Source organism: Mustela nivalis (genome assembly GCF_964662115.1).
Source record: "Mustela nivalis genome assembly, chromosome: 4".
Taxonomy (NCBI): domain Eukaryota; kingdom Metazoa; phylum Chordata; class Mammalia; order Carnivora; family Mustelidae; genus Mustela; species Mustela nivalis.
In genome coordinates, this window is record NC_139023.1 from 27,678,696 (window position 1) to 27,822,874 (window position 144,179).

Here is a 144,179-nt window from a genome sequence, read left to right on the forward strand (position 1 = left end):
TAAGCTGATCATTTGATTCTCTGACAACCATATCATTACCTTTGGAATGTTTTTCAAATTCTTTTGGTGGCTTTTATTGAAATTTTATTTTAAAAAATTTTTAAATTTTACTTATTTTTTTATTGAAATTGAATTATCAACTTTCCTTCACAAAACTGGATGACTTGTGCATTAGAAGAGTTTAGAAGTAGGCTCAGTTGCATGCAGAAGGTAATAATGGGTTAATGGAATGCAGGAACTGTGGTTTAAATCCAATAGGTCTATATTTACTTCTCATGCTGAAGTCCAGATAGACGCAGAACAGGGCTGCCATGACATTTTCCAAACAAGGCCTCAGGGATATCAGTTCCTCTCTGGACGTTTCTACAGATCTGCCTTTCATTCTCTAGGTCTCCTCTCCCAAGATCACCTCACGGTTTGAGATGGCTAATTCACCTTTCGCTGTCCCATTTACATGTTAGACATCAGGAAAGAGGAAGACACTGGGCTTCCTTTCAGAATGCTTTCCACTTCCACTTACATCTCATTGACAAAAACTTAGTTGTGTGCTTACACCTAAGAGAGAGAGAGGCTGAATTTTTTCTATGGGATATATATAAAATAATGATGTAATATATATTGTATATAATATAAAATTATAGGGGCGCCTGGGTGGCTCAGTGGGTTAAGCCGCTGCCTTCAGCTCAGGTCATGATCTCAAGGTCCTGGGATCGAGTCCCACATCAGGCTCTCTGCTCAGCAGGGAACCTGCTTCCTCCTCTCTCTCTCTCCTTGCCTCTCTGCCTACTTGTGATCTCTCTCTGTCAAATAAATAAATAAAATCTTTAAAAATATATATATATAAAATTATATATATATAAAATTATATATATATAATACTATAATATACATTATACATGATACAATGTTAAAATCTAGCAGAAATACCTATCTTCTTCCTTTAGCAATAGAACCTCTGAACTTATATCCCATGTATGTGATACTTCCCCAGATAAGTCCGTTGTTTCTTGACACCATTATAAATGAATGAACTATCCTGCGCCCAGCATTATCTTTTTTATTTTTAAGGTGATATCTGAATGTCAACTATACTTTCAGGGGTCTCTCTTCTAGTTTTAGAGAATTTCCTTTCAACATATTCAGAGAAATAGTGACTCTTGCTAGATCACAGGTGAAAGGCAAGAACATTTTGCAAGGTGTTTTGACTTTGCTCAGAACTAGGATTTCTGCTAGATTTTAACTCTGGGCTGAGAGAAGGGGAAAAAAACATTCTTGGTTCTTTGAGTGCTTCCTAAGGCTACTGCAGTCCCTCAGAGGATGCAGCCCAGTTGAACACTGGGAATACTGGATCCCGGACGCAGTGCCTATCCTCTCAGAGAGTCTCCTGCCCCAAACAGTGCACTGGCACTGTGTTACACCCTGTTCCACACTCACTCCAGCATCAGGCATGGGGCAAGCCTGAAGAATGTCTGAGGTAAGTCTGTTACAATGGACAAACACTCCAAATTCCTGTCGGAGAAATGACACCGTCCACCTGTGCACAAGTCCCTAGACCCTCTCTTGTACTCAAGGAATTTGCTGTCATAATGATCTCCCCCTTCCTTGGCCCCCCATCATGCTTGGCCATCCCCTACCCTCTATGGATTGTCCCCTTCAGTGTGCAATGACTCAGATCTTGAAAGAACATCTAGCTGATGCTTGACCCTGTCTCTGCTTCCAGCCGACGTCGTATGCTTCTCTCTTTTACCGTAAAACTTTTCTCTAGGATTTTCCTTGAACCTGACACGGCTCCTCTTTCTTCACAGATCCTTTTTCTCTGTTCTTCCTTGAACCTGACACAGGTAAGTTTTGCTGCTCTCACTTCCCTGAAACCTCTTTCAAGGTCACTGATGAACCCTGCTTGGCTAATCTAATGATCAGCCCTGAGTCTAAGACTTAGTGGACTTCCAGATGAGCACCATTTTTCCTGAAACATTTCACTTGCCTTTCAGGACACTTGGCTTTCAGTCACTTCTCTGGACTTCCATCTCCCTTGGTTCCCCTCCTCATTGAATCTTTAAAGTCCAAAGTGCCCCATGGCCACAATATTCACTCCCTAATGGAGCTCACACATCCCATGGCACTTCATAAGCATCTGTATGCTGATAACTCCTAAATTTATGACTTCAGCCTCTCCTCTGAACTCCAGACTTGCATATCCAACTAGGCACTTGGTATCTATCTCCTTTGGTCACAGTACTTTAAGAAGAAATTCATATTTGGGGCTTCTTTCTGGGTCCTGGCCCAAACTCCTAAAACAATTGTAGTTTCCTATGTGATAAGCTATAGGAACATCTTTTATTATATTTGGTTTTTGTCACTGGCTCCTGAGACAGCTCCGGAGTGAAAAACATTTAAAAAGCATTTTCTTTTGGTATTCATAACAAGCTGCTCTTAACCATATCTGAGTTTATGTTGTTGTTGTTGTTTTTAAATATTTTATTTATTTGATAGGGACACAGTGAGAGAGGGAACACAAGCAGCAGGAGTAGGAGAGGGAGAAGCAGGCTTCCTGCCGAGCGGGGAGCCCGATGCGGGGCTCGATCCCAGGACCCCGGGATCATGACCTGAGCTGAAGGTGTACACCCAAGGACTGAGCCACCCAGGAACCCCATGAGTTTATGTTGCTGAAGTAACTTTTGGAAAGCCCCTAACCTTTGAGAAGAGTAGGAAGGCTGGAGGCTGAGTTCATCCCTAACACTCGATGATCTCATCAATGAGGCCTATGTAATGAATCCTTAGGAAAAGGATTTGGAAAGGGGTTTGGAAAGCTTCTGGCTTGGTAACCACAATGAGAGGCTGGGAGGGTGGTGTCCCCCAGAGAAGGCAGAGAAGCTCCCTGTCCCTTCCCTACTTCCTTGCCCTGTGCATGTCTTCCATGTGGCTAGTCCTGAGTTGTATTGTTTATAATAAATCCGTAATAAAAACTAAACCGTGGCCCTGGCTTCCATGAGCCATTGTAGCAAATGACAGAACACAGGGAGAGGGACACGGAGACCTCCCATTTATAACTCATTGGCTACAAGTACAGGTGATAACATGAGACTTGAACTGGCACCTGAAAAGTGTGAGTGTGGCGGGGAGCAGTCTCAGGACTGAGCCCCTAAACTATGGCTCCTGCGCTCTCCAGGCACTTAGTGTCAGAACTGAGTTGAATGGAGGACACCTAACTGGTATATTCCACAAAAGGAATTACTCTCGTGTGGAAGAACTTACACATTTGCGTTCAGAGTGGTGTTGTGCATAGAGAGAAGCTGCGGATTTTATTTTTACTGAGGACTTAATGAGTCCTGAGAACTCATGACTTTCTTTCTCTGACATTTTTTCTCCCCCAGGACCCTCTATGTCCAAAAATGGCATTGCTGTTGACCCAGTTCCTCAAGTGGAAAACTTTGGGTCATCTTGACTCTTCACCTCAAACCTGTTCTTTGCTCTGCCGGCGAATGCTGTCAGCCCAACTTTCAAGATACATCTTGAATGTGTCGGTAACACCTTACATCCGCTGCTAAACCAAACCACCATTTTTCACCTGAATTCCTACAGTTAACCAGTGTCTAATTCTACTCTTGCTCTCCTTACCCCAGTAGTCCATTTCCATGGAGTTGCCACGGTGGTCTTTTAAAAACAAAATCAGATTTTAAGAGAAACCCTTCCTTTTACGATATCATTTCCCCTTTTTTGAGCCTCATATTGGTTATTGTAAGGACCTATTGAGCCAGAGGCTTCCATCCAGGTTAAACAATAACCTTGTTGTTTAACCCTTAAACTGTCTCTGCTCCCCTTCCCCCAAGAGACTTACTCAAAAACAAGTCTGGAAACCAGCCCCAGGTAACAAAGCCCAAATACAAGGGTGGGTCAGGCCAGGTGGAGACATCCGATCAGTGGGGGGATGCATACTGTCTCCCTAGTTACCAAGGAGTATGGGCCCCGCCCTTTGGGCACCTTTTGGGAGCCAATTCTGACCCACGTGATAGGCTGGTTTAAATGTCTACTAGGGTAAATTGTAATTCAATTGGTCACTTATGTGTGACCTAACATGACTGTGCAGCTTTCTCCATGTGTTACAATTTCATTGGTCACCTGTGCGTGGCCAGGCCCAACCACATGGCCTTTGCCCTTAAAAGCTAGTCTGTAAAAGCAGAGAGGGGTTGCCCTCTCTTGTAAGAGGTGTGGCCCCGAACGTTCGGTTTGATTCTTGATGCTTGGCGCGAAATAAAGCTTTGCTTGACCTTCGCTTTGTATCAGTCTCACTCCTTTAATCACGGACCCATTATTGGGGAACCTAACAGTTATATACTGCCAACGTCAAGATTTTTCTACTCCTGTTTTCAAGGTGCTCTCCAACCTTATTTATGATCCTTGCCTTGAGATTCAACAGAATTTTCTCTTTTTTGGTTCAAACACATCCCATGTTTATTTTCACTCTAACCCTTACCTTATGCTGTGCCCCTACCACTTGGGTTGCATCTTTCAGTCCTGTTCAATTCTTATTCTGACCTTAGTCATTTATTCAGTTCTTAGGGTCTTCATGAACTTCTTCATCCCTATCCTTAGGGATGTTTTACTTATAATGACTCCCTCCCATCTCTGAGTACATATGTCCAGTATCTGATAGCATTAGAGATCCACTAGACTCAATCATTGATTGATGGAGGGAAGACTAAGCTGAATATTTGAAAACAGTTTACATTAAATATGAATAAATGCTTGGTTGATTTTGTTTCTGTTATACAGGTTTTCCTAAAAACTAAGATGATAAAGGTAAAAGATTTATTTTAGTTTCATTTTCATGAAGTTCACATTATATATACTATTTTTATTATTCAATTCTGTTCATTACTAACTAAAGGGGAAAAAAAGGAATCAGTTCCCTAAAGTTATATACATTTTAAGCTGACTAGAAAAACAACCTGATTGTTAATTTCTCTAGTTCTCTGTCCTACATATAGCAGAAAATATTTTTTGCTTATTTTGGCTGATACATCTTGCACTTTATGTCATATCCTTCATATCTTTCTTTTGTTTATTTTTATGTTTTTATTTAAATTCAATTTAGTTAACATATAGTGTATTATTAATTTCAGGGTAGAATTTAGTGACTTCTCATTTGCATATAACAGTGCGTGTAACTTCAAGTGCTCTTTTTTTTTTTTTTAAGATTTTATTTATTTATTTGAAAGAGAGCGAGATCACAAGTAGGCAGAGCGGCAGGCAGAGAGAGAGAGAGGAAGGGAAGCAGGCTCCCTGCTGAGCAGTGGGGCTCGATCCCAGGACCCTGAGACCATGACCTGAGCCGAAGGCAGCGGCTTAACCCACTGAGCCACCCAGGTGCCCCTTCAAGTGCTCTTCTGAATGCCCATCTCCCAATTACCTCATCCCTCCACACACCTCCCCTCCAGCAACCCTCAGTTTGTTTTCTGTAGTGAAGAGTCTTTTATGGTTTCCCTCCCTCTCTGTTTTTATCTTATTTTATTTTTCCTTCCCTTTCCTTATGTTCATCAGTTTTGTTTCTTAAATTCCACATATGAGTAAAATCATATGGCATTTGTCTATCTCTGATTGACTTGTTTCGCTTAGCATTAAACCCTCTAGTTCCATCTATGTCTTTGCAAATGACAAGATTTCATTTTTTTGATGGCTGAGTAATAATCCATTGTATACATACATAACACAACTTCTGTATCCATTTATTTGTTGTTGGACATCTGGGCTCTTTCCATAGAGTAGCTATTGTAGACATTGCTGCTATAAACATGGGGCACAGGTGCCCCTTCGAATCTCTATTTCTGTATCCTTTAGATAAATACCTAATAATACAGTTGCTGGGCTGTAGGGTAGTTCTATTTTTAACTTTTTGAGGAACCTCCATCCTGTTCTCCAGATGATTTTTGTTGTTGTCACTGTCAGCTTGATTGGGTCATATCCAGGATGTCAAGGAAAGCTGATCTAAATGTTCACAGTGCCTGTAGCAGTTAGGGTCCAACAGGAATAGAAACTACACAATGGGTTAAGTTTGATATAAAGAATGAATAAACTTTGATAAAAGAATGTCTATAAGGAAACCATATATGGTATTGTAGCGTTGAGGGGGGAGTATCCAAAGAAGGAGAAGCTGGGAAACCCTCCCCGCCAAAAGGCTTGTTCAGATCTTATTGGAGAAGGTATAGTTCAACTCAATGGATAGCAGAGAAGCTTGTTGGTTTGTTTTGGACGAGGCTGTTCTGCAGTCCCTCTGGAGTGCAGCTGATCAGAAGCCGGTGGGGTGGGCTTGCAGAGGGAATGGAGGCTAGGGCACAGGGGAGCTGCGCCATGCTCTGCAGAGAAGGGTGGCAGGTGTAAGGGCATGGGAGCTGTCGTCTACGGAGGAAGTGGTGGCTCAGGGCGCTGGAATGAGCAGGGGGCCCTGGGGCCAGTTTCCACGTTGAGAGCTCTCGCCAGAAGTTTAAAAGCAGGGCCTAACTGCAGGCGAGGCTGGAAGGTTGCTGACTCCAAAGTGCAGTAAGCAGCAGGAAACATCCGCCAAAATATCTTTCTCTCGGGTAATGTCTCTCCAGCGCCCTCTGCTGGGAGAATCTAAGGTGGTGCTCTCAAAGGAGATGCTTGAAAGAGCTGTCCTTTATTACACGGCACATATTGAAGGTGAATTGGAGCGGTGGCAGTAAGTTGATAATTGTCACAGTGTTTACTTAAGCATATGTATATTTCTCAAGGATAAGTGTATTGGGGGTATTTTGTGTGAATACTCTGGCAAAAAGAATCCACATCAGGATAATATATCGGTAATGGACAAATAAATATAATTATTTAAACAAATAAATATAATTAAATCACATTCTTCAAGTGGCTGGATGATAGTATTCAGATACCTTTTTAATACATTTATTTTAGAACTCTTTTCATATTTGAGGTGTATCACACAAATAGTAAATTGCACAAATCAAAAATGTGTATTTTTTTTTTTTACATGTGTACACACCAGTGAAACTACTACCTAGATCAAGATACAATTTTTCTACAACTTAGGTGGATACTTCACTCCCCTTCCCAGTTAAAATCCTCCTACCCTCATCAGAGGCAAGTACTAATCTGGCTTCTATTTCTTGTTCAGGAACTTTATGAAATTGGAACCATAAGTAAGGACTTCGTTGTGTCTGGCTTTTTTCACTTAAAATATGATGTCTTTGAGATGCACACATCTTGCTATACACAAACACATATATATGCATATAATGAACATACATGCAAACATATATATATATATATATATATATATATATATATATATTCATTATATGAAAAGACCACATTTATGTCTCCTGGACATTAAGGTTGTTTCTAATTTGGGGCTGTTATGAATAAAGCTGCTTTCAATGTGAGTTTCTGTGGACTATGCGCTCATCTCTTTTAGGTGTAAATACAAAACAGGACTTGCTTGGTCATGGTGCCATAGCCCTAGGTCATGTTTAGTTAGATACTGTCAAACATTTTTTGGAATTCTTTAAACCAATTTCCACTTCCACCAGTAAGAGAATTCTAGTTGCTCCACATAGTTGCCAACACTTGGTTTTGTCAGTCCTTTTTAGCTGTTCCTCTGAATACTATTTTTAAGAATTAAAACTAATTGGACCTGCACAATAATATTTATCAATCTTAGTATTTAATTATATTTCCCATGTTCCCTGTTGATAAACACACAAAAAACCCTCCTGTTTCTTCCAAACATTATCTAAAAATACAAAGTAGAAATAACAGCAATGGTCACTTTTGAAAATGTTCTCAATTTACCTATGCTTCTACATGATATACAATTTTTTACTGCAAAACATTAGTCATACTGTAGCAGTTTCCTAATTCAGAGAACATAGAAGATTCTTTCTGATTCCAAAGTAATTATTATGATTATAAATTTTCATTGTATAATATGGCAGGAGAAAATTCTGATTATGAGTTATATGACTCATTAGGTCCTAAAAGTAACTGGATTTTTTGGTAAACATTTAAATACATTCATACAGTAATCATATGGTACGGTGCTTAAGGATATAGGCCAGGAATCATACTAGGCAGTTGTAATTCTGACTCTGCTAGGATTTTGAATAAGAAAATCATGTCTTGGGCCGCCTGGGTGGCTCAGTTGGTTAAGCAGCTGCCTTAGGCTCAGGTCATGATCCCAGCGTCCTGGGATGGAGTCCCACATCGGGCTCCTTGCTCAGCAGGGAGCCTGCTTCTCCCTCTGCCTCTGCCTGCCACTCTGTCTGCCTGTGCTCGCTCTCTCCCCCTTTCTCTTTCTCTGATAAATAAAAAAGAAAGAAAGAAAGAAAGAAAGAAAATCATGTCTTTTTTCCTAATTTTAAAAATACTATCAATGATAACAATAGCTCTATGAGCAAGGGAGGTTACTTAACCTCTCTGTGCTGTAAAACGGGAATAAACAGTGTTATCGTGAATAATTAACTAACTGGTTAATACCTGAGACACTTTGAATAGTGCTTGGCACTTAACAAATGCTATTTAAACATTAGGTGTTTATTATTAATGTAGAGAAATTAAGTTGAAGAGTTGTATAAAGACTGTGTAGTTCCAAACAGCAATCAGCATACTTCTCAATCCCAGACAGACCCCCAATGCTTTGAACTTTATTTACTTATCCGTATCTTACTGGAAATCAGCAAAGTCAGCTTTAGGTCACGGCTCTCAACTACTCTCCTTAGTATAATCTACTTTAGGGAGCTGTCACGTAGGTAAAAATCGGCTTGCCTCAGGAAAACCTTATTGTCAACTATAAAATCTAAGAGAGGGACGTATCCTCTACATCGCTTTAGCCAACCCGAAGGGCGCTTTCTCCACTCCAGGCACGTTTCCGCAATACTCCCCCGCTTTCCCTCCCTATTCCCGAACCCCGAAGTGTTTTCACGGTTATTTCCGTCAGTGAGAATCCTCCTGCCACCTGAAAGCCTAGGTCAGTGCTACAGCTGGAGGATGGAGAGTCAATTATGGCTACTCTGACAAAATCCTGACACCCAAGTGGGTTTAAAGATACTCGTGGGGAAACCCCAGCATCCTCGGGAGTGGAGAACACAGGTTACAGCCCGCCCACCTTCCCAACCTTCCGCGCTCTCCGGGCGACGATCCCGCCCAAAGTCCCACAGCACGCCGGGAATTGTAGTTTCCGAAGGCTCGGTCCACCTCAGCGCACGCGTTCTGAGCTCCTTTCGCTCCCCGAAACACTCCCGGATAAGGAAGTGGGCAGGGATGCCACGCGTTCTGCGGGCCGTGGCTCCGGGCTTCTGGGAGTTGTAGTCGTCGGGGGCGGGCGCCGTCGGTAAGGAGACGTAGCTTTGCTTGGGGTCCGCTACCGCAGTTGGTTCCCGGCAGGAGCGGAGGGGTCAGTCTGTACTTCCATCAGCGCCTCACTGCCTCTGAGGCTGAGGAGGCGCTTTCCTCTCCCCGGGCGCTCCCACTCTGGCGCTGGGTGCTCCTTGCCCCGAGGTCCATTTCTCTGCCGAGTCCTCTGCCTCTCCGGTCCATCTCCAAAACCTGGGCTTAGCGGCGACTCGCCTTCCTAGTGACAGGGCCGCGACCTTCTCAAACCCGGTCCCTGCCCTGCGGGGACCTTCCTCATTGCGCCCTCTCCTACTGGTTTCCGCCGCTGCCCCTATTCTCCGCTTGGGCACCCGCTGCGCTCACGCTCCTTCCACTCATTTTTTTTCCTCCCCTTTCCTCTGCAGGGATGGAAGCTTCCTGGCGCCAGGTGGCCGGGGGCCGAGGCCGAGCCCGAGGACGGGCCACCGCGGCCCCTTCTTCAGGAAATGGAATCCATCTTCGCGGCGCCGGGGGAGGACGAGAGAAGGGCTCGGTGGGCGCTGCGGGACCTGGCCCCAGCCCCAGAGGAGCCGCGACCCCCGCGGCTGCAGGTAGCTCAGCCGGGCGCAGCCCCGCGGGAGCTGAAGCCCTGCAGACCTCCGTGGCGTGTGGTGCGCAGGGCTCCGGCCCTCAGTTTCACCTGGATGCCTACTAGGCACTTACTAGCCCCTGCCTCCCCGCCCTTACTCCCATTCGCGTCTCTCCTTCTCCCTGGAGACTTGGTTATGGCCCCCACTGCTCAGACCTTCAAGGAAGCTACTCAGTTTCGGCATTCTAGGCAGATTCCTAGCATACCTCTTTCCTCTTAATTTTAAAAACTATCGGTCAGCATTACTTCTTTCTCCGCTGTTCTTCTCTTTATTCTTTTTTTTGCCTGAATCCCTAGACCAGAAGTTGCACATTGTGGCCCCGGGGTTCTGATTTAGCCTATAGTTTGGTTTGGTTAACACCGAACCATCTGAATTGGTTGCCAACGGGTTTGGTTTGTTTTTCTTTTCTTTTAAAAAAAATCTCGCTAACAACTTATTTATTTATTTATTTATTTTTGTAAAATAGGATAGTGTGGCTTTACCTTTGTGCATGGCAAGAGCCAGTTGCAGAGAGTCCCTTTAGATTGGGTTTAGGCACTCCTACTTCACGTGGTCTCTCCTACCTGGGGGCCAGCTGTCATCTTCTCTCTTTGCAAGGTTGCCTGAGTTTAGTAACTTGAATCGTCTATGCCCCGTAAGCACTTGAGCTTGAGGGATTTTTCTCAACTTTGGTTCCTATTCACAAATGTCGTGTCCTTTTTCTTATGTATCTTCTGTGACCTCCTGTGGCATGTCATTATCCTTCATCGGCGGCTGTGTTTTAGTGGAGTGTGAGAATGCACAGGCAACTCTGAATTGTCTGTGCTCATGGAGGATTGCATGAGGCCAAGGGAACAATCCTAGAAAATCATTTTATTTTTATGTTTGGAATGTTTTTTTCATAATGTATTTTTTGAGGGGAGGAGCAAAGTTGAGCTTTGGAGTGCTTTTTCCCTAAGCTAATTTTTTAAGTTAGGTGGTATTCTCTTCGCTTGGAATTACTGGGTTTATTTTAATTCCAGTGCAGTAAGCATACAGTGTTCTGTTAGTTTCAGGTGTACATACTTCCTTATGTCACCTGGTACTCCTCACCACAAGTGCATTTCTTAATCCTCATCACCTGTGTCACCCATACCTCCCACCCACCTCTCCTCTGGTAGCACTTATGATTTATGATCCTGGTGGTGGTGAAATGTGCATGTTGGAGACCAAAAACAGTTTTGGTAAAGTCTCTTGGATTTTGTGGATGGTAGAAAAGCAAACATTTTTCACGTGGATAATTTGTCTATAAGAAATAATATATAAGGAAGCATGCTTTGTCATTTTTTCTTGAGATGATCTTATGTGGACACGTTGATAGGGTTATGGATGTTTTTATTACGTCTTCTAATTCAGCCTTTAAAGAAATGTATCCTTACGTGCTGTTTTCCACAACTAATGACATATATCATCTCTCTTACTGCACATCAAGTTTTGAGTCATAATCTTACAGTCATTATTTCTCTAATACTCAAAAGATTCCTATATAGGCACTGTGTACGTTTTCTTTCAGTTTTACTTGAAATACCGTATAACCGCCAACTAAATTGGCTGCAACAACAAAGGGAAAACATTTCATGAGGAAAATAAAAGATAAAACGTACTTAAGTACAAATGCACCACCAAGATTAAGAAAGCTTATCTTTAGTGGCTCATCAGTTTTAAGCATAAAGTGAATTTAAGTCAGCGATTTACTGTTTTAATTAGTGAATTTAAAATCCTCTCAATATGGGCATTAATAAATTCAGATCAATTCAGTATGTTTATGGCTCCTTTCTCAAAACTATGGTTGCTGTTCATAATCGTTTATTAATAGTTAGTACTTGAAGAAAATTCCCCTGGTTCTTGCCCTTAAGGACTTGGGAATATGCTGTGAAGTAAAGTTCTTTTTGTGTTGTTATTTAACAAGTAAAAAAAGTGAGAAGTACAGTCAGCTAAAGAGAATAGTAGAAGAACGTATCCGAAATTTATTTAACATTTTTTTGGGGGATGAAACTGCTGTAGAAACCACATTTTCCATATTGGCAGCATTTTGTGTGGATTATTGTTAAATATGTATGTTTTGTGACCACATTTTAATAAATGCAAAAAGTCCTTAAGCTTTCTAAGAGCCAATTATAAAGATAATGGGTATACAGTGAATCTTTGTGCAAAATCTGTGTTGGGCTGGGCCAGGCCAGGTTAGGCTGTAGTGTGGAAGAGGATTTTTGGAGAAAGCACCCAGTTTAACTGATTCTGAAGGGCTCCCAGTTGGCATGTTTCCCACCTCCTAAAAATCACTGTAATTGGTTTATTTTTAATCATCCCATTTAAATTTTTATTAACATCCTTATTTTGAGGCTGATTAACAGTTTTTTGATACTTCTTTCATACCTTTATAATTTTTTAATTGATTTGTTAATTATGGTTTCTAGAACGATTTGCTGCATTTAACAGGATATTTAACAAACATGAAAGTTTTCATTGTGGTAGTATTCTCTTTTGTTGTGTCGCTAGAAACTTGAAAATACCTTTTTTGTGCATTATAGTAAAATAGAATGCTCCAAGGAAGATTTTAAACTTATGCTTTTAAGAGATCATTTTGTAGAAACGAAACTAACTTCTTTTTCTTTTAAGCAGAGCTAATGTCTCAGAGGAAATTTGAGGAAATCAAGAAGGCCAATCAAGCTGCGGCCAAAAAACTTGTTGAAGAACACTTTAGCTCCTCCTCTGAAGAAGAAGGAGATGAAGATTTTGAAGGAAAACGGGGAAAAATAGTTGCTAATACGTTTACAAGTTACACTACTCAGACAGGTGCTGTATGGTCTTTTAAATTTTGACTTTTTTTAAAAGTTTTTATATAAATTCCAGTTTGTTAGCATACAGTATAATACTAGTTTCAGGTGTACAATGTAGTGATTCAGCACTTCCATACATCACCCAGTGCTCATCCCATCACCTATTTAATCCTCCCTACCTACCTCGTTACAGTAATCATCAGCTTGTTCTCTATATAGTTAAGAGTCTGTTTCTTGGTTTACCATTTACTCTCCCTGCCCCTTTGCTTGTTTTGTTTCTTAAATTCCATATATGAGTGAAATCATCTGGTATTTGCCTTCCTCTGACTGACTTATTTCACTTAGCATAATATACTATAGCTCCATCCACATTGTTGCAAAAGGCAAAATTTTGTTCTTTTTTTTTTAAGATTTTATTTATTTATTTGACAGACAGAGATCACAAGTAGGCAGAGAGAGAGAGAGAGAGGGAGGAAGCAGGCTTCCTGCTGAGCAGAGAGCCCGATGCAGGGCTCGATCCCAGGACCCTGAGATCATGACCTGAGCCGAAGGCAGCGGCTTAACCCACCGAGCCACCCAGGTGCCCTTCTGCCCATTTTTTAATTGGATTGTTTTTTGTGTGTTGAGTTTTGTAAGTTATTTGTATATTTTGGATATTAGCCCTTTATCAGGTGTGTCATTTGCAAATATCTTCTTCTATTCCAAAGATTGCCTTTTCATTTTGTTGCTGTGCAGAAGCTTTTTATTTTGATGAAGTCCCAATAGTTTGCTTTTGTTTCCCTTGCCTCAGGTGACATATCTAGTAAGAATTTGCTATGGGCAATGTCAAAGTTACTATGTTTTTCTTTTAAGATTTTAATGGTTTCCTGTCTCACATTTAGGTCTTTCATCCATTTTGAATTTAGTTTTGTGTATGGTGTGAGAAAGTGGTTCAGTTTCATTCTTTTACATATTCCTGTCCCATTTTTCCAACAGCATTTGTTGAAGAGATTGTCTTTTTCTCCTTGGGTGTTCTTTCCTGCTCTGTCAGAGATGAATTGATCATTAAGTTGGGGGTTCATTTCTGGGTTTTCTATCCTGTTCCCCTGATCTATGTGTCTGTTTTTGTGCTAGTACCGTACTATTTTGATTACCAGAACTTTGTAGTATAACTCAAAAGTCTGGAATTGTGATACCTCCAACTTTGCTTTTCTTTTTCAAGGTTGCTTTGGTTATTGGGGGACTTTTGTGGTTCCATACAAATTTTAGGATTGTATATTCTAGCTCTGTGGAAAATGCTGGTGATAAGTTGATAGGGATTGCATTAAATGTGTAGACTTCTTTGGGTAATAGGTATTTTACCAATATTTCCAATCCATGAGCGTGGATTGTTTTTTATTTCTCTATGTCATCTTTAATTTCTTTCCTTAGTATTTCGTAGTTTTCAGAGTACAGGTACAGGTCTTTCACCTCTTTGGTTAGGTTTTTACCTAGGTATCTGACTAGTTTTGGTCTAATTGTAAATGAAATTGATTACTTGATTTCTCTTTCTGCTGCTTCATTATTGGTATATAGAAATTCAGCAGATTTCTGCATATTGATTTTGTGTCCTGTGACTTTTCTAAATTCATGTATCAGTTCTGGAAATTTTTTGGTAGAGTCTTCTGGGTTTTCTCTATAGAGTATCAAGCCATCTACAAATACCGAAAGTCCAACTTCTTTCTTGCCAGTTTAAATGCCTTTTATTTCTATTTGTTGTCTGATTATTGTGGCTAGGCCTTCTAATACTGTGTTAAATAACAGTTGTAAGGGTGGACATCCCCATCTTTTTCCTGACCATAGGGAAAAGTTCTCAATTTTCCCTATTAAGGATGATACGAGTTGTAGGCTTTTCATATATGGCCTTTATCATGTTGAGATATGGTTCTTATCCTTTCTTTTATTAATCTAGTGTATCACATTGATTGATTTGTGAATACTGAACCACGCTTCCTGCCCAGGAATAAATCCCACTTGGTAATGGTGACTGATTCTTTTAATGTACTATTGGATTCGATTTGCTCATATTTTATTGAGAATTTTTGCATTGGTGTTCATCGGGGGTTTCACCTGTAGTTCTCTTTTTTAGTGGTATCTTTATCTGGTTTTGATACGAGGGTAATGTTGGCCTCATAGAATGAATTTGGAAATTTTTCTTCCTTTTCTATTTTCTGAAATCGTTTGAGAAGGATAGGTACTAACTCTTCTCTAAAATGTTTGGTAAAATTTGCCTGTGAAGCCATCTGGCCCTGGACTTTTATTGGGAGAATTTTTATTCCTGATTTAATTTCTTTGCTGGTTATCTGTCCCAAGTTTTCTATTTCTTCCCGTTTCAGTTTTGGTAGTTTATATGTTTCTAGGACTTTATCCATTCTTCCAGATTGTGCTATTTGTTGGGATGTAATTTTTCATAATATTCTTTTATAATTCCTTGTATTTCTGTGGTGTTGTTTGTTATCTCTCTTGTTTGTGATTTTATTTATTTATTATGAATCCATTTGTTTATTGTGATTAAGTCCTTTCTTCTTTCTGATAAGTAGCTAGAAGTTTATCAATTTTATTAATTTTTTCAAAGACCCAGCTCCTTGTGTCATTGATAGATTTTTTCTATATCATTTATATATTTCTGCTCTAATCTCTTCTATTTCCTTCCTTCTGCTGGCTTTAGGCTTAATATGCTGTTTATCTAGCTCCTTTAGGTTGTTTATTTGAGATTTTTCTTGCTTCTTGAGGTAGGCCTGTGTTATATACTTCCCTCTTGGGACCACTTTTGCTGCATCCCAAAGGTTTTGGACTGTTGAATTTTCATTTGTTTCCATGTGTTTTTTTAAATTTGTTGATTTCCTGGTTGACTCATTTATTCTTTAGTAGGATGTTCTTTAACCTCTATGTATTTGTGCTCTTTCCAGATTTTTTCTTGTGTTTAACTTCAAGTTTCTTATTGTGGTCAGAAAATATGCATGGTATGATCTCAGTCTTTTTGTACTTTTTGAGCCTTGATTTGTGTCCTAGTGTATGATCTATTCTGGAGAATGTCCCATGAGCACTTGAAAAGAATGTGTATTCTGTTTTAGGATGGAATGTTCTGAATATATCTGTTAAATCCATGTGTTCCAGTGTGTCATTCAAAGCCATTGTGTCGTTGTTGTTCTTCTGTTAGATGATCTGTCCATTGATATAAGTGGGGTCCCCTACTATTACTATATTATTATCAATTAGTTCCTTTATGTTTGTTATTATTTTGTATATTTGGGTGCTGCCATGTTGGGTGCATAAATATTTACAATTATTAGGTCTTCTTGTTGGATTGTCCCCTTTATTATGATATATCTTTCTTCATGTTTTGATAGTCTTTGGTTTAAAGTCTAGTTTTTCCAACATAAGTATTGCTACCCTGGCTTCCTTTTAATGTCCATTTGCATGATAAATGGCTCTCCATTACCTCGCTTTCAATCTGTAGGTGTCGTGAGTTCTAAAATGAGTCTCTTTTAGGCAGAGTATAGTTAGGTCTTGTTTTTCTATCCATTCTGACATGCTTTATCTTTTGATTGGTGTGTTTAGTCCATTTACATTCAGAATAATGATGGATATACATGTATTTAGTGCTGTTTTAATACTTGTTTTGTCATTGTTTCTGGAGATTTTCTCTCATCCTTTCTCATCTTTGTCACTTTTGGTCGTTTCACTGGAAGAGTCCCCTTTACTATTTCTTGCAGGGCAGGTTTTGTGGTCCCAAAGTTTAGTTTTTGTTTGTCTGGGAAACTCTATCTCTCTTTCTATTGTGACTGATAGACTTGCTGGATAGAGTATTCTTGGCTGCAGATTTTTCCTATTTAGCACTTCGAGTATATCATGCCACTCCCTTCTAGCTTGCCAAGTTTCGGTTGAGAGATCTGTAGTTAGCCTTATGGGTTTTCCCTTGTAAGTTAAGGACTTCTTTTGTTTTACTTTTTTTAAGATTTTTTTCTTTATCTCTGTATTTTGCATATTTAATTGCAATATGTATTGGCATTGACCTGTCTTTTTTTTAATTTTGATGGGAGTTCTCTGTGTCTCCTTGTTCCGGATTTCTATTTCCTTACCCAGGTTAGGGAAGTTTTTAGGTATGATTTCCACAAATAAGTTTTCTGTCCCCTTTTCTCTCTTTTCCTTCTTCCGGGACTCCTAGAAGACAAATGTGATGACGTTTGATGGAGTCATTGAATTCTCTAAGTCTAGTCTTATATTTTATAATTCTTCCTCTTGTTCAGTTTCACTGTTTTCCGTTATTTTATCTTCTGTGTCACTTATTTGTTCCTCTGCTTCTTCGAGCCTTGCGTTCATTGCATCAATCCTGTTTCATCTCTGATTCTTCTTTAACTCTTTTATCTCTGCTGTAAGGGTCTCCCTGATGTCTTCCATTCTTTTCTCAAGCCCAGTGGTATCCTTATGATTGTTGCTTTAAATTCTCCATCAAGTGTAGTACTTAAATTTATTTCACTTAGGTCCCTGGCTGCAACTTTATCTTGTTCTTTAATTTGGGATTAATTCCTCTGTCTTGGCATTTTGTCTAAGTCTCTGCTTTCTTCTCTGTTAGAAAAGTCCATTATGTTTCCTTCTGAGAATAATGGCTTTATGAAGAAGAAGTCAGATAGTGATGTGTTCTGGGCCTGGTGCTTCAGGCAGTATGTCTGGTGCGAGCTACATGTGCTCTGCTGTTGTGTCTGGGCTGCTGTCTCCTTCTGGCCAGTCCTATGCAGAAACTTTCCTTGCATGCAGTGGGCAGTGTATGGTCCTTGGCCTGAGTGTGGCAAGTTTGAAGTAGGTGTATTCTGGTTTGCTATTTTCAGTGAGATCTGCTACTATTCCATGAGAACTGAAGCCCTGTAGAACTCTTTGGTCAGGAGATGTGGTGTGGGCAGGGGTTCCTGCTGGTCCTCTGGGGAAGAGGCCTGCTGTGCTGGGACTGAGGCAGGCTGGGCTGAGAAGGGAGTTCCACCAGAGTGCAGGCATGTGGGATGTGGTGTAAGCAGGTTAGGGAGCCAGTGTCGGCCTTGTGCTGCTTACCACAGGTGGCTGTGTTTATACCGAGGGGCGTGACAGGGAAATGGCACCAGCTGGTCCCTTTAACCCCAGAGAGGCATCTCCAGTGAACACCACCTCTCAGGGAGCACTCTAATAAGAAGGAAGAGGAAATAATTTCCGCTTGTGTGCCCCAGGCACTCTTCAGACCATTGATTTCCATGCTGGCTGCCCAAGGGTTGTTTGCCTGCCTTCTCTACAGGAACAGTGCGGTGCCCTCAGGGCTCTATCCCAGCTAGGCCTACTGTTCTTTAAAACTCCAGCCTTTATGCTCCACTGGTTGCAGGAACTCAGGAAAATCAGCCTTTCTTGTTTTTCCAGCCAGTGGCTTTGGGGAAATGTTCTTATGCGCTCCCCTGGGTGTTTTCTCTCTCTCTCTCTCTCTCTCCTTTCTCCGCGACCATGGCTCCCTTTGTAACGTGGGACGTGGGACGGGATCCGTTTCTCCCCTAAGCCACGTCTTTGTCCTTTTAGCTTCTTTGTTGTGGCTCCTTCTCTCCCTTTACTTGTCGAGCTTATTCTGTCAGTCTTCAGGTTGATTTCTGGGGTATTTAAAATGACTGTTTGAAGGAAGAGATGAGTCTATAGTACTCCTACTCTGCTGCCATGTTAGCTTACCTCTAAATTTTGGCTCTTTTGACATCAATGACAATATAACCCTGATTTTTAAAAAACACTTGTAGTCTATATGGAATAGTTTTTGCATCTTAAGAATGAGCATTTTTATATTACATAGTTGAAATTTTGTGCATTTTACAATTTGAGTTATATTTTGTAGAACACTAATCTTTCCAGAGAGCAAATAAAATGGCAGTGTCCCTTATAGCCTTAGAAATTCTGATTGTGTAATTGGCAAGTCATTAGAATCTGGGAGGGGGATGCCAGAGCTCCCTGAAATGTGTGGGGTCACGTTGTCCATGGTTATGACTTGGTTGAGCTTGACAACTTTGAAGACCCTCTTAAGTCTATTCTTTTTTGTTTGTTTGTTTTTTAGCACATATTAAATGTGTTTTGGATTCAGTTTCATTTCTTAAGTTTCTCCCTTTATGTTGTATCTTACAACTTCTGATTTAATTTTTTTTTTTTTTTTTAACAAAGTCTTCTCTGGTTTGATGTGTGCAGTATCATTAAATGTTGTTTATATCTGGGTTACTCTTAATACCATACTTAATACCAATTGTTTACAAGTGAGAGGGTCAAATTGATGTTGCTATGAAGGGTTTGGTACTAAGTATAAAAATAGAGTATTTTAAATTTAAGTGTTTGACACTTTCCATATTTTATACTTAATGTTATTATTAGAAAGAAGCTTGCATGTATTGTCAACATTGGTTGCCTCACTATTCTGATGGCATCAAGAGGCCACACACACAATTGTCAGGTAGATTTTCTAAGGAAGTTACCATATCAGCTAAAGAATTAAGATTAGAAGGCTTGAAGTCTGGCTCAACAAAGCTTTTAAAAGCAGCACAATCTAATTGTCACCAAGTCCTACTGAGTTTTATTTCCTGAGTTTCTTAACAACCCTTCCTTTCCCCACATACTGTTATTGCCTAATTCAATTCCCTGCAGCCGCTTAGTATTTGGATTAAATTCAAATAACTTTATAAGGTAGATACTACTATTGCTGTTATTACTATTTTTGTTACTATTTTAAAGACGAGAAAACGGAGACAGAAATAGGTAATTTGCTTAAAGTCGTTTTTTGCTTTATCTGCTATAACTCCTCTTAACTGGTACTTTAGTCTTCCAGTCTTGGCTTCTGTGGGCTCAACTTTCTTCAGTTGCCAGAATGATCTTTTTAGAATGTGACTAAAGATGCTAGGCTATCCACTATGACACCTTAGGCAGTATACTTAATCCTGCAGCCAAACTTGAATACAATTTTCAAAGAAATTTTAAATAAATTTTATAAATACAAAGTTGCACCTTATGTTGTTAAAACCTATTCCATCATGTTCCCAAATTTTATGTGCTAGCTGTTAAATTAGGTGAAATTTGACCTTTGAACAACATAGGTTTGAGCTGTGCAAGTCTACTTATATCTGTATTTTTTTCAATAAATGTAGGTATAGTACTGTAAATGCATTTTTAATGATTTTTGTTAATAACATTTCTTTTTTCCTTTGTTTCAGATTTTTATTTAAATTCTAGTTAGGTTTTTGGTTTTTTTTTTTTTAAGATTTTATTTATTTATTTGACAGAAATCACAAGTAGGCAGAGAGGCAGACAGAGAAAGAGAGGAGAAAGCAGGCTCCCTGCTGAGCAGAGAGCCCGATGTGGGGCTCGATCCCAGGACCCTGGGATCATGACCTGAGCCGAAGGCAGAGGCTTCAACCCACTGAGCCACCCAGCTGCCCCTAAATTCTAGTTAGTTAACACATATTGCAATATTGGTTTCAGGAGTAGAATTTAGTGATTCATCACTTACATATAACACCCAGTGCTCATCACAACAAATGCCCTCCTTAGTCCCATCACCCATCTAGCCCATCCCCAACCCAGCCCCCTCCATCAACCCTGTTTGTTCTCAGTAGTTAAGAGTCTCTTAAGGTTTGCTTCTCTCCCTCTCTCTCTCTTTTTTCCTTTCCCATATGTTCATCTGTTTTGTTTTTAAATTCTACATGTGAATGAAATCTTATGGTATTTGTCTCTCTCTGACTTACTTCACTTAGCATAATACACTCTAGTTCCATCTACGTTGTTAAAAATGGTAAGACTTCATTATTTTTGATGGCTGAATAAATGTATTTATGTATTTTATTCTGTATATTCCATTGTGTATGTATATATTATATCTTCTTTATCCATTCATCAGTCATTGGACATTTTGGTCCCTTCCCTAGTTTGGCTGTTGTTGATACTGCTGCTCTAAACATTGGGTTGTATGTGTCCCTTTGAATCTGTATTTTTGTACCCTTTGGGTAAATACCTGGTAGTGCAGTTGCTGGACCGTAGGGAAGCTCTATTTTAACTTTTTGAGGAAACTCCATAGTGTTCTCCAGAGTGGTTGCACCAGTTTCCATTCCCACCGACAATGTAAGAAGGTTCCCCCTTTCTCCACATCCTCTCCAACATCTGTTGTTTCCTAGGTTGCTAATTTTAGCCATTCTAACGGGTGTGACCGTGGCATCTCATTGTGGTTTTGACTTGTATTTCTCTGATAATGAGTGATGTCGAACATCTTTTCATGTGTCTGTTATCGATCTAGGTGTCTTCTTTGGAAAAATGTATATTCATGTCTCCTGTCTATTTCTTAACTAGATTGTTTGCTGATAACATTTCATATTCCCTAGTTTACTTTATTGTGAGAATGTAACATGTAATACTTATAGCATACAAATATATATTGTTTCATGCTCTTAGACTGCTGGTCAACAGTAGGCTACTAACTAGTAGTTAAGTTATAAGGGGTCAAAAGTAATATTCAGATTTGTGACTGCATGGTTGTTTAAAGGTCAGCCATGCATTTGTTAAAGCCCACAATGTTGAAGAGCAAAGTAAACACACAATAGGATTCTTAAGTCTGCTTTTAAGGATACTCTTTAAACTTCAGGGACTTTTTAAAATAAAGCAATAGTCTTCAATAATTTTATAATACTTTATAGTTTGGGAAGTGATTTTATATATATTTTTAATATCCTGAATTATATTTATGTTTATATTATGGTAGAGAAAGTTTTTCTAAGTGCTTGTTTACTTAGATGATTTTAGAAAGTAGAGAATTAGCCAAATGTCATATTTATTTAACTTTTTTCTTTGGTGACTCAGATTTTGATTTGAACCATTTTATTGCTGTGATAGCTTATGCTGTTAGTCTACTTTTGTTGGAGACTCAGTTCCTCTACTGAGGAATCTTTATTATACTAAAGACACGTAGGTTTATTTCTCTTACACTAAAGTGACTCAGATTATTGCCTTTTTGGTGACATATGCTTTTGGGTGGTTTTCAGGCTTTCATTTTGCTGTCACCTGTTATTTCTTCAATCTTCTGGTAGTAACTTTTGCCACAACATAATGTAGTGGTTAAGAGAGCTCACTTTGCAGTCTGACTGAAGTTACTTAATTGTTCGTCCCTCAGTTTTCTCATTTTCTCTGTAAAATGAAGATGAAAATAGCTCATTTCATCCCACTGAAATACAAAAACCTACAGTGCCTACCAAATAAATGCTCAGTAATTGCTTACAGAAAATTATAGTTTAGTGATATTTTCTAAGAAGTTCTAGCTATTTTTTTTAAGTGGAAATATTGAACACAGTTTAATGAAACAAGTTGATTATAATATAACGACCTCAGGATCATTTCATCCAATGAGTTTTCAGTAAGAATATGCTGTGTATCCTGTTTTCTCCTCTAGGACTTTGATGGATTCCTGTCTCATCCATTGAGGTCTTTCATCCATTTTGAGTCTATTTTTGTGTATGGTGTAAAGAAATGGTCCAGTTTCATTCATGTGCATGTGGCTGTCCAATTTCCCCAACACCATTTTTTGAAGAGACTGTCCTTTTTCCACTGAACATTCTTTCCTGCTTTGTCAAAGATTAATTGACCCTAGAGTTGAAGGTCCATTTCTGGGCTCTCTGTTCTTTTCTGTTGATCTGTGTGTCTGTTTTTGTGCCAGTACCTATAGTTTTGATGATTACAGCTTTGTAATAGAGCCTGAAGCCCGGAATTGTGATGCTGCCAACTTTTTTCAACATTACTCTGGCTATTCAGGGTCTTTCTGGTTCCATATAAATTTTACGATTATTTCCTCCACTTCTTTGAAAAAAGTTGATGGTGTTTTGATAGGGATTGCATTAAATGTGTAGATTGCTCTAGGTAACATAGACATTTTCACAATATTTGCTCTTCCAATCCATGAGCATGGAACATTTCTGATGTCTTTGTGTCTTCCTCAATTTCTTTCATGTGTACGTTACAGTTTTCTGAGTACAGGTTCTTTGCCTCTTTGGTTAGGTTTATTGCTAGGTATCTTACGATTCGGGGTGCAGCTGGAAATGGGATCAACTCCTTAATTTCTCTTTCTTCTGTTTTGTTGTTAGTGTATAGAAATGCAGCTGATTTCTGTGCATTGATTTTATAACCTAACAATTTACTGAATTCCTGTATGAGTTCTAGCAGTTTTGGAGTGGAGTCTTTTGGGTTTTCCACATAAAGTATCATATCATCTGCAAAGAGCGAGAGTTTGACTTCTTTTTTGCCGATTTGAATGTCTTTTATTTCTTTTTGTTGTCTGATTACTGAGGCTAGAACTTCTAGTACTATGTTGAATAACAGTTCTTCCTAGAAACATTGCCAAAGGCAAGGGAAACAAGGGCAAAAAATGAGCTATTCAGACTTCATCAAGATCAAAAGCTTTTGCACAGCAAAGGAAACAGTCAACAAAACCAAAAGACAACTCACAGAATGGGAGAAGATATTTGCAAATGACATATCAGATAAAGGGCTAATATCCAAAATCTGTAAAGAACTTATCAAACTCAACACCCAAAGAACAAAGAATCTAATCAATCAAGAAATGGGCAGAAGACATGAACAGGCATTTCTGCAAAGAAGACATCCAGATGGCCAATAGACATATGAAAAAGTGGTCAACATCACTCGGCATCAGGGAAATACAAATCAAAACCACAGTGAGATACCACCCGACACCAGTCAGAATGGCTAAAATTAACAAGTCAGGAAATGACAGATGTTGGTAAGGATGTGGAGAAAGAGAAACCCTCCTACACTGTTGGTGGGAATGCAAGCTGGTGCAGCCATTCCTGAAAACAGTATAGAGGTTCCTCAAAAAGTTGAAAACAGAGCTACCCTACAGCCCAGCAATTGCACTATTGGGTATTTACCCTAAAGATACAAATGTGATTTAAGGGGACACATGCACCCAAATGTTTATAGCAGCAATGTCTATAATAGCCTAACTATGGAAAGAACCTAGATGTCCATCAGCAGATGAATGGTTAAAGAATATGGGGTATATATATATACAGTGGAATACTATGCAGCCATTAAAAACCCTGAAATCTTGCCATTTACAATGACGTGGATGGAACTAGAGGGTATTATGCTAAGTGAAATAAGTCAGTCAGAGAAAGGCAGTTATCATATTTCTCTGATATGAGGAATTTGAGAGGCAGGGTGGGAGGTTTTGAGGGGCAGGAAGGGAAAAATGAAACAAGATGGTGCTGGGGAGGGAGACAAAACCATAAGAGATTCTTAATCTCAGGAAACAAACTGAGGGTTGCTGGGGGTCTGTGGGGGTGGGATAGGATGGCTGGGTTAGTACATCAGGGAGGGTATATGCTATGGTGAGTGCTGTGAATTGTCTAAGACTGATGATTTCACAGTCCTGTAGCCCTGAAACAAATAATACATTATATGTTACTGAAAAAAAGCCAAAAAAAAAAAAAAAGGAATGTGCAATGTATCAACACACATTTATACTTACGCTAAAGGGCTCTGCTGAGCTTAGACTTTGCAAGTTCTTTCACTTTGCTTGTAGGTATGCTTTCTCTTGTAACTTGACATCCTGCTGCTCTTGCCCATGTCTCTGTCCTCCACCAAAGTGGTTAAGGACTGTACAGCAATAAAAGCAAGTATGTTCTCAGAGAGGGCTGAAGTACTGTTTTTGAATTAAGGACATTTGATCTAATGCATGGACTTTGTGACCTCTTGGCAGCTCATTGGTTGCTTTTTTTTTAAACTTCTCATTTTTCAGCTGTATATCGAATAATTGATAATGGCTACAATTCTCACTGGGGTGCTATTTAGTGAGTCTGTGTTATTTTCAGATGTTGCTTAACATGAGTTTTCGATTTTTTAAATTTCAAGATGGAGATATGCGTGAATTAGAGCGAACAAGACAGTATGTACACGAAGCTTTCCAAGCAGGGGCTATGACATGCTTAATTTGTATTGCTTCAGTGAAGAGAAACCAAGCAGTAAGTTCTTCCCTTTATCTATATTAATGCATCTCCCCCAAATATCTTATTTTGCATTTATTATATTTCGCCATTTATTATTCTTTTATTTTTGTTCAAAAGCACTTCATTTGAGAATTTTATTTATGAATAGTCATTTTATAAATCTGTAATTTGAAAAAAATTACCTCTAAATGAGCAGCCAATCTTTTTAGCACTGTTAATGTAAGTGAAGCAAATATCTTCAGTTTTAATGCACGTGTTAATTTGATAAAGCACAGCATCTGCACTTTAGGGATTCCCACAAATACTGAAATGTTGAAATGGACTAAATTTCACTACTTTCAGCAGGTTTTAAAAAAGGGAAATACGGTCCCTGCATTGAAGGAAATAGAACCTAGTCATGATACTTAATAGTTTATTAGTGAGCTTCTCTTGTGTTTCTTGTGTTGAAGACACTCCAGAAAATAGCTGGGGTCACTGGGGAGAGATGGATTCAGATATAAGTCATGTATTTGGAAGTGCTATGGTCTAATGTGAAGTTATTCAGATGTAAATTTAAAAGGGCATTAAAGACGCAATTAAGGAGAAATAATGACAATATGGTAGACTCAGTGTTTAGACTCAGAATAATCTATTGTAGCAGCATTGCCTAGACAAAATCAGGCCGAACAAATTGAGTTGGTTGTGTCATGTAGAGTGAATCAGAAATTTTACATAGATTGGATAGGGTAGATGTGGATGCATGGGCCTTTGGTGTCTAGAGTCACATCTGGTTGGCTTACTCTGATTTCTGCTAGCGGATAAATAGTCACTCTGCATGTGGTTATAGTCCCACCTTAAACATTTGCTGTGTGTGTAGATTGATTGATTGATTTAATTTCTTTTCAGTGTACCAGAATTCGTTGTTCATGCACCACGCCCAGTGTTGCATGCAATACATCCCCTCCATAATACCCACCACCAGGCTCACCACACCTCCCACCGCCTGCCCCTTCAAAACCCTCAGATTGTTTTTCAGAGTCCATAGTTTCTCATGATTCTTCTCCCCCTCCAATTTCCCCCAACTCCCTTCTCCTCTCCATCTCCACATGTCCTCCATGTTATTTCTTATGTTCCACAAGTAAGTGAAACCATATGATAACTGACTCTCTCTGCTTGACTTATTTCACTCAGCATAATCTCTTCCAGTCCCGTCCATGTTGCTACAAAAGTTGGGTATTCATCCTTTCTGATGGAGGAATAACACTCCATAGTGTATATGGACCACATCTTCCTTATCCATTCGGCCATTGAAGGGCGTCTCGGTTCTTTCCACAGTTTGGTGACTGTGGCCATGATTTATTTATTTTTTAACCTTAATCTTTTCTCCTTGGGATTTCTTAGGTAGTACACAGGAATCGTGCACAAACACAAGAGCGTTAATGTCCCCTTTCTTCCACATGGAATTAATTGGCAGATGAGTGTCCCACCCTTCTCTCCAGTAGGGGTTGGAGCTGGGATAGTTTGAGATGTGTTTTACATGGTTCTTCAGCAGGTCCATAACAGGACTGAACTTTGGCCCTTAGCAATAATCAGCTCAACAATATACCATTTATTGGCATTTCCTCTTCCCTACCTTATCCCCTCATTGTTGCATCCCAGTTCTTTTCTCAGGCACTGCTTTGGGATAACTCAACTGGGAAATTGCCTTCTTTTTTTTAATGCTTTTTGTCATTGAATGCTGTCAGGCTTTAAAAATTAATTTACTATTATTAAGTTTAAAAATATATATATTCCTAACTTTTTTGCTCATTTAATTTTTGGTTTAGCACTAAGTGCTAGACTAATAGATTTTATATAACGAAAGGGCTATATACAGATATGTACATAATATATTTCAAGATTCCTCTGTAGAATTATTTATAATTAGAAATAACCTAAATGTCTGGTGAGAAATTGGTTAAATTATGATATATAAATCTATATGATATACAGCTATAAATACCATGTATGAACATATTTAATAATGGTAAGTGCTTATAGTATATTAAAAGAATATAAAGTTACATATCAATTTATACAGCATGACCTTATTTTTAACAAGTATGAAATATATACCAAAACATTTGGAGGTCATTCAGAATGTTAGTAGTTAGTGATTTCTAGCTAAATGATTCTAGGTAATTAATATTTTTATTTAAAGTGTTCTAAACTGAAATTTTTATGGAGAGCAGTTCTTCTATTAGACTGGAAGGAAACATTTTTTTCTTTAGTCCTTACGTAGCTCTTCAAAATAGTGTGTCACTCACTTTAAAGTAGTGTAGGGTTATCGAAGAAAATCATTGCATACATGTTAATTTCTGATACCTTTTTCTTAGGTTTGGAGCTGTTCAGGATGTTTCTGTATATTTCACATGCCCTGTATCCAGAAGTGGGCTAAAGATAGCCAATTTCTGGTATCTTCTCCTTTGACGGATGACGATTTTGGAAAGAGAGACTATCCTTGGCCATGGTAACTTTCTGCTAATTTAGTTGGAATAGTCAGTTGTAAAATAAAAGGAAATTGTAGGTCCTGAGTTACCTTATTGGCAGTTTCAGGATCCATGTTGGGTCTTCAGTTAATTTGGTTTGTGGAGTTATAGTACTTTGGTCATGGCTTCTGTTTTTTCCAATTTGTATAACTACTTGTTCCTTTCAAAAACCAATAAATCATTCAGACTTTACTTTTTCTTCTGCCAAACACTTCCTTAATTATCTTTCTTTAGGAACTTCCATTTCTTTAAAATTCTTTAGGACTAGAATCCTTTGTAATTCTGGTACTTCTTTTCTGGAGTTATTGTTGGTATACATTAGTTAGTATCACTTGGTACAAGTCTGCCATCTAATGTATTTTGATTATAGGCTTCCCAATTTTATCTTTGAAATCTCTCAAACTGCAGGTGTATATTAGTCAGTCTTACTAGTTTTTCCACATTAATTTCATTAGTATGGCTTACTTTGGGTGAATATTTGATTGTGAACTCCTGTTATATTTCTAGAAAGAGTTGGGGAGTGGAAAATTTTTATCTCTGCTAAATAAAGATAATAAAAAATTTATCCATACTGGCAGCTCGGAGGGTAGATTGACTGTCAAGGTAATGAAGAATATACTTCAGGGGTTCTGTGTTCATATAAATATTCACTTTTGTAACTAATTTTGTATTTTTAACAGAGGCCCCTATATTGTATAAGATTCAGACCTCAGAAAGCCTGGATCTGTATCAAACCTCCCCTTTTTACTACAAATACTGACACATTTGTAAAATTTTGGTGGTGTAGTGGTTTTGGTTGTTTTTTTTTTTTTTAAAGTAGGCTCCAGGCTTAACTGTCTGAGCCACTCGGGCTCCCCTGTGGTAGTGTAGTTTTTCAAAAACATTTTAGACATAATAGTTTCTTTGAAAAATAATTCTTAGAATTCTGTGAGGGTTTTTATTCCCATGTTAATGGGTTATTGAAATTGATGAAGCAAAACGATATGTTCAGGCTTCTCTTACTCTGAAGTGGTGAAGGCAGGATTTGAAACCTAGGATTTCTGGCTTCTAAATTCAGTGCTGTTCAGTTCTTCTGAGTTGTCTTTTATAATACTATTTTTATAGATACTATTGTTTTGTTTGCATTGGATATTAGCTTCTGTGAAACGGTTTAAAATTTTAGAGACTGTATTTGTTTTGCTACTGTATATTTTTTGATTTATGGGAGCATTTCAGTGTTCAATAGGTACAAAATTAAACTAGCTATTCAGACTCAATTTTAGAGATCTAAACCTTATGCATACTTTTTTTTTTTTTTTAAGATTTTATTTATTTATTTGACAGAGATCACAGTAGGCAGAGAGGCAGGCAGAGAGAAAGGGGGAAGCAGGCTCGTTGCTGAGCAGAGAGCCCGATGCGGGGCTCGATCCCAGGACGCTGGGATCATGACCTGAGCCGAAGGCAGAGGCTTTAGCCCACTGAGCCACCCAGGTGCCCCTTATGCATACTTTTTATCACCCTTGCTCACCTCATTCTGTTTTAAGTGGTCATTTTGCCACATTGCTGGAAAGTACCAGTTAAAAGAGGAATGAACTACTCTTTACTTAAATCTGAAAAACAAAAAATTGAATCAGCTATGTTTTATATTTTTTAAGAAAATTAGTGACTGTTCTGGATTTGTTTAATCCTCATCAAGATGGAACTAGAACTTGATACAAATATTAGTAGTTTTAAGTTAGTTGTTCAGTAGAATTCAAACATTTAAAATGCTGAAATGTTTCTGCTAAGATACTGCTTGCTTATTTATGACATTGACATAATTACATTTTCTTATTGCATGCCATTACTTTAAATAAAACACATTTTACACATAATGCCCTTAACCTCTCTCTCAGTCTCCTAGAACAATTTAGCCTCACTGTCGATAGGCAGTATTAAGGTGTTGTGAGTTGCTTTTTAGCCATCCATATCTAGGCGTATTTAAAGTCTATATCCCCTTCCACTTTAGCTTAGAGGAATGTAGACATTTTTCCCTTATAACACTTCCAACAAAATAATTTTAGTTATTTATTCTAGATGAGACATGGTATTTTGTTTTTGATTTTTGATTACAAAAAAAATTGTTTGATTACAAAAACAAGTATCTTTGGTTGTTTTGAATATTTATATGGCGTTTATTTGGAAACGGAACATGGTCTTAGAGGTGCCTGGGTGGCTTATTTGGTTAAGTATCTGCCTTCAGCTCAGCTCATGATCCCGGAGTTGCGGGACCGAGCCCCGCATCACACTCCCTGTCCAGCAGGGAGTCTGCTTCTTCCTCTTACCTCACCCCGCTCATGTTTTCTCTCACTCTCTCTGTCTTTCTCTCAAATAAATAAAATCTTTAAAAAAAAAAAAAGGATGTGGTTACAGGACAATGAAAATATAAATGATACAAACGAAAGTGATTACGTGAGACTTTTTCCCGTATATTACACTAGCTATATTCGTTTGTCTGGGGAGTAGTAGGGATTAGAACATCTTTTTAGAATGAAGAGATCCATGGTCTACAAGTGAATTTGATAGGACTGAAAGTTTTATTTTAATCATGCCAGGTAAAAAAATCTTTCTGCTGTAGCAGAGAAAATGAAATAATATTTTATCTTTTCTTTGATTTAAGCACATTTGTTATATATCTATTTTGTATTAGATGTTGAGAAATTCTTTATTTTCCCCTTCAATTCTAAATTGTAGTCATGTTTCTTGCTGCTATATTGCCTACCTATAATCTGGTTTCTGTCTTCTGTTTGCTGTTGCTAGTATATTTTACTTATTTGCAGGTGACCCAACAAGCTTTTAAAATATTGAGCTTTATAAAAATTGGAATGATGACCTCAAGAATAAAGTTCATTTGCTTAGTAGAAAGCTAGTGTTGCTTTCTTTTTGTAGTTTCATTCTAACTATGTTTAATACAGTAGGAACTAACCACATGTGGTTATTTAAATTTTGAAAAATTGTGGTGAATTCTGTTTCTTCCTCACTTGTATATATTAGCCACGTTTTAAGTGCTCACTGGTCATAAGTGGCTAAGGGCTACTTGTCTGGACATGGTAGATATAGAATGATTCCTTCATCTTATATTATATTGGACAGAGCTACCCTAGATGGTTGAAATTGATTTTTGTAAAATCTTGTTTCTTATTTGTTTAAAGATGGAGCAGAGGGTACATTTATAGAGTTAATTGAGTATACTCTACTCCTAAGTATGTTCACAGTCCTGTTTCTCTTGTCACTTTTAAAAATGAAATTAATTTCAGTAATTTCCTTCTTTTTTGTAGTCCAAAATGTAGGTTCGAATACAAACGATCTGACACACCTAGTAGGTACTACTGCTATTGTGGAAAAGTAGAAGACCCACCTCTAGATCCGTGGCTTGTGCCTCATTCATGTGGCCAAGTATGTGAGAGAGAATTTAAACCTCCTTGTGGCCATAAGTGTTTACTCCTCTGTCATCCAGGTGAGTTAAATATTATATTTATAACTATTTGTGGGTGGTTATTTCTTATGTTGAGGCAGAAAAAAAATTGTCAAAGTTTAATTCAGATCTCAAGTTTACGTAAGAAGGTATTAGAAAAAGATAATAGAAGATATTATAACTCCGCACCAATTTTATAAAGCTCAGTGTTTTAAAGTATCAGTAAAGAAAGCTTTACAAATTACTGATACGTGTAGGAATTGAAAGTTTGAAATTTTGATTCATGAGGTTTTTTTCTTCCCCTTTCATTGGATTCTAGGTCCCTGCCCTCCTTGTCCCAAGATGGTCACAACTACTTGTTTCTGTAAAAAAGCAAAACCTATACCTCGTAGGTGCAGTGCTAAGGAATGGGCCTGTCAGCTGCCATGTGGGCGGAAGTTGCTTTGTGGACAGCATAAGTGTGAAAATCCTTGTCATGCAGGTAAAAATGTCCTACCTGTTGGGTGTTCACAACTTTTTAAGTAAAAATCAAAGCAGTCTTTCTTAGTTTCGTAATGTTTCTGTGCTCATGTATCATTGCAATTTTAGGAAATTGTCCGCCCTGTCCGAGAGTTAGTAGACAGAAGTGTGTCTGTGGGAAACAAGTAGCTGAAAGGAGCTGTGCAAGTCCACTGTGGCACTGTGATCAAGTGAGTGCATAGGCTTTTGGAGGGGTGGGTGTTAAAGAATACAGAAAGCGTAAACAATTTGAGATGCTAATTGGGTTTAGCTGGATAAATGGAAGAAGAGCAAACCAAATGAATTATATTCATGTTTTAGGAAACTATTTTCCAATTTAATGTAACTTTAATTATTGGAGGACATTTTTTCTTTTCAAATGAATAGCTATTTGTTGACTTTCAGATTCAATACCTATGTACTCTGCTTCTTGCTATATCTCTCCTTCCTTGTCATTCCCTTCTCTTCAACTAACACCACTTCCTTCCTGAGTTAATCCAGTTGAGGAAGTAGGGTTTTGTAGATTGTCCTAGAATTGACAGGGTTTTAGTATCATTTAGAAATCTTTGGTAGATGGTCATATGAAGCTATATGTACTTTTCCCCCTTTATTTTAAAAACACACTCTTTGGCACATAGGAAATATGTGTGTATATGTTTGTATGCATGCATGTGTGTGTGTGTGTGTGTGGTACCTATATAAAATATAGCGCATATTATGAAGAACATAAAGAAGTGGCCTGTGATTGAAAAATGGATTAGGTCATGCACAAAAGACTTTTTGTTGACTTTGAAGTTTTATGTGCTTATTGCATTTTATTTTAGGTATGTGGAAAAACATTGCCATGTGGTAATCATACATGTGAGCAGATTTGCCATGTTGGTGCTTGTGGAGAATGTCCTCGATCTGGGAAAAGGTTCTGTCCATGTCAGAAGTCAAGTAAGACTTTTTTTAAACCTTTAGTGGGAAATGATTATTTCTCATGTTCACTTAGAGTACATCCCTAATTAAATTAGATTTCTGTGGAAGTTCATAATGTAATTTCAATAAGAATGTCAATTTTATATTAGATTTTTTTTTTCCAGGAAGGTAACATTTATTTCTTCAGAAGGCTGCAGGAGAAGGAAAGTAGTTAGGATGCTAAGAGTGCCAGCCAGTAAAATAAATATGTCTTGTGGATGAAGATACATGTTGAGAAGAGCTTTTTACATAAGGCATGCATGCCTCTGGTTAAGTCAAGCCCCATTCTGGGTGTACTCATCAGTTTTAGTTTGTAGTTTTTTTTTGGGTTTTTTTTTGTTTTGTTTTGTTTTAATGTTTGCTGAAAGGACAGTATGGCTTAATGGGTTAAGAACTCACACTTGGGAGTCAGGCATATACTGGTTCAGATTCCATCTTCATGAACTATAGTTTTTTCAAGTTAAATGCAGTAATATTTTCTTTATAAGGTAAAGAGAATGAAATGAGCGAGAATTAAATGATAAAATGTGCATAAAGTATTTGGTATAGTGTCTGGCAATAAAGGAAACCTTATAATCATAAACTGTCATCATTATTATATTAGGTTATGGGTGAATTTAATTTCGCTGCCTTGAAATAAGGCACAGAACATTGCAGTTTGGGTGTACTTCTTTTAACTCTGTACCAATTCTAGCACACGTATTTATAAGATTATTGCCAGCACTTGTCTTAATATGTGTATGTTAAAGGTCAGTTTCATAATGTTCTGAAGTCTACATCATTTTTTTTCTAATCCTGTGAGGTTGTTAAGAGAAAATTTTCTTTTTATAATTCCATTTATTGTAGAATATTTCCTAGAGGTATATGTGGTCTTACTCTTTTATTTAGGTAAGTATTTCTGAAGTAGTTAGCTCATAAACATATGGTAACTTGTTAGGTGTCAAATTCTTTTTTAAAAACAGACTTTTTTATTAGGGATTATTTTCATTAAATGTAACTCTTCCAATAATTATGTAGATGCATATATTCACAGTCTGAAAGGGCTATTTAGGGAGTGAAAAGAACATGGCATGTTTTTAATGCTTTAAAGTAACGTATCTTATTAACTTTGACTTTTTGTCTGCTTTTAGAGTTTTCTTTGCCATGTACAGAAGATGTACCAACTTGTGGAGATAGTTGTGACAAAGTACTTGAATGTGGAATCCATAGATGTTCACAGCGTTGTCACCGAGGTCCTTGTGAAACATGCAGACAAGTTAGTCCTCTCCTGTAATAATTAATTTTAAAAACCACCTATCATAGTATGTCAAATAGGATTATGCTATAATTGTTTTCCATTACTTTTATAAGCATCTATATGACGATCTGTATGAGCTTTGTTGACCTAATATTTATGATAGAGAAGCAGGAGAGTATGCCAACAATCAAATCTAAAAATTAGCCTTTAGTTTTGCTTGATAAAAGTTGAAATGTTGTCATTTTTATAATCTAGTTTTATCTGTCTTTTCAGAAGATATTCAAAGCAATGATAATTCAGCTTAGTGATGATGGAAAGAAATAAATGCTTAGAAGTGAGATGTTGAAGTTATATATGTCATTTTGGTTTTGACCATGCTACTAAATAATCCAGTTCTTTTGTTTTACTGAAATAAGATGTGCAGATGGTATGGCGTAACTAGATGTTATTTTAATGTGTGTTATTGTTTTGCTATTTAATATCCAATTTTACTAAATTTAATAATAGAAATTCCATGAAGTCTTTGTAAAGTAAGATACAAACAAATGTCTTAGGAAATTGGCTTTATTTTTGGTCAAGTTTTTTATACGAAAGACATTTTAAACTTTCCTTCTTTATTCTTCACTAATTACAGAGATTGCAAATGGAGGAAAAATGCCAACAGAAGTTAGTTTTAATAGCATTCATTTGATTCTTCCAGGAAGTAGAAAAGCATTGTCGCTGTGGGAAACATACAAAACGAATGCCATGTCATAAGCCTTATATTTGTGAGACTAAGTGTGTTAAGATGCGGGACTGTCAGAAGCATCAGTGTAGGAGAAAGGTATGTGGAGTAAGCCTGGGAAACTGATTTAAATTGTCTTGAATTTGTACTTTTTGAGCCTGTGGTAAGCGCCATCATGATTTGTTCTTCAGATGTTAAAGCATGTTCTTTGTTTTCCATATGGAATACTAGTAAATATTCTAGATTAATCTTGTTTATGTTAGTGGGAAATCTTTACTAAGGTTTTCAAACGACAGGGTCTCTTTTTGGTCCTGGGCATAAACGTTTTAACTTGGTTCTTGGGCTGTTTATTTTCCATGGATTTTAAAACATCATGGTGGTGGTAGGGCGTGAGAGAGTGGTAGAGTGTTAGAGTTCATTTGGTGGTAGAAGCTTACCTTCCTAGTGTTCAAATCTTATTTATAGACACTTGGTTCCATATAAGTTGGACTGGAGTGTTTTATTGAATCTGTAAATTTGTAGTTTTTGTGAGTTCCGTTTATCATTATGAATTATACCTCGATTTCTGGTAAGGTTTTCTTGTTCTTAAATCTATTAAAATATGGTGATACTGTTTTGTTTGATGTTAACATGGATATCTTTTTCTGTTCTTTTACTCTTAACTCACATTTATAGTGGACTTCTTAGAGACCACATTTAGATACTATTTTATAGTATCTTCCACTCAAATGTTGACAATCTTTGTCATTTAATTTGGGTGTAGTCATTTAAATTTAAGGTGATCTTTAATATGGTAGGATTTAAATCTGTCATTTTGCTATTTATTTTCTATTTGCCCATCTGTTGTTTGTCCCTTTTCCCTCTTTTGTGTTTTCTCTTTGATCAAGTATTGGTTTTCAGTGATTCATTTCAACTCTTTTATTGGATTCTTACACATTTTATATCCATGTATTTTATAAACCCCAAATACATTCAATTACTTCTGCTTTTAATAGATATCTTTTAAAGAATTTGAAAAAGTAAGAAAAGTACTCATATATATTTATCATGGAATTCACTGTTTTTAGTGCTTGTTATCCTTTTACAGACATTTGGGTTTCTGTTTTTTCTTTCTTTTGGAAGGACTTCTTTTAATATTTTTTGTAATGCTGGTCATGACGTCTTTCAACTTTAATGAACTGCCTTCAGCCATTGTGACAAATATTTCTGTAGTAGAATTCTAGTTTGACAACATTTTGCCCATACTTTAAAGATGTTGTTCCATTATCTTTAGCTTGCATTTTTTTTTCCCAACCAAGTGTATGCTTGGGATGGTTATCTTTGTTCCTCTGTACTGTATGTAATGCCTCTTTTTTTCTTTGGCTACTTTTAGAGATTTTTCCCTGTACTGTTGGTTTTCAGCAGTTTATTTGTGGTGCTCCTGTGTAGCTTTCTTCTTGTTTCTTTAGCTTGGTTTCTGTTGAGTTTCTCTGATCTGTTTTTAGTTTTTATCAAATTTGTGAAATTTTCATTCTTTGTTTCTTCAAATATTTTTCCCCCATGCATCACCTTCTGAGACTCCAATGATGTTGTGTGTCATGTGGCTTGAAGCCCTACAGCCCACTGATGCACCATTTATTATTTAGTCCTTTTAATTTCTAAAATTTAATTTTAGCCTATATGTAGCTTTGTCTTCAGTTCACTAATTTTCTTCTACATTATCTAATTTGATGTTTATCCCTTCCTGTGTCTTTTCATCTCAGAATGTAGTAATTTTTATATCTCTGAGAATTGGGAGTTGAGCCTTTTTTAGGTCTCCCATGTTTGTCCTTAGCAGGCTCATGCTTTCCTCTATCTTCTTGAATGTATTGATGAGCTATACTTTTATCATGTTCATGTTAATGTCTTTGCCTACTGATTCTGTCATCTATCATTTTTGGGTCTCTTGCTGTTGATTGGTTTTTCTTCTCCTTTTGGATGATATTTTCCTGATTGGTAATTTTTTATTCATTTCCAGACATTATGAACTTTAAATTTTTGGCTGCTGGGGATTTGTTTGTATTCCTTTAAATATTTTTAAGCTTCATTCTGGGTTTAAGTCAAGTTATTTAGAAATCATTTGGTTCTTTTGAGGCTTGAATTTATTAGGCAGAATGAGGCCACCCTTTTATCCAGGGCTAATTTGGTGTCATTACTGAGGCAATAATTCTTCTAATTACTTAAAGCCTGTGTATTAGGAGATTGTTCCCCTGTGTCCATAGGGAACACAAATTATTCCTAGCCTTGTATAATTTCTTAGAAATGGTTGTAACTTCTTCCAGTGGTTCTTTCTCAGATTTGGGTATTATACATGTATACTACTTACATGTATTCAATATATTGAATTCAAAATGTACATGTATTTACATGTATACTGTTAATCATATAAAGACCAGTGCTCAGCAGAGGACTCAAGGGGTCCTTCCCTGACTTCTCCACAACTTTCTCTGTACTGCTACCACTTCTCCAGAAATTCTAGCTACACTGACCTCCCTGAATTATGAATTTTGTCTGCTCAACTTGGTGAGACCACCAGACTCTGCTTGTGATCTTCCTTGTGCTATAGCCTGGAAACCTGAGTCTAAGCAAGTACTATCATAGAACTAACCTTGTTTGTTTCTCTTAGAGATTGTTGTCCTGTGCTGCCTAAATGTCTAATGTCTAAAAACTGTTGCTTCATATATTTTTTCTGATATTCTGGTTGTTTAAAACAGAGTAAATCTGATCATTATTACTCCATCATGGTCAAAATCCAGAAGTATGTTGAAAGGCTTATTCAAGTCATGGACCACATAGATTCTTTCCTCCCATTGTTACTGGCAGAGTGATAGGTACATAGTATTACTTGGTAACTATTAGCCTAATTGAATGAACTATTTTGACTTTTAGTTGCTTTTCAATAGTGTGTATTCTGTTTTAAGCTATTTTTTATACTTTGAAACTTGTTCTTAAGTAGGTTACAATCCTATGTTTCTTTAAGACAGTTGTAGTCTGTATTTTTTCCTCAACATTTGGATATCTGAGAGGTCATGGAAGGAGTTAGGATGGCAAGATGGGCTTTAAGCAGTTGCTGTGTGTTCATGAATGAAATTGGGGGAGGTCTGCCCAAATGGATTAGAAGACAGGGAGGTGAGAAGATAAAGTTAGAAGCAATTAGCCTTTCTCTGTTTCTCTCTTTTAGTCAGTCTTTGATGCCATGGTTTGAAAATAAACTAATTTGATTTAATTTAATTTAATTAATATTAATTTAATTTAATAAACTAATTTGAAAATAAACTAATTTGAAAACCAAACTAATCTATACACTGAATCATAGATTGGTTTATTTTCATTAAATAATTTAAAAGATAGACTTAATTGTTTGCCTGAATTGACTATGGGATTTGACCAAATCCATTCCTTTTGTTAATATTGGCAATCTCTGCATAGATACGTAGGAATGAAATTATCTAATGGGACTGTTTTAAGTTCCAGAGTAATTAAAGGGCAAGGAAATTTAGCTTGATTTCATTAAATTAGTTCGTGGTCTATTTAAATTTGTAAGTTCTTAGTACAGTCTGTCTACTTAGAATAATGTTAATCTTCTTGAATACTTTTATTCTTATGGTGAAAAGAAGTATCTTTTGCTTTTCATGAATTCTGAGAATAACTAGTGATGACATTCATATTATGTGTGGTTTTCAAATGACTGTTCTTTATATATTGCTTTCCCTTCAGTGTTGCCCTGGAAACTGTCCACCTTGTGATCAAAACTGTGGACGGACTTTAGGATGTAGAAACCATAAATGTCCATCTGTCTGCCACAGAGGTAAAATTTAACAATAGCTGTAATTTAATGTTTGTTTTTATACAGTACTTTATAACTGGTAAAGTTTTTACATTCATTTTCTGATTCTTAACAACCTTGAGAAGGTAGGGCAGTCACCCGTATCCCCATTTTATGGGCAAGGAGATTGAAGCTAAAGATACTTCCGTGACTTTCTCTGAGAAATATCTAGTAAAGCACTATAGCTAAGATTTGAACCCAGGCCTTCTAAATATAAATGTTTTGTTCTTTTTATGACACCATGTTGTTTCCTTACTTCTTCCTAACCTCCCTCACACAATTTTTATGTTAATTAATATGTTCTTAGGTTTTTTAGTGTTATTTTGAGTTTTAGACATTTATATGGAATTAAGTCTAGTAAGGGATTGGATGTATCCTAAGCCAGTGGTTCTTAGCCTTTTTGGTCATAAGATTCTCTTACATTCTTTTTATAACCAATGACATTTTGTAAATGCTGGTTTTATCTATTGGTATTTATTGTATTTGAAGTTAAAATACAGTGTAATAATGTTTATGGTTTTATTTAAAAATAGCAATAATGAACTCATTACATCTTAATACAGTAACAGTTTTTGTGAAAAATAACTATTTTCTGAATAAATGTAGTGAGAAGAATGGTATTGTTTCACATTTCTGCAATTGTCTTTTCTCAAGCTTAATGGAGAATAGGCAAAATTCACATGTGTGCTTCTGCATTCAGTTTGTTTCTATACACCTTGACTCATGGCATCTGTAAAACTACTCTATGCATCTGAGACCTTTTAGACCTCCTGAAAGGGTCTCAGGGTTGCTGAAGTTATTAGACATTGAAAACTGAGTTAACAGGACACATGGGTGGCTCAGTCGGTTAACCGTGTGCCTTCAGGTGAGGTCATGATTTCAAGGTCCTGGGCTGGAGCCTCCTGAATCCGCAGCTCCTTCCTCAGCAGAGAGCCTGCTTCTCCCTCTGCCCTTGCTCTGCTCCTGCTTGCTTGCTCTCCTGTGCTCTCTCTCTCAAATAAATAAATTTTAAACAAATTAAAAAAAGAAAAAAGAAAGAAAACTGAGTTAACTTTACCCATTTGGAGTAGGTTGATATGAAAAGGAATATTGATTGTATAGAACAGTGGAGGAGGGACGGACTTTAGTGTCAGAGGTCCTGATTGAAGTCTGGATTCTGCAGCTTAGATAGCAGGTTTATGACCTAGCGCAAACTGTACTGTTTTTGTTAGCTTCCTTTGGGATTAGGTGGATGCCAGATGCCTCCCTTAATCTCTTAATCTTCTCAAAAGTTCAAAAAGTATGTTGTGCTACTGTTGCTTTGTACAGTAAGGAGGCAGGCAAAGAGACTATTGGCCAAAGGTCATAGAACTAGTTGCAGGGTCAGATGTGAACTCAAACTTGAATGATCTTTCCATCCCATTACATTGCCTCCCTGTTAGGAAAAGTGGCAGATTGAATTAATCCCATAGACTTTTTCCTGTGTGTGTTCTCTGATTTGTTGGTATCTTTAAATTGTGAAAGAATTTTATTTTATTTTTTTATTATTTTTTTTAAGAATTTTATTTTTTTAAAGTCATATTACATCATTGATTCATTAGATTTTATTAACATTCTAAATTTGGTCATTAATTCAATTAAAAAGTATTTTTGAGTGTCTACTAAGTATCAGGCATTGTGAATGTATAAATGAACAGTTTTGACAAAGTGCCTGCTCTTTGGGAACTTATTTTTTTACTTCCCTTCAGCTAGAGTATAAATAAGTAATCAAAGTAATATGGAATATTAGGTAGTGACAGTTATAGAAAGGAACTCTGGTGTGATCAGGAGAGGACTCTAGAAAGAAGACATTTGAGAGGAATCCAAAAAAAGTAAGGATTACAAGCCATGTGGAAGGGGGCGGGATGGTGTTTTGGGCAAGAAAGCAAAAATTGCAAAGGCCTAGAGACAGGAGCATTCGAAAGAATTTACAAAGAGGACTGAATGATGTAAGTGCTCAGGGGGACAGATGACAGGAGATGAGGGCAAAGAGATGGTGGGATAAAGGATTGCTGGGAAAAAAATACGTATAGGACCTTGCTGACTGTTGTTAAAACACTGGCCTTGACTTTAATTAGAAAACCTAACTAGTTGTATTTACCATTAAAGAAATTGGATCCAGTAGTTTAGAATTCTCTCATCAAGGAAACACCAGGCCTAGTTGATTTTTACACATGATTTTTAGCATTTAAGATGTGTGTGTGTGTGTGTGTGTGTGTGTGTGTTAAGTTCAGTCTCTCCATAATCTATTTGAGAGTAAATGTAAAAAAGGAACATGTCCCAACTTGTTATCTGAAAGGAAAGAGAAAATTATAGGCTAGTCTAACTCATAATTATGTTTGTAAAAAATTTAAGGTTTCTGTTACTCAGATCCAGCTATCCAATATGATAGTATTAGCTGTTTAAAACCTTAATCTTTCTTAGTCAAGTAAGGTTTATTCCAATAATGTATGATTATTTTAACTTTAGTAAATCTAATGATGTGATTCACCACATTAATAGTCTAAAGGAAAAGTGAAACTATTTTAGTGAATGTCTATAAACAAGTTGATGAAATTCAACATTCATATTTGATGAAAACTTAATTAGAAATTGAAGGGAACGTCCTTAATCTGCCACAGAATACCTGCCAAAAGGGTAGAGCACACGTCATACTTAGTAGAGGCGTGTCAAAGCACATCGCACTCTTGTATTGTTTTGAAGCAAATCCCTCAGATCCTTCAGTGTTCATTTCTAAAAGGTGGATTCTTAACCTAAAAAATAGTTAAAATATTTCTTAATATCAGCAAATATCTGCTGTTCAAATATCTTGTGTCATAAATATCTTCATCTTTAAATTTAGTTTGTATGACTCAAAAACCTGGTAAGATTGACATACTGCAATTGGTTGATGTCTCTAAAGTCTACAAATTATACATTTCTTCCTCTGTCTCCTTTTCTTTTTTCCTTGTCTCTTATTTAAGAAATGAGGTTGTTTTATTTAGGCACAGGGTCTGCATTTTACAGATTACGTCTCTGTGGTATTATTTGACATCTTCTTCTATATTTCCTATAAATTATTAGTGGAATGTTTGATCAGATCCAGGTTCTTTTTTTTTTTTTTTTAAAGGAGCTTATTAGCCCCTAACAAAATTTACCTTAATGGAAGGCATGTAGAAGATGTGTTGTGCAGCTTTTACCATCTGATCCACAGTTCCATAGGATACATAGAACCAGTACCTCATACTGTTTTCCATCATTCGAGACACCTTCATGATCAGGGTTACACCATAACTCATAGGAAGAGGATGCGAACTGCATGTTTGCACTGTGAACATGTGGAAGTTTGACTTACACTTCTTTAAGTTCAAGGTCATCTGTGTTAACGGTTCTGGAATTACTGGAGGAGTGCCCATTTTGGCAGTCGACCCACTGGTCACTGGAGTTGCATTCTGAATGCGGCTTTTTCATTTTAAAACTGTCATTGAAGCTACTTTATCTGTCAGGGTGTGTAATTCTGTTGGTCAGTAGGAAGACTTTAAAGAAATTATCCCTTATTTTTCTCAAGATTTAGTTTTCAACAAAGGAAAAGTGATGCTTTAGCTTAGAGTGGCAGAGAGGTGTTATGTTTGATAAGTTCCTCTTTGAATTGCTGAAGGTGAATGAAAATTATTGGTAAGTATGGAAAATGATATGCTTCATACTTAAAGGTCATTATTAACTGTTTGAAAATATGACACCTGGTCACTCTTTTGGAAAGATTAAATTTGATCACGTGGATAACTTGGCTTGCATTACCATCAAGAAAAGACTTCACTTGGTTGTACCTTACTTATCAAAACACTGAAGTATAAATTTGATGACTTGTACAATACATATATATTTTTTTTTCCCTGTGTTGCTTTTTACTCTCATTTCCTTATTCTTTGTTCACTATTTGAATAAAAATCCTTCTGGTCCTTTTAGGAACTTTTATAAGAGGCTTTAACCAGGGTACTTTTCATCATTAGTCTGTTTCTTATCAGGTTAACTGCTCTTCAGTGTTTTGCTTGGTTCTGACACATAGGCAGCAGTCTTTTACGATCCTTGCTCCTTAGTTGAAGAATTTTATTCCCTTCTTGCTATTTCATTTCTGCGGGGAACCTTATTTAATGGGAACACTGGAGTGGGAATAAAGACCTGAAGATGATGTCAGAGCTTTGGGAGAATTTTATAGCCTGTTAAAAAAAATTTCTTTATTTTGTTTTTGTGTATTCCTTCCAGCCTGTAACAAAAGGTAAAAAACTGAAACCCAAATAACTTTTCCTTTTGAAATATGTAGAAGAGAAATACTTGGAATTATAACCTAAAATGAGAGTTTAGAATTAGTCCTTCACAAAGCATAAGTAATAGTAAGTTGACTTTCTTGTTATTACCCTGGTGAGAGAAATTACTCTTATTAGGGAATTTAAAATAATGTACTTAAGTAGAAGTATGCATGAAAATGAGCCAAGAAGATTATTGATGTTAGGTTTTTTTAAGACATAAATCTGTTTTGCTTGTGTAGTGATGATTAAATGATTAATGTGTTAAATTTGTTATTTAGAATAAGAAAATTCTATAACTTTTTAATTGAATTATCAGTGTAGATATAGAAAAGAATGCAAATAATAATAAGTGTATAGCTTGGTGAATTTTTACAACCTGAACATAACTGGCTAACCAAAACTCTGGTGATTAAACAGAACATTGCTAGTATATTCAGCACCCTCCTTGTATCCTTCGTAAGCGTCATCCTGATTTCAAACAGTATAGTTTTTCCCATTTGTTGTATGTAAGTGGACTCATATACTGTACACTCTTTGTGTTTGGCTTCCTTCGCTCAGTGTTTCGTGTGCGAGGTTCATTCACCTTATAGTTTCTTTATTCTCATTGTAGAGTATCCAGTTGTGTGAATACTAAACTCATTGATTCTGTTGTTGATTATCATTCAAATAGTTAAGGACATTTCTTTTTAAGTTTCAGACCTTTTTTTTAGGCAGTTGTTATCCCTGCCCGGAAACTGTAGACGTGAAGTGCAATTGTGGCAATACAAAGGTGACCGTGCCCTGTGGCCGGGAGCGCACCACAAGACCACCCAAGTGCAAAGAGCAATGCAGGTTAGTATGAGGTTCTGCATAGACTTATATTTGGTGTCTTACAAATTTAAGTTCATATTGATTTTAAATATTCTTAGTACTTTAAATTCTGCTTTAATGTTCTAAAATACTACTATCTACAGTATTCTTGTTCTGTGTGGAAACAGAAGATAACATAAATAGATAATTGTACTTTAGATATAATTGTTCAATGATCAAAAGTAATTTAAAAAATTGTATTTTATGATTTAGTCGACCACCAACTTGCCATCATACAAGTCAAGAAAAACATCGCTGTCACTTTGGCGCTTGTCCTCCGTGTCATCAACCTTGCCAAAAAGTTTTGGAGAAATGTGGTCACTTGTGTCCTGCTCCATGTCATGATCAAGCATTAATAAGGCAAACTGGCAGGGTAAGGGACTATATTTTAAGAGGTAGTGCATTGCTGTGGGTCATGCTTTCTTCATTTTTACTTAGTCATTCAACAAACAATGGTTGAGTACGTACTCGGTATTAAGCACTGTAATAGGAGCTGGGGTACAAGGTAAATAAGACTTGCTCTTTGGCTTAGGAAGCTCATAGTATAGAAAAAGTGAGAAGCCAATAAACAGACGTTTGCTAAAATTGTGTGACAGTCATGTTATAATTCTGATACACGTGAGGTTGGCAGTCTTCGTATATTGTGTGTATCTTCTGGTTACCTCAAAGATTCATTCACTTAGTCAGTGAATATTTATTCAGTCCTTACTGTGTGTTAAGCATCATCCTACCTGTTCACAACAGTGAACAAATAATGGAGATTACATTCTGCTGGTGGAAGTCGAATTTTACAGTTCTGTTTCTCATTTGCCTTTTGGCTAATAAGTAAAGGATAAACCCCAGTAGTGCAATTGCTAGGTTGTAGGGTAGCTCTATTTTCAACTTTCTGAGGAATGGCCATACTGTTTTCCAGAGTGGCTGCACCAGCTTGCATTCCCACCAGCAGTGTAGGAGGGTAGACCTGTACTCCTGCGGCACATAATATATTATATGTTAATACAAAAAAATTAAAAATTTTAATGGGAAAATGCTTTAAAATACAAATTATGAATTTGTAAATTTACTTATATATAATTACCACTGTGGTGTATTGGATTGGTTAACTCAGAATAAAAAGTTTCTCAACTCCCATCTGTTTAAAAAAAAAAAAAAAAAGTAAAGGCAGCTACATTGTCTTTGTTCTGCCATTTAAAAACTGGAGTCTGCCTTAATTTTTAACATCAAATGTGTGTGGAGGGAAGCAATCTGATAGAATACAGATGGAATAAAATATTTCAGTAAGCACAATTTGTTGGTTACTTAAAAAAATTTCAACCTGCTTAAGCAGAGGGTATGTGGAAATATTTTCTTAGATTCTTACATTGGGCATATAATTTAATTCCTCTGCCTTTAAATTATTATGTATTTTACTTGTAGCACCAGCCTACAGGCCCTTGGGAACAGCCTTCTGAGCCAGCATTTATTCAGACTGCATTACCTTGTCCTCCGTGTCAAGTTCCTATTCCTACGTAAGTATTTTAGAATTTTAACTTAAAAAAAAATTTTTTTGACATAGTTAAAGGTATATCTTTTTTTTTTTTTTAAGATTTTATTTTATTTTTTTTTTTAAAGATTTTATTTATTTATTTGACAGACAGAGATCACAAGTAGGCAGAGAGGCAGGCAGAGAGAGAGGAAGGGAAGCAGGCTCCCTGCTGAGCAGAGAGCCCGATGCGGGGCTCGATCTCAGGACCCTGAGATCATGACCTGAGCCGAAGGCAGAGGCTTAACCCACTGAGCCACCCAGGTGTCCCTCAAGGTGTATCTTAAATTACCTCCTCCGCTTTTCTTTGTTCAGTTCATCATTTTTTTCAGGCCTAGTCCATAAACCAGTGTCTCTGTCGTCAGCCTCATTCTTTTCTAAGTACATTTTACATACTGCCTGAAAACCTCTAGATATCTTTTTTTGAGTCTTTCCCCCAGCTGGAGTTTAATGTCCTTCTGAGTTTCCATAGCAACTCACACTCAGAATAATTCATCCAAGAGATCATCTGTTAGTTTTCCTGATGGATTCCCATGCTAGTCTGTGAGCTCCTTGAGGACAGAGGAAAACCAGGTTGCAAGTAAGGTAAACTTGAAGGAAACATTGAAAATCAAAGAAAGTAGTGATCTGGAATGTAGTGTTCCCAGGAAATGGCCTGGACTGGGTTGTAAGGAGTCAAATCCTAGGGTAATATGAATCATGGAATGGTTCATACTTTAGTAGAGGTTATGGAATATAGGAGTAAAAGAAGCACAGAATTCTGGGAACCAATGTAACATTAGAAAACAGCCTGTTTTCTACCATTAAGGTTCCAAACAATATTTGGTATTGTTTTAGAGAGACAGTTGTTATTTCCTTTTATTTCCTTATTTATTTTTATTTATTTATATGTTTATTTTTACAGATTTTATTTATTTATTTGATAGAGAAACAGCAAGAGAGGGAACACAAGCAGGGGAAGCAGGAGAGGGAGAAGCAGGCTTCCCGCAGAGTAGGGAGCCCAATGCGGGCTCACAGGCTCAATCCTAAGACCCTGGGATCATTACCTGAGCTGGAGACAAACGCTTAATGACTGAGCCACCCAGGTGCCCTTCTAATTTCCTTTTAAAGGCTCTCACTCCCATTTTGTCCTTCCATATTTTTCTTTTCAGTGTAAGTAGAAGGTATTTTTATATACTGGTTGTGCAGTCAGGTTGGGAGGCAAATGTTGGGAGCTGTATCTACAAACAGTAATTTTAGTCTATAGATTAGTGGAGGGGGAGTTCATAGGCACTGCACTTGTTTGTATAATTGTAGTCAGTTATCTTTGAATTCCTTTGTCTGTCTTACAGGAGGATTATTTAAAAGAGATGCCCATCTTATTTCCTAAAATTCTTAAGGATAGATTAAATATTTTATTAATTAAGTTCATCAAAATTAATTTCCTCAAGGTTGGATTAAACATTTTATGAAGGTATAAAAACTGCCTGAAATTACTAAGTCGTGTACTATAAGTTTAAAGAATTAATTTTAAAAGTCTTTCCTTTGCACTTAATTGTAATGTGCTGCTGAAAGTTCTCTTGGGGGTACATATATTAAAACATTGTGTTTTAGAGTAAGAACTCTTGAGTCCAGTGTTCCTTCTAACTACTACCATGAATAAGTCCTATATCTTCTCTGTTTGTAAAATAAGGATATTCAAGATATTTACAAAGATGTCAGTGGGGAAGAGAGAATTTTTGGAGGTCTTTATTAAAAAATATTTGTAGTATCTAGTAAACAATTTTTTTCTTAAACTCTTTTTTTCTGATGTTAGTATAGCCACTTCTACCCTCTTTTGGTTACAGTTTACATGGAGGAAGGGACAGATTCTTAGAAATGCAGTAACTTCTGAAACTGACTCAAAAAGAAGTAAAAAATCTGGATAAACCCTTACGTGGTAAAGAGATTAAACTAGTAACCAAAAACCTACCACAAAGAAAAGCCGAAGACAAGTGACTTTACTGGTGAATTCTACCAAATATTTAAGGAATTAACACCAGTGTTTCACTCTGTGAAGACACTTCCTGACGTATTCAATGAAGCTTGTATTTCCTTTATACTAAGAGCAGAAAAAGACATCACAAGAAAACTGTAGATCAGTATCCCTTTTGTATGTAGATACAAAAATTCTCAACCAAATACTAACAGACTGAATCCAGCAACATGTAAAAAGGATTGTACATCATGACCAAGTGGTATATATCCCAGAAATATGAGGTTGATTCAACATTTGAAAATCAAAATATCAAAGTAATATTTTATCACAAGAATAAAGGATGATTAGTAGGTAGAGGAAAACATTTGACAAAATCCTACGTACTTTCTATATAAAAACACTCAACAAACTTGGATAAACGAATTCCCTAAACTTGATAAAGGGCATCAGTGAAAAACCCTTAATCATACTTAATGGTGAAAGACTGAAAGCTTTCCTGTCAAGAACAGGAGCAAGACTAGGATATCTGACCTTGCCCCTTCCGTTTATGTTTACACTGGTGCTAGCTAAAGCAAGTAGACTAGAGAAAGAAATTAAAAATACATTCACACTGGGAATAAAGAAGTAAAACTATTCGTGTTTTTAAATAATATGATCTTGTATATGAAAAATCCTAAGGAATTCTTATTCACGCTGTTAGAGATAGTAATTGAGTTTGGTAAAACTATGAAACATTAGTCTATAGAATTCAGTTCTCTACCCTAGCAATGAAGCATCTGAAAATGAAATTAAGAAAACAATTCTACTTCCAGTAGCATTAAAAAAGCAACTTGTTCATTCAACAAACTTAATAAAAGAAATCTGAGATTTTATACACTGAAAACTATAAAAAATCTTTGAGAGAAATTAAAGAAGACCAATGTCTGTGGTATTGGCATACAGATAGACATATAGATAGAAGGGAATAGAATTGAGAGTCCGACGGCCATAAATGTAGGAATTTATTTCTAATTAGTTTTTGATAAGGTTACTAAAACAGTTATTTAATAAATGGAAATACATCCCATTTTTGTGGATGGCAAGACTTAATATTAGTAAGGACACTGCTACCCAAAATGATCTATAAATTTAACATATTTTTTGTGAAAATCACAGCTGGCTTTTTTTGTGGAAATTTTCCCCCAAAATTCATATGGAAATGCAAAGGACCCTGAATAGCTAAAAACAGTCCTGAAAGTGAAAACCAATGTTAGAGGACTCACAGTTCCTGATTTTAAAATTATAAAACTATAGCAGTCAAGAATCTGTGGTATTGGTGTTGGGAAAGGCATACTGATCAATGGAATAGAATTGAGAGTCCAGAAAGAAACCCGTATCTTTATGGTCAATTGATTTTTTTAAGATTTTATTTATTTATTTGAGGGAGAATGAGTGAGAGAGAGCATGAGAAAGGAGAAGGTCAGAGGGAGAAGCAGACTCCCCAAGGAGCTGGGAGCCCGACTGGGGACTCGATCCTAGAAGTCCGGGATCATGACCTGAGCCGGAGGCAGTCGCTCACCCAACTGAGCCACACAGGCACCCTTATGGTCAATTGATTTTTGACAAGAGTGTCAATCAAAACAATTCAGTGTGGGGGAAGAATGTTTTATGTCAACATATAGTGCTAAGAGAGTGGATATTCATGTTGAAAAGAAATGAATTTGGACCTCTACTTCACAACATATATACATGTTAACTCAAAATGGATCTAAGATCTAGAAGTAAGAGCTATTAAACTCTTAGAAGAAAATATAGGTGTAATTCTTTGTGTTCTGGGTTAGGCAGTGGTTCGTTATATATGACACCTAAAGCATAGGCAACAAAAGAGAAAATTCCGAGGACATTATCAAGCACAGTTTCTTAGTTGTGTTACAAGGACACAATAAAAAAATTGGAAAGACAACCACAGAGTGGAAGAGATAGTTTGCAATTCATATATCCTGTAAGGATATTATCCAGAATATATAAAGTATTCTCAAACTGAGAAACAAAAAGACAAACAATCCAATTTAAAAATGAGCAAAATCTTTGAATAGTCATTCCTCTGAAAAAGATCTTACAAATGGCCAGTAAACATGTGAAAAGGTGCTCAAGTAATTGTTAGGGAAATGCAAGTCAAAACCATAGTAGGGTATCATTTTTCACTCACTAGGAAGGCTAAAATAAAGAAGACGTAAGTGTTGGTGAAGATAGGGAGTAGTTGGAACCATCGAACATTGCTGATGGGAATGTAAAATGGTGCGGCTACTTTGGAAAAGTAGTTTGGTAGTTTCTCAAGAAACTAAACTTGGAGCAACTTTACTCTTAGGTATACACCTGAGAGAATTGAAAATATGTGTTCACAAAAAAACCTGGACACGAATATTACAATAATAAGAGCATTATCAGTAATAGCCAGAACATGGAAACAAGTATCTGTTGACTGAAGAATGGATAAACAAAATGTGGTGTAACCATGTGTATCATTCACCTATAAAAATGCATGAATTGCTGATACATACTATAACATGGATGAACCTTGAAAACAGTATTCTAAGTGAAAGAAGCCAGGCATAAAAGACCACCTAATGTTTGATTCCATTTATGTGAAATGTTCAGAATGTCTTTTCTGTAGAGACAGAAAATAGATTGGTGTTTATCAGGGGCTGCGGAGTGACTTCTAATAGTTATAGGGTTACTCTGTTGGTTTTGAAAATATGCTCAATACTGGTCATGGTTACAGTACCTTGTAAATGTACTAAAAATCACTGAATTTTACTTTTAAAAAGTATAAATTTTATGGTATGTGGGTTTTATCTCAGTTCTACTAATTCTGCTAATTCTGATATAATGATTTTTTTCAGTTAGTGTATAATAAAATTATTATAAAGTATATGTTAAAATTATTGCTTGTCACATGAACTATCCAGGAAGTATAATTTCTTTCTTAGAGTAGAATGTACATGTCATTATTTTTTCTTTAATATGCATGGTATATGCAATATATTTATCTGATATAGTGATATCTGTGATTTATACAAGATATATTTATGTTTGGGTTTATATACATAATATTTTTTTTATCATAAAGAAAAAAGTACAAATTCATAGTTGTAAATAGAAATGCTTACAGAAAAAAGTAGAAGTGTTTAAAAATATATGTAATAATCACCTTTTCAGTATTCCTTACCCTCCCCATCTCTCTCTCTCTCTTTTTTTTTTTTTAATTTCTTTTCAGCGTAACAGTATTCATTGTTTTTGCACCACACCCAATGCTCCATGCAATCCGAGCCCTCTCTAATACCCACCACCTGGTACCCCAACCTCCCACCCCCCCGCCGCTTCAAAACCCTCAGGTTGTTTTTCAGAGTCCATAGTCTCTCATGGTTCACCTCCCCTTCCAATTTCCCCCAACTCCCTTCTCCTCTCCATCTCCCCATGTCCTCCATGCTATTTGTTATGCTCCACAAATAAGTGAAACCATATGATAATTGACTCTCTATGCTTGACTTATTTCACTCAGCATAATCTCTTCCAGTCCCGTCCATGTTGCTACAAAAGTTGGATATTCATCCTTTCTGATGGAGGAATAATACTCCATAGTGTATATGGACCACATCTTCCTTATCCATTCATCCGTTGGAGGGCATCTTGGTTCTTTCCACAGTTTGGCGACCGTGGCCATTGCTGCTAGAAACATTGGGGAGAATGTACATGTTCTTGTCCCTGATTTATTTGACGGAGAGACACAGAGAGAGAGGGAACACAAGCAGGGGGAGTAGGAGAGGGAGAAGCAGGCTTCCCGCCAAGCAGGGAGCCCAATGTGGGGCTTGATCCCAGGACCCTGGGATCATGACCTGAGCCCAAGGCAGATGCTAAATGACTGAGCCACCCAGACGCCCCCTTATCTACCATTTTAACATAACATGACTATTAATGATAATTTGGCCACATTGTAAAAGAATTCTGGACATATGTGCTCTATCATTTATGGTGCCTTTGGCTTCAGGTTATAAAGAACCTAAATAAAAAGTAACATAATAATGTTTATGCCTTGAACAGTGTGGTGGTAGAGCAGCTCCATGGTTGGATAAGCTAGTTAATGTAGTGATGCATCACCAAAGGCCCAGATGGTGTCTGTTTTATCCTCAGTGTGTCATCTTTGTCCTCAGGCTCTTTGGCTCTCTGATCAATTTCCCACCCAGATAGGAAGTTTCCAAAGAGAAAAACAGAAACTGTTTATGCCTTTCTACCATCATCATCTTTTTTAAAAGAATGAGAAGCCTTGGGGTGCCTGAGTGGCTTAGTGAATTAAGCTGCTGCCTTCAGCTCAGGTCATGATCCCAGGGTCCTGGGATCTAGCCCCACATCGGGCTCTCTGCTCTGCGGGGAGCCTACTTCCTCCTCTCTCTCTGCCTGCCTCTTGCCGACTTGTGATCTCTGTCAAATAAATAAATTAAATTAATCTTTAAAAAAAAAAAAAAGAATGAGAAGCCTTTTCCAGAAGCCTCATAGCGAAACTCCTACTTTTCATTGGCCAGAATAGGGTCACAAGACAATTTCTAAACTAGTCCCTGGAAAGGGAAGTGGAATGTTTATTTTTTAGTTTTTTAAAATAGACTTTATCTTTTTATAGGTGATTTTTCAGTTTATAGGAGAATTACACAGGAAGTACAGAGTTCCTATATGATCCTGCTATACATAGTTTCCCTTGTTACTAACATTTTACACTAACGTGGTACAGTTTTTTTTTTTTTTATCATTGAGGAACTGATAGTGAATAATAATATTATAAACTGAAGTCCATAGTTTACATTAGGGTTTATTTTTTGTGTTGGATGGTTCTATGAGTGTTGATAATTGGATGATCTCATGTATCCACTATTCACCATTACAGTATCATACAGAATAGTTTCACTGCCCTAAAAATGTCCTATGCTACACTGTTCATCCCTCACCATCCTCTCCCTCAAGCCACTCAAAGCCTCAAGTTTATCTTTTTAATGTCTCTATAGTGTTGCCTTTTCTAGAATGTCATATAGTTGGAATCATACAGTTTGTAGCCTTTTCAGCATATTTCATGTAGCAATATGCATTTGAATTTCCTCTGTGTCTTTTTATGTCTTGAATTTCCTCTGTCTTTTTTATGTCTTATTATTCACTGTCAATTCCTCTCGTTTCTTTTTACTGCTGAATAATATTCCATGGTATGAATGTGCCACAGTTTGTTTATCCATTTACCTATTGAAGGACATTTTGGTTGCTTCCAAATTTTGACAGAAAGAAAGCTGCTATAAACATTTGTGTAGATTTTGCTGCATCATATGCTAAGCCTGGTTTAACATCGTAAGATACTGCCGCACCGTCTAACGAGGTGGCTGTACTGTGTTGCATTCTCATCACAGTGAGAGTGCCCGGTGGCCTATATTCTTGCCAGCATATGCTACTGTCCACGTTTTGAGTTTTAGTCATTCTAATAGATGTGCAGTGGCATCTCATTTTATTTATTTATTTTTTAATTTTTAAAGATTTTATTTATTTATTTGACAGACGGAGATCACAGGTAGGCAGAGAGGCAGGCAGGCGGGGTGAGGGGGAAGGAGGCTCCCCGCTGAGCAGAGAGCCCGATGCGGGCTCTATCCCAGGACCCCGAGGCCATGACCTGAGCTGAAGGCAGAGGCTTTAACCCACTGAGCCACCCAGGCGCCTTGGCATCTCATTTTATTTATTTATTTATTTTTAAATTTTAATTTTAATTTTAATTTTTTTTAAGATTTTATTTATTTATTTGACAGAGAGAGATCACAAGTAGGCAGAGAGGCAGGCAGAGAGAGAGGAGGAAGCAGGCTCCCTGCTGAGCAGAGAGCCCGATGCGGGACTTGATCCCAGGACCCTGAGATCATGACCCGAGCCGAAGGCAGCGGCTTAACCCACTGAGCCACCCAGGCGCTCCTGGCATCTCATTTTAATTGGCAGTTTTCTAATGACACATGGCGTTCAGCATCTTTTCACATGTTTATTTGCTGCCTGTACATCATCTTTGGAAGGTGAAGTGTCTGTTCTGTCTTTAAATCTTTACCATTTTTTAATTGGGTTGTTTGCTTTCCTCTTGGGCTTTAAGAACTGTTTTTACATTTTGGATACAAGCCCTTTACCAGATACATGTTTTCCAGATACTTTCAGCCAGTCTGTGGCTTTTCATTTAAAATGTGTTTTCATTTAGCACTTTCATTTAAGTGTTTTTCACAAAGCAGATGTTTTGGTTTTATAAAGTCCTTCTTAACCATTTTTCTTTGGGAGATGACGATTTTGGTGTTGAATCTAAAAAATCATTATATCCAGCTCACCTACATTTTCTCCTATGTTTATAGTTCCACACTTCACATTTGGGTCTGTGATCCTTTTCGAGTAACTGTGAAAGGTGTAAGGCCTTTTGGGATTTTTTTCTGTGTGATGTCTATTCCATTGCCAACCATTTGTTGGAAAGACTATCACTTGTCTATTCGGTTGCCTTTTTCCTTTGTCAGAGATCATTCGACTGTATTTATGTAGGTCTGTTTCTGGGCTTTCTATCCTATTCCATTCTGTTAGCAGTACCATACTGTCTTAACCACTGTAGCTTTCAGTATGTCTTTAAGCTGGGTAGTGTTAATACTCTTGTTTTTCAGTACTGTATTGCTCTCTTTTTTGTTTGTTTGTTTTTCCATATAGAACTTAGAATCAGTTTGTTGGTGTCCTCTATTAATAACTTGCTGGGATTTTGATTAGAATTATGTTGAATCTAGATCAAGTTGGGAAAGAAGCAACATTTTAACAATATTTGCACCTTCCTATCAGTGAACAGAGGATGTCTCATCATTTATTTAGATTGCTTTTGATTTCTTTCATCGGTGTTTTGTAGTTTTGCTCAAATAGATCATGTATGTATTTTGTTAGATTTGTATCTATCTTAATTTTGTGCTAATATAAGTGGTATGTTTTAAATTTCAAATTTCAGTTGTTCATTGCTGGCATATAGAAGAGTAAATGGCTTTTGAATGTTAACTTTGTATCCTGCAGTTTTTCTGTAATCACTTATTATTTCCATATGTGTTTATTTTTTATTCTTAATAGAACCAGTAGACTTAGCACCTTTGCTTTAGATAATCTTTTTAAAGAATTTGTAACATTTTTGTTTTATTTTTTTCTTGCAGAGAATGTCTTGGGAAGCATGAGGTGAGTTATAGGCACCAATTTTTAAGGGAAGCTTATAATCTGTGCCTCTTCTATTGAGGATTGTTAGAAATGACAGTCAAAGTTTTTTTTTGTTTGTTTGTTTGTTTGTTTTAGTGCTTTAAAAAGTATAAGAGTTTATCTGCAGATTTTTTTTTTAATTAAAAAATTTTAAAATACTTTATTTTAGAGCGGGAGAGTGAGAGTTCTTTCGTGCCAATGGGGGAAGGGGCAGAGTGGGAGGGAGAGAAGCAGACTACCCACTGAGCAGGGACCTGACCCGGAGTTTGATCACAAGACCCTGAAATCATGACCTGAGCTGAAATCAAGAGTCGGATGCGCAACCCACTGAGACACCCAGGCGTCATCTGCTGATTTTTAAAATATATTGTGCTTTTTTAACCTATGTATATGTGGTCTCTATAGCATTGTTATATTGAATTTCCCTTTTAGGAATAGAATGTGTTGTTTGTTGGCATTCATTTTTTGGATTTTTTGATAAATTACTTTGATTTTGAAAATTACTATTATTAATGAAAATGTGTTAGTTCTTTATGAAACTTATTCTCAAGTGATAACAGAGTCATTTCAGAAACATGGGTCCAGGTTTTGTGTGTATTGATATTTTTCTCCTTATTCTTTTTTTTTTTTTTAAGGTGAGTCCACTCCCCTGCCATGCTGTAGGACCATACTCTTGTAAGAGAGTATGTGGACGAACCTTAGATTGTCAGAATCATACGTGTATGAAAGAATGCCACAAAGTAACTGAAATTGATGCCTGCGTTGGCAAAAACAAGGTAATATCCTTAGGCTGAATGTATATGTCCTTATAGTATGCTTGAAATATTTTTTTGAATAATTATGCTGTAAATATTTTTCTATTTTGTTAGAACTTTTTTCTTTCTTCTTGCCCTTATCCCTTTTCCTACCTTGTCTCTCTTAATACAGCCAACTTTGACAGCTTGGTGTATATTTATCTTTGTGCAAGCTCATGATAATAAGCCTTTTAATGTTCTCTCAACATACTGTACTGTGTTAATACATAGGCTTTGAGTTTTGAGAAAAGTACAGAAATCATCTATCTATTTAGATAATAGGTAGCAATATCACTTCCACTTCTGTCCATTTATATCTCTGGATATAGTCTGGAGCTTTTGTTCTCAGCAATTTTTTAAAACCTAACATCTTTGATAAGTTGTGTTCACAATTTTAATAAATTCCTAATCTTTCATTGGAAATAAAGTAAATAGCATCACAGATGTAGGGCATGTGTGTGTGAAATTCACTAAAAGCATTTTACCAAGCATATGAGAAGCCAATCATTGAAAGATCTCTAAAATTGCCATTTTACAAGGAAAAATAAACATAGCTAATCAAATTTTAAATGATATTTAATTTTATTTTTGAACATTAAATTCATCACATAAAAACAAACATAGAACAAGAAAATTATTTTAAATAACAATAAAATATAAAAGACTCCTGTTAAAACAGAGATACAGATAGTCTCCTATTCTGAATTTCCTAGGCCATATGAGAGGTTATGGCCGAGAAAATATAGGCTGAAATGTTTTTTATCTCCAAGAATAGTCAGGGAAATCTTTATTTATCATTAACCACTCTACTTTTTGTCTACTTCTGTGATTGAGGGTGTTGTTATGTCCCATGTGATACAGTTAAAAACTAACTCTTCATCCTCCTGTGTCCCAGAATGATTAATTTGCCAGAGTCCCCTGCCAGGCTACATTTGACATGATATGTGAATAAAAAATAAACTTCAGTTATATAAAAAATTGTATATTTTAAAAATATTTAATTTTTTTTTGTAAACTTCCATTCTTTAGGGTATCATAATACTATCAGCAAGTGTGTTTAATGAGGAATAAACAAAAATTTTAAGATTTGTTTTATTAAATAACATTAAATTTACAAATGGTTATGAATTGTATGTTACTGAAAGTTTCACTTGCATTGTTCTTTTTTTGGTCTTTGATTTGGTGATTGAAAAGCATGATGACCTAAGCCTCCGTAGTATCATTCTTGCTCATATGCAGACATGTCAGTGTATTGCTTATAACCTCTTCATCAGTCCATTGTTTGATCCTTAATAAAAATGTACTCATGATAAAATGAAAAAGATATTAGAATTATAAAAATTTATACTAATGTAATAATTCAAAACCACTTTAACTAATGAGAGTATAGCTGCTGTATGGCTTTCCTCTTCTTGATTTCCAGAACATTAAGTGAGTTGAAAAAACAAAACGCACTTCAAGAGCTGATTTGACACTGATTGGGGAATTATCTTGGATTATCCCAGCATTGCTTCATGGGCAATTGCTGTGGTAAAATATGGGTTATAAGTTCTGTGCAGTTCTTAATTTAGCTACAAGTCTGTCTTTATCTCCCACTCAGAGAAGGCTGATGCAGTGCAGCAGATTGAAAATTATATGATTTGAGGGATAACTTTATAGTCGCTATAATTTATATATTAAAAATGAAATAACTCATAAACTTCTTAAATTCCTTACTGTAATATCTCAATTGAGACCCATTGGAGAAGATCTCCTTGCATGTCCCTCTTGACCCAAATGGCTCTGGAATTACTAATGCAGTTTCTACCTTGAATTCTAGCACAGGGCCTACAACATAGCAGATATTAAAAGTGTTTATTGAATTGACTGGAATCAAAATTCTTTTGCTTATCTCTGTTCCGGCCTCTCCCTGGCTTTCCTGACAGATCCCAGTCCAATCAAGGCTGTTCTTAAAGGCAGGGCCTCTGATTGCTACCATTAGCAACAAATATATCCCTATTGTCTAATTCATACATTGGAGTGAGTGGAACAGAGTGGTTAACTGGGGAAAGGTGTGAAGCCAATGGCAAATGAAGTGTGTAATTCCCAAGGAAACCTGGGCACGGATATTTTTGAGTGACTGAGCGAAGAAATAATGAAGATAGTCTTTCCTCTGGGAAAAATCTATACCAAAAATTTAAAAAAAAAGAAAATATAGGTACATAATCACACACAGACAATATATTTCTTACATAATTATGTATGTGATAAACCCCTGCCACACAGTGTTGTTTGCGTGATGGGCATCACCTGGAATCTTGGAAATGCAAACTCTCAGGTCTCACCTCAGTATTTTAGCAATTGCCAAGTGTTTGAGTTACTGCTAAAGGCAATGTGTGTAATGTGTGATGCTTCAGTGATTTAAAAAAAAAAAAGAATTATTTTACAATCAAGAGCCTCGCTGAGAGATTGGAATTTAATTATTCCAGACATTAAAAATAAGGAATAATTCTGTAATGTGATAGAGGTACTAATTATTGCTACAATGACAGTCTTATTACAATATGTAAATGTTGAACACCTTAAATTAAAAAAATGTCAAATATTTGTTAATAAGATGGGAAAAAAGAGAATTTTACTTTCCAAGATTTATTTTCCAGTTTGTAATACTAACCCAAATGTTAATTCTGCTTTCCTTCTCCTCATCTCATTGCTTCTAATGAGGATTGCTATCTTCCCTGGATTTCCGGCTGTCTGATGAATCAGGAAAAACTCATTTTAAAAGCTGATATGACTGATTGGGGAAATATTGTGGATTATCTCAATATTGTTCCCTGGGTTAAAATTTGTTTTCTTTTTATTTTTTAAGGAGAACTGTGTAAGGTATTTGACAGCCAGGCTTGCTGTATTTCTGAGTTAGATAGTTCCTTCTAGAAGATAGAACTTGACATTAGAAGTGATTCAGGAAGGTAGCTTAGCAAGTACAGCTTTAGTGATTTTTTTTTTTTTTTCATAATTGGAAGGAAGGAGCCCCATATCATCAGTATAATTCTTCTTTTGCAGATAAGGAAACTGAAGGTTATCAAGTGACTTGTTCATGATCATGTAACAGGAGAGCAGTAATAAGAAAGTAGTAGTACCCCTGCCTTAACTCCCAGCCCAGTATGTTCTTCTGTTTCATGTTATTTAAGTGAAAGATTATTGCAGGCGTACCACATAGCCAGGAAAAAAACAAGTGAAACAGACAGTGTGTGTCATCTTTGGCTCTATTTCCATATTGTGAGACTCATTGCCTATATTTCTCCTAGTCTTTCCAATTTCAGAAAGTTATATTACCAGTTTTAGCCAGTTCTGCAGATTAAAGGGAGGTACATTTCTTGATTTCTTTCTTCATTGTCCTTGTCTCACTACACACCTCGTCAGGTTTATCTTCAAAGTATATCTGTGAGTCTGACCGTTTCCTGTAATCTCTACCATACCCTCCTCATCCAAGCCACCATCTTCTCTTACCTAGAGATGTCTGTACTATTCTCCCAGCCAGCTTCTCTACTCCCAGTTTCTTCTTACGGCATCCGCTAGATTCATCATTTACAAATGTAAGTTAAAAAATGTAAGTTAAAAAAAAATGTAAGGCGTGTTATCTCCCGGCTCAATACGCATCAGTTACTCTCAGGATAAAATCCAAATGGCCTTATGAGGGCCTGCCTCTTTCCTGCCTCTTAGCACTCATCACTCATGTGCTCATTTTTGCTTCTACTCTTTTTTTTTTTTAAGATTTTATTTATTTCTTTGACAGACAGAGATCACAGGTAGGCAGAGAGGCAGGCAGAGAGAGAGAAGGAAGCTGGCTTCCTGTGGAGCAGAGTCTGATGTGGGGCTTGATCCCAAGATCCTGGGATCATGACCTGAGCTGAAGGCAGAGGCTTTAACCCACTGAGCCCCCCAGGCACCCCTCTCCTTCTATTCTTGTTATTTCTTGAATATTCCACATTTGTTCTATATCAGAGGTTTTGCATTTAGTGCTCTTTTCTCTGGGACTCTATATTTGTATGGCTCTCTCTCTTATTTATTCTGTTCCAACATGAAATTTATCAGATAGATCTTCCTTCTTATTGCTTCTTTTACTCCCTCTTAACCTGCTTTATCTTTTTTCAGAGTGTTTATGGAGACATTCTATTATGTTCTTTACCTCCCCCCATTAAATTGAAGTTTCTTAGGTCAGAGGTCGCTGCCATTTTGCACATTTCCAGCATGTGAATTAGTTTCTGGTGTATGCTGCTGGAAGAGTGTAGAATAAATTAATATACTTTTAAAAATAAAAAATAGAAATTATTTATAGAAGAATGTTTCCTAATTGAAACACTTTTTCTTTTTAATCCCATATGTCAAAAATAGGATTTTTATTAACATAATCACTGTTTTGTAATCATGGCTATACTTAGGAATGGTAACAATTTTTAAACTTTAAACTTAAGGCTTGGTATCCTTTTCTATAGCTCTCATACTTTATCTCATGTATGACATGTATAGATAATTAATAACCTGCAATAATAATTTTAAACTTCTTTAGTAGGTAGATGGTAGTTAAATTATTAAATTACTAGAGCAAAGAGGTACCTTGTTGAATTTATATTGAAGTACATTTATTTGTAAATGTAATGTAACTTTGGTTCATTGAAGTACATTAAACATAAACTGCTGGTCATTCTCCTTTTTCGCCTCTATGTATGTTTCTGTTTGGCAAGGTGAGAGCAGTATATCTAGAACATTGCATGCTTTGGGAATTTTTATTTATGTGTTAACATAGTGTTGATTTCTTTAGTTTGATGGTGATCATGTTTCTTGGGTGGAAATGAATTAACAATGTTTTATTTTGGGGGACCTGGGTGGCTTAGTTGTTAAGTGTCTGCCTTTGGCTCAGGTCATGATCCCAGGGTCCTGGGATCCAGTCCTGCATCTGGCTCCCTGCACAGCATGGAGCCTGCTTCTCCCTCTGCCTCTGCTGGTCCTCTTGCTTATACTCTCTCTCTCCTTCTTTCTTTCTCAAATTAATAAAACATAAAAAAATAAACAATGTTTTATTTATTTCTGTTATGACTATTCTTTGGGAAGTTATTTACATTTTTAGAGGAATACTTGTAATTTACAATTTACAGTTTGATTTAGTGAGGTTTGTAGATATAAAATCTTTGTGAATAATGGTCATATTGATACCTTCCTGTTCTTCATTTTGAATGTGTATTTTTTCATTTTTAATATTTTTAAGAGTGCAAGCATGCAAGCACTATTTTATTAACTGTATTCCTAAGAGCTTCAAAAGTACTTTCTTTTAATGGGATGCATAAATTTTATATATATATTTTATAATTTTAATATATAGAAATGTTAGACTTCTGTACTTAGATGATTTATTACCTTACTTCCTATCAGGCTGGCCCAGAATGCCTTCAGTGTGAAGAAGGGTGCTCTAAATCACGGCCTCCTGGTTGTCCCCATCCATGTGTTTTGCCGTGTCATCCTGGAGAATGCCCTCCCTGTGTTCAGATGCTTAGAATAAAATGTCACTGCAAGATCACAAGCCTATATGTGCAATGCAGGTAAGTGGACTGAAGAAATATTCTTGTTTTACTATAATTATTTCTAACCAGTATTTTTTTTAATAATTCAGAATCCTATGAAGAGTACTGCAAGGAACATTATTCATGGTCACCCATAGATGCTTGAACCTTAGACTTTCCAGTAGAGACCTGAAGAAAGAAATGTAGAACCCTTCACCTTGTACATTCTGAACCCTGATTTCAAAGACAGTTACGCTTTTTTTCTATTTAGGGATTCTGTTTAAGATTTTTTTTAAAGGAAAAAAGTTGTATCGCTGCTTTCAAAAATGTAGAAACATTTCTATAACAGATCGCTCAGTTAACAGTGTCAAACTAGAATTTTGTTGGATGAAAAGTAAAGTGCACGTAGCTACTGAGACACGATTTTTAAATTACAGACTTTTACTACAAATGTATCTGTTAGGGCATTTGTCATATTAGGCTATGACTTCTATATTTCCTTTACTTAAAAAAATGTACACTCAACGAAGTGCATGTTTTTGCTTGTGGATTATGTGGAGAGAAATCATAATCTAACATAATTTACTAACTTGTTCAGCTCCATTTAGCCAAGTTTGTAAAGTAGGTTCTTTGTAAGTATATTTTACTGAAGTTAAATTTGGGAATATGGCTTTGTTTCTAATTTTTTAAACAGATGTACCTCTTGAAAAATGCTTGTTAATATTAACCTAAACTTGTTTTTGTCATTTGGACTCTAGGCTCATGTTCTGTTAAATTGCAAAAGTCAGATTTTATTCTTTTTAAATATGAAAATTGTTCTGTTGGAATTTTAAGAATAAAATATTTCTTTAGCTTTAGAAGTTTTGTAGAGAGAGTGAAGAGGGCAATTTTGCTTTATTAATGAGTAATACCAAGGAAAGATATTTCCTTTGGTCTAGCAGGGTTGAAATTTCCCTGTCTTGCTTCTTTTTCCCTTTGTCATGTAGTTTCCCAAGGGTGACTTTACCTTTTTACCTTCTTGTCCAGAGTGTTGCCTTTCCAAGATCGGCTCCTTGATTCTTGTGCATGTTTTAAAGTTTCTTCCCATAGTTAGTACTCTGATCTACACTAGGTGGACTTTCTCTTTCTGGTGTGAGGTTAACTCAGTTGCCCTCTTCTTTTTTCTGCTCAGTTTTTCCAGAACTCTACTGGTTCTCTGAAATGATTTGCTGAGAGAACTTGAGAATTAGGTCTGCTATGAATTGGTATTTATTTTTCTACTTATAGGTAATCTTGAAGTTTGTAGAATTTGTATCTTCTAGGTATGAGGAAGCTGTGGAATTTTAATGATTTTATTATTAAGTGGAATGATTGTTGGGGGGAATGTGTGGATATATATGGATTGAGGTGGCTTCCATTACTACAGCTCTCTGGAGTTCCTTTTTCCTTTCCTTGAATATATATCTGAAGGATATGTTTTCAAGCAGAATACACATTCTTTTCAAGTATATGGAACATTCTTTAGAATAGATCAATATTAGGTCCAAAAGAGGCCTCAACAAATACAAAAGAGTAAAGTCATACATGCACCTTTTCTGATCACAACACTATGAAACTAGAAGTCAACCACAAGAAAAAAATCTGGAAAAACCACAAATACATGGAGGTTAAAGAACATGCTACTAAAAAATGAATGGGTCAACCAGGAAACCAAAGAAGAAATTAAAAAGAAAATAAATACATGGAAACAAATGAAAATGAAAACAAAATGGTCTAAAACCTTTGGGATGCAATGAAAACGGTCCTAAGAGAGAAGAATATTGCAATACAGGCCTACCTCAGGCAGCAAGAAAAATCTCAAATAAATAACCTAACCTTACACCTAAAGGAATTATAAAAAGAGCAACAGAAGAAGTCTAAAGAAGCAGAAGGATGGAGATAATAGAGATTAGAGCAGAAATAAATGATACAGAAAAGAAAACAATAGAACTGATCAATGAAACAAGGAGCTGGTTCTTTGAAAAAAATTAGTAAAATTGATAAATCTCTAGCCAGACTTATCAAAAAGAAAAGAGGAAGGACCCTATTAAAATCACAAATGAGGAGAAATAACAATATCACAGAAATACAAACAATTAGAGTATTATGAAAAACTCCATGCCAACAAATTGAACAAACTAGAAGAAACAGATACATTCTTAGAAACATATAGACTACCAAATCTGAAACAGGAAGAAATACAAAGCTTGAACATAGTGGTAATCAGCAAAGAAATTCAATCAATAGTCAAAAAACTTCCAAAAACAAAAGTCCAGGACCAGATGGCTTCACAGGAGAATTCTATCAAACATTTAGAGAAAAGTTAATAACTCCTTTCAAACTATTTCAAAAAATAGAAAAAGGAAAGAAAACTTTCAAATTAATTTTATGAGGTCAGCATTACCTGATATCAAAACCAGATAAAGATATCACTAAAAAAGAGTACTATAGGCCTATATTCCTTGTGAACATAGATGCAGAAATTCTCAATAAAATAGTAGCAAACTGAATCTGACATTAAAAAAAAAAATCATTCACTGTGACCAAGTGGAATTAATTTCTGGGTAGCCAGCATGGTTCAATATTCACAAATCAATATTCACAAATCAATCAATGTGATAGACCACATTTAACAGGAGAAAGGATTAGAACCAGATGATCCTTTCAGTAGATGCAGAAAAAGCATTTGACAAAGTACATCCATTATAATAAAAACCCTCAACAAAGTAGACTTACAGGGAACATACCTCAACATGATAAAAGCCATATATAAAAAGCCCACAGCTGATATCATCCTCATTGGGGAGAAACTGAGAACTTTTCCTCTATGGTCAGGAACAAGACAGAGACGGCCACTCTTCTCAATTTTATTCAAAATAGTACTGGAACTCCTAGCCACAGCACTCAGACAATGAAAGGAAATAAAAGGCGTCCTGGCAATAGAAAGCCTGGCAAGGAAGAAGTCAGACTTTCACTCTTTGCAGATGGCATGATACTCTATAGAGAAAACCCAAAAGTCTCCACCAAAAAACTGCTAGAACTGTGAATGAGTTCAGTAAAGTCACAGGATACAAAATCATTGTACAGAAATCTGTTTGCATTTCTATACATCAATAATGATGCAGCAGAAAGAGAAATCAAGGAATCGGTCCCATTTACAACTGCACCAAAACCTATAAGATACGTAGGAATAAACCTAACCAAAGTGAAAGACCTGTACTCTGCAAACTATAAAACACTGATGAAAGAAATTGAAGATGACACAAAGAAATGGAAAGACATCCTATGCTTGTGGATTGGAAGAACAAATATTATTACAATGCCTATATTACCCAAAACAGTCTACACATTTAATGCAATCACCATCAAAATACCACTAGCATTTTTCACAGAGCTAGAACAATCCTAAAATTTGTATGGAACCGCAAAAGACCCCCAATAGCTAAAGCAACCTTGAAAAAGAAAAACAAAGTTTGAAGAATGACAATTCCAGACTTCAAGTTATATTACAAAGCTGTGGTAATCAAAACAGTTTGGTACTAGCACAAAAACAGACACATAGATCAAGAGAACGGGATAGAAAACCCAGAAATGAATCCGCAAATATACGGGAAGTTAGCCTTCTACAAAACAGGAAAGAAATATCCAATGGGATAAAGATAGTCTCTTCAGCAAATGATGTTGGGAAAACTGTACAGCAACATGCGAAAGACTGAAACTGAACCACTTTCTCACACCATCCACAAAAACAAATTCAAAATGAATGACATACCTAAATGTGAGACAGGAAACTATTAAAATCTTTGAGGAGAACATAGGCAGTAACTTCTTTGACATTGGCATCTTCTTACTAGATATACCCCGTAAGGCAAGGGAAACAAAAGCAAACAAACTGTTGGGACTTCATCAAAATAAAAAGCTCTGCACAGGAAAGGAAATAATCTACAAAACTAAAGGGCAGCCTACGCAGTGGGAGAAAATATTTGCAAATGACTAATTTGAAAAAGGGTTACTATCCAAAATATATAGAGAACTTATAAAACCCAACATCCAATAAGTGTATAATCAAATTACAAAATGGGCCAAAGATACAAACAGATATTTTTCCAAAGAAGACCTACAGATGGACAGTAGACACATGAAAAGGTGCTCAACATCACTGATTATCAGGGAGAGGCATACCAAAACTATAATACTATAACTGCAATGAGATATCACCTCACACCTGTCAGAATGTCTAACGTCAACAGCACAAGAAACAATAGTTGTTGATGAGGATGTAGAGAAGGGGGAACCCTCTTGGACTGTTGATGGGAATGCAGGCTGTTGTAGCCACCGTGGAAAACAGTATAGAGTTTCCTCAAAACATTAAAAATAGAACTGCCTTACAATTCCACAGTTGCAATTTTAGTATTTACCCAAAGAATACAAAAATACTAATTTGAAGACATACATGCACCCTAATGTTTATAGCTGTTCTACAGTAGCCCAAGTGTCCGTCAACTGATGAGTGGATGTAGGTGTATATGTATATACAGTGTAATATTACTCAGCCATAAAAAAGAAATTTTGCCATTTGCGGTGACATGGATGGAGATAAAGAGTATTATGCAAAGTGAGATAAGTCAATCAGACAAAGATAAATACCATGATTTTATTCATTTGTGGAATTTAAGATAGAAAACATGCAAAGGGGAAATAAAGAGTGAGTGGTAAACCAAAAAACACTCTTAACTCTAGAGAACAAACTGATGGTTACTAAAGGGAAGTAGGTGGGGAGGATGGGTGAAATAGGTGATGAGCATCAGGTGTTGTATGGAAGTATTGAGTCATTATATTGTACACCTGAAAAGAGTATTGCACTGTAAGTTAACTAATTGGAATGTTAATAAAAACTTTTAAACAATCATAGTGAGATACAATGACATACCTGTTAGCATGGCTAAAATGAAAAAGACAAAAAAAAAAGACAATAGACTGACAGTATTAAGTGTTGGAGAGGATATAGAAGAATTGGAACTCATACACTGCTACTATGAATCTAAAATGATAGGGCCATTGGAAAAAGGTTTAGCGGTTTCTTAAAAAGTTAAACAACTGCCTTCTGTATGGATACAACCATTCTATTCCTAGATACTTAACCAAGAGAAATGATATGTATGTCCATACAAAGACTTGTACATGAATGTTCATAATATTTTTATATGTGATAACCCAAAAATGGAAATAATCCAAACATCCAACAACAGGTGAATAAACACATGGTAGTATGTCCATACAGAATAAATTCAGCAATAAAAACAAACTGTTGTTATTTGCAATATCCTGAATGAATCTCGAAGTGTGAAATCTCAAGATTATAAGTGAAAGAAGCCAAACAAAAAAGAATAATGCTCTATGATTTGATTATGTAAAATTCTTGGAAATTGGAAGCCAATATATACAACAAAAAGTATCTCATTGGTTTCCTAGCAGGTGATGGGCAATATAAAGAGATTCCAAAGGGGCACATGACATTTTTTGAGGGTAATGGGTATGTCCATTATCTTGATTGTGGTGATGGTTTCATGGGTGTAAACGTATGTCAAGTCTTGTCAGGTTTTCCCCTTTAAATGTGTACATTATTGTCTTCTGTATCATACCTTAATAAAAGCCCTCCAAAAACATGAAGTATATGTTTTTATAGAGAATTCTTCAGACTTAGTATTCATTATGATAATTTTGTTTACTTTCAATTCAGTGAATTATTCCATGTTATCTTTATTTTTAGTCCTTTTTTGCTTCATGTAATTTCCTTTATAGAAATTAGATTAAAAGATACAGATACTGGAAAATTAGTTTATTCCAAATTACAAAGTGACAGAAGCAAAATAATACTAAGTCTTAAGTTCAGAGGTGAGCTGGGGTGCCTAGGTGGTTGAGTTAGTTAAGCATCTGCCTTCGGTCCAGGTCATGATCTCAGCGTCCTGGGATCAAACCCCGAGTTCCTCATCGGGTTCTGCTTCTGACTCCTTGCTCAGTGGGGAGCCTGCTTCTCCCTCTTCCACTCTCCATGCTTGTGCACTCTCTCTCTCTCTCTGTGTCAAATAAATAAATAAAATCTTTAAAAAAAAGTTCAGAGGTGAGCACCATGCTTGTAAGAATGAAAATATATGACTTTTAATAGAGCCAATATAAAGACTTTGTGATATTATTAAGTGAAATTTTGCTAAGAAAATTGCATATGTTATCTTAGAGTACATTTATGCTAATTTATACATATACTTAAGATAATAGTTTTTTTGTTTTGTTTTGTTTTTTTAAGGTAATAGTTTTTACGTTAGGCTCAACTTATGGTATATTTGGCACTTATGTCTAATAAAGGAAAATAAGAAAAGCAGGAAAAGAAAGAATCAAAGGTAGAAGAAAGGTGATGGAAAGAGAAAAGTGACCTCAATGTGATAGGAATTTTAAGGGTGTCACTAGTTACTGACTTATGCAGTGTCCATTGTGGTTACATTCAACGATCTGTGAGAAAGTGGTTTTAGTCCTTGATGTTTGTGACTTTTCCTGAATTACCCACCAAGTCAAACAGGAAAGTACACAGACTAATCTAAAACGATCAAATCTAAAATGAGTCTGTTTCTAACATTATAGCTCACAAAAACAATTTTAAAACTCTCCTAAAATAAATTTACTATATTTTTTGATTTGAAGTATTTTTTGTTGTTGTTCTTTAAGAAACAAAACAAACAAGCATGGGGAGAAAAAGAGAGAGGCAAACCAAGAAACAGAGTTTCAACTGTAGAAAACAGACTCCAGGCTACCGGAGGACAGATGGGTGGGGGGATGGGTGAAGTAGGTGATGGGGATGACGGAGGACACTTGTCGTGATGAGTACCCAGTAATGTGTGGATGTGTGGATCATGGTATTGTACTCCTGAAACTAAAATTACAGTTTATGGGGGTGCCTGGGTGGTTCAGTGGGTTAAAGCCTCTGCCTTCAGCTCTGGTCATGGTCCTGGGGTCCTGGGATCGAGCCCCGCATCAGGCTCTCTGCTTGGCGGGGAGCCTGCTTCCTCCTCTCTCTCTGCCTGCCTCTCTGCCTGCTTGTGATCTCTGTTAAATCAATCAATCAATCAATCAATCAATCTTTAAAAAAAAATTTACAGTTTATGCAACTAATTGTAATTTAAATAAAAACTTTAAAAATATCTGGGTGAGCATTTTCTCAGTATCAGTTTTTAAGTAATATATAGATTTTTAATCTTTTATGTGGAAACTTTAGGAAGATATTTATGAAAAATGATTGCTCTGAAGAGGAAGATAATAGCAGACTACCTTTTTTTTTTTTTTTTTTTAATATTTTACCCATTTATTTGAGAGAGAGAGAGTGCACAAGGGCAGGTTAGGAAAGGGACAGAAAGAGAGAATTTCCAGCAGACTCTGGACTGACCATGGAGCCCCACTTGAGACTTGATTCCCTCACCAATCATGACCCGAGCCGAAATCAAGAATCAGATGCTTAAGGGACTGAGCCACCCAGGTGCCCCTTAATAGCATAAATTATTAAGGCCAGGCACAGATGATATTTTGTGTGTGTTTTATACTTCCTGTTTGCAGTAATTGCCCTTTTGGCATTTAATATGTTGGTAATAGATAAAGGGCTGGAAGGTTTCAGATATCAGACCAGGTAAGTAATTAAGACAGTTGTTACAGATGATACACAATTAAAATATTTTTCAAGAAAAAATAAAATAAGTAAGCTAAGTAAGCAATTTTATGGACATGTTTGAAATTATTTTTAGAGAGGTAATCTATAAAATGGACTTCGGTTTGAATGTCATCAAAACTTCCTCTTATTTTTAGAAAAATAACCACAGCTGATGTAAATGAAAAGAACCTCCTTAGTTGTTGCAAAAATCAGTGTCCTAAAGAGGTAAGCTTTAATAGAACCCTTTTAAGCTGTATTTCTTAGGTCTTGTTTCTCTTGGATTTTCTCTTTTCTTCTTGGTCTTCTTATATCAGGTCTTTTCTGAACATGCTAGAAATGTTGGGTGCAGGGAGGAAAATGTGATTGATGTCTATAAAAATGTAATACACACTAACTGTAGATGTACATCTCTTTATGAAGTTTTGGGGTTCTAATACCCCAAAAGTTTTAAAGGTATCTTATGTACTTTATATGATAAAGTTTTGACCTAATACTTATCCCTCCCCCCAAATAGAAATAGATGAAGAACTGTGTAGGTTATAGGCAGTTAGACAGTAAATCCATAGTAGGTTATTTAAAAAGTGTATTTGTGTGTGTGTGTGTGTGAACTTTAAAGATTATTATTATCTTGAATTAATATAAATAATTATATATAAAAATATATATAAAAATTCTCATGCTTATAATGCATTGTATTAGCACTAAAAGTGTCAAAAATAGTTCAGAAAACTTGTTCAGAGTAAAAAGGTAAAAATTCACTGGTGATTTATCTCGGTGATAATTTGAGAAACCATCCATAATTGGTCAGCTTATTTATTTATTTGTTTGTTTGTTTATAATTGGCCAATTTAAAAGTCAGAGTATTCCTTTTTTGTTGGAGGTATGGTAGTGACAATGATTTGTTTGGACATTTATAAAGCAATCCTTCTGACTTACAGATGTACTAATAGTACCACTTTTATTTTAATTATTTGCTTTTTTTTGCACTTATCTGTTTCTCATCCTATTTAGAGTCAGGGAAAGATGACGACAAAGCCGTAAATATAATAGTCATTCTCTTTGGTTAAATAAAAACAGAAATTAAATGCATGATATGCCTTTTTGTTAACAATATTTTCTTTTAACTAAAACTTTTGATGCTTTTTATGGATTTCTGTTTAAGAACTATTGGAAATTGAACTTGAATATTTTAAAAGTTATGTAAGATTATAAAAAGACCATTTCAAGCAATAGATGGTTATATTTAATAACCCTGTCTTTGTTATATAAGTGAAACTAAGGGCATTGGGATATTTCTAATTTAATTTTCTGATTTCTTCAAATCCTGACTTTTTCCTTGTTAAAATAAATTTTCTTCTACCCAAATTAAGATTCCAGGTAATAAGTGGTTGAGACTGTCAGATTTTTAATCTGAGTCCGTAACTTGGTATGAGATTGTAGTTAGAAATAACAAAATTAAATTTAGGGATTGTTAATTTGCAGTTTAGCATTTCCTTGGCTATGATTCAGTTGTGATAAGGTTACGACATTTGTTGGGACTAGATGGGTGATCATGTTTTTTTAAAAATTTGTTTTCCATGCTCATGATTTTTGGATTCTGTGCCAGTCTGGAGCCTATTACTTTTTTTTTTTTTTTTTTTTAATTACTAGAGTATTACTAGAGTCTCCTTGGGCTCTCTTGACATTAATAGCCTTAGTTTGGGAAGAATTTAAGTAGCTGTTACAGTTTGAAGTAGTCTAAGAGTGGCCAGGTGAATATCCTGGTGTCTAATAGAACTTATTCTAGTTTATGGCCTCTGGACATTGGTAAGGGTACAGCAGTAGTTCTCAGCAGTTCAACGGCTTCTTAAAACAGATTAACGGACCCTGCCCCAGAGTTTCTGATTTTAAGAGCCTGGAGTAGGGGCCCAAGAATTGGCATTTCTAATTTGACATGTAATAGTGATATTGTTTGTCTGGCATCACAGTTTTGAGACCCACTAAGCTATAGAATCAAGTCATGCTTGGGATCAACCAAGAACTATGTCACTTCGAATTTGTAGTAGATATCTTTTTTTTTTCCTCAATAGATATCTTGTGTACTTGGAGTTAAGGTATGGGATTATGATAAATTCTGACCTACTGATAAATTCTCATTTACTTTCTCTTCCCTCCCCCATCCTATAGATTTCTTGGGGGCAGGGCCTATGTCATATTCATCCTTGTATCCAGTCCCTTGTATCCTGTTCCCTGTTTGTACACATTAGGCAGCTGGCAAATGTTTTTATGGAATGTGAATGAAACTGAACTGTTGAAGTGGTATAGACCTATCCCTTGAGCTCCACTGATTCTCCGATGTACACTTCCTCTATCTTCTGGTCTGGTTTGAATTTAACAAAAAGAAAATATAAAGATACCATTTAGAACTGTACGTTTAAACTGTGCCCCACATATACAATTCTACTTTTAAAAATTATTTCTGAATTTGGTTTTATCAGCCTTGTGAAGGTTTTCTGTTTTTTACTTGAGCAAATTGTTTAATGTGTCTTTAACTCAAATTGTTTATGTATAAAAGTAATACTCACTTCTGAGTGCTGAGTATTAATGAGTTAAGATCATGTAAATCTTAGTATATAGTGAGTGCTAAATGTGTGCTAGCTGTGGTGATGGTGGGATGGGTATTTATCCATAAACAGTGTTGTTTTGCAAGCTTTCTTTAATTATTTTTAAAGAGCTTTATATTTTATTTATTTATTTATTTTTTTTTTTAAAGATTTTATTTATTTATTTGACAGAGACCACAAGACCACAAGTAGGCAGAGAGGCAGAGAGAGAGAGGGGCAAGCAGGCTCCCCGCTGAGCAGGGAGCCCGATGCGGGGCTCCATCCCAAGACCCTGAGATCATGACCTGAGCCGAAGGCAGAGGCCCAACCCACTGAGCCACCCAGGCGCCCCTTAAAGAGCTTTTTAAACTGGGATTAAAATGGAACATTTTGAACTAGACAGTATTGGTTATGGGTAAGGCATTTGAAATGACATATGCAGGTGTAAATAGAATGATCTTAAGGACTGAGTAGAGTACAAGAAGACCGTCCCACATTGAGTGGAAAGAGTAGGACATCTCATCTTTAAATGAATATCAAGGTTGGATGTTTTAGGAAAACCTCTGTTTTTTTTTGGTTTTAGAAAAACTTCATTACCTCTGGAATGAAGATATAGTCATTATAGATTATGCATTTTAATCAGCTTCCTTTGGAACTGCTTTTCAGCTCTGTCAGAATATAAGCTGCCTTTTGAGATAACACATACTTGCACACCTGGTTTTTTTTAAACAGTGAAATCACCACCTACTCAAAAGCACATAATACGTATCTGAACAGTTTAACAAGTAGTTAGAAAGTCAACACCATAAACTCCACACAGGTCCAAAAATATAGTATTGCTGCATCTCAGAAGCTAACAAAGTCCTTGTCTGGCTTTGGTCCCCCCCCCCTTCTATCCTATATTTTACCTCCACCTGCCTTTTATAGTAATTATTTCCTTGCTGAAAATGATCTTGTTGGCTTAATTTTATATTTAAAGTTCAAAAGTATGAACTTTTGTGACCTTAGTTTGTTCTCCATTTTGTTTGTCATGTTTATTTTATGTGGCTGTAGTCTTATTTCCATTGTACGAGGATACTGTGGTTTATTGTATTTGCCTTATAATGGGTAGATACGAGTTTTTTCCAATTCCAGAATACTGCTGTGAACATTCTTGTTTGTGCATTCTAACATATGCATGTATAGATTTCTCTAGGCATATAGTGGTGCGTGGTCATAAGGAATGTATAATTTCAACTTAATATCATATTGATTTCCAAAATTGTACAACTTACTATCAGTAAATTTTCTAATTTACCACTAGTATTTTAAAGTTCCTGTCATAGCATATCCTTGCCAACATTTGGTATTGTCAGAGTTTTAAATTTTTCCCGGTCTTGTGACATCTCATGATTTTTATTTACATTTTCCTGATAACTAGTGATTTTTAATACTTTTTCAGAATTAATGGCATTACTTTTGTCTGTGAGACATGTATTGGATGCTAGCACAGTATCCTTCTGGAGGAGTTTCAGTTCTCCTTGCAGGCTAGAGTAATCAGTTACATTAACTTATCACAAAAAAGAAAATACGTTCAGAGGATATTGGAGACCAGTTCATAGACTCTGAAGGAAATTCTGTACAGCAAACTTCAGGAAGGACAAGATCTGGGCAGCCCCCAGGGCATTGCCAACAGGAGCTCAGGGCACTCTCTACTAAGATGACTGTTCAAACCACCAACTCTTCCTTTTTAGTTTTCACATTATCAGAAGAGAAAATCTGATTGGTCCCTTTAAGTCGAGGGGCTCCCTTGGTATAGGCAGTGACAGACAGAAGACTAGAACGGATAACATAGCCATGGCCATGAGAAAATTGTGATGAGTCCCGCGGCCATCCCAATTTGTCTCTTCTGTATCTTCTAACCAGCAGTGAAGGTGAAACGCTTGGAGATTCATGGAAGAATTGTTAAATGGGGTAACAAGACCAAATGCAGTATTCAGAGAAAAGAGATACATTTTGAAGATAGAGACTTTCAGGATGGTAGTGAAATTGTGAAGAGTGACCGTGAGGTCTTTTAGGAGGCAGAAAGATAAAATATCCAGAGCAGTGATTTTAAGCTTTTCATCAACCCCCAACACACTGAAGAGATAGAACTTTATAGCCACGATTCTATGTAATTCAGAAAGATCTTTATTGATTGTGATAGCCTTCCCTATTCACGCTCCCCTTTAGAATTATTGATTGAAGGGACGCCTGGGTGGCTTAGTGGGTTAAGCCTCTGCCTTCTTCAGCTCAGGTCATGATCCCAGGGTGCTGGGACTGAGCCCTACATTGGGCTCTCTGCTCAGCGGGGACCCTGCTTCCCCCTCTCTGTCTCTCTGCCTACTTGTGATCTCTGTCAAATAAATAAAATAAAATGTTTTAAAAAAAGAATTATTGATTGAAAATAGATTGGTTAGTTACTTTTAGAGAAGATGACTGATGTAATTACCTCGCAGATTAAAGAAAGAACAAGAGGCTACAGAGACATGTTTTGAGCAGAGAGGCCAGGTGGTCAGCTGATGCTAAATGTTTTGTCTTCTTCATGAAGTCAGGCTAGAGGCACTAGCAGGAGTGAAGGTGGGAATGATGTTGAAGAGACAGGAAAGACTTTAAATAGCTCTGTGAGGCAGGTATTTGGTAGTAAAACATATTGAGCTTATTAAGCAGTGTTAGGGGCCTTGGTAGGTATAGAGAGAAACAAAACTGAAGTGGTCCAGGAATGCTAGTGTGGAACTCATTCCAGCAGCTCAGCCCTACGATGGGATTGATGAAAATGTAGTCTGAGTGTCCAAATTGAGTTTTGGTATGTCTCAGTTCAAAATGAAAGAGCAAGAAATCTAATTGCACACTAGAGAGACACTAAAGGCAATGGAAAAAATGTAAGAATTTTTTTGGGGTGAGTAGAGTTGATAGTTAGAAGGATCAATCTGCAGAATCATAAAGATCAAAAGTTGGAGAATTCAAATGTTTATTATGGTGCCCACTATTTATAAGGTGTCTTTGTTAATGAGTATAAGAGATACAAAGAAATAGAAGACCATTGTCCTCCACTAACTTATTATTTTATATAGCTAAATATTTTATTAAATAGCTAAATATATCGAGCACATTTAATCCTCATGACAGCTATGCAAAATCTGTTATTCTTCCCGGTTTTATATGTGAAAAAAAGTCAGAAAAGTCAGGAGACTTGCCTAGGGTTTCACAGTTGGTAAAGAGGGAAGCTGGGCTTCAGTAACCAGTGTGATTAGAGAGACACATAACTATGAGGTGTCCAAACTTTTTTTTTTTTAACTTTAAGACCATATAAGCAATGTCACAATGGTTTAGAAATAAATTTCTTACATAGTTAGTATTATTTGTTTAAATATAGACAAATTCCTATCATGCTTTTATGGTGATTTGAGCCATTTCTTGAAGTTTGGATAACATTTGAATACAAAGAAGGTCAGAACATTTCATCTGAAAGCTTGACTGGATAAGAAGATAGTAAATAAGTAGACAGGAGCATGTAGACATCTTGGCAGTTACTGAGTGGTTTGGCTGCCTCTATAATAAGTTTTGATATGTAGTGGCGAAGAGAAATGATTTAGAGTAAAAGGCTAAGCAGTTGTGTTATCATACAGTGCCTTAAGAGCAAGGAAGTTTTTTCTTTCTCGTATAACCATGCAAGGTAGATGTGTTGTCATGTGGTCCAGGTAGTCATTCAGGAACCCAAGTAAGCCAGGGAACGCTGCTTCTCTTTGACACATGGTTTCCATTGTTGGTTTACATGTTACCTCAAAGCACACTGAGAAGGGAAGAACATGGATGTGTGGTCTCAAAATGCTTTAAGGTACAAAAGCACTTATGCTTGAATTCCATTGGCCAGAACATAGTCACATGGCTGTAACTAGCCACAGTAGTGTTCTAAGTAAGATAACACTCTTGGAGTGGAACTGGGGAGAATATTTAACATTTCTGTGTAATTAAAGTAATTTATATCTAAAAGAAAAAAGTTAAAAATTAGATGATTATCGAGGGTTGATTGACCCTATTATAATAGACTATCTCTTAAAATAGTTGTTGGAAGAAGGGGAATTTGCGGAGTCTGACTAGAATGTAAATATGTAATTGCCTTATTTTGATTTTATTGTAGCTTCCTTGTGGTCACAGATGCAAAGAGATGTGTCATCCTGGTGAATGTCCCTTTAATTGCAACCAGAAGGTGAAACTTAGATGTCCTTGTAAAAGAATAAAGAAGGTAAATGTTTTAAGTTATTGAAAATACTTTTTTATGTAAAAATTTTCTTTGTGTTTTGGTAGTTCTTTGGCTTTTTGCCTTTTGAATTTCAAGGTCTTGTTTTTTAGAATCATTTTATTGTTAGCCTATATATTTCTGTAAATATTTTAAAAATTGGCTTTGTTTGGCAATCCAGTTTTCTGTAATTTATTCATAAAAGAACTTTGTCTTGTATTGGAATCAAGTTCAGTGCCCCTTTTTGGATAGAATCAATATGCTCGAGATTTGAGGTCTTTGTATAAGAAACACAATGTGAGTAATAAAGTGAGTTTCATGGTTTAAGAAATGGTCTGGAATTAACCTTTGTTGCTCTTGTTTATGAAATAGTTTTTGCCATCAGTATTAAGTTGTGAAAACATAGCCTTAAAGAGACTTCACATGCATAGCCTTATAATGTCAGAAAATAACAAACTTGGAGAGAATTCACTTTAATATAAAATAGTGGTAAAAAAATAAAATAAAACAGTAGTGATGAAAGATTAAGAGGACAACACTAACTACTGGAAAGGTCAGCGATGGGGCGCTTGGGTGGCTCAGTGGGTTAAGTCTCTGCCTTTGGCTCAGGTCATGATCTCAGGGTCCTGGGATCGAGCCCCGCATCAGGCTCTCTGCTCAGCAGGGAACCTCCTTCCCCCTCTCTCTCTGCCTCCTGCTCTGCCTACTTGCGATCTCTCTCTCTGTCTAATAAATAAATAAAATCTTTAAAAAATAGAAAAAGAAAAAGAAAGCTTGGCGGAGGCAAACTGCCACTGTTCATGTAAGCTTACAAAGGAAATCTCAGTGTTGTTCAGTGTCGGTGGCTGAGTGGTTTGTTTTCAGTTCTCCTTTCCCTTGACTTCCCTGTTCATACTGTCAACTTCTGATGTTTTTTGTGTTGGTTGAAGTTGCAACACCTTTTTTTCTTCATGTTCTTACAGTCATCCCCTAAAGCTAGTCTTTTTTCTTTTCTTTAAATTCTCTCTTATATTCATCCATCCAACAAATATTTGAGAATCTTTTGCTTTTACTGAGGATCTTTGCTTTTCATTTATTTTCACAGCTCCTACTATCCACTTCCTGGGGTCGTGACTTCTTAATTTAAATGTGTAGGCCTGACCTCTTCTGGAATTGAGTCCATGGGTTTTAGATACTTAAATTGGACCACATTTTTTTTTGTTTTGTTTTTTTAAGATTTTATTTATTTATCCAAGAGATAAAGAGAGAGCACATGCAGGGTGAAGGCCAGAGGTCTGAGCAGGGAGCCCAGTGCGAGACTCTATATCAGGACTCGGGGACCATGACCCGAGCCGAGGGCAGATGCTTAACCAACTAAGCCACCCAGGTGCTCCTAAATTGGACCATCTTTATGTGAAAATCAATGCTTAGTCAAGCCACTTTTTTTTTTTTTTTAAGATTTTTATTTATTTATCAGAGGGGGGGGGAGAGTGAGCACAGGCAGACAGAATGGCAGGCAGAGGCAGAGGGAGAAGCAGGCTCCCTGCTGAGCAAGGAGCCCGATGTGGGACTCAATCCCAGGACGCTGGGATCATGACCTAAGCCGAAGGCAGCTGCTTAACCAACTGAGCCACCCAGGCGTCCCAAGCCACTTTTAATTAGAGATATCTCTCAGATTTTCTCTCATTTCATGTTATTATCCAAGTGCAGATTGCCACCCACTAGAACTTTGGCAACAGCTCATTCTTAGACTTTAAGAATAGCTTTATAACAGATTTCCTTGCTTCCAAACATACTACATCCCTAATCTAAGTTTTTCAGTGGTTCTTCATCACCTGTGGGAAGAAATACACATTTAAAAGAAACACGTATGCACATGCAGGCTTGACATTCAAGGGATTCTGAGATGGTACCTTTGCCTAGCAGTTGTCTCTATGATTCTGTTACTTACGTGCCCTAACACGTATGATATACGCCCCTCTGATCTGTGGCAATGTAGACATTCTGTCCTGTAAAACGCAAAGTTTTTCCCCTTTACTGTTCTGTTTACTGGAACCTTGCTCTAGTACTTAGTGCTAGCATTTCCTTGTTTGGGAAGGTCTTCCTTCCCCTGACTCTTGGGAAGACTTTGATGCTGTTTCTCCTTGGTTTTCTTTATTCTAGGTTCATGACTAAAAGCTTTGTGATTCTAAGGATGTCTTTAACCTTGTTTTCTCATCCGTAAAATAGAGTTTATACATAGATTTATTGAAAGGAATGAAAGAGGTAATGCTTACCTAGCATTTAGTACAGTGATTATTATGTCTAATAAATAATAGCTGCTGTTGTATTCATTTACTGCTTCCATTATTATATTATTTTTCTTATTGTGTCCCTTGTCCCTAGCACAGTGCTTTGCATGTAATAGGTGCTCTTATAAATACCTTTTGAATGAGGGAGGGTGGGTTCATTCTTCCAGGCTGATCGACTTAATATCTGCAAATACATTATTTATTGTCTATACTTGTATATATTATTGTTCCTTTGTCTGGACTGTCCATGGAGGACTCTGTTTACCAAAAATGAAGAACTGAAGTGGGGGAAAAAACTCTTAAGTAATAAAATTCCATGCTATAAAGTGTTTTCATGAAAGTATATTTGCTCATTAGGATTTGATGATCACATATCTTAACTCTGGTAAATTTGAACTAAATACAGTTAGTATCTGAGAGTGTGGTAAGAAAGGAGAAATTGATACAGATAGGTACACTTAGAGCAAAAGTGATATCTGGCAGCAAAAAAAGGTAGCTAAAACATCTAGGCAAATTCTAGGACTTTAAAATAAGGACCACTTATTCGAGTAGTTCACAAATTGATTATAGGATTGATGTCACATCATCAAGAAAAGAGTAGATACGATTTTTATTGTTTCATTAAGGAGACATTGAAGTGCAAACATAAGATTTAGACCAATTTTTAAAATTTTAAAACTTCTTAAAAAATTAAAAAAAAAAAAGTCATAGAAAAAAAAAAAAATTAAATGATTGAGAGGAAAGTTTGTAGCTCTCCAGAAAATTCTCTAGAACTGCATGAGTTGGTAGCCATTAGCCACATGTGGCTGTTTATTTATTTGAATATTTTTTAGTTTTATTGATGCACAGTTGACAAAAATTGTATATATTTAAGATGCAAATGTGATGATTGTCTATACATACACTGAAATGATTACAGCAATCAAGCTAATTAGCATTTAACACCTGATTACCAGTTCTTGGTGAGAACACATCCTACTCTCGTAGCAAATTTAAGGTATATAATACAATATTATTAACTATAGCAAGCGTGCTGTATATTAGATTGCTCAGAACTTAAGACTTATTTTATCACTGAAAATTTATACCCAGTGACCAGTTTCTCCACATGTCACCTTGCTGCAAGCTCCTGGCAATCTCCATTCCCTTCTTTGCTTTTCTAAGTTCTAATTTTTTAGATTCCACATATTAGTAAGATCATACAATATTTGTGTATCTGTATCTGTCTTATTTTACTTACTCGCTTGTCTCCATGTTCATCCATGTTCTCTAAATGGCAGGATTTCCAGCTTTTTTATGGCTGAATAATATTCCACTACACGTTGATAGGTGGGCAGATCATGTTTTCTTCATCCGTTTATCCACTGATGGACACATACCTTGTTTCCATATCTTGGCTATTGTGAATAATGATGCAGTGAGCATTGGAGCACAGAGATTTCTTAGATACTCTTCTCATTTCCTGGATATATATCTGGGAGCAAGACTGCTAGAACCTATACTACTAGATCTACTTGACATTTTTTTAAGAAGCCCCCATACTGTTTTTCATACTGGCAATACCAATTTACATTCCCAACAATGCTGTCCAAGATTTCTTTTTTTTTTTTTCCTATATTGTTAACATTCGTTATCTATTGGCTTTTCAATTATAGTTATTCTAACAGTTGTGGGTTGATGATCTCATTGTGGTTTAGATTTGCATTTCCCTGGCAGTTAATGATGTTGAGCACATTAGCATGTACCTGTTGGCCCATATGCAGCTATTTAAATTTGAATTTTAATGAATCAACATGAAATAGTAGTAAATATTCAGTTCCTCGATTTCACTGGCCACATTTTGAGTTTTCATTAGCCATGTGGAGTCAGTGTTCCTCTGTTGGATAGCAGAGATACAGAACAGTTTATTGTCTCAGAAAGCTGCATTGGTTGGCACTATTCTGAAGCATTTTATAGCACAAAACAATAAAGAAAAATAAAGAATGAAAAGGAGATTGACGCTGGGTTGATAGTGACTCTTAATTTAATTTTAACTCATAATTTAATTTTATGATATTCACTTCTTTCTGGTTAGGAGGAAATAAAGGAATGATCACTGTTTGAATCAAGACATTTAATGCTTGTAACCATATCATCATTAAATATTCATGAACATGACTTTTAAATAATATGCATAACCTTAAGCTGTCAGATATTTTGCTTTTTTATGACATACAGTTAGGACTCTGAGGGAAAGACATTTTAAAGTCAAATTTTTAAAAAATGTTATTTGTAGGAATTGCAATGCAACAAAGTACGAGAAAATCAGATTTCAATAGAATGTGACGCGACATGCAAGGAAATGAAGCGGAAAGCATCTGAGGTAATGTCATTTTTTTTTTTTTTAAAAGATTGATTTAATTATTTTAGAGAGAGGGTGTAGCAAGCTTGGGGTTGTTGGGAGGAGGGGCAGAGGGAGAGGGAAAAGCTCAAGCTGACTCCCCACTGAGTGCAGAGACCGACGCAGGGCTCAATTTCACAACCCCGAGATCACAACCGCAGGGCTCAATTTCACAACCCCGAGATCACAACCCGAGAAGAAATCAGGAGTCAGATGCTTAACCAGCTGAGCCACCCAAGTGCCCACAAATGTCATTTTTAATGTGCCAATCAATTAATGGCCTTTTCCTATTTATTTTGTGCATTACTTTATGTGCTTATTACAAGGAACTCAAAATCTCATCTTTTTTTGCTTTTGTAAGAAAACCTAGTTTTTTTCTTTTTTAAGATTGATTTAGGGGCGCCTGGGTGGCTCAGTGGGTTAAAGCCTCTGCCTTCAGCTCAACGTCATGATCTCAGGGTCCTGGGATCGAGCCCCGCATCGGGCTCTCTGCTCAAGCAAGGAGCCTGCTTCCTCCTCTCTCTCTCTCTCTGCCTGCCTCTCTGCCTACTTGTGATCTCTGTAAAATACATAAATTAAAAAAAAAAAAAAGATTGATTTATTTGTTAGAGAGAGAGAGAGAGAGCATAAGTGGAGAGGAGAGGTAGAAGCAGACTCCCCGCTGAGCAGGGAGCCTGATAGGGGTCTTGATCCCAGGACCCCAAGATCATGACCTGAGCTGAAGGCAGATGCTTCACAGACTGAGCCACCCAGGTGCCCCAAGAAAGCCTCGTCTTCTATGCCTATTTTGAATCCCCAGGTGTGCTCATTAGTTTGTGCTACATTTTTTCTATCCTTGTGCCAGTTCGTGTATGTGCTCTAGAACAGTTGTCCATCGTAATGTTACTGTAAGCCTCCTGAAAGTTAGGTTAAAATAATACAAAGTAAGATTTTGGAGTTCTTTGCTGTTTGGGTTACCTCTAGTGTCCTTATTTCCTTCCATCAGTCCAACTGATGAATAAATTCTTGACTTTGCTTAACACTGAGGATTCTCTTCCAGATAGGGCATTTACAGAAAATGGTCAACTTCAACTCTAGAAAAAGAGTGGCATTTAATAATTGATTATAGACTTAGTATGGTAACTCAAGAGAAGAAAAATCCATTTGAACACTATTTCATTTTGCAGTTTTGTAACTCTTTGAATTGTGATCTAATATCTATTAAGTTGTTAAGCTGAAATGTTTATATAAAGGCTAACACTATCCCTTCCCTCATCTCACAGTCTGTTAGAACCTTGGTAACACTCTCACTATAACATTTACATGTCTTTAGATAATTTCCAATATAAAGGTACCGAAAGTTGTTATGGGTTAGTGGATTCTGGGTGAGAAGATGTTAAAATTCTAAATAAAATTTGATGATTACAGTGTTAATTAACCTTTAAATATCTATAAACAGATAAAAGAGGCAGAAGCCAAAGCTGCTCTTGAGGAAGAAAAACGAAAACAACAGGTAACTAAACAAAATATTTATATCCATTGTATCATTGTTAGTTTTTATGCAAACTCAAGGTTTATTCCACATACAAACCAGGAGCCAGTCAGCTGTTCCCCGGACTGAAAATAGTATAGTTCCTACAAAACAAAAATTAGCCACTCACTCACTTCAGCTCAAGTATGCTGAGCCTTTGAAGAGGCGTGAAATCTTCTATATTCCCAAATTTAATTTCTTGCCAGTCTCATCCATTCTCCAGTGATATTTGGTTGGTGGGTGGGGGTTGGAGTGTGGCAGCTTCCATTTTTTTTTTTTTTAAGATTTTATTTATTTATTTATTTATTTGACAGAGAGAGAGAGAGAGAGAGATCACAAGTAGGCAGAGAGGCAGGCAGAGAGAGAAGGGAAAGCAGGCTCCCTGCTGAGCAAAGGAGCCCAACGTGGGGCTCAATCCTAGGACCTTGGGATCATGACCCGAGCTGAAGGCAGAGGCTTTAACCCACTGAGCCACCCAGGTGCCCGGCAGCTTCCATTTTAAGGCATCTTCTGGAGCCCCTGTCTTCACTCACCTAAAAGTATTTGAGTTCTGTTTTGCTGACTTGCAGATTATCTGTAAAAAGGAGTGTTTTGTTTCTTAACCAATGCATTTACTTTAACCATATATTGCCTTATTTCTCTATTAGATTCTTAAATGCAGGCTTGTTATCTGTTCTTTGCTATATAGCAAATAACAACTACATTCCTGATACCCCCTTTGCTCAAATACCATATTGATTATGTACTCCGAAGAGTGGTTTAACTTTCTAATAGTGACATATAATTATTTGTCAGTTTGCATTTTGAGATACTTATACTTAGCAAGAAGGTTGTATTATTATATGCAAACTGCAAAATGAATGAGGAAATTGAAATTTGTGTGACTTCAGCGGAAGACATTGGAAACAATTTAGGTTGCAATAAACATGGGCTAAAATGATCTCTGATGTTAAATGGTTTTATTTTTTTATAAAGATTTTATTTATTTATCAGAGAGAGGGGGGGAGAGAGCGAGCACAGGCAGACAGAATGGCAGGCAGAGGCAGAAGCAGGCTCCCTGCTGAGCAAGGAGCCCGATGTGGGACTCAATCCCAGGACGCTGGGATCATGACCTGAGCCGAAGACAGCTGCTTAACCAACTGCGCCATCCAGGCGTCCCTGTTAAATGGTTTTAAAAAGTTGATTTGCCTAATATTCCAAAGTAAATTATCAGAGCTACTTCACTAAAACATGGATTAACTAGAACCCTGGGAGATAAACTTACTAGGAGTAGTTTAGGGTAAACCTTCTTTCCCTTTTTATAAACTATTTGGGTGGAAATTTTAAATATATTCCCTATTTACTGAACTTTTAAACAGAGTGTATAGAACATAAACTATAAATGATGACTGTGGGTCATTATTAAAGCATTAGTTATTTTACTGTGTCAGTTCTCAAGTTTGGCTACTTTTAATGCATTGATCTTGTTCTCTATTTCAGCAACAGCTTGAAAATATTCTGACATTTTGGTTCATTGAAGAATGAATGTGTTAAATTAAGTATTGGATTAGGGCATCTTCAAATGTGGTTATGAGCAAAGTAATGGATGTGTTTACTGAAGTTTGTACGGTTGACCCTTGAACGACAGATTTAATCTGTTTAAGCTGTGGGGGTCCACTTACATGTAGCTTCTTTTCAACATGTAGCTTCCTACAGTACAGTCCTGTAAATGTGTTTTCTCCTCCTTATGATTTTCTTAGTAATGTTTTTCTTTTCCCTAACTTACTTTATTGTAAGAACACAGTATGTGATACATACAATGTACAAAATACACATTAATCTACTGTTACTGGTGAGACTTTTCTGATCAATAGTAGGCTGTTGGTAGTTAACTTTTTGGGGAGTCAAAAGTTATATATGGATTTTCAGCTGTGTGTGGGGTCAGCACCCCTGATCCCTGCATTGCTTAAGGGTTAACTTATATTAACTTATATTTCCTTCTGTTAAATAAACAATTACAAAATCTTGCATGAATATTATATATATATTTTAGTTGATGACTATCATGTTTTAGTTCCAATGCACTGTAGTGTATCGTGTTACCTTATCCTGTATAAAGTTAAGTAAATTCTTGGCAATAGAATAAAAGTCCACATTTTACAGTAAGTATCATCCAGTTATCCTTTCTTAGGACCAGTTTTTATAGAATTCTACTCTCTAAAATTGTCATTTTGATTTAAAGCATGAAGCATTTTCCACTGAAGAATTTCTACTCTATTTTTAAATATATTTGATAAAGATAATCTCACAGGATTTTTTTTCCCTACTCACTTGAATTTCTTTCAAACAAGCCATTAATGTCTATTATCAGCATTGTAAAAAAATAGAATTATAGGTATTTTTATTCTCACTGGACATCTCTTGGCACTTGCTAGAAGCTGTGTATTATAGAAACTCAGTAGATTAATGGTGTTGATGTATAAAATTAATGTCTGTATTTAGGGCACCCTGATTTAATCAGATGTTTCTATATTTAAATAGTGTCAGGGGTGCCTAGATGACTCAGTTGGTTAAGTGTCCACCTTCTGCCCAGGTCCTGATCTCAGGGTCCTAGGATCAAGTCCCCTGGTTGTCATTGTCACCAGGCTCCCTGCTTAACAGGGGGTCTGCTTCTCCCTCTCCTTCTGCCCCTCCCACCTCCCACCCCCAGTTGTGTTCTCCCCCTCTCTCAAATAAATAAAACCTTTAAAAAGAAAACTAACTGTAAATAAATAAATAGTGTCAAAGTCAGGCTTATGGTCTGCAATAATCTCTTTTGTTACTCCCCATTTCCCTTTCTGCGTACCTAAACTCTGAATTTGTTGAATACAAGTCCATGATAGAGAGAGTTATTTTTTTTTAAATCAAATCAATATATTTACTATATACCAATGCTATTAAAACATTTGGCACATTGATTTATTTTCATCTTAGTGGAAAATTTCAAGTCAATGTATATTGATTTTAATAAAAATGATACTGTTTTGGTTTTTGATTTAGGCTGAACTGGAGGCTTTTGAAAACAGACTGAAAGGTCGTCGGAAGAAGAACAGGAAAAGAGATGAAGTGACCGTTGAGCTTACGCTATGGCAAAAATACAAATACTATCTCCTTCCGGCATGTGCAGTTGCAGTTTTAGCGTTTGCATGGTACATAGCCCGTGATGTGGCTTAAGAAATTTTGATCTGGTCACATACCTCAGATTGGATTTAGATAAGTAATTCACTCTGGAATATTAGGAAGTGTATACTGTAGAACATAGATACTCACATTCATCTCTGTATTCCCTTCCAGCTGTTGTTAGAAGGACAGATTTTAAGCTTTATCTTGAGTAGCATACTAGAAGTGGCAATATAACATTGTTTAATAGTGAAAGCATGACTGAAATTGTCAGATATCTCATAAGGCATAGCCTGTGGCAGGGTAACACGTCAGTTGATTGTGCTTCCTTGTGTTAACATAGTTGTCTCACTCACTATTTCACACCAACTTTCTTTCTGTTCTTTGCAAAATTAAAATGAAATTGAGCCATATGTGCAGTAAAAGGAATATGTCACAATGTTTTGGCTACTTATTAAAAGGTACTTTTCTTGATCATGGTTTCTTGATCATGTAACTTTGTACTTTAAAATAATTATTCTCTAAAAGACCTCTTAAACTGTAACCTAAAACCAAATATAATTTGATTCCAAAAATTGGTTTATTAGTGAGGAATTTTTTATCAGTTATTGAAATAAGTTTTTATGTAGTAGGTACCTCAGAGGAAAATATAATTGTTTTTTTTTAAAATGCTGGGCTGGATTCCTCACATGTGGCTGTTTCTTGTGTAAGAAGCATTTAACTGAAGTTTGGCATGTTTTGTAAAACGTGTATGTGTCTTTTCAGAGTAAAAATAAAAGAAAAACTGGTATTTATGAGCAATAGAAACTGAGCACAGGGCTTAATGAGCTTTATATACTTATTGTCATTTCTTCTTACCATGATCCTGTAAGTAGATTTCAGCTGGAAATAATCAGTTCCTATGAAAACAAGCTGATAGAGAAATATCAGTAAGCCAAATCTGTTGGAATTGTCATTTTAAATGGTTTTGCTATTTAATTTTTGTATGATTGTTTTCATTAAAATTTTTCATACCACATTTGTAACCTTGAATATTTACTATTACCTGAAATATTCAGGAGTCTATAATTTTAGGTTAGGTATTAATATCACTGTATAAAATCTCTGATACTTGATGCAAAACAGTTATTGATAGACACTAAAAAGCCATAGAAGTACATTTTAAACAGAAGTACAAAGAAGGATTTCTAAATTTTGCTGACTTTAATGAAAAATTTTTTAATGTTCTGTTTATTCTTCTAGTGTTAGCTCGTGTCTAAAATGAAAGGCTAGTCATTCCTTTCGTTATGGTATTTGTGTTTGGACTTTAGATTTTTTTCTTTTTTACCTTTCTCAACATTAGGGTACCTGGGTTGGTGTTTCAGAAGCTCTGAGTTAGAGCTGTCGCACGCCAGTCATTTCCTTACTCTAAAATGAATATTAAAGACTGAACAACTAAGTATCTACCTGGGGAGCTTTTGTCATGTATCTCAGAATTTCAGCCTAATAAACAAGCCTGAAGCCTGTTTCCTATCTGTTGGGCTTCTGTTCTGGCTTGTGTTCTTATTTGTGGGGAAGAATTTAGTGATCAGAGGAAGGAGATTGAATGAATAATAAGTTAGGCATTTACTGTTTTTTATTTGCTTCATTAATTTACCTGAAGTCACACACTATTTGATCAACAGGTATGTTTCCTCTGTGATAGGTACTTGGCAGGTCCTAGAGATAACCGTGATCCTTTCTCTTGCGGAGCTGTTAAGGAGCAGAAGAGGACAGGCAGGAAACGGATAACTCAATAAAATAGACATCCTTTCATATGTGATAAGAGGTATTTAAAAATGAAATGGTACAGAAAGTGATTAAAAAAGGGGTGAAAGGTCACTAGCTGCTTTAGATGGGGAAAGTCCCCCTGAGATGGGGACATCCGGACTGACATCCTGAATGACATCCATTTGAAGAGCTGAGGGGAAAGTCCATGAGGGAGTGAAAGAAGCAGGTACCAAGTCTGTAAACCCCATAGACCATGGTGAGGAGTTAGGGTTTTTTCCAGTCACAGTGGGTGGTGGTGGAAGGTTCTAAGTGGGCAATAGTTGTGATTGTTAAGAAGACTGGCTCTGGCTGCTGGTGGAGACAAGACTGTAAGGGGCAGGGGAGGAAGGTGGGTTGGGAGGCAGCCCAGGCTAGAGGTGCTGCTGATGCTGGGCTCCAGCTCCCCACTGCCCTTGAATGCCCTTGAATGCCTGGCAGGAGTTAGGAAGCTGCAGAAATAGTTCTGTGATGAGTAGAAGGGCAATGAGTGGGACAAGATAGAGGAAATAAGATCTTCAAGGTCAAAATGAAGTTTAGTTTGGCCTAAATATGTACATGAATTTGTTCTGGGTGGGGGGGTGGAAAGCATATTTTGGCATTTTTTGCTTCAATCTGAACCAATTAGAGAAGGACTGGAAAAGTTACCAAATAGCCACTAGGATCAACACAGATAAAACTGCAAATGTGATGGGCTTATCCTCCAACTTACTTGTGTCATTGTAAAAGGTGGATGAGCTTACTATTTGAAATTTGTGGCATATTTATGTTGAAACTTTTAGTTCTTCAGCTTAAACTTTTAGGGATTGATCAGCACTTAGTGTTTCTATTTCAATTACTTCCACTATTCAAGTCCAAATGAAGTTCAGATAATCTGAAATAAATTGGTATAGTCTTTGCTGAGATTGCCAGAGAAACTTTATTAAAGAAAAACATTGAAAACATTTGCTTTTCGCAAAGAAGTCTGACGCTTGAACTTCATGGCTATGAATGTTAAAAATGTTAAACACAGATAAGTACGTTTAAAGATGTGATGTTCCAAGATGACCTAAAGCACTTTGGGCCCTTCATGCTATTTCAGATGACCCGGTGTCTCCTCTAGCTGTTATATCCCTGGGTATTAGAAAGTGAGGCAGATGTTGAAGCTCTGGGGCTAGAACTGACATAGGGCAGCTATTGTCTCTTCTCTGGTCTGCCTCTGTATTGAATGGCAGTGATTAGACCGCCCTGGGCCTTAGAGTCTGCTTATAAGTTGCTGAGCTGCACAAAATGCCCACTAGTGAATGTGGGGTTGTGGGGAGGAGCTGGGAACCCTCAGCTCTCCGGAAGCTCTTAGGGGACAAGAGATCAGGCGTCCACCTGGAAAACCATTCTTCTGTACTGCAGAATCTTGGTTTGTTGAGCAAGTTTAGGTCTCTTATTTGCTGTGCTTCTCCTCTCGCTAAGTTTTCTTTTCAGTTAATGTGGGGGCATGTATTTATGTGGTCCTGTGAAGAATTACCTATATAGAGCCTGTAATTCCACAGCGCAGATTGGTTTGAGTTAAAACACTTTTTAAATTTTTTAAAAAAGATTTTATTTATTTATTTGACAGAGATCACAAGTAGGCAGAGAGAAGGGGGGGCGGGGAGCAGGCTCGGGGCTCGATCCCAGGACCCTGGGATCATGACCTGAGCCAAAGGCAGAGGCTTTAACCCACTGAGCCACCCAGGTTCCCCGAGTTAAAACGCTTTTAGAGAGAACTTCCCTTTTCACCATCATCTGGCCATCCTCTGTCTTGCAATATCTTCTCCCCCAGCACCGTACCTGTCAGCGTATCATGTAGTCGCTCATTGTCTCATCTCCTTCACTAGAACGGAAGCTCCATAAGGACAGGAGTGCGGTTTTGTTTGCCGTAACCCCACAGTGTTCATGCCCAGCCACATAGTAGATTCTGGTATTCGTTTCCTCGGGCTACCATAGCAAATTACCACAAACAGAATGGCCTGGAACAATGAATTTATTCTCTCACAGTGCGGGCGGCCAGAAGTCCAAAATCAAAGTGACAGCGAGTTCGTTCGTTCTGGACACTGAAAAGTGGTCCATGCCTCTCTCTCAGCTTCTGGTTGTGGTCGTCGGTCCTTGGCTTGTCCTGGCTTGTCGACGTAATCACTCCAATCTCACCACCATCCTCCCATGACCTCCTTCTCTGTGTCTGTATTCTTTTCTGTCTCTTACAAGGTTACTCAGGGTCTACCCTGAGTCCATGTAATCTCATTTTAACTAATTTCATCTGCAAAGACCCTATTTCCAAATGAGGAAGGTAATAATCTCAGGTGGCAAAGAGACATGAAATTTTGGGGATGGATGGGGGGGTAGTATTCAGCCCAGTACAGTGCTCAATATTTGATGGATGAATGAATGAATTTGCAGTGTAGTTCTAGGCTATAAACTCCTTGGGCATTTTTCTTTACTCTCTTAATAATCGTGCTGCAGAAAATAGGGGTTAACAGGTCAGTCTGGTTCCAGAGCACTTGGGTTCCAATTCTGGTTCTGCCACTTCCTAGCTGTGAAATCTTGGGCAATTAGTGAACTTCTATGAGCCCTCAGTTTCCTCTTGTAAAATAGTGGCAATAAATGTTAGCTATTATTTTGTGTCTGCAACTCTTTTTTTTTTTAAGATTTTATTTATTTGACACACAGAGAAATCACAAGTAGGCAGAGAGAGAGGGAAGCAGAGAGCCCAGATGTGGAGCTCGATCCCAGGACCCTGAGATCATAACCTGAGCTGAAGGCAGAGGCTTAACCCACTGAGCCACCCAGGTACCCTGTGTCTGCAACTATTTTAAAGCACATTATGTTTTAAAAGCTCTCACATAGCCGATGTATTCTCATTTTACAACAGAGGAAATGACGTTTGTTTCAAGAATTAAAAACTGAGAAAATAGGTAAGTCACTTTGTGAAGTACTTGGCACATAGTGCTTAGAAAATCTTAGCTATAATAATAAATGTGACTTAATGTCATAACTTTAAGAGCTCTGTTACAAACTGATTCTTAAATCAGAGAAAAAGAAATCTGTTGTGAACTGAGGCACCTCAGTTTTTGCCCATGCAGTCACTGTCCCTGAGGGGACACTCTTCCTGGGATAGAACAGGCAGAATGCTGGCCAGAGGTAGGGGCATTTGGACAAATTGCGGTAAGGGACCCTGGTTGCGGGGAGGGGGGAACAGCACTAGGTGTGCAAGGACACTAAAAATTCCTTTGGAACTTTCACTGGGCCAATTCTTACTAACTTCATCCCAAATGGTTGCTGTGGTGTATTAGGAGGAGATTGATGTCGTGGTAATATATTCAGCAAATACAATGACTACACAGGCTGCTTTTAATACATGCAGAATATTTCAGTATGCAGATAGGGGTATGTTTTTTCCTTCTTTGAAATGAAAAAAGCTTTCTCCTTCCCGCAATAGGTAAACTTCCAGTTTGCCTGTTTCTTGCTCTTAATATATTTTTAAAAAGTCAGCATGCTTAGACCTCAGCTAGAAAGGTTATGCTCTAAATTCTGTAAAGCCAGTCCCACATTTTTAAGTATCTTTCCATGGCTTATAGATGTGTGTATTGGTTTAGTAGTGTATTTATTCCACTGGACTGAAAGTTCTGGGAGGGCAGGAACTCTTATTTTGTTCATGTGGCAGCTAGCAGATCCAAAACGAGTTATTGGTTGAATGAATAACTAAATATGTTGTCGGGTAGCATCTCTGTCTTAGCCACTGCTTGCCTATTATCATCCTGGGATGCTTCTTTAAAGTAATCTCTTTCTTGTTCTCAAATTGCCTTCATTTGTAGTACTAAGCACTAAATAGGCCTGTAAATATGTGACCAAAATTTGTTATGTAAAATCACCCTTTCCAGAGGTATATTCACTACCTTTAAGTTGACTTTTCTACAGATCTCTTCAAGGTTTGTATTTTTTTTTCTCGCTTCTCAGCCTTTTGGCTAAGATCAAGTTTAGTATCTGTTCTTATCAGTTTAAAATTACCTAATTAGTTGGATACCAGGCTAGACGATAAAAATTTCAGAAGGCTAGAAATGTTTCTTGTGAAATTAAAGTATTTTAAGAAGCTAACTGATGGTTGTCATTTTAAGCTGAAAAGTAAATGTCACAAACTTTTAAAATGGAATAATTCAAATAGGTCATCGAAGATTACTGTGGGCCCTCTACATAGTCAGAGTATGAGACTTTTCACATTTTTGTGATTTCTTACATTATAAACCTTTGTTACAAAGTATGTAAAAATAGATGTTTACTTTTTTTTTTTTTTTAGATTTTTTATTTATTTATTTGACGAACAGAGATCACAGGTAGGCAGAGAGACAGGCAGAGAGAGGAAGGGAAGCAGGCTCCTTGCTGAGCAGAGAGCCCGATGTGGGGCTCGATCCCAGGACCCTTATGACCTGAGCCTAAGGCAGCCTAACCCACTGAGCCACCCAGGCATCCCCTGTTTACTCTTCAGCTAACAATACTTAAAAGTATTCACTCTGGCCCAACGGTAACGAGAACTAGTTGGGTTTGTTGTTGTTGTTGTTGTTTTGTTTTTGCTGGAATGATGTTTAAGGAATTCTTATTTTATACCGGCAATATAAGCAGCTTTAGTTCCCAGAACATAGTATGGTGGTGGGAAAGGGATACTTGTCTACCTGCACTGGCCATCCCAAATCCTCTGATGGAGACACTTTCATTTCACAGTTCCTGTCGCACCTCCACCAGAGGGCAGAAAGTGGAAGAGAAAGGAGGTGAAGGAAATTCATACTTGTCTTCAGAATGCCTCTAGAAATACCGGGGACTAAATCCCAACCTGCTTTTGCAAATTGAGTCAGCTGTGGCTCAGCTCTGCTCGAGATAGACCTGGCTGAAGATTGCACTGGACTCTTCGTTTTCAGGCCGGTGTCCCTGCACTGAAGAGAACTGATGAGGCAGTATTTTCATAAGAGCACAGTCCTGCAATTACCCTACTTCCGGTCGTCCCAGCTCAGCACTTGGCTAGCTTAGGCTGGTTACTTTGGCTCCCTAAATCTTTCTCATCTCTAAAGTAAACATAATAATAGTACCTCAGAAAGTGGTTGATAGAACTAAAAGAGAGAATGCATGTACGGGTGCTCAGCACAAAGCTTGGCTCAGATACTAAGAGCTTAAATTTTGTGAATTATGATAAACTTGTCAGATGCTGGATTTCAAGTCCAATGTCTGGAACACTATTTTACGATACACATGCAATATTTCTTCACTTTTTCATTTCAGAAGCAAAATACCGACCCCCCCCCCCCCAATTTTACAGATGTATCCTCTCTCCAACCCAGCAATAATATTCAAGGAACAGGTGCCTGAGGCATACTTTGTTGACTGTGCATGGCCCCCACCAGAAAAATGGGCATGGATTTATTCAATGACCTCCTGAGTCATCCTTGAAATTTCCATGAAGATCTTGACTGAAGTTGGATGAAAACTCATTTCTAAGAAAAATGCAATGTATTCTCCTGTCCCCTCCCCCCATACCTTTGACGACTTGGGCTTCAAACCCTAAAGTAATCTTTGCCGTTGTAAATGCGTTCAGTGCCCTCGACGCTGTCGGGAGAGCGGATGTTAGTGAATGACAGAAAAGGGGAATTGTCGGCCCCGCGGTTGCAGCCTGTGGACGCCTCCCTAGGAAATCGCCACCCAGGTTTATGGAAACAGCCTGAGGTTCTCCGGCAGCGTGCAGCCTCAGCAAAGTCTGGGGCATCTTGCAAAAGCAGTTTCTTCACCTAACATGTCATAGAGGGCAAGTTTCTATTTGCCTAATGCAAATAATGCCGGCCTTCGAAACGTTAAATCTTTTTTGAGAAAACAAATTTGGCCTTTAATTGCCAGTACCTGCAGTTATTTATTTATTTTTTTTCCTTGGGTAGGCTCTGGCTAAAAGAAAATGGTCTAGGGTGAGATAAGATTTGGGCGAGCAGAGAAGTAACTCTTTTGCTCCCAACTATTCTGTCTCCCACAGCCCAGACTCTCAAATCTCATCCTTCCCTTGCTGCCCTCGCGGGGTGCTCCCCAGTGGGGTGGGGGAACCGGCAGTGCGCTTGGCTTTCCCTCTGCCCCCGAGAAGAACTTTAAATGCAAAGAGGTGGGGTTGCAGAGATCTGTCCTTAAGGCTCTTATGGGTGGGACCCAGAGACGGGAGGGTAGGGAGGGAGTGGTTCGCGGGTGGGATCTGTCGAGCAGACAAAATGTGGGGCCCCTGTCCCTTGAAGTTTAAGTTGTCTCTTCCCTGAGGAGCAAGGCGTCCCTAGTAGCCTACCACCCCCCAACCCACGCAGGGGCACGAAGAGGAGAGAAGAGCCACCAGGATAAGAGTGGCTAGAGGAAGAGGCGAGACATGTTCTCCAGGAAACAGCCCCCTGCCCTGGCTCGGGAAGAGAGCTACCGCCCAGCCCGGGCCCCGGAGCAGGTAAGACCCCCCCCACCACCACCACCAAACGCGCTTGCCCGCAAACAGGTCGGATGACCTCTCAGTCCGGGTGAATTCAGGGTCAATCCCTCCCTCCCCTACGCCCGCGTCCCTCCGAGCCACCTTCCTCCCCCGCCGTCGGTGAGCTTCGGCTTCCCAGCCCGGCGCTGAGCTCCCTGCAACCAGTCCTCGGGCGCGTGATGCTCCAGGGGTCTCTGAGCGTCCGCGACCCTAGCAGGGTCATGGGCAGAGTTTCGTTCAGCGTCAGAGCCGGGTCGGTCCGGAGACCCCGCTCTCCTTGGCAGGGGCGTCGCCACGTCTGCTACAGAGTCCCTCCTCGGCCGGGCGCCCCGCACGCAGTGAGCGGACTGGTCGGTGCGCGGGCGCCCGGGGAGGCTGCCGCCACCAGCCCCTCGCGGGTCCCCCGCTTCCCCGCGGAGCCAGCGCCGCGGACGCGCGACCTGTGCGAGCACCGCGCAGCAGCCCGGCAGGCCCCAGACGTAAGCGCCCCCCAGCCCGCTTTCCAGCTGCGCGCGTCTCGGTCTCCGTCCCCCTCGCAGCCCGGACTCGCGCTCGCTTCCCCGGTGTCGAGCCGGGACCTGGAGCTCACTGCCCATTCGGAGCGTGGCGCACCCATAACCGGTGCCGCTCGCAGCGTGCCGGGAACTCCCGCGCCCCCAGCGCAAACTTTGTCTCTGGCGCAAATCAGCCGGGGCACCCCGGGCGCCAGCCTCCGAGGGGCGCAGGTTCAGAGCTGCGCGGGGTTTGGCGGCCCCGATCGTGTCCTGGAAAGGGACCGCGCCGCCCCTAGCTCGGGAGAGGAAAGGTAGGGAAGAGCATCGCGGATGGTCCTCACTGGCCTGAGTCCCCAGGAATGGGGTCTGATTCAGGACGTCGCTGCTTTTGCGGTGACAGGAGGGTCCCGGCGACCGCTCACTGCCGCTCGGTCCGGCCTGCACGGAGTCCCTCTCTGCGGGCGGGGACCCTGAGGGCTGAGCGGGCGAGAGGAAAGTGGTGTCGCGTCGGATCCTGGGGGGACTCTTCCCCTGCTCCCGTGGCGGGCGCCGGGCTCCTAGAGCCACCGGCTCGGGGCGGGTGGATGGCGGTGCAGGCGCTTTTAGCGCTGCTGGTCAGTGGCCCCCGATCCCAGGCGCTGCGAGCTCGGCCGGACGGCGGCGGGCCAGGCATTCCCAGGGAAGCTGTCCTCGCAGTTCAGAAAGTGGGGCTTTCCTCCTGCGGGAAGCCTCTGAGAACAATGCACGAAGCCTCATTCTTGTAAAAGGCTAAGGCGGCTTCTATACCCATTGTAGTTTGTAGGGTTTTTTGTTTGTTTTTGTTTTTGTAAAGTAATTTCCTGATGGAAACAAAACTGCAAAGGAATGTCTGGCTGCTACCAGAAGGGGAGCCAAGTCAGGATCCTTGTCCAACAACACACGTTTTAGCTGAAGGTGTTGAAATTAAAGATGCTGCAAAACATTAGTTTCTGGCACATCCTGGAGAGAATGTGAAGAAACACTGCATTTTTTTAAAGGCATAAAATCAATTTTTTGTTAGTCACAATACATTCACCTGCCTTTTTGTGTTATTTGGTCCCCAGTACTTTTGTTCGTGAGATTATGCTAAAAATTAGTCCCCAAACCAGATTCCTGGGGATTGACAGGTTAGATTAGAGGTCCGTGTAGACATGTGTGAAAGTGGGGCAGAGCAGTCAGGTTTTCCATAGAATCCTTACCAGGACACCGGGAGTTGCACTATGATGAACTATTCTCAGAGCTTTCTGGGTGGGAAATCTCATAAATCCCAAAACCCCAAGATGCTGCAAAGCTTTATTTAGGGGACGAGGCATCTTCCCAGAAAGTTCCTTGCAGGATAGGCTTACAACTACGATGTTGAAAACCTCTGTTAACCTTCCGGGGGTTAAATTAAGAGACAAATAATAATTGCCTCATTCATCTCACGGAGTGTATTTCCAGGCATAGTGAAACTTTTTTTTTTTTAAAGAAGATGCATAATTAATTCCATCAGAAACCTTCCTCTTAATGCTGCAGTAATCTTAATAGTGTTCGTCTGGAAGGCATCAGTGCTTCTACCACACGCACCAGCTGGGGTTTCATTTTGGAAAAACCACCTTTTCCACCAGGCCTTCATCTGGGTTTCAGTACTTGCTGGCTCTATTTTCCTTCAAGCCCCTCAGTTGCCCTTCCCCATTGTTGGGGGGCAGACAGGAAGGAGGTTCAGGGAGAAGCTGAGCAGCCCGTTATCTCCAGATAGTTAGCATCGTCACCCTCTAAAATCTGTATTTTCAGATCTTACTCTTAGCGAGGTACTCGGTTGCTCATTTTTCCTCTAACCCTCACCTCTAGCCTCCCTTGACATAAAGACCTAAAGTCTTAGGGCTTTTCGGTTTCTGAGTGTCTTACTGCTGGGGAATGGGAGCTCCTTGAAGACCAGGAAAGCTGCAATACAGAATTTTCCTGAAGGGATCCAAGAGAGAAGGGTTTATTTCATGTGACACTGACCTTAATAAGTTATTTGACAAGCATGTGTCCGTGTGTCCTGTTTGCCCCATCAGGGTTTGGAAGATGGGGCTGGTTGGCTTAAGTACACTGACCTGTATGGAACACTAGATCCACAGGAAGCACTCAAGCAACCTCCAGACTGTCCCATGAAATCTACTCAGACACGCGCACGTGCACACAGACACACGTGCGTGCTTTTGTGGTTTAGACTGTTCAATGAGGGTAGGAAAGAAAGAAGTCGCAAGAATGAAAGATGCCGTTAGCTTGTGTGCCTTGGAGAGGAGAGTATGGGTTCTGGTGTCTAAGCGATATTCAGATCTCTGGCTTTAACCCTTAAAAGTGACAAGGCTCAGGGCACGTCAGATGCTGCCGTTGAACCCTAATGTCCTCATCCAGCAAATGGGGAGACTATTTCTAACCATTGATAAGAATGCTGTGGGGATTAAGGAAATGAGTAAGTCCTAGAAATACTATCTGTACTATTGGTCTCCCTAACCTATTGTTATTTACAGAACTAGTTTCATCTCAGACTCAATAAGTCTACGCCAGACTTCTCTCCACAGCACCGCTTCTGGGAGTCTAAAGCTGTGCTCTACAATGGAGTATTTGCTGGTCACACATTGTTACTTAAAATTAATGTCATTATTTGAATTCATCAAAATTAAATCCAATTAAAATTCACTTCTGTTCTTCAGTCTCACTAGACACTTTGACCAATGATAACCATATTATGTCAATAGAACATCATTTTCAAGACAGAATGTCCTCTGGAACTTTCTTTCACTTGAGTAATAATTTAATGAGGCTCTTGGATGATACAGGTTTTCTGTCCAGTGCCTCCTTTTGCCTCTTTTCTTCCCAAGGAGTGGTTTTGTACTGCTAAGTCACTTCTGTTTTGCTGACATTTCTGACACTTCTGGGGCATTTGTTGAACGGTAAATGACTAGAGCCCTTTATAAATCAGTCAATGAGTGTGAATTAGCCACAGAGTCCTTGGGCATTCTCCCCTCAGCCTTGATGATTTTTGCTAATGTATCATTCTTCTCCCTCACAATGAGCTTTATGACTGATGGTTTTCCTAGTATTAGAGCAGAAAGTCTAATCTAATAGAGGGAGGCTTTTCTCTCTCCCTTGTGCCCTGACATGTTGATTTTTTACAAGAATGACCATACTGGAAGACTAGGTTCTATGTTTGCATCAAATCCATTGAAAGTTCAATTTATTCAGATTTGAAACTAGCACCTCCGCCTTATTCTGTAGGACCCAGTCCTGAACCTATCACCATTTGACAGGCTATTTATTTTCCCTCTTTATGTTGATTGTTTTCTCTGTCGTCTTGCTCTCAGGGAGAAGCTTCTCATATTCCCTTCTCGGGGAATATCTTCTCAGGCAGAGATATTTCTGCGTTTTTGTTCATGGCTAGAAGAACGCTTGGTACATAGTTGGTACTTACTAATTATTTGTGAATGGATGACCGTACAGAGGCGTATTTGGAACTACGTAGGATGGGTAGATGCTGTATTAGGGTCCATGAGCTCTATAACAAATAACTGCAAACTGTGTGGCTTAACACACCAGAAATTTACTCACTCAAGTCCAGAATCAAAATGTCAGCAGGGCCATGTCCCTTGAAGGTTCTATGGAAGAATCCATCCTCCCTTCTTCCTAACTTCTGGTGGTTGCTGGCAATGCTTGGCATTCCTTGGCTTGTAGCTGCGTCACTCCAGATTCTGCATTCCTAGTCCCTCCCTGCATTTCAGTGTTCTTTCCTCTTACTATAAGGACATCATATTTGGTTTAGGGCTAAATCTAATTCAGTATGACCTCACCCTAAATAAGTCCAAAGGCAAGACCCTATTTCCAATAAAAGGGTCACCTTCTGAGAGATTCCAGCGGACATGAGTTTCAGGAGACGTGGTTCAAACCAGTACAGATGCAGATAAGTAATCCTTTCCCTGCCTGGATTCCTAACCCCCTGGAGGTTGATTTTGTTTCTGGGACTTTGCTAAACCTGTCTTATGCCAAATATAGTCCCCGGCGTTGGTTATTCCTACAGACAGATAATCACGTGCAGGATGGGGAGATTAGGTCTGCTTCCTACGCGGGCAGGCGTGGAATACGTGGGCTGGGTCATCTCTGATTGCTGGAGCCGCTGCCCCTTCCTGAACCTGTTGCTATTCCCAGTCCTGTCGCTAGCCTTGACTTCTTTGTCTTTGCTCAAATAGAGCCACTGTTGTCCTAGAGCGCTGGCTGGTCTGCCTCACCCCTGAGCGTTCTGCAGCAGTGTTTGCTCAGCTCAAAGTTCTGCCGAAGGGTGCCCGTAAATTATGCTTTTCGCTCAGCCTGCTGGTAGTTGCCTCCATCCACTCACCTCCCAGCAGCTGTTTGAGTGTTCTCCTGTGGTACGTTTCTGCATGTCCTCGCCATCAGAGCTGGTGGTGACCAGCGCGGTATCAGTGCTTGATGGGCTGGTTGGAGACCCAGGGTGGTTCTGTAGGTGATCTCTCTTACCATTCGGTTATCAGTGCTGCAACTCTGCTGGCTGCTCAGGCGGACACCTGTGGGGAAAGGCCAGGCATCCAACAGTGTAGCTGAGGAGTTGGGCAGAAAATATAGGGAGGAGTGGCAAAGAACATTTCGGTGCCACTCGTTGTAGTCAGCCCAGGACCCCTTTGGGCCTTTAGGCTGAAAGTGTCTGAAGAACATCTTTTATTTCCAGCATTTGGGAGATTTCTATAGAAAGATGTTTATGCAGCTGAGAAAGGGAACCCTGTCACTCTCCAAAGCCATGAGGTCATTCTGCAAAAGCGTCACAGGAGCATAGTAAATGTGGATAGCACCAGGAAATCTTAATGTGGAGCTTCCCTGAACCCCATGAGCAGCAAAAAATCTCTATAAACCATTCCATGTGAATTTTTGTGGCTAGGGCACCATAACATCCTGAGAGTCATGTACCAGAGCTAAATAACTTCAACTTTAGAGAATCAGCCACACAGCCAGGACAAAGGGAAGAATAGATTTGCTCACCAACATTCCTCTGCCAGGCACAGTACTAGGCTTTGGGGTATACCAGTGGATAAAACACAAAGGTTCATGCACATGTGGAGCTTAGCTTCTAACTAAGCAGTGATCACAGAATCAGGAGTGCAGGGAAGAGAGATAACTGTTTAAGCAGTGTGAGTCCTTTTGCCTTCATTCTGACTAGTGCCAGGGAGAGAGCCCAGTGGTAGGGAACCCATGGTTCGTTTCAGAACACCGGTGTCTACGTAGCCACCTTGCAGTCCTCCATGTGGTCCTGTGTTTAAAGCTTTGTGCCTTCTTGTCCTCAACCCCAAGCCAGTTAATTCATCTAGTACTCAACCGATGAGCCTGTTCCATCTCTGGACAAACTAACTTTATGAGGTTAATGGACAGAAGGTGCCTTGGTCTCTGGTGTGGTGTTTTCCTTAGGGATTTGCAAGGATTATTTTGATCCTCACCTTTGTGGGTCTATTTCAGGGCCTCATCCTGTAAGCAAGATGACACTCCTCTGTAGTGTGCTTTGGAGATCAAAGCTGTATTATTTTGCTTAATCTATTTCTCTGTGATCATTCAGAACAATTTTGCCCAAGTGGAACAAACACAGGAAATCACAAATGGGAGTTCTAGTCTTCATCTGACACTAAGTTGCTTTGAGACTACAGAAGTCAGCCTGTTTGATCCCAGTGTCCTCACAGGTAAAATGAGGTAGTTGGATGAGATACTCTCCAAGGTTTCTAGATCTAAAAGCTGAAGTGTTAATGCAGCGGAGAAAAGGAGCAGAGCATTGGACCCTTTTTTTCCTTCTTTACCCCCTCTCGAAAGTGCTATTTGGAAGAAAGTGCTATTTGGGGAAGTGCTATTTGGTGGACCTTAATGTCTGCTTCTCTCTTTGTGGGTCCTTTTGCTGATTCTTCTTATGGTGACCATCTGCCAAAGTACAGAATTCCATCCCCAGACTGATCAGATGAAATCTGATCACCAGAGCCCGGATTTGTCTAGTGGTACCTTTTCTGACTATAAGTCAAGGCCAAGCACTTCACCAACGCATGTGACTTATGGGTGGTGGGAAGAATGGGGTGAGACCGTCATGGGGGCTGGGGTCTTCCAGCAGATGGCCCAGGATCAAGCTAGGGGCCAGGTATGCCTCTGGGCATAGCCAAGGAGCAGTTTGACACAGGAGAAAAATCATTTTCCTAAATGGCTAAGTAGGAACCGCCCCCCCACCCCCATATTCTGTTAAGAAACAAAAAATAATAAAAATGTGTTCAGAGTAGTAAAGGAGCCGACTTCTTAGGGAAAAAGGAAGAATTGTTGGATCTCTGAAATCTAGGAAGCCTGGTTATAAAATAACTCGGGAAGTAGAGTGAGCCTGATTAAACCATTAAAACTGGGGAAGTAGGCTCACACAGCCCTGGGTTCTCAGGCATGCAGACCAGACTCATCATTTAGCTGCCGGTGCCTCCAGCAAGTACATTTCCCTCTGCTCAGTTTCCTCCTCTGAACAGTGGAAACAGGATCCCTCATGAGAGGGTTGTGAATAAGGAGTCAGTAAAATAATGTTTTGTGGAGATGCTTTGTAAGAATACAAGCTGCTAGGGGGCTCCTGGGGGACTCAGTTGTTAAGTGTCTGCCTTTGGCTCAGGGTCCTGGGATCGAGCCCCACATTGGGCTCCCTGCTCAGCGGGAAGCCTGTTTCTCCCTCTCCCACTCCCCCTGCTTGTGTTCCCTCTCCGCTGTGTCTCTGTCAAGTAAATACAAGTTGCTGAATTATTTTTTTCTTTTTCCTTTTTTTTCCTTTGGTTACTATTATCTGTGGAGAATTTAGTTGTGCCTGTCCCTAGATAATATCCCTCTTGATTTGAAATCTCAATTCTGTGTCATCAGTCGCTCTCCCTAGAGAAGGCTGAAAGAAGAAATGTTGTTTTCTATGTCTGGGCTCCCTCATGAGTACGACAAAAATACAGCGACTGGAATTTAACATCACTCTGCTTCCTTTGTGGTGTTTCTTCCAACACACCATCCCTTAGAAATATAATGCTGGCCACAAAAGTAGCTACATTTGAAAAAAGCGAAAAGAAACAGATTGAGGTTAGTGTAATTTATTTAACTCATTGTACCTAGGATTTTATAATTTTAACCTGGAATCCATACAAAAATTATTCATGAAATATGTTACTTTTTAAAAAAAATAATAAGTCTTCAAATTTCAATACTCTCATGGCACATCCCAATTCAGATGGGTCAAATGTCTGCACTCAGCAACCACATGTGGTTGGCTAGCAACTACCGTCTTGGGTAGGACAGACCAAATGGAATTGGTTGAATAGTGGCCCCCAAAATATATCCATGAATGCCCCCTTTTATGGCAAAAAGGACTTTGCAGATGTGATTGGTCAAGATTGTGAGATGGGGAGATTATCCTGGGTTATTTGGGAGGACCTGATGGAATCCCCATCTCCTTGGGCAGGAGAGTCAGAGTCAGAGTGTAGGGGCCTATTTTAAGACAGAGCAGCCCCACCTCGGTTGAACAGCCATTTTGTTGTTTATGCAGTAAAACTTAAATTGACCCTGCTCCCCCCGCCCCAGGGGAACTTACTTAAAAGCAAGTCCAGGAAACCAATCCCAGGTAACAAAGCCCAAATACAAGGGTGGGTCAGGTCAGGTGGAGATGACAGAGCCCAAATGCAGGGATGAGTTGGGTTCTGTGGAGACATCCAATCAGTAGAGCGAGTATACTGTCTCCCTAGCTACCAAAGAGTATGGGCCCCGCCTTTTGGCGCCAATTCTGACTAAGGTGATAGGCGAGTTCAAATAGCTACTATTTGAACTAGTATAGTGAATTGTAATTCAATTGGCCACCCATGTGTGACCTAGCATGACTGTGCAGATTTCTCTGTGTATTACAATCTCACTCGCCACCTGTGTGTGGCCAGGCCCAACCACATGGCCTTTGCTCTATAAAAGTTAGTCTGTGAGGCAGGGAGGGGGTCGCCCTCTCTGTAAGGGACAGCCCCGACCGGTCTGTTCTACGGTTGGTTTGATTCTTGATGCTTGGCATGAAATAAAGCTCTGCTTGAACTTTGCTTTGTATCAGTCTCGCTCCTTTGACCATGGACCCATTATTGGGGGACCCAACAAGAGAAGGAAATAATGAGATGGTGGGTCCACGTGGAGATTGGAGAGAGGTGTTTTCAAGATGCAGGAACTTCCGCCAGCCATGGCCTACAGATAGGTAGCAGCTAAAAACTGGAAAACACAAGGAAACAGATATTCCTCTGAGAGCCTTCCAGAGGAAGGGGCCTTGCTGACACCTTGGCTTTGGTCCAGTGAAACTGACTGCAGACATCTGACCTCCAGAATTATGAAGGAATGAGTTTGTGTTGTTGTCAGCCACTGTGACAAATGGTTACAGCAGCCATAGAAAACGAATTCCTTACTGATGGTCTAATGTTAACATCGTTTCTAGGACCGTTTTGAGAAGGTGTCCGTCTGACTCCCATCAGCTTAGACAGTTACGGTCACTGGCTTCATCCCAGCCCGGGCTGGGGTAGCGATGCCCCGTCATTCCTAGGATTGGTGCCCATGATAGCCGTCCTCCCTGAGCAGTGGCGTCTGTTTCTGACTGACTTGATTGCATCCTTCGATGGTAAAACTCAGCTGATGTCTTTGTCCTTGAGGATGAATAGTGGAGAGAGGATACAGTACAGAGGAGGGAGAAATGGTTGAGAAAAAGTTACTGGCTCTCTCTACTAGCCACTCAATATTTTCTCAAGTCTAAAAATGTGCTGAAAATGATGTCTATTAATTTTTTTAAAAAAGGTACGGCCCTGTGGGTTTGGTAGAAGTAAGGTCATTCTTACATCTTTATCTGTGAATGTTAGTGAATGTGATTGGACTGCTAATTCTTAATGTTTAGTGAGCAAGAGAATCACTGGGTGAGACCCAAGAATTTGCATTTCTAACAAGTTCCAGGGGCTGCAGATACAGCAGGTGGGCAGGGAGGTATTGGGAGAGCCGCAGGCCCGGCCTCCACAGGGAGGGTGCGGCCCTATTGCTGGGAGGGCTCCCAGGCCAGTCTCCCCTCCCCCACCAGGGTATACACAGAATCCTCTTCCAACAATAAGCCCAGTGGGCCGTTGCTAAGAAACTTGAGAGTGGGCACCTCTCCTCTTGCCTGTCTCTTTTGTGTCTCCCACCCTGAGGTCTAAAGTAGATGACAATCCCGAGATCCCCAAGTCTTAGCTAAAAATACTTTATTTGCCACAGAGGCCAGCTGACTTCTCAGATTTCCCAGTTGGAGTGAATCCCCCAGACCCGGGGCTGCCCCAGTGGAAAGGCTATAAACAGAAAATACCAAGTTAAAAATAGCCCTGGGAAGGCCCCTCAAAGCTCTCACACCCAGCTGCCCACAGGAGATGACCAGTTCTGGGCAAGGGGGCGAGTGGGGGGATCAAGCCAGGAAGGACCGAGGAACTGTGGCTGCGTCCCTGTTCATCCTGTGGAGGAATTAAGGCAAATTTTAGGGACTAGCTTCCTCTCTCCTGGTCTTGGTGGGTTGTGGGTTTTTGTTTGTTTGTTTGTTTGTTTGTCTTTTAATGTAAATTCTAGAATTAGTAACTATAGTCCTAAACCTGGGTAATGGTCATTTTTATGCCTCTATCTTCTGCATGACAATAAAATTGAGCTTCCCATCTTTTCTGAAATGGAAAAAAGAGATGAGTCCTTCCAAAGGTGTCCTTGGTGAGAAAATCAAGTGGTCCCTTGGAAGGACTTGTAAGAGCTGATTTGCGTGCCAGGATCGATGGTCCAGGTCACCTTGGGGCCACCTCTGATTGTTTGCCTCAATCCCTCCCATCTAGCACTCACACTTTTTTTTTTTTTTTAACATTTTATTTATTTATTTGATGGACAGGGATCACAAGTAGGCAGAGAGGCAGGCAGAGAGGGGGGGGGGAGCAGGCAGAGAGCCCGATGCGGGGCTCGATCCAGGACCCTGAGATCATGACCCAAGCTGAAGGCAGAGACTCAACCCACTGAGCCACCCAGGCACCCCTAGCTTTTTATTTGGATTGTTCTGACTTTACCTCTATCAACCGAACGTCACTAAGAGGAACAAAAATGCTCTCTGGGTAAGAGATAAATATTCCTAATTTACAATATTCTCCAATCATTTTGTGTCAGAAACTCCTAATGGCAGGCACCATTCTCCCTTTCCTCCTTGAAGAGAACTTTCCCAACAACTGAAAATTATCTTCTTTCTGGAATAAAATTATTTATTTTCCCTAGTGGAAGTAAACAAAACTCATGGAATAACTGTTATGATTTTCATTAAAAATTTTTAAAAATTAAAACAAAATTTCTTTTAAACTTTTATTTATTTATTTTTTAATTTTTTAAAGCAGGCTTTCCTTCTTAAAAAAATGTGTTGTTTCTCCACTCACATTTCTCAAAGACAAAGGAAAAATATTAAAAAAATTATCCAATTTGGCTTTTTCCCTGTTAATAGAGTGTTGAATGCTCTGCAGTGTGGCCAGGACATTGGTCAAGTTGGAAAGGAAGCGATGTACTCAGAGCTTCTCTGATGGTCTGGCTGCAGCAGCATCAAACCCTGAAATACACATTATACACACTCACAACCTCCTGACCTCAAGGTAAGGGAGAAGACTGAAGGATCCAGAGCTTGTGTGTGTGTGTGTGTGTGTGTGTGTGTGTGTGTGTGTTTTATCTTTTTTAACGAAGTGGGAAAAAAGTGAACAAAGGAAGAACATGATTACTTTCTATAGATTTCAAACCTTTGTTTGGATCTTTCTATTCTTGTCCCCATGGTAAAGAGCCGAGTCCTGAATTTGTTCTCTGGGTGGAGCAAACCAGGGGTAGTGCAGTGGCCACGACCTTGGCTGCGGATGGGCACGCTGCGGGGTGTGTTGGAGCCCAAGTAGGGAAAGAAGGGTTGGGTATGGAATCAGTCTGGGTGTGGGGTCAGAGCTTGGTGGGATGAAGAAGGCATCCATGGGTGGGGGCAGCTGAGGCAGGATGTCAGATCTCAGACAGCATGAGCATGGCGCCCCATAGGGCAGTGGGGCTGGGAGACTTGTTGCAGCCTGGAGGACTGATCGAATCATTACATATATTAAGAATAAACCACATCAGGCGCCTGGGTGGCTCAGTGGGTTAAGCCCCTGCCTTCGGCTCAGGTCATGATCTCAGGGTCCTGGGATCGAGTCCCGCATCGGGCTCTCTGCTCAGCAGGGAGCTTGCTTCCCTTCCTCTCTCTCTGCCTGCCTCTCTGTCTACTTGTGATCTCTCTCTATCAAATAAATAAATAAAAATCTTAAAAAAAAAAAGAATAAACCACATCTCTTGCTATTGGAAACAGGAGTTAAAGATAGAAGAAGGCAGAGAGCTAAATCTAGAACCCTGTGATATGGGATTGGAATTGGAGGTTCGGGTATAAATGTGTGTTTCAACAGAGAAAGATAGATGAGTAGAGATGTAATGTGTGTATGTATATGTGCACAAAAGGTAAATACATTCCCCCCTGTGGCTCTACTCTGCTGAAAGACACTAGGAACAGTGACAACCTAAAAGCAGTGAGCAAACACTATTGGTTCCAAGGGACAGCCAGCTCTAGGTTCTAGATAGCATTTTTTTTTTTTTTAAACAAAAAGGAATGAAGGTTCTTGGAGAAAGGGCTGAGTCCAAGGGTGAGGGAAGCAAGGGAAGTACAAGATGAGTCTGAAACATCTTGTTCCAGAAAGCAAGAGAGGGCTCAAAGAACGATGGGTACATATTAAAAGGACACAGAAGCCAGACTGACTTGGCTCCCAGGGGCCAAATGGAGAGGCGTTTGGTGTCGAAATAAGTAATGGTGGTAACAGACCATATACCGTTGAATAGAACAGGAAACCAAGAGTTCATGCACGTGTCAACAAAAGGATGGTGAAAATTTGAAGGAATGGGATATTTCATAATTTTAATACCTCACCACAAAATACTTATTGATTATATGGAGAGGAGGAGAGTAATATTACCGGTAGAAAAGCTTGGCAGACCTCATGTGATTAATGTGGCTATATCAGTAAACAAACACATGGATAGGATACAATGAAGAATATAGGACCCCTTTTGTGATATTTCTGCTACAGACATCAAATTTAATCCTGAACCGCAATTCAGCACTCCACAAAAATCACGGGTCTGTAATTTACAAAAGCGTCGAAGTCATGGAGGTCGAAGGAAGACTGAGATAGACCAAGAAAACATGAAAACCAAGTGTGATTCCCAATTCTAAATTAGACTCTTTTGATATAAAGGGACTATTGGGACTATTGGTAAAACCTAGTGAGTTCTGAGAATTAGATGGTAGCAGTCTATCTGTGTAATTTCCTGGTTTTGATGGTTTTATTGTAGTTATGTAGGAGAATGTCCTTGTATGTAGGAAATACCCACTGTCATATTCCAGAGTGATAGGACTCTAGTTGACAACTTATGAAATGGTTCAGAAAAATAGTTCTTTGTATTGTACTTCCACCTTTCCTATAAATCAGTGGTTGTCTCAAATTTTTTAAAAAGGAGAAAAAAGGGGTGCCTGGGTTACTCCGTGGGTTAAAGCCTTTGCCTTTGGCTCAGGTCATGATCCCAGGGTCCTAGGATCAAGCCATGCATTGAGCTCTCTGCTTGGCAGGAAGCCTGCTTCGCTTCCTTCTCTTTTAAAATCTCTCTTTTAAAATCTCTTAAAATTATTAAATAAAATAGATTTAATTTTTTCTCCTTTTTATTTTTTTATTTATTTTTTAAAAAGATTTTATTTATTTATTTGACAGACAGAGATCACAAGTAGGCAGAGAGGCAGGCAGAGAGAGAGGAGGAAGCAGGCTTCCTGCTAAGCAGAGAGCCCAATGCGGGCTCGATCCCAGGACCTTGGGTTCATGACCTGAGCCAAAGGCAGAGGCTTTAACCCACTGAGCCACCCAAGCGCCCCTTGTATCTACATTAAGACTATTTGTAATCATGACAACTATTTTTGGGAAAGCAGTAAGCAAGAAGTATACTGTTAATACACAATCTTACATTTCCAAAAGGAGAATTTTTTCCTAAGTTCTTCATATGAAAACAAGATTATCATCACTTCATTCACAATCATAAATTTTTAAAAGATTTTATTAATTTATTTGACAGAGAGAGAGATCACAAGTAGGCAGAGAGGCAGGCTGAGAGAGAGGGAAGCAGGCTCCCTGCTGAGCAGAGAGCCCAAGGCAGGGCTTGATCCCAGGACCCTGAGATCATGACCTGGGCTGAAGGTAGAGGCTTAATGAGCCACCCAGGAGCCCCAACAATCATAATTTTTAATTGCATTTTGGTAAGGGATAAATGTTATTGTCCAAGTTTAGGCAATTATTAAACATTTACAGATACCTTACTTTTATTAGTCTCTTAATTTGGATTCAGAGGTTTGCCTTTCATAAGCAAATTAGATACATTCAAAACATACTATATACTTAAAAACATTTATCATTTGTATGTTTGGTTTTGTCTCAAAGTATTGATAACTTTAGCACTGGAAAGCAACTCAGAAGAATTAACAGATATTATTCTTTGTAAAATACCATATTATAACTTTAAAAAATTTCCCTTTCACCTATGTGCCCATTCTCCCACCCACTTCCCCTCTGGCAACCACCAATTTGTTCTCTGTATTTAAATCTGTCTGTTTGTTCATTTATTTTGCTCTTTAGATTCCACATATAAATGAAATTATATGGCATTTGTCTTTTCTGACTTTTTTCACTCAGCATAATACCCTTGGGTCATCCATTTTGTCACAAATGGCAAGGTCTTGTTCTTTTTTATGGCTGACTAATATTCCCTGACTTTTTATCCATTCATCTATTGACAGACACTTGAGTTGCTTCCACACCTTGGCTACTGTAAATAATGCTGCAATAAACATAAAGGTGCAATGTCTTTTCTTTTCTTTTTCTTTTTTTTTTTTTTTTAAGATTTTGTTTATTTATTTGGCAGAGAGAAATCACAAGTAGATGGAGAGGCAGGCAGAGAGAGAGAGAGGGAAGCAGGCTCCCTGCTGAGCAGAGAGCCCGATGCGGGACTCGATCCCAGGACCCTGAGATCATGACCTGAGCCAAAGACAGCGGCCTAACCCACTGAGCCACCCAGGCGCCCTGCAATGTATTTTCAAATTAATATTTTTGTTTTCTTTGAGTAAATACCCAATAATGGAATGACTAGATAATATGGTATTTCTAATTTTTTGAGGCATCTCCATACTGTTCTCCACAGGGCCTGCACCAATTTATAGTCCCACCAAGTGTGCATGAGTGTTCCTTTTTCTTCATATCCTTACTAACACTTGATATTTCTTGTCATTTTGATACTGTCCATTGTGACAGGTATAAAATGGTATCTCATAGCAGTTTTAATTTGCATTTCCTTGATGATTAGTGATACTATCTTTTCATGTGTGTATGCCTTTTTTTGGAAAAATGTCTATTCAGGTCTTCTGTCCATTTTTAAAATTATAGTATTTGGGAGGGTTTTTGGTGTTGAGTTGTATCACTATCACTTCTTTATGTATTTTTTATATTAATACCTTATTGGATATATCATTGGCAAATATCTTCTCCCATTCTGTAGGTTGCCTCTCTGTTTTGTTGATAGTTTTCTTTTGTATACAAGAGCTTTTTTTTTATGTAGTCCCAATAGTTTAATTTAGCTTTCATTTCCCTTGCGTTAGGAGACATATCTAAAAACATGATGCTAAGGCTGATGTCAAAGAGATTCTTGCCTTCGTTTTCTTTTAAGAGGAGTTTTATGGTTTCAGGTCTCACAGTAAGGTCTATCATCTATTTTGAGATCATTTTTGTATATGGTATAAAACAGTGGTTTTCTTAAACCAAGAACATCCAGGTTCATTCTTTTGCATGTAGCTACCCAATTTTCCCACCACCATTTATTGAAAAGACTTTTTCTTACTGTATATTCTTGCGTCCTTTGTCATAGATTAATTGACCATGTAAGTGTGGGTTTATTTCTGGGTCCTCTGTTCTGTTCCATTGATCTATGTGTCTGTTTTTGTGCCAGTATCACACTGTTTGATTACTGTTGCTCTGTATTATATCTTGAAATCTGGGGTTGGGATGCCTCCAGCTTTGTTCTTCTTTCTCAATTGCTTTGGTTATTTTAGGTCTTTTGTGATCCCGTACAAATTTTAGGATTATTCTAGTTCTGTGAAAAATGCTCTTGGTTTTTGATAAGGATTGCATTGAATCTGTAAATGGCTTTAGGGAGTATAGACATTTTAGCAATGTTAACTCTCCCAATCCATGAGCATGGTAGATCTTTGTATTTGTGCCATCTTTAATTTATTTCATTAGTGTCCTATAGTTTTCAGAGTATAGGTCTTTCACTTCCTTGGTTAAATTTATTCCTAGGTATTTTATCCTTTTTGATGCAATCATTAACTCATTTTTTAAAATGTGTTATTCCTTGGGAGTACTAACTGTAGAAAGATCTCAGAACAAAATTTGAAAATATGATGGATGGGCCAATGAGATTTTTATTCTGAAAGTCATCTTTTTTATCCTCAACTTCTTATAATTTTAAGAAACATTACATAATTCCTAATACTTTGGGCCTTCACCATGAATATTAAATAGCACAGGTTATATTGTAAATATGTATTAATATATTAAAAACATCCTTAAGAGAAAGGAGATCTCTGCCTCTAGCTTTGTCAGTCTGTTATTTTGGAAGTAAGACTGAAGTATGTTTTTTAAACCATTCCACATCTCCTTTGACTCCCTGAGTTAAATTGATTTTGTCAAGACAGAATGTTCAATGCTTAAGCTTTTTAAATGACCTTTTTAGGATTGTATTTATAAAAATTTTATTGAGTTATGTTCTTACTTTCCATGAAACCATCATTGGAAAGAAATTAAGAAGGTAAATTATTTAATTATAGGTAAAATAATTCTAGTAATTCAGTTTTGAGTGCTAATAAGTAAACATTCACTAGAATTCCTTGTTAGTGAAGGATTTTCAGTATTAGACTGTTCCCTGTTGTAGTTAAGGATAACATGTTAAGTTTTCATGGAAAAGTGCAAGTGAGTTTTGCAAGTTCATTTTCACATTACCACAACTTATTTACCCAGTAGTCACTCTATATAGCACTTAACACAATTATATTAAATGAATATTTGCATAGCTACTTACTCTCTTTATCCCCAGAGGGACTGTGGGTTCCATGAATACTGTTCTCAATAGCTACTTGGTATAGCTGTACAACCTAGAAAGCATGTTTTCCGAATTGTTCTTGCAATGAACTCTCTACTGGCAGCTTTATGAAGCCAGATTTCAGTAATTTTTCCAATGCTTGCCTCCTTGGGGACAATCAATTTATTTGTTCTTTGAGATCTTGCCTTTCCTCCTCTCTTTGATTTCTTTGGATTCCAGCCATATATTATTATCTAATAACCACCACAACTATCTTCCCCTTTATAGTAGCCTCTATAAGAGTGGTAGACCTGGGTGCAACTTTGCTAGTCTCTACCTAGACCGTCAGAGTCACGTTTTCTTCTTCCTTTCTGCTCAGCTCCTTTGGATCAAGCCTCAGCCTTTCTCTTAAAGGAGATCTCTGCCTCTAGCTTTGTCAGTCTGTTATTTTGGAAGTAAGACTGAAGTATGTTTTTTAAACCATTCCACATCTCCTTTGACTCCCTGAGTTAAATCGATTTTGTCAAGATAGAATGTTCAATGCTTAAGCTTTTTAAATGACCTTTTTAGGATTGTATTTATAAAAATTTTATTGAGTTATGTTCTTACTCCACCTCAGGAAGATGGAATTAAGATGATAAAGCTGTCCGTTCTTTTTGTTTCTTTTGAAACAAAAATCTGCCACCTTTCCTTGACAATCATGAACTAGCCTCTAAAATCTAATGCCAGGGTTAGAGCTTATTTGATTAACAAATCCAGGATGGATTAGGACCATGTGCTGGAGGATGGCTAAGGCCTCTGGATAAGTCCTGTACGTCTGAGGTTTTGCTACCTCCTCTTGTTGGTTTCTTCCCATGGCCAACTATTGTTTAAACAACGTAATAAGAAATGGAGCCTGGGGCAAAATTTCTTCAATATCTGTTCTAAGGCTGGCACAAATAGTCAAAACCAGGAGTTCATGTCTACTCCTGAAAAGCCAAAGAATCTTAGCATCACATTTTGTTCTGCTCACCTCCAAAACTACAAAGGCTGGATCCCAATACTACTCCTTACTTTTCCTCACCATTCCTGGTTTAATGTAGTAGGTGTTAGGTTTTGAAGGACTTAATAAATTATGCTTCTCCTCTTTAATTAATATTGACATTAAGTTTCTGTGTCCTTTTATATGCCCAGTAGGATGATGGTCACAATTAAAAGACATGATGTGTGATCTCCAATAGTATACTATCTCTTTGTGGAAAAAAGGTATAAACTCTGTGTTTATTTAAAGATATTAACTCTCAGTGTTAGTTAATGCCTGTAGAATGTGGGAGAAATTTGCTAACTGAGGACTTTGCCTTGCATCCAGGGCATAGAGCTAACCTCGCAGTATGTGTTCAGCTGATGCCTGCTGGACAGCCCAAATGCTTCTCAACCGGAAACCATAGTACCCTGGGGCGGGGGGGGGGGGGGATATGGATATAATGGGAGATGCATTGTGGGTCACGATGCCTGGTTTGTGGTAGGGGGAGAATTTTTGCTGACATTTATTATTAGATGGTGGCCAGAGATGCCAAATGTCCTGAAATATGTGTGAGAGCCCCATTAGTGAAAAATTGCCCTCTTAAAATGTTGATTATGGGGCGCCTGGGTGGCTCAGTGGGTTACGCCGCTGCCTTTGGCTCAGGTCATGATCTCAGGGTCCTGGGATCGAGTCCCGCATGGGCTCTCTGCTCAGCAGGGAGCCTGCTTCCCTCTCTCTCTCTCTCTGCCTGCCTCTCCATCTACTTGTGATTTCTCTCTGTCAAATAAATAAATAAAATCTTTAAAAAAAAAATGTTGATTATGTTGATTTCCCTTGGCTTCCCTCCTCCCTCAACCAACACACACACAGGGTTTGAAACCCAAATGCTTACAAAATACTGTTGTTCCATCCTGGTGCAAAAGCAGAAGCTTACATATTTTTAAAAACGTAACAGTGTGGCCTGACTGTCCTTTAGTTCACTCCGCTCTTATGGTGGACTTGTCCTTTCTACAAATGGGTATTACTGTTCTGTCCCAGGGTATTGAAGTCACTCGTGAAGTTGTGCATCTTCTGGGAGGAAGGCTGTCAACTCCTGAAGGGCAGGGACTATGTCTTTCTCATCTTTATATTCCTGTAGCCCAGCGGCCCACAGCATAAGTGCTAAACAGGCATGAGTGGAATAAGCCACATGAATGAGATTTTAACATGTGGCATAGACATGTTTTGTGATGGAACACAACATAGAAATTCTCTGTATTGTCCAACTAGAAAGTTCATGAAATATAGCGAAACAAATGATGAATGCTGAGTTTGGAACTCTTTGCTCCAGGTCTTCTGAAACAAATTGCTGCTTCATCTAACATATAAAATTCTTACTTGTACTTTCTTTTTTTTTTTTTTAACTGCAGGATTCCTTTTCGCAGGTAGGTTCAGTAGGTTAACTGTTTTCAACATCTGTTTATGTTTTGCTTTGCACTGAAATGTCTGAAATGGATTGTTGTAGGACATAAAATCCATTTTGTCTCATATGCATTCCCTGATCGTTTTCAGCTGTCAGGAGTCAATATTTCAGTTCTGTACTCACTTTGCCAATCTGATTGAATTTTTAAAAGTCACAACATTTCCATTGTTGTAGGATCAGTGGGTCAATGAAGACTCTGAGATTTGCCCACACTCAACAGCTTTCTTAATGCCCCGTGAAAAATAGCTTGGCTTCATTTGAGAATATGTTAGGCTCCTCTGCATTTTGGCATAGCATCCTTCAAAATACAGTAACTTATAATCAAGATGTGAAATTTAAAACATTTTAATGAGTAAGTGTCAAATATTTAATTTCCTGAAGATTGGATCACCCAACCCTCCCCTCTTTTCCCCCGTGGCCACCATTGTTTCCAAAGCAATATACCGGAAAGGCTTTGAGACGATTTAATATATGCAGAAATATTTCTGATGTTGTATCTACCTTAAAAGGGATCTTTTATTTCTTGAAGATTTGTGTCTGCCTCAAAATGGTAACATTGACATGTTTGAGATTGGGGGCAAAGTCATCTCACAAAAAGGACCCAGGGCCCTATTTATCTAACTTGTCCTGATGGGGAGTTGCCTGCTGTTTTGTTCTGAGATCATCTTCTATAACTGAACAGAAATATGAGTCTCCCACCTTGCTCTGGAGAAAATGAAGTTTACCTTAAAAGGTTTTCTTATTGCCTCGGAAGACATCTCCCTGGAAAAAAGATTATTACAACTTTCCTCCAGAGACCAAATTGAGCAAACTCCACTCAGTGTGTTGGAGAGAAGTCAAGACTCTTAGAGCTATTTGAACTTGAAAGAGACCTTCTCCCCCCTCCCCTTCTTCTTCTTTTTCTTTACTAATTTCATTGTATTTTTGGAATATTTGTGGTTGGCACAAGCCATTTATTTTTTACCCCTTACAGATATGGAAATATGGTTGGGACTCTGTGATGGCTTTATAAGGTCACCTAGATTTTCAGTGGTGGAGACAATATTGTACAAGTTGCCTCTGAAACATTCCAGTCTTCTCACTCATAATTCAGACTTCAGCTAAACAATGCTACCCTCAAAACAGAAACATTGAAATGTTACGCTGCCTAGGTACTAGATTATTATTTTTTTAAAAGATTTTATTTATTTGTCAGAGAAATAGAGAGAGAGCACACCAGCAGGCAGAGGCAGAGAGAGAAGCAGGCTCCCTGCTTAGCAAGGAGCCCCATGCGGGACTTGATCCCAGGACCTTGGGATCATGACCTGAGCCGAAGGCAGCCACTTAACCAACTGAGCCTCCCAGGCATCCCTGGATTATTATTATTAATCAGTCTCCTCAACAGTAAAAAAACAAGTTGTCGGTATTTAGTCTCTGTACTGGGCATCCATTCTGGGATGTGTGAATGTGAGACTTGGGGTGGAGGTACAATCTGGTGCTGCTGTTATGTTAATTTTCAAAGGAGAAAATGTGAGCATGGTTGGCTTGCAGAACCATGTGTTGTGGTGTGAACGGAGTAATTTCATTTTGCGAGAGCTCATGAGTTCTTTGAACTTTGTACGCATCAATTAAATACCAGAAAATGGGATGAAAAGACTTACTGAAAACCAGATGCTTGTTCTTCATGCCTCTTGGAACATTAAAAACAAACATCACAACAAAAGACATTTGGGTTTGGCATAATTCAGTGATGGATGATTTAGAAGCATTTTGCTTAATGGTAGAGTGGGAGCTAATGTTTGGAGAGTTAACAGATGTCTGGTTTGAGCGTATCTAAATCACCGATCTCTTACTCAATAAATCTACTTATAGTTCATATAGGGAATACTTTCATAGTTTATTGAGAACAGAAAGGAAAGCATCTAGCGCTGGCAGATTTGCTTCTTACATATGGGGTAGCCATTGGCTTGTCTTTGGCTTCCCTAGTGGATAGGCAGTGGAAGTGGGTTGAATTAGCCCTTTCTTTAATACTGAAAAACAATTCGGATCACATTTTGGAGCAATAATCGTACAGTCTAAGCTGAATATCTAGTAGCAATCCAAGACTTGATGTCTGCATGTTCTTCAGGACTGGGAGTGTATTAACATGTGGCAGTGTAATAACCCCACAGAGTTTAGAGTAACATGTGGCAGTGTAATATCCCCACAGAGTTTAGAGGAAGGTTCTGTGTCCTGCTCAGGCCACACAAGCCAGAGTGACCTTGTCTTCCTTGCAGGCTGTTCTCTGCACCACTGAACCAGTGGAGTCCAGAATACAGTTGCTGGTCATCAGCTTCCTAGCTAGAGAACTAAGGTGCTGTTAGTCTCAAACCAACACATAGTTTGGGTTTGGGATGAATTTTTCTTTTGAATTGTTTTCAACACTGCAAGCAAATCTTTGTCGGTAGGACAGATGGTTATTGAATTTTGCCAGAGTTTTGCATAAAATCCGATCCCCTGAAATGTGCACTGTCATTTTGGCTTAAGAATGTTTTGATATTTGACTTGCTCATATCATAAACTTCAAAGTGATAAATGGAATTTTATGAAATCTACCAGATCAACATATATGAATTAGAATAACCTTTGGGTAGGAATATTTGTACGTGGTTAAAATTCACAGACTGTTGACTAACCATACTATGTTAACTAAGTCTACATAATTGTATTTAAGAATATAGCTGTTGTGCTATTTAAGAAAATCCATAACACAGTATCATGTTATGAAGGTAGAATTAACTTTCACATTTCAAAATACTCTGCTAATATTAAACAGTTTATATATTGCCTCAAGTTTGCCTGATCTTTGGTTATAAAAAACCCTATTCGAAATAAAAATAATCAATATATCTCTACATCAGATGCTGTACATTAAGAAGTAGCAAGCTGATATTAATCTCTTTATAGATAGTATCTTTGGATGAATATTACCACTTTCAGAGCTATTATAGGCCAAGGATGACACATGTTTAGCAAAACCTTGGAGTGGTCAGGGAATAGGGTTTTTGTCATTGTTGTTAATTAGGTTTTTCATGAATTAAATAGCAACTTGAATCTCCTTTCTATTCTGATTTTCTTTTTTAAGATTTTATTTATTTGACAGAGAGAGAGAAATCACAAGTAGGCAGAGAGGCAGGCAGAGAGAGGGGAGAAAGCAGGTTCCCTGCGGGGCAGAGAGCCCGACTGGGGGCTCGATCCCAGTACCCTGGGATCATAACCTGAGCCGAAGGCAGAGGCTTTAACCCACTGAGCCACCCAGGTGCCCCTCTGTTATGATTTTTTAACTCTTGAAATGATGTTACTTATGCGATGCTAAGCAGAATAACATCCACATCTTTGAAAATTGATCATGAAGGCCAAGACTTAGATTCTTAAAGCAAAATATTCTTTCTATACTATAGAAACTGTAGAAGATTCCACATTTTTTTCAGAATTGCAAAACATTCTCTGGCAATATTTTATAAATTTAATTCTTGACAGTTTGCTTATTTTCTTGTGATTTTTCCATCTCTCTGAAAGATAGAGAACAGAAAACTTATGTATTTAAAGATTCCAGGTAATTAAGATTTTACTTAATTAAATCAAGGTATTAAAGGTAATTTTGAAATATGACCCTCTAGAAAGAAGGTGAAAAATACTACAGACAGGCCATTTCTAAAACTTATCTCTTATTACTGGCTGTGGTGAAGTCGTAATCCTCCATTATGCCGTATCTGGCCTAGGAGTCAGCATGGAAACATGGAGGAAAAGCTCTATTTCTTACTCCCCAAAAGAGCAGCTGTGTTTAGGGATGGGTGGTTTTGAACTTCTGATGATGAGGGCCATGGGATCTAGTCCTTCACAGGGTTTGGGGCATCTGGATTCAGTTTTTCATGACTCAGTGGGTAAAAAGCTTGGTCTTTTTTCACAGGGACAGAGCTGGTGAGTGGATAATGTGTTTTAAGAAGTTCTAAAAGCCGTAGAACTAGGCCAAGTTAAAAAAAAATATGAGATCTCTGGTCTTTCTACTGAGCTTCAGAAAAAGGAACTGAATGACTCAGTATTGCTTTGGATACTGCCTTTTTGCCAATAACCTTGAATTATTTTAATCATATTTTTCACAAAGAACCTCACACTTCTCACCTGTAAATGCCACCTAGTAGAGCTGTTCTGAGAATTATAAAAACTATTTTCTATGCAAAACGCTGAGAGCAGTGTGTGGCCCACAGGAAATTCTCAATGGCTTTTGTTTTGTTTTGTTTTTTGCTGTATTGTTATTATTTCTGTTATTATTATGTCTGTAGTAAATATTCCAAAATGGAGCAGCATTTTAGTCCTTGTGTTTCTAAGAATTTTTTGAGAGTGGGATGGCATATTTAGGTGACTTTATTGATTCATTATTTTTATTTATTTTATTTTTTTTAAAGATTTATTTATTTATTTGACAGAGATCACAAGCAGGCAGAGAGGCAGGCAGAGAGAGAGGAAGAAGCAGGCTACCCGCTGAGCAGAGAGCCTGATGCAGGGCTCCATCCCAGGACCCTGGGACCATGACCCGAGCCGAAGGCAGAGGCTTTAACCCACTGAGCCACCCAGGCGCCCCTGAGTCATTATTTTTTCAAAAGATTTATTTATTTATTTTAGAAAGAGAGAGAGAGAGAGAGTGTGTGTGGGGGGGAGCAAGAGATAGCATGAGTGGGGGATGGGCAGTGAAAGAGGGAGAGGGAATCTCAAGCAGACTCCCCCTTGGGCACAGAGCCCAATGGGGCTCCATCCTGGGATGTAGTGATTATGACCTGAGCCGAAATCAAGAGTCGGCTGCTCAACTGACTGAGCCACCCAGGTGCCCTGGTTCATTATTTCAGTACTTTTATGGAGTGCCTAGTACAGTCAAGGCCCTTTTTGAGTACTAACGCTATAATAGGGAGCAAAACCCAACATAGTCCTTGAGCTCATGGAGCCTACTGTGTAGGAGGAATAACCAATGTAATCTAAGAATCACACACATACATGTAAATTGCAACTGGGATAAAGAGCAGAAAGACGAGAATCATTCACAAGTCATGAGTTGATGAGTGACACAGGCTGGCTGAGAGCTGGAGGGAGGCCATTCTAGGCAGAGGGCTTGTGAGGATCTGGGTGAGTAGCAGAAGGTGGCAGAAGTGTAGAGAGAGAGGCCATGAATGATGTGCAGTGAGAGAGCATAGACAAGGCAGACCAAGAAAGGTCTCCAGATCCTGCTCTGGAAAGTGGCATCAGCATTACCTTGGAGCTGCTAAGAAATGCACTGTCTCAGGCTCTACCCCAGACCTACTGTCTCAGCCCCTCCCAGTGTGTTTCACATGCACACTAACATCTGAAAAGCCTTGTCTTTTATGGCATATTAAGGAAGCTTGTTTTTGTCTCTGAAGTTTCTGGAGAATTTTAAGCAGAACCACAATATGGAGATTGGAAGGAGATGAGTGAGGATGTGGGGCAACCAGGGAGGAGATTGCTGAAGTCACTAGAAATGTGGGAATTCTGATGGGATTGTGAGATGAACTTGTCCAATGATTGCCTGCATTTTAACTACCCTTACTTTTTTTGGCTTGCTCCCAGTAACTCCATTTTGGCTACTACACTGGATTGAGAAATTTTTAATTGAAGATTGAAAAGCTCTCATTTACTTAGTTGTAAATTTTTTCCTTGGAAAATTTCCTTGTTGAAGGCATAAAAGGCACCGAGCTCCTGAATAACAGGAGATAATCCACTGTGGCCACACTGAGTTGCCGTTTTTCTGGTCAAAGGCAAACAAACTTGACAGATATATTATTTATCATGAAAAGTCTTTTAGTGGTTTTTATCTCCCTCCCATAAAAAGTATATTAAAAATCCCATACATTTCTTGGGAAAATTTTTTTTAGCCTTAACTGTGAGTAATTTATTCAATTGAGAATGCATATATTTATTCTGATCCTACTAGGTACTAGGCACTGGTTAGTTGCCTAGGGACTAAAAATAATTTTCTGGGCACATGATGTAAGGTTTTGTTGAATGAACTGAACATGTATCTTTACTTCCTGAGATTGTGGTTTAGTAACTTTTGTATGTACATCTATGACCATGATCCCAAGTAGAAAGTGATAAAAGTGTAGGCCAGTTGAAATTGCTTCAACTGCAAGTGATAGAATATTTATGTTAACAGTGATTTATTTATCAAGGATTTATTCCTTTCTCATGTGAATGTAATCTGGAAAATAAGCTGTTCAGGGCTGATAGAGAAGATTCAGAAATCCATCAGGAAATCAGATTCCCTCTTCTTGCTTTTCAGCCACCTCCTTCATATAGATTCTACGTCAGAGTCTGAAATAGTTGCTTGAGGGGCACCTTGGTGGTTCAGTCAGTTGAGTGTCTGACTCTTGATTTCGGCTCAGGTCACGATCTCAAGGTCGTGAAACCAAGCCCTGAGTCAGGCTCCACACTCAGTGGGGAGTCTGCTTGAGGGTTCTCTCTCCTCTGCCCCTTCCCCTGCTCACATGCTCTCTCTCTCTCAAAGAAATAAATATATCTTTAAAAAAATAATAAAATGAATGCTTGAGCTGCAGCCATTACACTTGTTTTTCCACAAGCAGGAAAGAGGAAGGACCATACCCTTCTCTTTGAGGACACTTCCTAGAAGTCACATTTACCACTTCTAATTTCATCTCATGAGCAGGAACCCAACCACATGGCTTCACATAGCTGCAAGAGAGGCTTGAAGATGTTGTCTTCAAGTTGACATTAAATATTGGCCGAACTAAATTTTAGGATTCTCTTTATAAGGTCAAAGGAAAAGAATAGATGCTAGCAGCTGATTAGTTTCTGCCACTGACCAGAAATTCAGATGAAGCAGAGGGAGATGACGTGTATCTAGATGATCAAGGGAGGCTTGCTGAATGGGGTTGAAGATGAATTACTTCTCTAAGGATTCAAACTTAGGCAGGTAGATGTGGGAAAATAGTCTAGAGCTATGATTTCCAAACTGTGAACTGAGACTCTGCTAGTTATTTTCAATTTTTGAGGGGAATCTAGTGATACTCAACATTTGTTAGTTACCAACAAACCTCTACTAGGTTGAGGTAGTTCATTGTCAACATTAGATTGTACTGTATTCCTTTTGATGTTGCCTGTCTTCATAAAGCTGGGTTCTTGGTGGTGGTTGTATAACACGTTGTTCCATGGAAAAATCTATGTCAAACAGGCAATGAGTGACGGTGATTTCCAATCTGATTCTGAGGTTTGAGGTATTGTGCACTGCCCAACAGATACACACATTATATTTGTAAGTAATAGTCATTATTGAAGAATAACATGAAAATGTTTTTTATTTCAAATTATGTGTTGCACTTTTTCAAATGTCTACTAAGTTTTTAGGATAAAGATACTGATAACATAATTGGATCAAGAGACTTAATAAGTGGAATTGTTAGGCATTTCTTTTGGTTTAGGCCATTGAAAAAAATTACCTGGACACATAGTGCCCTGAACCAAGAATATCTGGGAATCTCTGATTTAGGGGGTTAATTAAGTAACAAAGCCACTTTGTTTCATGTTCTTAACAAAGATGGTATTTAAAAATTTTTGTCATAAAATTCACTAAAATGTACTTCTTAAACCACAAAATTTTCTAGCTGACTTCAAAGCTTTTAATAGGAAATGTGAGTATGGAGTTGTACTAATAATCCTAGTAAAAGCTGATTCTATTAATTTTAGTATATTTTTTCTGAAAGGGAAAAGTTTTCACTTGTTTACCAAATACATTTTCAATTTCGTGACTTGAGAATGGACTCCATAAGACATATACAATTTAAAAAGTAGTAGTAATTTGCATAATTATCAAAGAGCAATTTATGTTTAAGCTATTTAATTCACTTATTTATTCAACAGGTATAATCCACTTCTGATTGTACTCAAGTGCTGCTCCAGATGCCAGGTGTACACTGATGAGAAAAGGGAGGTATTTTCATTTAAAGAGAGCGTCACAACTGAGTTAAAATTATTTATGCTATGATTACAGAAGCAGGTATCTTTTTATTCTAAAACAGTTTTTGCCATTTGCAGCTGTAGGAGTATTCTCAAGGCTGTACTATGTGTTAGTGAAGTCAAATGCTGTGGGAAGGCAGAATAGGATAAAGGCTAATGCAGCTGAAATATCAACTGTGGTCTCTTTGACCTTTGAAATCTTAATAAAATGGACTTGAAATTCCATATACTCCTGCGAAAGTCCAAAGCCCTCCCCAGATCTCTGCCAAGCCACTGGGTCTATGCTTCTCATGATCATCTCTAGTTCCAGGCTCTCAATCTTCTGAATTAGTTCGTTTTGGGGATCATTTTTATGTTGCCTTTTCTCATCATCCAGTGGTATATAGTCTCTCACTGGGGCTAGAGTGTGGAGAATAAATTAGGGAGTGCAAGATTAGATGTAGGTAAACCATTCCAGGTGAGACACGATGGTAGTTTTTACTAGAATGTAGGATCTATGAGGCTGGATATTTTCACTCTGCCTGATATATAAGTGCACAAACAGTACCTGACACACAATAGGTGCTCGATTACTTTTTCCTAAGATAAGGAGCTCTGAAAAAATACCAGACATGGGGATAAAGATTATTTATTTGGTTTCAGACATGTTAGGTATGAGGCATTTTTGTAACATCCACTGGGGAGAGGTCAAATGCCCAGTTGGATACAAAACTCTGGAGCCCAGGGGAAAGATCTACGCTTGTTAGGTAAAGATGTAAGTCACGTGTGTAGGGCTGGCAATTGAGCTATTTGTGTGGACGACATTGCTCAGAGAGTATGAATGTAAGAAAAGAACTTACAGAAAGAGAAGGAATGACCAGACAGGGAGGAGAAAGAGAAGTCAAGAAAAGAAAGTGTTTGAAGCAGATGGGAGGGGTTAACTGAGAATTCGATCTCTCACATGGTGCTGGGATGTCATTACAAGGGTGACCAAAAAATGTCTTTGGAATAGAGCAACGTGGAGGTCATTGGTGACCATAGCAATAGCTCTTTTGGTGCAGTGACAGAAGTGGGTCCCAAATCGTAAAAGAGTAAACAGTAAGTGAAGAAATTTGGACGATAAGTATTAACAACTCCTAGGGTGTTTTGGATGAGAGAGAGAGGACAGTGGCTGAAGTATGATACAGGCTTGAGGATGGTTAAAAAAAAAAAAAAAAAAACCAAAACTGGAAAGACCTGAACATGATAAAAAGCTGATGGAAGGGGGAGAGAGGGAAAGAGAATGGGAGAGAGCTTGAACATACGATTTAATGGAGAATTAAGGATTTAAAATTCCTGAGAAGGGAGAAGGAAATGAAATCTGTCACAAAAGTAGGAGGAGTCATCTTAAATACGAAGAGCCTTCAATAGCTTCTGTGTTTGAACAGAAGAGAAGGTTCTATAAATGATCATGTGTGTAGGTTTAGAGTTAGGTAGATGAGGCAATTCTCATTTGACTGTTTTTTATTCTCTTTGTAAGATGGAAATTGAAGTGGGTCATCTCCTAGAGTGAGGGCAGAGTGGAGGTGGTAGTTTGAGGAGAATGGAGAAGGCTTTACCTCAGCAACTGAGTTGAGTCCTCTACAGCTATATTTGACTATCCAGGTATAGATACAGAGAGAGTAGATCATTGGATTCATCTGGTGTTGGCTTTTACATGATGGAGTGGGGGAGAAGAAAATCCAGAAGGGTAGGCAGGTCCAGGGCATTAGCAGGAATATTGTTTCATTAATGGTCCAAAGAGTCTAAAGGAGATACATAGGGAATTGAAAAAAGGAGAGAGCTGATAGACTGGGAGAAGATAGAGGTACCCATGGAAAGCAGGTCAGAATTATGTCTGCTTCAAGTTCTCTACAATGTCTTACCTGATCCTCCAGCAAGAAATTGTGATCCTATCTTTTGAATTCCTTTGGCACTTTAGCTGTAAGACTCATGGTGCTTATCATTTGCTACCTTGACATATAGTTATATTATTTATGGACATATCTCTTATTAGACTGAACTTTTGAGGGACAATTGGCCTGAAATCATTGTTATATCCATCATTGTGCTTATTATAATAGTAGGTGCTCAATAACTAATTGTTGAGTAAATAAGTAAGTAGAGTCTACTACTGCTTGTGTTGGGCTACAGTCCCACACTTGCTTATCTCCAAGCCTGAAAGGGCACCACCCACTCAGTGCTAGCCTTATAATCAATGCAGTATTGCAGCTCTTATATTAAATTGTGTCAGTGTGTTGGTGTGCAAACTTGGGAGCTTCCTCGGTTAAAATTTGAAACTGGCCTCCATATACAGGGGGCAAGGTGGTGCTAAAGAAAGAGGCAGACCACTTCAGATTGGTAGACAGCAGGTTAAATAAGCAAGGGAACTTGCTATGAGGCTTGTTTGGGCAGACATGATGAGTACTTTTCCACACCTGCCAGCCAGAATCATTAAAGTTTATATAGAGGCTTTAACTGGGTTCAGTCATGTGTTTTGTCCAGATGGTCTCAACAGCGCATTGCTCTTTCAAGGCTGAATTCTTGAAAATGGCTTTGGCTGTGGGAACAGTGGTACATTTCAAGGACATTTCAAAGGGGTGAGGAACCTCTGATTCTCTGGGGCCAGCTCATGGGCCAATGGGTGGGCACATCCTTTTCATGGTCTCCTCTAACACAGTGCCATGTCTTCTTGCAGATAAAATTATAAATGAACTCTGAATGATCTCACCTTGGCTGGTGCATTAAACCAGGTGCAGAGGCAATGAGTCAGTAAAGTCATTAACCTAGGAGATCAAGCCATTCTCAAGCTAACATCATATGTTCTTTCAAATAATATGTCTCATTGGGTATTCTTAAAATTACAGAGGCTACCATTACATCACAGTGTATGTAGTGAACACTGCTTGCAATATGTGTTAATGAACAAGAATTGATTCTCTTAAAGGCAGAATAAAGCAGAAATGAAGTATCATATATGCCTTGAAATTCAGAACCTATCAGAGTTGCCTTTTTATCCATGGGAAATTATCAAGTACTTGTTATATGCTATAAATAAGCAAGTGCAGGACCAACAACGTCTTGTTTATGATAAGGCTCTGTCTCAAAGGTCACTCATTTTTCAAAATCAGATATCTGTTATAGGGGAAGATCCAATGAACCCTGAATAATGTATTGGGGGGGGTGATGAAGAATTGAAGAGTCTTGCGGTGCTTGAAGTAGTAGAATGTCTGTTAGCAAAATATGGAAATCAGGAGAAGAACTAGTTTAAATGTAGGGATAGAGAGAAGACTAGTTTCATTTTGGACATGTTAAGAAGAGATGCAGCTAAGCACTAGGCATTGGAAACCTATGATAAAATTTGAAAGGGACTTTGGGACTCAAGAGAGATTTGGGAGTTAGTTATGCAGAGGTTATTATGCATGCTCTGAAACTGTCATAGGAGAAAATGCAAGAAGTGTCAGAAGTCTAAGAGAAAACTGTGAGAAGCACCTTCATGTGGGACTGGAAGAACTGCTCATAGTGTGAGATTCAAATCACTTAAAAAAAAAAAAAAGATTTTATTTATTTATTTAGGAGAGTGAGAGAGTGCAAGGGGGTGGGGGAGAGGGGAAAGCAGAGGGAGAGGCAAACCCCCCACTGTGCAGGGAGCCCGACATGGGGCTCAATCCCAGGACCCCAGGATCATGACCCAAGCTGAAGGCAGCCGCTTAAACCGACTGAGTCACCTAGGTGCCCCTCAAATCATTTTTAATTTCATCTCGGATTCCTGTTGCAAAAGTCACTGCCCTAAGCTAACCATTTGTAATAAATGAATTTCCAGACATCATCTCTGGCAAGAGATGGAACTAAAAATTAAAGTATTCAATTTAAATTTAAATTAGCAAAATTTCAAGTATTTGAAGATAAGAACTTTTATCTGAACCCCTTCGACTCCATCTCATAATCCACTCACCAAAGGATAGGCTACACTGGCAGCGTAGACAGTGGAAGGTGTCCTGAGGGGTTGTCACTGTTTAACTAGTCAACAAGACAGGCTCTTTTTCAGTGTTCAACTTCAGTTACTAAATACATTTAACCTTGTTGAATGGCTGTAAATTCATTTTATCCAGATTCATGCAGAGTTGGGTTAGGACTGGTGAGACAAACAGCAATGAAGTCTGGGTAATGTCCTGTCTACACCTACTCACCAATATGTTAACCATGGTACTAGGCTGACTTTGCTTATAGCTCTGGGCCATGGTAATTTATAGCCCTTCGGAATAATAGTAAATTGGCAGATATGTTAAAAAAAAAAACAAACCCAAGGTGGAATCACTTCAAAAGTTCATGTACTCCTGAAAAACATTTCCAAAATAGATGATTTTCTCTGCTCTGAATGCGGTTGTACAGTTATTTGTTCATTTATGAGCATCATTTAGTGACTGAATTCAGTTCCATGCCCTCAAGGACATGCACCAGAATCTCTCAGGACTGCTGCTGCTCTGAATGGACAGCTGTACTCTAAAATTCCATATGGCCTCTTGAGTTGCTTTGTAATATTAAAACCACATTTCCTTTTCTCCTTTTGCTTTAGGTCTTGGGAGCTGTTGACAATAATATGGGTGATGGCTGCTCTCAGAAGACAGCTACTGCTAATATTCTCCGCTTCCTGTTGCTGGTGTTGATTCCGTGTATCTGTGCACTCATCGTCCTGCTGGTGATCCTGCTTTCCTTTGTTGGTGAGTGATGCTGCTGTGAGAGAAAAATGAAGTCAAAATTCAAATGAGCCTAACCATGATTTCTATTTAGTACTTAGGTAACCTAAAGGGTCAACTTGATGGAGGTTTATCCATTGATTATCTTAGGAACTCTGAAGTTTTAGCCACAGAAATCATTCTGCTGGTTATTCCTATTATAGGAAATTGATGGAGTAATTGATGTAAAGCATTCAAGGTGTAATTACCAGGTGTCAGGCACTTTGAAAGTCCCTGAGAACTTAGGGATGTCTTCCATAGGAACTCATGGTTGAGAGGAAGACATGATTATGACTTAAGGCAACACATGTTGATGATGGAGGCATATGCAAGGTACTTTGGGGAACAAAGAAGTCTTCATGAGGCACTAACATTTTAACCTTTGGAATAGTTCATAGAAATTCAGGAAAGAAGGCAATCACGCATGAATTTGGCAGAGAAAGCAGCAAGTGCCAAAGTATGACCCTGTGATAGATGGAGACAGACTTAGGATAGTGGGTAGAATCTTGGCACTGGGAAGAAAAGCAGCTAGATTGATAGATGAAATCCGAATGACACAGGACCTTGCATGTTGTCCCAAGGAAATTGGGCTTCAACACCTGGATTATTGGTTTTCAAACTCTACTCCATGGGAACAAGTTTCAGGGGAGGAGTTTCAACGTTTTGACTTACAATTCTACAAATTAAATCTTAAACACATGCTCAAACTAAAAGTTTTAACCAAGTGGAGAGCAGCAACCAAATAATTTGTGCTGACAGATCAATTCATTTGTATTTGGATCTTGCTATCTTTTTAAATAAACAATATGTTAAACTTAAAAGGCGAACGATTGGAGGAGGAAATCCAAAATATTACCTTTGGTAGCTACCTATTGCTATGAATTCAGATTTTTTTTTTCACATGTAGGCAAGTAAAATAGAGAAATAAATACCAAGATGATTCTGATCAAATTGCTTACCAACAATCTTGAATTTTTTATTTCACCAAAACTACCTATTATTTTCTCAATGTCTGGTTTTTAATATGACACACATTAACAACTTATACAGCAAATTAATCCTAATAAAATACAGTTTGTATCTATTTGTAGATATTAGGATCTTATCCGATATTTCTTTGAAAGTAGTATGAAAATGCTTGAAAACCATTGCTATGGGTGGTAGTTTACCATTGGAGGATCTCTCCAAGTGGGGAGAAATCTGATCAAATTTGTATTTGCAGAAGACAGTAGACCTAGATGCACTGCAGAGGATTGGAGGCAGAAAGGATTGGAGGTGGTTTTGAGGTTTTGAGGCTCTGGCTGTGCCTACATTAGCATTTGTTAGCATTAAGTTAGCATTAAGGCATTTGGTGCATTAAAATCAACAGAAATCGGGGCCCTTGGGTGGCTCAGTGGGTTAAGGCCTCTGCCTTCGGCTCAGGTCATGATCTCAGGGTCCTGGGATCCAGCCCTGCATCAGGCTCTCTGCTCAGTGGGGAGCCTGCTTCCTCCTCTCTCTCTCTCTGCCTGCCTCTCTGCCTACTTGTGATCTCTCTCTCTCTGTGTCAAACAAATAAATAAAATCTTTAAAAAAAATCAACAGAAATCAAGACTGACTAGATTTTGGTGTGAAGGAGAAGAGGGATCAATATTGACTGCTTGATTTTTTGCTTGGGAAATCAGGATGATTTTGGCACCATCTGTTAACGTGGGACATAAAGGTAGAGGAGTGGGGCGCACAGAGATGGAGGGCAGGTTGGAAGTTGAGTTTGGTCATGTTAACTCAGAGATACGTGGGGGACAACAAAATATGGTGGTGCCATAGTCCGGGTGCATTCATCTTGGGCAAATTCAACAGTACAGACAGGACCAAGAAATGAATGTAGGAATATAGGAACATGTTGCTTTTCTAAGGACATTTCAAGGGAAATTGCAACTCTATATGATTTTTGGTTCTGTGCTCACTTTAGAACTTAACCTCCACTGCACTGTTATTAACCTGAAGCTGGAAGTATCCAGAAAGGGAGCTCAGAAGGGAGTCCTGACTTCAGGTATGAAGGTGGGAGTTTGACTGGCAGTTGAAACAGGAGAAGTAGATGAACCAGAAAGAGGATGTGTCCTGATGAAAAGCTGAGGGCAGGGGCACCTGGGTGGCTCAGTGGGTTAAAGCCTCTGCCTTCAGCTCAGGTCATGATCCCAGGGTCCTGGGATCGAGCCCCACGTCGGGCTCTCGGCTTAGCAGGAAGCCTGCTTCCCCTCCTCTCTCTCTCTGCCTGCCTCTCGGCCTACTTGTGATCTCTGTCAAATAAATAAATAAAATCTAAAAAAAAAAAAAAGAAAAAGAAAGAAAGAAAAAAGAAAAGCTGAGGTCAAAGGCCCTGGAATATTTAAGGGGGAAGATAAAGAAAGAGGAGGAAGTAAGGGATACAGGAAGAATGGTCAGACAAGAAAAGACCCTGGAAATGCTGGGTTTCACAGCTGCCAAGAGAGGAGAGACACTGCAGAAGTCAGAGGGTGATAAGAAAACAGAGAGGGAGTAGGCTCTGTCAGTTGAGAGTCTGCCTTTGACTCATAAGCAGGGAGCCTGCTTCTTCCTCTCCCAGCCCACCCCCTCCTATGCACGCACTCCTCCTAATAAATAAATAAGATTTTTTTTTTTTTTTAAAGAGAGAAAGTGGCTCAGCACAGCAGCATTCAGGTTTTTTCTTTTTTTTTTTTTTTTACTTTATTTTATTTTTTCAGTGTTCCAAGATTCATTGTTTATGCATCACACCCAGTGCTTCATGCAATATGCACCCTCCTTAATACCCACCACCAGGCTCATCCAACCCCCCACCACCCCTCCCCTCCAAAACCCTCAGTTTGGTTTTCTTTTTTTTTTTTTCTGAACAGCATGTTATCTTTTTCTTTTCTTTTCTTTTTTTTTTTAATTTCTTTTCAGCATAACAGTATTTATTGTTTTTGCACCACACCCAGGGCTCCATGCAATCCTTTGTTTTTTTTTTTAAAGATTTTATTTATTTATTTGACAGAGAGAGATCACAAGTAGGCAGAGAGGCAGACAGAGAGAGAGAGGAGGAAGCAGGCTCCCCGCTGAGCAGAGAGCACGATGCGGGACTCGATCCCAGGACCCTGAGATCATGACCCGAGCCGAAGGCAGCGGCTTAACCCACTGAGCCACCCAGGCACCCATAATCCGTGCCCTCCCTAATACCCACCAATTGGTTCCCCCAACCACCCACCCCCCCACCCCTTCAAAACCCTCAGGTTGTTTTTCAGAGTCCACAGTCTCTCATGGTTCACCTCCCCTTCCAATTTCCCCCAACTCCCTTCTCCTCTCCATCTCCCCATGTCCTCCATGTTATTTGTTATGCTCCACAAATAAGTGAAACCATATGATAATTGACTCTCTCTGCTTGACTTATTTCACTCAGCATAATCCCCTCCAGTCCCGTCCATGTTGATACAAAAGTTGGGTATTCGTCCTTTCTGATGGAGGCATCATACTTCATAGTGTATATGGACCACATCTTCCTTATCCATTCATCCGTTGAAGGGCGTCTTGGTTCTTTCCACAGTTTGGCGACCGTAGCCATTACTGCTATAAACATTGGGGTACAGATGGCTCTTCCTTTCACTACATCTGTATCGTTGGGGTAAATACCCAGTAGTGCAATGGCAGGGTCATAGGGAAGCTCTATTTTTAATTTCTTGAGGAATCTCCACACTGTTTCCCAAGGTGGCTGTAGCAGTTTGCATTCCCACCAACAGTGGAAAAGGGTTCTCCTTTCTCCACATCCTTTCCAACACACGTTATTTCCTGTCTTGCTAATTTTGGCCATTCTAACTGGTGTAAGGTGGTATCTCAATGCAACCCATGGAATGGGAGAAGATATTTGCAAATGACAGTGCAGACAAAACGTTGATATCCAGGATCTATAAAGAACTCAAACTCAACACACACAAAAGAGATAATCACATCCAAAAATGGGCAGAAGACTGAGGGTTGCTGGGGGGAGGGGAGGTGGCAGAAGGGGGGTGGGGTTATGGACATTGGGGAGGGTATGTGCTTTGGTGAGTGCTGTGAAGTGTGTAAACCTGGCGATTCACAGACCTGTACCCCTGGGGATAAAAATATATGTTTATAAAAAATAAAAAATTTAAATTAAAAAAGAAGAAAAATGGGCAGAAGATATGAACAGACACTTCTCCAATGAAGACATACAAATGGCTATCAGACACATGAAAAAATGTTCATCATCAGTTTGGTTTTCTATTGGGAGTTTTAGTCAGTCTGTGCCCACATTGTACTAACTGTGGCCAGCTCTCAGGCTACAGGCTGGACAAAACTGAAGTTCATCTTTGCCACCCTTTCCTTCCAAGACTCCATACCCCTCCAGAGTTGGTCAGCTTTGGTTTCTTTTCCAGGGTCTTCAAGTACTTTTTTGTGTGTTTTGTCTAGTTTTATCGGTATTATCTGTGCGAGTGTCTGTCTGGTTCTACCAATCATACTGTTGTCAGTTTTCAATCTAATTCTGGCAATAGTGTATTCAGAGGCTCACAAACATTGAAAATGACTTCCTTTCATTCTCAGGGTAGAATGCAAATAGAAGTTTTAAACACATTTTAAGTACCTCAGTGCTGAGAGGCCTCTCAACAGAGGAGAGAAGCAATTAAGATAGTGCCTTATTTCGGTTAAGTTTGTTTATTTATTAGTTCCTATCCTTATAGCTTTATTGAAATTTTAGTATATTCACAGGTAAGTGTAACCCTCGCTACAATCAATTTTGGAACACTTTTACCACTTTAAGAAGAAACTGTACTTTTTACTGTCAGTCTCCTGTCTTTCCATAGCCCCCCTGTCCCAACCCTAAGCTATCACTAATCTGTGTAATAATGTCTCTATAGATTTCCCTATTCTGGACATTTCATATCACCCTATGTGATTTTTGTAACCAGTTTTTAAAAAATATTTTATTTATTTATTTGACAGGCAGAGATCATAAGTAGGCAGAGAGAAATAGGGGGAAGCAGGCTCCCCACTGAGCAGAGAGCCCGATGCAGGGCTCGATCCCAGGACCCTGAGGTCATGACCTGAGCCGAAGGTAGAGGCTTAATCCACTGAGCCACCCAGGTGCTCCTAACCAGTTTTTTTTAATTTGGCATAATATTTTCAATGTTCTATTATATTTCTACTATAGTCTACTATATCCTATTATGTTCCATTTCATGTTCTATTATATTTCAGTATTTCATCCCTTCTTACAGCCAAATAATATTCTGTTGTGTGGATTTACCACTTTTTCTTTGTCCATATACCAATTTTAGTTGTTTCCATCTTTTGCCTATTATGAATAATGTTGCTCTGAACATTCGTGTACAAGTTTTTGTGTGAACATATGTTTTCATTTCTTTTGGGTTTATACCTAGGAGGAGATTTCTTTTATTACTGTATATGGGATTAGGAAGTATACCATTTATAACCACTTCTAAGTACCACTATGGCTTATATTTAGGTAACCTCTAGAAAGTGGGGGTTTCCTGGACATTTTCTTCAAAAGCATTCTTTTCATAGATTCGGCACCAGATGATATATGGATATATTAAGTAATATCTCCTCAAATAAACATTTCCTATTTTATAACTGAGATGTTTGTTGCTGTACTGAGCAATAAAACCATTTATATCTGTGTTTAAAAAAAAACTCATTAAATCCTGCTTACTTTCAAACATGTTCTTTTTGGTTTGCGTTTATAACTCCATACTCTTTCAAAGTTTTATAGTTATTTATGGGATAGCTATACTATGGGATGGTGGGATGCCAAATTTGTATAAATTTTGTAAAAATAACAGGAGCTATAGCTTCAAAAGACAAAGCTAATAGTGAGAGGATCGTTATTTGGGAAAAGATAATAAAAGCTGTAGGCTAATACATATGCATTATGTGTCTCTAATTTTGTCTCTTTGGGCTTCTCTCATGTATAAAATCAAGTGGCAAAGAGATTCCTGAAGATAAGAGAGTTGGACTTTTCTGAATAATTATTTCAGTGGCAGGATATAGAACAGAGCAATAGCAAATAGTTTCTCTCCTCAACCCCCAAAACCAAAGTTGGAACTACAAAGTCTTAGTTTAGTTTAGTTTAGTGTTTCTAAAATCAGCAGAAACCGTTAGCTGTCCATATGGTTCCAAAGATTTGGACTCTAAAATAAAGATTCTGTTTTTTAAAAAATCGAAGTCCAGGATCAGATAGATTACAAGGTGGATTTTACCACACATTTAAGGAAGAGTTCATATGTACTCTCCTTAAACTATTTCAAAAAATAGGGGTGCCTGGGTGGCTCAGTGGGTTAAAGTCTCTGCCTTCAGCTCAGGTCATGATCTGTGGGTCCTGGGATAGAGCCCCGCATCAGGCTCTCTGCTCAGCAGGGAGCCTGCTTCCTCCTCTCTCTCTCTCTGTCTGCCTCTCTGCCTACTTGTGATCTCTGTCAAATAAATAAATAAAATCTTAAAAAAAAAAACTATTTCAAAAATAGATGAGGAAGGGGAGCTCACAAAGACATTTTATGTGGCCAGCATTATCCTGATACCAAAACCAGACAAAGACAACACACACACACACACACACACACACACACACACACACATACAAAACCACACACAAACTATAAGCCAATATCTTTGAAGAACACAGATGCAAAAATCCTTAACAAAATAGCAAACCATTCAATAATACATTAAAAGGATTATTGCCACAATCAAGTGGGATTTATTCTGGGGATGCAAGGATAATTTAATATTTGCAAATCAATCAATGTGATAAACTACATGAACAAAATGAAGAATAAAAATCATGTGATCATTTTAATAGATGCAGAAAAGCATCTGACAAAATTTAACAACAGTTCATGATAAATACTCTCAACAGTGTGAGTGGAGGGAACATACCTCAACCTAATAAAGGTCATGTATAAAACACCCACAGCTAACATCATACTCAATTGGGAAAAACTGAGAGCTTATCTCTAAGATCAGAACAAGACAAGGATGTCCATTCTCAGTACTTTTATTCAACATAGTACTGGAAGTCCTAGCCACAGCAATCAGAAAAGCAAAAGAAAGAGTCATCTATATTGGTAAGGAAGAAGATAAGCTGTCACTATTTGAAGATGACTTGATACCATATATAGAGGATCCTAATGACTCCACCAAAAAACTATTAGAAGTAATCACTGAAGTCAGCAAATTTGCAGGATACAAAATTAACCCCCAGAAATCAATAGTATTCCTGTACACTAAGAATGAGTAGCGCCAATAGGAGAAATTACAAAAACAATTCTATTTACTATTGCACCAAAAAGGATAAAATACCTAGGAATAAACTTAACCAAGGAAGTGAAAGACCTATACTCTGAAAGCTATAAAACACTGATGAAAGAATTGGAGATGACAGAAACAAACGGAAAGATATTCCATGCTCATGGATTGGAAGAATGAGTATTGTTAAAATGTCCATACCACCCAATGTCCAAACAGTCTACAGATTCAGTGAAGTTACTCTCAGAATACTAAGAGCATTTCTCAAAGAACTAGAACAAGTAATATTAAAATTTTGATAGAACCAAAAGGACCCCAAATAACCAAAGCCTTCTTGGGAAATAAGAACAAAGCTGAAGAGATGACAATCCCAGGTTTTAAGATATACTACAAAGCTTTAGTCAAAACAATATAGTGCTAGTGTGAAAACAGACATATAGATCATTGAAAGAGAATAAATAGTCCAGAGATAAAGCCATATTTATATGGTCAATTAATCTATGACAAAGAAGGCAAGACTATAACATGCAATGGGAAAAGTCTTCAACAAATGGTGCCGGGAAAACTGGACAGCTGTAGGCAAAAGAATGAAACTGGACCACTTTCTTATACCATTCACAAACATAAACACAAAATGGATTAAAGAGGTAATGTGAGATCTGAAACCATAAAATTTCTAGAAGAAAACATAGGTAGTAATTTCTTTGATAGTGGCCATAGAAATGTTTTTCTTGATATGTTTGTTCTAGCAAAGGAATCAAAAGCAAAATTAAACTATTGGGACCCCATAAAAATAAAAAGCTTCTACACAGTGAGGGAAACCATAAACAAAACAAAAAGACAATGTACTGAATGGGAGAAGGTATTTACAAGATATATCTGATAAGGGGTTAATACTCAAAATATATAAAGAACTTATACAACTGAACACCAAAAAAAAAAAAAAAAAACCCAAATAATCTAATTAAATATGGGCAGAGGATCTGAATAGACATTTTTCCAAAGAAGATGCACAGACACATCAAAAAATGCTCACCATCATCAATCAAGGAAGTTTGCAAGGAAATGCAAATTAAAACAAAATGAAATATAATGTTTTGGCTCTCAGAATGGCTAAAACCAAAAACATAAAGAAATGATAAGTGTTGGTGAGGATGTGGAGATAAAGGAACCCTTGGGCACAGTTTTTGGGAATGCAAATTGGTGAAGCTCTTGTGAAAAACAGTGTGGATATTCTTCCAAAAAAATTGAGGGTTGCTGGGGGGAGGGGGTTTGGGAGAAGGGGGTGGGTTTATGGACATTGGGGAGGGTATGTGCTTTGGTGAGTGCTGTGAAGTGTGTAAACCTGGTGATTCACAGACCTGTACCCCTGGGGATAAAAATATATGTTTATAAAAAATAAAAAATTAAAAAAAAATTAAAGGTAGAATTACTGTGTGATCCAGCAATTCTACTACTCAGATTTGCTCAAAGAAAATGAAAAAACTAACTCAAAAAGATACATGCACCCCTATGTTTACTGTAGAATTACTGACAATGGCCAAGATATGGAAGCAGTCCAATTGCCCATCAGTAGACTAATGGATAAGAAGAGGCAGTATATCTATATCTATATCTATAGATATATAGATATGAAATGGAATATTTTGTGGTCATTTATAAAAGGATGAGATCTTGCTATTTGTGACAACATCGATGGGCCCAAAGTCTATTATGCTGAGTGCAATAGCTCAGACTGAAAAAGATAAATACCATATGATTTCACTCATATGTGGAATATAAAAAACACAAAGCAAGTAAATAAGCAAACAAACAAAAAGCAGAATCAGACCGTAAGTACAGAGAACAGATTGATGGCTGCCAGAGGGAAAGGGATGGGGGATGGGCAAAGTGGGAGAAGACGGGTGGGAGATACAGGCGTCCAGTTACCACCAGTTGAATAAGCCACAGGAATAAAAGGCGCAGCATAGGGTACACAGTCAGTGATATTTGAGTAGCCTTGTACGGTGACAGACGGTAACTACACTACACTTGTGAGCATAGCGTAACAGAAGTTGAATTACTATGTTGCATGCATGAAACTAATGTGACACTATGTCAATTATACTCAAAAATGTTTTTTAAAAAAAGATTTAGGGGGTACCTGGGTGGCTCAGTTGGTTGGACGACTGCCTTTGGCTCAGGTCATGATCCTGGAGTCCCGGGATGGAGTCCCACATCGGGCTCCCAGCTCCACAGGGAGTCTGCTTCTCCCTCTGACCTTCTCCTCGCTAATGTTCTCTCTCACTGTCTCTCTCTCAAATAAATAAATAAATAAATACTTTAAAAAAAATAAAAATACAAAAAGATTTAGGTTGTTGAAAGACATTGAAAGGAAAACTGAAGAGTGGGGAAGTTATAATATTCTACCTAGGTTTTTATTTCTTTAGTTATAGCTTAATAATGGAGAGCCATGTGACATAGAAAAATAATTTATAATAATTTTATAAGGCTGGGGTTTAGTGTTCTTCCTCTTCCATTTACTAGATGTGTGGGTTTTGGTCAGATCCTTCAACTTCTCTGTCAGAGGAAGAATTAAATTCTTACTCATGTTACAGAATTATTATGTAAGTCAAATGAAATTAAATTTGTTGTAGCTTTTTCATAAACAACAAAAGTTATTATGGAAGTAAAGAATTAGATTTTATTATACTCAAAAATTGACTAAAAACGTGTTTATTTCTTTTTAACTCTATCCATAAGAACTAAAATTTTTGTGTTATGATCCATTGTCATTGTAATCCCAGAATTCATAACCTCAATAACTCTACAACCTAGCCATTGCCACAATATGTTTTAATTGCCAGTGAAGTCACTAGGAAGGAATAAATTTGACTGTGGGATTTGCAATGGATGGCAAGTTTCACACAGCTCTTATACTTAGACCCGAAGATTAATTTCAGAGGCTAATCCATTTCTTATCAGAATTAAGCCAGCAGCAGGTCATGCTGCCTTCCCATGCCTACAAGAGTTAGCTTTTGTGATAGAGTACTTTATTAGAGATTGCATCGATATCTGCCTTAAATTATATGTAAATATATAAATAATACATAAACACATATACACAATATTTAAAGTAAAATTATTTTGGTATGTTGGGAAACATTCGGCAAAATAGAATTATAGTGGTATTTTGGCTCTATTCGACCCTTTAATGAACATTTATTGAGTGCAAGGCAGTGTGTTATGGCACTGAATAAAACCTACCCTCGTGGGCTCCACAGTTCAGTGAGGGACGAAGGCATTAAAAAATGATCCCACAATTAATTAATGACACCAGAGGTGACTCCGATGTGGGAGGAGACAATTGCTATGTGAGTTTATGACAGGGGCCCAAAGCTAGTTTGAGTCGAGGACGGTTGGAGTGGCACTTTCAACATGAACTCCACGAGGATGTGGAGTGTGGGAGTGACTTGGTTGATCTTCAGAGGCTTTTACAAGGTGCCTCTGGCAGGTGTGGGGAGAGAAGGTTGAAGTGGGTAGAGTATGTGGCAGGAAGAAAAAATATGGGGTTATTGCAACAGTTCTCCAAGTGTAGGGTGTTTTGGACTTTTGCAAACTATTAGTCATCTTAATTTCACCAAAGTTATGGTCCAGAAAGTCTCATTAGCTTGTTTCCTGTCTTCTTTCCCAGGCTCTTGAAGTCTTGATTTCAAAGGCCCTTCTATTCATCCACTTCTAAAATAAATTTTGTTTGTTTTAACCATAAGCTTATCAAGGGTGGTCTAAGGTAGCTTTCCTAATTTTCGTAGTACTGTGAAAGGACAGTGTGTGGCCAGTTAATGCTTTGTTTTGTCATGCAGTGAAGAAGAAAGACAAATTATAGTGGTGAAGATTGTAGGAAATATGGCAAATAGCCCATTTTTCTTGAACTCAGGAGAAATATTCCTCGACAAAAGTGACTTTCCGCTTCAAAAATGCTAGCTGAGCTAAAGTTTTCTCTCAGCAAACTTCTTTACGCTTGTGGCTTTTATAAGAACTTGGAATTAGAAGAATTTTAACTTCCTAACTTAGAATATTTCATTTCGATTATCACATTAATATGGAAAAACTTCCCAGATCCTTATTTCCATACACCAGAAATCTAAGATCCTGTATGACCTTTTATGACCTGACTCCGTATTCCTAAGTCCCCCATATTCCTTGAATAACCCTGGCCTTCAGGTGTAGATTCATGGACATAGAGTTCTCAAACTTGAGAATAGTTTTTCTTTAATTGCTCAGGCCTGAGGTTATATGTAATGTTTAAAGCTTTCTGAAATAGGAGTCTAAACCCATGTACTCAAAGTGTAGTGCATGGGGACAATGTCAACATTCCTTGGGAGTTTGTGTGAAATGAAGATCCCACTCCAGACCTCTTGATCTTGCATTCTAGCAAGATCCCAAGGTGATTTCTGTGCTTGATCCTGTCCTCAACACGCCGCAATCTGATCTTCCCTCTTTCTCTTTTTGTCATACTACTAAATGTCCTTTCTGAGGCACCAGTGACTTTTTATCCAATGCACAGCATTTGAAACCAATGTGCATTTGAATAAGACTTTTTTAAAAAAAAAGATATAAAATTAAAAAAGTAAAGAAAAGAATATAACAACCAAAACTGGGTAATGGAGAGCAGGAGGGTGGTCAGAGGAGATAGATTTTCATCTTCATTCTTAATGTGGAGCCAATCGTTTTCCTAAAATAGAGAATGAAGTTTGACTTTTTTTTAAAGATATTGTTCAAAATTAATAAATAAAAATGATAAATACCACCACTTGAAAAACAAAACATCTTGGTGGAAAGACTAGGCTTTGAAGTCAGACTGCATGGTTTTGAATTCCCGCTCAGTTGCTGGCTTTGATATCTTGAGCAATTTTCATAGAACTTTCTAGTTCTCTTTTGTAAAGTGAAATGATATTAGTATCTACTTCATAAGGTTGTGAAGAGTAAATGGAATAATGGATTTAAAATGCTTAGCAGTAAATGCTCAATAAGTGTAATTATTATTGTCCTTTAAAAAAAAAAACAAAACACAAAAACCTCATGCTTTCTCTCTGTGCTTGTTTTTGCCAGTTTCAAGGGAGCATGTTCATGGTTAGTTGGTGCCAGCAACATTGTCTGTCATTCAGCTGGGATCATATGACCAGATATGATCTTATCCAGTCTTAATTACTCCTTTCTTTTCAAAATGTGCTTCTGTTTTGCCTGCATGTTCTCACTTCTGATTTTTCTGCTATTTCTTGACAGCTCTTTCTCTGTCTGCTTGAGTTCATCTTTCTTTACCTAGCCATTAAATGCTGGGATTTCTGTCCTAAGCTCTCTCTTTCTTCTCACTTGACACCCATGCCCCTCTCGGCAATGTCATCCACTCCCATGCCTTCATTATCCATACATTTCAACAAATAGTCATTAAGGCCGACACTGGTGCCCAACATTCTGCTGAGATGCAGACGTGCATAATGCATCTTCCTACCTTCAAGGAGGCAGACAGGAAAACAGACGATCGTTCTTGAGAGTAGGTGTGATCCAAAGAGTGTGTGCTCTGGAAGATATAAATTTGTGGCGGTCTGGCAAATCATTCTGGAGGAAATGTTAAGGTTCTTTAGATTTAGACTTTTTTCCCCTTGAATGTTTTGCAAGCATTGTAAACTCAATGTATTTGTAAATTATCTGTTGTAACAGTCAGGAGAGGCTGTGCTGTCCTGTATAACAAAAGTAATCCTAAAATAGTAGTGGTTTAAAAACAACAAAGGTATTTTCTCCTTGGTGTTACAAGTCCTTTGTGAATGGCACGGGGGCTTTGCTCACTGAAATCATTCAGGGACTAAAGTGAGGGCCAGCCATCATCTTGCACCTGTGCAAATTATTGTGCCTGAGAAAAAGGAAAAGAGCCCTGGAGATTCTTTTTTTCTTTTTTTAAAGTGTATGATACAGTATTATTAACCACAATCACCAGGCTGCACACTAGATGCCCAGAACTTACTCATCTTATAACTGGAAGTTTGTACCCTTTGACCAATGTCAAAAAAGTCCAGAGACAGGGAATTAGGTCAGAGAGTGTAACCCACGTATGTGTCTTAGTAGAATGCAAGAGAATTGAAAATTTTTGATCAGTAGCCCTAATGATTACCACTTCTCTCGCAGTGTAGGGGTGGGGGGAGGGTCCCTTCAGATACACTGTAATTCAAACCAGAAACCGGGAAGGGACCTCTGACTTGTTCCCTGTCACTCACAATTTTGCCTCTGAAAACTCTCTTCTAAATGTTACCTTTGTCTTGGTTGCTTTTGCCTTGGGTCAGGCCATACTCTTTTCTCACTCGGACTATTGCAGTAGCATCCTTATTATCCTCCAGACTTGACGCCATTCCAGCATCATCCTGCTGCCCCAGTAATCATTCCATTGTGCCACCCCATCTAAGATCCTACAAAATTCCTCATCATAAGAACAATTCCAGGACTTTAAGAGGAACTACTCTTCATAATGTGGCTGCTTCTCCTTCTCTCGCTTTCCCTCCTGCCAGTCCCCCGTGTGCTGGCTGTATTTAATGACCTGCTGCTGGGCTTTGCATATCTTCCCCTTTGTTCCATCTAGAAAGTTCTCCATTCCCTATTACCACACCCCTTCTTCCTCACAAATGCTTTGCTCAAACATACACAATCGCTAAATATCTTTTAAGATTTCTATTGAGGTTGGGCGCCTGGGTGGCTCAGTGGGTTAAGCCTCTGCCTTGGGCTCAGATCATGATCTCAGGGTCCTGGGATCGAGTCCCGCATCGGGCTCTCTGCTCAGCAGGGAGCCTGCTTCCCTCTCTCTCTCTCTGCCTGCCTCTCCGTCTACTTGTGATTTCTCTCTGTCAAATAAATAAATAAAATCTTTAAAAAAAAAAAAAAAAAGATTTCTATTGAGGATGATTCTCCCCTAAGAAACCTTTTCTGACTTTCTCAAATGGCATGACAGCTACTTCTCTACTTTCTGTCACCAGATTGCCTTATGCATATCATTCTCAAAGCCGTTGTATCATGGTTTGTATTTTTAGACTACATGCCTGTTTCCCTCAACTAATCTATAAACATCTTGATGATAAGAAGCTCTTACTAAATGTGTTTTCAGCAGAGAGTAAATACAAAAGTTCCTGGCACATAGAAAATGCCAAGTAAATGTGTTACCACATGGCTAGAGATATAAAGATAAGGAATTACTTTCAAACTCGTATCATAGGAAGGTAATTTTTTCTCCATGCATTGGGTGGTTGATTTTTTCCAACTTGTACAACTTGTTCGAAGTGAGAAGTGTGAGTGGGTGCATGTGTATGTGTGTGTATCACGTCCCAGCTCAATTCTTGGGTAAGTTAAATAACTCTTGAAAGCTTTGTTTTCCTTCTCCCTGAAACTCTGTAAAGAGCTAGTAATTTCATCTGTTTTAAAAGTTGTTGGAAAGCCAGCTCTGTAGATGGCTATACTGAATATCCCTAGCAAGATGCCTGTATTAGTTTCCTATGACTGCTGAAACAAATCAATTACTTAGTAACTTAAAATGACATAAATATATTAAATTCAAGTTATGGAGGGCAGAAGTCTGAATGGCACTAGGCTAAAAGTAAGATATTGGCAGGACTGTATTCCTTCTGGAGGCTCTAGGGGACAGTCTGTTTCCTATCTTTCCCAGCTCCTGGAGGCTTCCTGCTTTCCTTGGCTTGTGGCCTCTTTCCTTATGCAAAATGAGCAGTGGTCCATTGAGTCTGTATGCGGCATGGCTCTGACGCATACCCACTCACCTCCCTCTTCTGTTTAGGAAAACTCCATGACCATTTAAGCCATACAGCCTTGATCAGTGTGGCCTTGCATTAACTTGGCATGAAAGAGCCCCCCACTTCATTCACTCCAAAAGTAGGTTAAGTGATTCTTTTGAACATTTTTGTTATGTGGGTTGCATTTATTGTCAGTAAAAACTGGTATTTATTTAAGAGCACCTGAGTAATCCTAGAAAGGCAGTTTTCCTTTCATAACTATCATTATGTAGTAACGACTAAAAGTTATTGAGAACTTACTATGTGCCAGGACCTGTTCCAAATGTGTCTGTGTGTACGTGTGTATATATATATATATATATAGAGAGAGAGAGAGAGAGAGAGAGAGAGACTAATTTGATCCTAATGACCAGTCCCTTGAGGGGAGGGCCTTTTATTTTCCTTATTTTATGGTACTTGAGAGTTTTCCCAAAGTTTCAGGGCTGGTAAGTACCAGAGATGGGATTGAAATCCAGGTGGTCAGGCTGTAGGACCTGCACTTTGAACCACAGCACTATAAAAATAGGAATATAGGAGGATGGGGGCAAAACAGGAAGAATGAACCCTCCACTTTGGGCTAATAACCCTCAGCACTTTTACAGCTCATCATGGTATAGTCTGAGGGCATTCAGTCTTACTGAGTTCTAATTTTTGTTCTTTAAAAAAAAGCATCATAGATGACCAACTGTGAATTGAGAGTTGGTGGGTTTCCAGAGATGCTTGAAAATAAATTGTCTAATGAGTTCAGGCTTTTTAGATAGGTCCTTAGGTGTGTTTCCTCCCACTCTCTGTCAGTTGGTTGGTCTGTCTGTCCCTTTAAAATTGTATTCAAAGAACAGTAACTCCAACCACTACCCTATATCATGGATTACCTTTGCCTTTCTTTTGTCTTCTTGTTTTTTTAAAAATTTTTTTATTAATTTTTTATTTTTTCAGCGTAACAATATTCATTATTTTTGCATCACACCCAGTTACCTTTGCCTTTCTGTCTATTCTGCCAACTTGCTTTGATATGTGAGTTTAAGAGCAGGGAAGCTGAATTTTCTTTTTAAACCATTTTTTTAAAAAGATTTTATTAATTTATTTGACAGAGACACAGCAAGAAAGAGAGCACAAGCAGGGGTGGGTGGGAAAGGGAGAGGCAGGCTTCCCACTGAGCAAGGAGCCCGATGCGGACTGGACCCAGGACCCGACCTGAGCCGAAGGCAGCCACTTATTGACTGAGCCACCCAGGTGCCCCGGGAAGCTGAATTTTTGCAGGAAGTTGTTATCCAAATCAGCGTTTCCTAAGAATGCATTTAACACTTTCGCCCCTGTGGTTAGATGAAAAAGATAAAGGAAAGATTATTAATGTGGCTGATCACTATAAACAAAATGTGAAGAACAACTGTTGGCATATTTCATAGGGGAAGGCACTCCTTTTAAGTGAGTTATTCAGGGTTGTAACTGTGAGGAGTTGGCATTTGCCGAAAGTCCGTTGACAGAGCCGGATGTCGATTCAGAGGGTTAGCATCATAAGCCAATCACCTTTATGGGCTTTAAAAGTCCATGATAGCCACATTAGTGGAATTAACATGTTACTGCGAAAAGGCTATTTATGTCAAAATAAGTAACATTGAGAGCAATTACATAAATAGATGAAAATAAAATCATATCTAATTGATTCATACATTCTTCTGTATGAAAGAAATAACATATTATACGTATTATACAGTCATCAAGTCTATCACATTTAAGATGACTTTAATATTGACTCAGAATCACACAGACGTTTTGGAGAGCGTGTTACCTGCACCACATGGTCACAATTGAGCTTTCATGCTGCACCGTTTTATTTAGAATCTTTCGGCAGATGAAACCGTTGACCTTAGTGTTAGCTAGAAAACAGCTGCTTTTCTATTTTGATTTGTAGTTAATGTTTTCCAAGTGTCAAGCACATGTAGAGAAATTTTTTCCATAGACTGATATTAAACATTTTATTTATATTTCTTTTATTTTTAATGGCCCGTGGACTGTTTGGCAAAGGAAGAGCCAATAAGAGCATTCATTGTAAATTCCTTTAGGGGGGGAGAAAAAAACCTCCCTCGGGTATTTCTATAATGAATCAATATCACATTTGTTTATTTTAGTGACATACTCAATTATAGTGCTATATTCTGGAAACAGTCTGTTGTCTATTTTTACTAAGTTAAAAATACATCATCTCTTTCAAAGTTTTCAGGAGTTTCTGCCGAAGCCAAAGCTAGGTAATTTCCAATATCGTTTGACTGTTTTGTCAATGAATGAATACCTCAAAAAAGTGACGAGTTGATCATCTTAGTTTAACAACTACATCATATTGATTGTATTATATTTATATTTTCTGGTCAAAGATGAAGATAATTTAGTTCCTTCTCTCAGTTTTTCTAGAATTAGAGTTTTACTTTTGGGGAGTTTTTATGATATAGTGTTGGTAAACATATGAGCCCTATTATTTTTATTTATCTGTGATGCATAGGTCACTGAAATTTGGAAAATGTGGAGGGATGTAAGGCCAAAGCTAAGCAGGCACAATTGTCCTTTGGTGGCAGAGAGCAGAGATATGAAAAGCTTGTGCCTTAGGTACTAAAGGTCATAAAATGATTTTTGAAATTGAGAACCTGAGAAAAGAGGAAGGAAACACTGTAAGATTTACCACATCTCATGTATTTGTTGTGAGTCTCAGGTGAGGTGGAATTGCCCTAAATTCTTTGGGCATGGGGACACCAAGATGGAGACGCAATTTCTCTACCTGAAGCTTTTGAGAAAGCAGCAGACTCTTCACAGAGTTAGGGTACTCATGGTAGAAGAGAAACTCTCTTGGTTGTTCCAGTGAAGTGAGTAGTTTGGCTAGCCATCATCTTTCTCTTTGTGTTTGCCTGGGTGGAATGAAACTTGGGAAAGTAGCTCTAGAGTTTTCTTAATGGATTTATTTTTTAATGAATACTTCTAGTAATGTATCAAAATATCTTTTTTTTTTTTCTTCCAGGAACATTAAAAAAAGCTTATTTTAAATCAAATGGGAGTGAACCTTTGGTCACTGATGGTGAAGTTCAAGTGTCTGATATTATTGCTACAAATACAATTTGTAACAAGAGCACTGTGACATCTGCTACGCATCCCAATCAGCACATTCCAGCCTGGACCACAGATGCTTCTCTCCCAGGGGACCAAAATCACAAGAACACAAGTGAGTCTGAGGGTGCTGAGTACTCGTGCCCTTTAATGTCTTCAGAACCCACAGGTGGACTTTTAAGTGTGGCAACCAGTGCTCTTAACTCTCAATCACTTGCAGGTCACACAGGCAAAACTCCATTCTCTTTTCTGGCAAACGTAACTATTGACTATTAACTATATTACTATCCCCCCAATTGGCATTTCAGGTGCTCATGTGTTCTTTTTACCTTTTTTTCCTCTTCTCCTTCTCTTATTGTCTGTGCAATTACTTTACGTGTTGGTGACTGACAATCACATCTTGAGGAAAATGGCGTCTATGAGAGGACAAATGGATCTGTCTGCTATTCCAGAATAAGAGTTGGAAGAGAGAGAGAGAGGACAGAGTGTGGAGATGGGACCAGTTAGATGGTGGCAGGCAATATGCTCTGGTTCTATTTCTCAGTATCCCTCAGATTTTTAGTAAAGGCATTACGCTTCCAAGAATACTGGCGGGGGAAAAGTTGTGGGTAAAGTGTCCCAAGAGCTTTGGCTCTGATCCAGTTAGTGCTGGCAAAACATAATCAGAGCACAGTCACTGTAAGAACTGCAGTTGTTTTCATTCTTATTTTCTTTTTTCTACAGATTTTATTTATTTGATGGGGCGCTTGGGTGGCTTAGTGGGTTAAAACCTCTGCCTTCAGCTCAGGTCATGATCCCAGGGTCCTGGGATCGAGCCCCACATTGGGTTCTCTGCTCAGCGGGGAGCCTGCTTCCTCCTCTCTCTCTGCCTGCCTCTCTGCTTATTTGTGATCTCTGTCTGTCAAATAAATAAATAAAATGTTTTAAAAAATATTTTATTTATTTGAGAGAGAGAGAGAAGAAGAAGAGAGAGAGAAAGAAAGAGAGAGCACAAGCAGGGAGAGGGGCAGGGGGACAAGCAGACTCTGTGCTGGGTGCAGAGCCCAACATGGGGCTCATTTCTAGGACCCTGAGATCATGACCACAGCCAAAGTTAGATGTAACTGACTGAGCCACCCAGGTATCTCTTAATTCTTATTTTCTACTTCCTAAAACAAGATTATATGGTTGAAAATTCTATGAAGCCCATCCATTCATGGTCATTTTCTTGTTTGTTCCTGCCTTTTTCATGAAAACTCACAAAAGGCAATCACAGTCTTGGACAGAGTATTGATTTTCTTTCTGAGCCAGGAAGGGAAGGATTAAGCTACCTTTTAGCTAGCATAGCATAGGTTTGTCAGTGTCTGAAGAAAAGCAGAATTATCCTATTGCTCTAGCTTCAAAGAAACTGTTGGGATTCATTGTGTCACATAGCACTTATGTATTAACTATTTCTTATGCTTGGTATTCACCAGTGATTAATACAGAACCGTGTTTATTAACCTGACAGTAGTAACTGTAAACCCAAATTATGCACAGCAAAAATTGTTTTCCTGGTGAGTTTGATTTTGAAGTTTTAATGATTTTATTCATGTTTTAAGCACTTCATTACTCTTCAGGACAGGGATTTTCATCACAAGTGCAGAAGTCATTTAAGCAAACACTCAGCCCCATTAATGTGGTTGCAATTACGGCAATTGTTATTTTCTTTTGCTAAGTGGATTTGTCT

General features: G+C 38.3%; 2 protein-coding genes across 14 annotated transcripts in view; both read left to right on the forward strand.

Annotated features, from left to right (window-relative positions):
* Window positions 1–8,946: 8,946 nt before the first annotated feature.
* On the forward strand, window positions 8,947–85,079 carry NFXL1 (nuclear transcription factor, X-box binding like 1). 10 transcript variants are annotated; one of them, XM_082728367.1, is made up of 23 exons: window positions 8,947–9,361; window positions 9,768–9,953; window positions 12,627–12,803; window positions 24,701–24,810; window positions 27,150–27,283; window positions 30,599–30,777; window positions 31,055–31,216; window positions 31,324–31,424; window positions 32,058–32,172; window positions 33,324–33,448; window positions 34,131–34,253; window positions 37,890–37,980; window positions 43,013–43,133; window positions 43,365–43,524; window positions 44,568–44,659; window positions 53,842–53,863; window positions 54,517–54,657; window positions 60,085–60,251; window positions 68,079–68,148; window positions 74,665–74,769; window positions 79,309–79,395; window positions 80,852–80,905; window positions 83,942–85,079. In XM_082728367.1, exons 2-23 carry the CDS (start codon window positions 9,770–9,772, stop codon window positions 84,113–84,115), a joined length of 2,694 nt encoding a protein of 897 aa, XP_082584493.1. In that variant the 5' UTR covers window positions 8,947–9,361; window positions 9,768–9,769; the 3' UTR covers window positions 84,116–85,079. The 10 variants fall into 10 exon arrangements, 6 of the variants coding, with proteins under 6 accessions (XP_082584493.1, XP_082584495.1, XP_082584496.1 ...); XM_082728369.1 differs by having other exon boundaries at window positions 8,949–9,424; window positions 12,630–12,803; XM_082728370.1 differs by having other exon boundaries at window positions 8,949–9,361; window positions 12,630–12,803.
* A 5,109-nt stretch (window positions 85,080–90,188) lies between these two features.
* CORIN (corin, serine peptidase) overlaps window positions 90,189–144,179 on the forward strand; it is a 246,408-nt gene continuing 192,417 nt past the window's right edge. Inside the window, exons 1-5 of one of the 4 annotated variants that reach the window (XM_082728362.1) lie at window positions 90,189–91,354; window positions 92,182–92,312; window positions 92,618–92,812; window positions 124,118–124,262; window positions 142,386–142,586. In XM_082728362.1, coding sequence (XP_082584488.1) covers window positions 92,241–92,312; window positions 92,618–92,812; window positions 124,118–124,262; window positions 142,386–142,586 — 613 coding nt within the window. In that variant the 5' untranslated portion in view covers window positions 90,189–91,354; window positions 92,182–92,240. Of the gene's footprint in view, window positions 91,355–91,746; window positions 91,989–92,181; window positions 92,313–92,366; window positions 92,813–124,117; window positions 124,263–142,385; window positions 142,587–144,179 lie in introns of those variants that run through there. The other 3 variants (XM_082728363.1, XM_082728364.1, XM_082728361.1) reach the window with 3 other exon arrangements.

Excerpts from the sequence above, each read along its gene's own strand:
- NFXL1 (XM_082728367.1), top strand. The coding sequence starts at position 9,770 with ATGGAAGCTTCCTGGCGCCAGGTGGCCGGGGGCCGAGGCCGAGCCCGA. Across the intron at positions 30,778-31,054 it reads TTTACTCCTCTGTCATCCAG|GTCCCTGCCCTCCTTGTCCC; the intron begins GTGAGTTAAATA and ends ATTGGATTCTAG. Across the intron at positions 32,173-33,323 it reads CTGTCCATGTCAGAAGTCAA|AGTTTTCTTTGCCATGTACA; the intron begins GTAAGACTTTTT and ends GTCTGCTTTTAG.